Raw genomic sequence first — 144,179 nt, 5'->3', positions numbered from 1 at the left:
ACACTATAGTTGATGACACTTGGGGCATGTTGTGGGGATTAATTTGTTTGCTTTCACATTGCATGACATGCCATGGTGTGTTGTGTGGCCATGCCGGGGAGGGGTTGGGTGACATGGCACTGTTCTCATGTAGTATTTTGCAAGTGGGTATTCATTTCTGCTGCATGGAAGTGTGTCTTTTGATGACACTGCATTGGTGGTGTTTGTGTAGGTAGGGATGCACACATTGTGACACTTCCACATGAACAATCTCAGGCTGCTATGGTTCTGACAGTTGACTGTCCCTTTGTTCGTCATAATTGTCAGGTCGAGTCATCATTGCTTATCAAATGGTATGTGCCAGGGCTGTGTGCACTCCACAGGGGTGTGATTTCTATGTGAAGTAATTAGCCACCTGCTGAGTACGGGCTGCCTCACCCCGTGCCCTTTCCCCTCCCATGCGCAGCGGGCGTGCATGTAGTTGGGGATGTGGGGGCACCACCATGTCCACAGCCAGGCCCCGGCGTGTTGCAACATTGTGCAGGACACATGCTGCTACTATGATCCTGCACACTACTGGGGGCGCATATAACAGCTGCCCGCCTGAACGGTCAAGGGAACGAAAGCGTGACTTGAGCACTCCGAATGTGCGCTCCACTATGCCCCGGGTTGCAATATGGGCTGTGTTGTATCTTACCTCGGGAGGCGTGATGGGGTTCCAAATTGGTGTCATCATGTGGGTGCTCAGAGGGTAGGCACTGTCCCCTGGTGAGGAGGTGATGGGTATCATTAGTGGGGTAGTGACATAACTCTGCATCTGACATGCATGCAAGTGCAGTGGCATTCATACTCACCAAGCAGCCATGTATCGCCATGCCGCCCAGCTTCTAGGTCCCGGCTTAGGGTAGACATTCGGTAAATGAAGCTGTCGTGGGTGGACCCTGGATAGTTGGCATATACTGAGGTGATGATTCCCTTGGCATTACATACTACCTGCACGTTGATGGAATGCCAGTGCTTGCGGTTCCTATAGATGTGCTCAGATGCCCTGGGGGGACATAGTGCCACATGGGTGCAGTCAATGGCACCTAGCACTTTGGGGAATTGTGCCACACCGTAGAAATCCAGGGCGGCAGCCTGCCTTTCTGCAGGTGTCCTGGGCAGGTATATGTGCCTGTGGACTGATGGGCGTGCAGTGATGATGTTCAAGACCTGGTGTAGGCAGCGTGACTGCGTGGCCTGTGACACCCCACCCACTATGGCACTTGTGTTGTGCCTTAAGGTCGCTTACAGACCATTTCAATTGTGTTGTGCCTTAAGGTCGCTTACAGACCATTCAATTGTAGGTTAAAATTGCATTTAGTGATATGTTTCTAGTCGCTAAAATGGAACTTAGAACCGAGCTATGTTTTTAGTTGCATTATACAACTGCATACCTTTAGTTTAAAGCTGAATCTAGCTGTGCCTCGATTCGCTTGCCGCAACTCCCTATCTTCAGGTTAATAGCGAAAGCTATATCTAACTGTGCTGCTATCTGCGCACCTGACTTAGTCAGCTAGCATGTACTCTCCTAAACCAAACATACTAAGTATCACTGCACTAGATAGGACAGCTAAGTTACCTCTCTACGCTGCCTCCCTCATCATATTAGTGGTATTATCACTCTCCTACCTGACCATGCCTATTTCTCAACAAACCATTGGACCTACAGTAAACCAATATCAAGATGATACTACCACATACAGGGCCTGTAGTACCACATACAGAAACCTCTAACTTCATGCTCGCCTACCAAAATTGTACGAACTACCAGCAAAGCAAATTGAACAAATCAACTTCCTAAAAATGAACATACAGCCGAAAACCACTGCAGAACACACTAGGAAAGCTCATATCCCTAAAAGACCCACAAAAAAATGCTCCAAACCTACCATTATAGCATGCACCATGCTCACTAAACATCACCTCAAAGGTGCACTCATAAATGCTAGGTCCCTAGTCGATCATGCTACAGAAATCTCAGATATTATTCTCGGACACCACCTAGACTTCCTAGCCATATCAGAATCATGGCTTCACGATGCAGCGGGTCCCGCCCTCTCCTTAGCAGTTCCCGACAATTATACCATCATACGAGCTGACAGACACACCTCCCGAGGCGGGGGTCTAGCCATTATTGCCAAGATCAGTCTCGACATAAGAGTCTCCACATCCCCCATCACGAAATCTTGTGAATGCCTCTTGGTCAAAATAGCCACCGCCAGCTCCCAAACATTAAACATTGTCCTGCTCTACAGACCTCCTGGTCCTATTGGAACCTTTGTTGAGGACCTCTCCATCACCCTGTCCAACAATTTGAAAAACACCTCCCAAACTATAGTGCTAGGATTTCAACCTAGGCTACAATGATATTAAAGACACCCAGTCCACAGCTACTGCTCTGATCCTAAAAGAGCTGGGCTTTGCCCAAAGAGTCACCTGTCCCACTCATAATAAAGGTCGCATCCTCGACTGGATAGCTGATCACAACTGTGGAGTAACCATTACAGACACTGTTCCCCAGATCTGGACGGACCACTTTCTACTTCTATTTACAGTAGATACTAACTTAGCCACAGCCAAGCCCACACCTGCCCCTCCTATACCCACGAGGAACAAAAAGCTAATAACCACGGAAAAATTGTTGCCAATCATACTACCCCAACTAAACTCGCTCCCAGCTAACACGGAGCCTGATATGCTAGTTGATCAATTCAATGAAACTATGAACTCAGCCCTTGATCACATAGCACCGCTCAAATTACGGACTAGTAAACCGAAAAAACATCTCAACTCATGGTTCACCCCCCACCTAAAAAATCTCAGGTTAACCAAAAGAAAACTAGAATCCAAATGGAGACTTACTCCTACAGTAGAAAACAAACTAAACCTTGCAAAGATATCATCCCAATACAAAAAAGATATCCTACTAGCCAAACAGGAAACTTACAATACCAGAATAGCCCAATCTAAATCAAGTGTCAGAGAACTGTTGAGTATCTTGAAAGAGCTGGAAACACCCTTCATTCCCCAAGAAAACTGCACCAAGGACAAAAAATGGTGCTCAGACATTCAGTTTGCCCTCACCAACAAAGTAGTCAACCTACAAACTAAAATCGCCTTCAAAAAAGCATCTCTCACAGCTCAGGACGCTCTAACCCCAGCACCCCTACTTAAATCTAAACAAATAACTTGTTTCTGCTTCTCCAAGGTATCTACCATTGAAGTCGAAAAAGTGATCCTGGGACTTAAACCATCCAACTGTAAAGGTGACCATTGCCCTGCCCAATTAATTAAGGATGCTGCGAGAGAACTATCGCCATTCATAACTAAACTCATCAACTCATCCTTCACTACCGGCATTGTACCGAAAAATCTTAAAGAGTCATGGGTCCTGCCACTCCTAAAGAAGCAAACCCTCGACCCTGCCATTCCCACCAATTTTAGGCCTATCACGACTTTGCCCTTTCTTCTAAACATTTTAGACAAAGTGGCATACATGCAAATACAAAATTTCCTTGAATCCAACCACCTGCTCGGGACCCGCCAATCTGGATTCTGTCCCCAGCATGGAACAGAGACTGCCCTTATCGATCTCAAGGCCCAAATAGATCAATGTAGGGACAATGGCCAAGCAGCCTTACTCCTCTTGCTAGACCCCTCAGCAGCGTTCGATTTAGTCGACCATACAGTCTTATGCAGCCACCTAGACTCTGCTGCTCACTTCTCTAAAGAGGCCATATTATGGATCAAATCCTTCCTGAATAACCGCACCATGAGAGTCTTCTCTCCATCAGCCTCAGCTGACCCGATCCCTATAACGTGCGGTGTACCCCAGGGATCTTGTGTATCACCAACCCTCTATAACATATTTACAAAGCCGCTCTTTGACGAAATGGATCATCTGGGTATCGCCTACACCAACTATGCAGACGATACCCAGATCCTCCTTCCGCTTTCAGGAGATTACGTCGTGGATCTGGCTTTAGTGAATAAAATTTACAGCATCGTTCAGGCATGGATGGCCACACACGGCTTATGCCTGAACGACGACAAAACTGAGCTCATAATCCTAGGCACCCCGACATACATAACTAAACTTAACACTGACTATGCCAGCTTCATTATCGATGGGAACAATATCAAAGTAGCAAAGGAAGTCAAGACCCTAGGCTTTTACCTTGACGCCACCTTAAACTTTGGCAAACAAGTCAACTCCCTAGCCTCTTATACAGCATTTACTTGCAAACTCATTAGAGCCAGCAAGCAATTCCTCTCTACAGACAGCTGCATCACGCTTGCCAGAGCCCTTATACTGTCCAAACTGGACTACTGTAATGGTCTCTACATTGGGGCTAACAAACAGACTATCCAAAAAATCCAGGTCCTACAGAATAATGCCCTGAGAGCCGCGCTTAAGATCAACAGGAAAGAGCATATCTCCTCTATAAGAAAAGAATATAAATGGCTATCCACTTAGGACAAAATCCAACTCAAAATTGCCTCCCTTACTCACAAGTGCCTCAATAACATGGCACCACCCTACCTTATGGACAGGCTACACTTAAGAACCTCACCTAGACCAACAAGAATGGTCAATGCGAATTGCCTCTATGTCCCTCGCTTTAAACGTGCCACTATTGGAGGACATAGCTTTGCAGTCAAAGCAGCACAGCTTTGGAACTCCCTACCACATGACATAAGAGAACCCCAGCCCTTTGCGAAATTCAGGCAGAATTTGACCAATTGGCTGAGAGCTAATGACATCTAACTAATCCGACCTGCTTGACCTGACTGTCCCAACTAGCGATCCACCTGCATGCCCCAGCTCTGATACCACGTTCTGTATTTTACACCATTGTATATTACTGTACTTATTCCACTGTATATCACCTCCACATTGTTAAATATTCCTGTACCTTTATCACCTCTTGTCTGGACCTAGCTCCAGCCCTGCTCATTCTTGCTTATTGTATACTGCATTATGACCATGCACATGTACCTGTATATATTATATTTATTGCTGAATGTACTATGATTATGTAGATGTACCTGTAACAAAGTTGAGCATATTCTTGTCTTGTGCGCCCTGATGCTCCAGGGCTTGGCACGCCCTACAAATAATAAACTAAACTAAACTAAAACTAAACTTGTCCGCTGAAATGATCCTGTGGCCAAGAAGTGCAGTACATTAAGGATCTTCTCCAGGGGGCTGAGTGCTTGGGAGCACAGGGTGGGTGATGTGAGGTCATCCTCCCACTCACTGACCAGGTCCAGTATTATGTGAGGTGGAAACCTGTACCTCCCATACACCTGGTCATCAGGCATCCCAAAAAGGCTGTTTCTGGGTGTGAAAATTTGGGCCCTCACTATCCTCCTCCTCCTCCTTTGGTAACCCACGGCCACTGCTGCTAGGAACGGTATATTCATCCTGGCGTCTGAGCTTGTTTGTTGTTTGCGCGCACTTTTATGCTGCGCGGGTCGACGTACGCCTGCTTCCTGCTGGCGTACGTGTTTCCGGATTAGCACGTTTTTTTGTGCGCATGTCTTAGCCCTGTTCAATTCCATGGATACGTGTTGTTGGCGAGCGTGTAAAACTTCCTGCGCACCCCTGTAATACACGTACTCAAGCAAATCGCGTGTGAGAATTCCCGCGCACCCCTGTAATACACGTACCCAAGCAAATCGCGTGTGAGAATTCCCGCGCACCCCTGCAATACACGTACCCAGGCCAATTGCATGTAGGTGCACTTTCATCCAATTACTCGCAATGATACTCTGACGTGCAGTGTTTCCACGTGTGCTCTGTCATCACGTGCTATGAGGGAAACACCCGCGCGCGTCATGTCACAGATGCGCTTACGCGCTGAGGGCCTTTGGTCCAATGGAATCGCGTATGCGTGCTGACATGCTTACGCGCTAAGGCCCTTTCCTCGAATTTCACGTTGACGTGCAGGATTTTCACGTGCCAATTCACTCCGTATCAAGCTGGCCATGCGTAAGCACGGAAGACCACGCTCCTGCCCAGAAGGCCGAATTACTGCCCCCCAGAGCCCCGAACAGCCTCCCACGAGCCATCTGCTTCTGCCTGCCTGCCTGCTGCCACCGTGCCCTGCCATTTTGTGCCTGCACATCTACCATCTGCAGGGGTCCAGTTGCTGTGTCCACCCCTGCTGGAACAGAAGACTCCCGACTGGTATACCATTGCTCCACAGCCCAGCCCCAGGACCCAGTTGCCCACCCACTCCTGCCTCTGGGGTTGCCATGTCGGGCACTGCAACAGCTGGCACCAGTGGCAACCCCCGGCCAGAGAGGCAGAGGGGCACCAGCTTCACTGCCACCGAAGTTGCTGTCCTGGTGGAGCAAGTCCTGGGGCAGTTTGATGCCCTCTTCGGATCGTCACACGCCAACAAGGAAGGACGGGCCAGGATCTGGGACGACATGCTGGTTGCCATCAACGCGGAGGGGGTGGCAACCCGCAACATCCAGAAAGTCAAGAAGCGCTGGGAGGACTTGAGGTCCAGGACCCTCTTGAAGGCCCGGCGCCTCGTGGAGGGGGGCCGGGGCCGCATGAGTACCATCCAGCTGAGGGTCCTGGAACGTGTAGACCCAGCGCTCTACGCCCAGATCCTTGCGAGGCAGACCCGTCTGGAGTTGAGCAGTGAGTGAGCAAGCATTGCTGTGTGAGACAGGGCATGTTGCAGTGTGCTGGTTGTCTGATGCTTGCCTGTATGTGTGACATAGGCCATGTACGCATGTATGTGTGCAGGGACATCATGGTCATGCATGTGAGACCAGTAATGTGTGAACCACACGGTTGGTGCATGTGTTTAAATGCAACATGGGGAGCCCTAGGCGGATTGGACACATGAGAGCATGCCAGTCTCTGTTCCTGGACATGGGTGGGGTGAGGGATGGGTGCTGATGCCATGTACATGTATGGTATCCATGTCTGTGTGTCTGACCTGCGTGTCTGTGACTTGTGAATGCCATGGATGCATGACACATGTCTGTGACAATGTACAGATTCACAGATGCAGCCTAGTTATCCTTGTATCCACTGTGTCTGGGGTGTGCAAGGCCAGATGGATGAAATAACGTTGATGTGTGTGCATGTGATAGACATGACCCATGATGCATGTGAGTTCCATAACAACATTGTATGTTTGGACAGTCCCTTGGACATGTATGCAAATGTCCATAGCATGTGCCATGCCTGTTACTGTGTGTGTTTTGCCTGCACTGACTCATGTGTTGTGGAGGGACATGATGGAAGTGATCTTTGACAGTGCCACTCATCTGCTATTGCTTCTTGTCTAGGGGACCATTGTACAGTACCCTGATGCTTGTGTTCTATGTCTCCCTCTACACAGCGGCAAGTGAAGAAGAGGGCAGAGACGGCGCTGTGGAGCAAAGCGGCGAGGATGCCCCCACGGCTGCAGCGGAAGGGGTGGGTGAGCCCCCACAGGGGCTTGCAACGGCGGAAGATGGTGTGGAGCCATCCAGGTTGGTGGTTTCCATAGAGAAGGATGAGGCCGCTACTGAGGCGCACATGGGGCCTGGTGGGAGCATCCCTGCTGGTGCAAGTGGTGCAGTCCAGGGGCAGGGGCAGGAGGCAGCACAGGTCGCCGTGGAGGGGCCTGTGCATGTCACTGTCCCTGACACTGTGACTGCACCACCATGCACCAGCAGGGATGCCCCATCCCAGGCCCGTCCGCAGGTAGGGGGGATGTCCATGTCATCTGACTCCCCTCCACCTGCGGACGAGGGGACCCGTGGTCGTATGGAGATGGTCCTGATTGGTGTCGCGTTGCGCACGGGTGTCATTCGTGATGACGTGCATGCTTCCCGGGAGGAGCTTGCACGTCATCACGAAGAGCACCGCGCCAACGTGGCCCAGTTGGGATCGGCCGTGGTCGGGGGTTTCATACATGTGTCGACCAATCTGGCGGCCCTCTCCTCCTCTGTGGAGACTATACGCCAGTCGTTCTCCATGCCGTCTTCCCACCCAGATGCCACCAGGGCCCCCTGTGGACCTGCCCTGACCAACGCAGCCAGCTTGGTGGGGATCCCATCCCTGCCACAGTCGGGAGTCGGAGGTCCAGCAGGGGTGGACACCACAGCAACTGGACCCCAGCAGATGGAGGATGTGCCGGTATCATTGGGCAGGGCACGTGCACGACGGCGTCGGTGGATTCCATCAGCCTGGATGCCGTCGTGCTGGCAGAGGCAGTTGCGTCGGAGGCAACAGCTGAGTCAACGTGGGAGGCCTCATGGCTCGGGGCAATCTACATCGGCGGGGCAGGCATCGGCCGGAGGGCAGGAGGACCCAGGACGGGAAGTGTCTTCCGTGTGGCAGCGGTTGGGCCAGCAGATAGGTGCGGAGCGACGGCGGGCGGAAGAGGCGCAGCTCACGATGGTCAGGGCGGAGAACTCCATGCGGAGGGCCCTGAGGTGGGCCGAGTGCCTCGAGGGAATCCGCAGGGAGTTGGAGGAGGACATGTCGGCGTCCCTGCGGACCCTCGGGCCATGGAACAGGACCGCTTCCGGGACATCGAACAGGAGTTTGATGATGCCCTGGCCCGGGACACCACGGAGTGAGCCGCTGGACTAGCCCGCCGCCTTTGTATATAGTTAATTAGTGTTAGGTTTTATTTCTTTTTTTTAAGTTGGGGTGCTTTGACTATGCCCCACTTTTTTGTATATAGTTGTTAGTTAGGTATGTTTTATTGTAGGTTTCATTTACATCGTTGGGATCATGGACCATGGATTTGCTCTTTGTACATAGTTTGACAGTGGATTTGTGGCCTTCATCTTTTATTATTTTTTTCACCGTGGAGCAATGGATTTTCACTTTACTTTCCCTTTGGATTTGCTTTGTTGGACGGTGACTTTGGACACAATTTCTTTACGGTTATTTTGGAGTCCCATTTTCGTTATTTATTATTTTTGTGGACATGCTGCATTTTAATTTTTTTGCCATTAATTGTTTCTTTACATTTCATTCACTTCATTTACACTGTAATACATTTTTGTTTCTTACTACAATGTGTGGACTTCTCTCATTGGTTTCATGCCTGTCAGAATGTGGGTTTTCACAGTCATGTGTTGCCATTGTGTGGGTCTGACGGACTTGTACTCATGCGCATACTGCTTGTTTGGTATCTATCATGTAATGGGTATTTCCATTTTGAATGGATGTAAAGCTTGGTTGGGTGTTTGGACTGGGGTGGCGTGGGGTGGGATTTGGGTGGGCATAGGAGCCTGGGATCTGGATTGTGATGACGTGTTGGCTGGGGGACATGTGTGTGGGCCTGCTGGCAGGTGCCCCGCACTGCTAGGGGGTGGGGGTGCTGGGAGACATGAGTTGGACATGAGTGGGGGCCTGGTGGAGGGTGCCCCTGGCTGCTGGGGGGTGGGGGTGCAGGGGGACATGGGTGGGGGCCTGGTGGAGGGTGCCCTGCACTGCTGGGGGGTGGGGGTGCTGGGAGACATGAGTTGGACATGAGTGGGGGCCTGGTGGAGGGTGCCCCTGGCTGCTGGTGGGTGGGGGTGCAGGGGGACATGAGTGGGGGCCTGGTGGAGGGTGCCCCTGGCTGCTGGTGGTTGGGGGTGCAGGGGGACATGAGTGGGGGCCTGTTGGAGGGTGCCCCTGGCTGCTGGGGGGTGGGGGTGCAGGGGGACATGAGTGGGGGCCTGGTGGAGGGTGCCCCTGGATGCCGGTGGGTGGGGGTGCAGGGGGACATGAGTGGGGGCCTGGTGGAGGGTGCCCCTGACTGCTGGAGGGTGGGGGTGGTGGGAGACATGTGTGGGGGCCTGGTGGAGGGTGCCCCTGGATGCTGGTGGGTGGGGGTGCAGGGGGTCATGAGCGGGGGCCTGGTGGAGGGTGCCCTGCACTGCTGGGGGGTGGGAGTGCAGGGGGACATGAGTGGGGGCCTGGTGGAGGGTGCCCTGCACTGCTGGGGGGTGGGGGTGCTGGGAGACATGAGTTGGACATGAGTGGGGGCCTGGTGGAGGGTGCCCTGCACTGCTGGGGGGTGGGGGTGCTGGGAGACATGAGTTGGACATGAGTGGGGGCCTGGTGGAGGGTGCCCCTGGCTGCTGGTGGGTGGGGGTGCAGGGGGACATGAGTGGGGGCCTGGTGGAGGGTGCCCCTGACTGCTGGGGGGTGGGGGTGGTGGGAGACATGTGTGGGGGCCTGGTGGAGGGTGCCCCTGGATGCTGGTGGGTGGGGGTGCAGGGGGTCATGAGTGGGGGCCTGGTGGAGGGTGCCCTGCACTGCTGGGGGGTGGGAGTGCAGGGGGACATGAGTGGGGGCCTGGTGGAGGGTGCCCTGCACTGCTGGGGGGTAGGGGTGCTGGGAGACATGAGTTGGACATGAGTGGGGGCCTGGTGGAGGGTGCCCTGCACTGCTGGGGGCGGGGGTGCTGGGAGACATGAGTTGGACATGAGTGGGGGCCTGGTGGAGGGTGCCCCTGGCTGCTGGGGGGTGGGGGTACCCTGCTGGCATGCAGGGGGACATTAGTGGGGGCCTGGTGGAGGGTGCCCCTGACTGTTGGGGGGTGGGGGTGGTGGGAGACATGTGTGTGGGCCTGATGGCAGGTGTCCCTGACTGCTGGTGGGTGGGGGTGGTGGGAGACATGTGTGGGGGCCTGGTGGAGGGTGCCCCTGGATGCTGGTGGGTGGGGGTGCTGGGAGACATGCGTTGGTGATCAGTAGTGCAAGGTGACATGTGGGTTGGCTGGGGGGCATGGCCATGGTGGATGGGCTGCCCGCGGGACATGAGCAGGGGTGCAGGGTAGTCCCCTGTGGTGTGGGCTGCCTGCAGGGGCCGTGGAAGGTGTAGAGGGAACACCTGGGAGGACCCACACAGTCAATTCACGTGTAGTACTACCCGGCACCCCCGAAATACACGTACCCTGCTGAAATCGCGTGTGGAACTTCCCGCGCACCCCGGAATACACATACCCAGCAGAATTAGCGTGTGGAACTTCACGCACACCCCGGAATCCACGTACCCTGCTGAAATCGCATGTGGAACTTCCCGCGCACCCCAGAATACACGTACCCAGGCCAATCGCGTGTGGGACTTCCCGCGCACCCCGGAATACACGGACCCAGGCAATTCGCGTGTGGGACTTCCCGCGCACCCGGAATACACGGACCCAGGCAATTCGCTTGTGGAACTTCCCGCGCAGCCTGGAATACATGTACCCAGGCCAATTGCGTGTGGAACTTCCCGTGCTCCCCGGAATACAAATACCCTGCTGAAATCGCGTGTGAAACTTCCCGCGCACCCCGGAATACACATAGCCAGGCCAATCGCGTCTGGGACTTCCCGCGCACCCCGGAATACACGGACCCAGGCAATTCGCGTGTGGGACTTCCCGCGCACCCCGGAATACACGGAACCAGGCAATTCGCGTGTGGAACTTCCCACGCACCCCGGAATACACGTACCCAGGCAAATCGCGTGTGGGACTTTCCGCGCAGCACAGAATACACGCACATGCTATTTTTCACACAGCGGGTGTCCGTGTTTGTCACGTACCCCTTTGCACATCATTTGTCTTAGAGGGCCACAGTATGTGACATTCATCATAGCTGTATATAGGTGCTTTTTGTTGGCGCACATTTTGGCGCACATTTATTTCAGGGGCAGGGACACTACCGCCTGCTTTCTTGTGGCGGACGTGTTTGGGCCTGTGCGCTGGTTTGACCGTGCACTGGTTTGCCCTATTGGATTCCATGAATACGTGTTGTAGGCGAGCGTGTGGGCGTTCCGCGGACTTGCCTCCTCTACTTCCCCCGTGACGCCCACATTTTGACGAGTTGTTCCCCATTCTGAGTGTTACGCCCCGTGTTCCGCCTACTTTTGTTGTGTGCGCCGCGCTATGTGCGATTTCGCTGTGGCCGTGGCACACGCCGTTAGATATCCTGTGCGCCGGCGTGCGCCGCGCACTTTTTCAGCGCACATCCGATATTTTTCTCGCGCACGGCCTTCCATGAATCGATGTGCACTGGTTTCCCTGCGATTTTCGCACTAGCACTGCGATTTTCGCACTTTTACTGCGATTCGCACGTTTTGCACCTCTTCGCGGGAATTTTCGGCGCACATTCATTCCATGAATCGACACCATAGTTTGTGATGAAATCGACTTGAATATTACAAACTGGGGAAAGAAAATGCTCCTGGGTAATGTTTACATGCCCACAGTGGGTAAAAAGTGTGATGTACTAATACAACAACATGGAGACATTGTGGGTACTTGGAAAGAAGAGAGGGGAAATGCTTTGATAATAGGGGCAATTTTATTTGTCATAACGTTCACCACACCGAAGGTTATAGTGAAGGCAGGCAGCCTAACTCTGCTCTTAAAATGGAAGAAGGAGACTAGACAATTAAGTGGGATGAGTTTATACTGACACATAAAATGAATAATGCAGAGAGCTTAGAGGGAGGGAATAATAGAGGGACCCACATGGTACAATGCACGTTATTTTAGCACCATTTATTATTTATTTTTAAACAAAAGTCTTTCATTACTTCTAGGTAATTTTCTAGTCAGTTTGAACACTTTAAATCAATGATCCCCAACGTATAGCTCGGGGCAGCACGTTACTCGTGGCACACTAAATGGTGTGGACGTCTAGAAGGAAATGCTGAAGGGGTGAGACCTCAGTAGCAGTATAGCCAGGACTGCGTCCTGTACTGTGTGAGAATCTTGGCCAATGAGCATGCTCTGGTTCCAGTTGGCTCAATTTTTTAACATGCAAGATTTGAGTTTGTTGCCACTGTGAAAATTATGTTCAGTAAATGTCCATTTTTATTATAGCAGTGTCATTGTTAAAACCCTGTCATCTCAGATACTTGCCAACTGACAAATGTATTAATGAGCACAATAACTGAACCATGTTTGTGTCCTGGAGAAGATTGTCATATTCTGTACCTTTGTACAGCTAGTAGGAGTATAATGGACAAATGGCATGCATACCCAACTTTCTTTTATTAAATAATGTGTATGCCCTAGTTTTTGTTTAATGCCACAGGCATTACATTTATCCGAAATATTACTTTGAGTGTCTCCTTTATTTATTCTTACAGTGTATTAGAGGAACAGTTTTCATCGTTTGATACTCTGCCCATCTGGCACGTAGATAACGGGCAGATAAGGCAAATGCATGCCACATTTTTCATAACTATTTTGCGCTATATTCAAATCCAGTTAAGTTACTGTTAATATGTTTAAATTAACAAGCCAATTAATTAATCCAAATACCTAGTTAACACCACCACTCTCCTCTATGAAGAGGTCATCAAATGCTCAATGTTTTGACCAATGTTTGCAACTAAATTTTGTGTGAAACCCCTTTTGGTCAGAGAAAAGGGGCCCCAAATGCTTCAGAAAAACGTTTTTTGCCAGTGTAAAAGGCCGCCTCAGGTGCTTTGAAATGCCCTAATTGCCATTACATGCCAAAACAATTCTTAAGAGATAACCTCCAAAGCCCCAGGAAAGTGTTCTTTAACGCCTACCATGTAATAACCCCTATGACTCAATCAATATGTATTTAATCATATTTCTCCATTAAGTTTTCAACATTTAAAAACAAGTATCATATTTCATAAAATTCCCATAGAACAAGTCCAAAATAAAAAGGCAGCTTTAACATATTCAACAAGCTATATATAAACACCTGATCGTTACAATTAAATATATAAAAAATAGCTTCCATGCATGACCACGCTTATGCAAAACAACCAATAAATTAACAGAAAATTAACCAAATCTTTGTCTACTCCCATTTTGCAGGAACAGTTTGTCCTTCCTCCGACACACCTTAATTTATTGAAGAGTGGGTACATTTAAAATACCATTAGCATCAGCCACCTGCTTTCTGGGAATCCTTTTCCACAGATTTCTCTTTGGCATTTTATATGGGTACGTAAGTCTGCAGATAAAGCTAAAGAGGGCAGTTTACGTATATTTTGGACATCTGCTTCTCTCTCCATTGGTCAAGCTCTTGTTTTAAGAGCTATTTTGAGTTAATCTAACGTGCCATATTTAATTGTATCACAGCACCCTCCTCTATCCAAATGGACTCTACCCTATAAACCCCCGTAACACAAGTATTTTTCTTTACTAGGTGAGGCTGCAATTGCACTTACACTGAAATTCACTTTATGATTAGCAGAAAATCCCAGATGTCCTTTTAAAAATAAGTTAAGAATCTTAACTGGTTCGACACCTTTAAGCTGAACACCCCCAATTCAGTTTATAAAGGTGCTACCAGGTTTACCTGGAGGGAGACGAGCTATTTGGTACAGGAATTTATTTTACAACCCCTCCAGAACATGACAGTTCAAACCACCCCAGATTTTGCTGCCATAAAAAAACATGGAACAGACCGTTTTCTTATATACCTCCAGGTCTGAGCAACAAACATTTGGAGAATATCTTGATTGTAATGTCAATTAAGGAAATTGGCCTATAACCATGGGGGGCTGGTGGTCCACCGACTACTTGTCCAAGGAGATGGCATAATGCCTGCCTCGACAATTGCATTTAACATAAAACAATTTGGTGTCCTTCAAAAAAGCTCCCATTGTTCCTCAATACATTCTATTTTGTCGTTTAGCAATTTTGATATGCCCTTTGGAAACTATAAATCTGACCAGCCGTGTACGCTCCACTCATTAAATCATGGTTCAATTTTCTTTTTGATATTCTGCATTTTGCGTCAAACCATGGGGCATCCCTTTCTACAATGATCTGGAACTGCTAAACTTGGGGATGCTGTTTGTCAATAGTACTGTCCCGGATAGTTTCAACCAAAAACTCAAACTGATACTTTCTTTTGTGGCCTCTGAACTATTTGAACAGTGTTAAGAGAATATCTTAATTTTTAGGAATTAGTAGTTCTTTCCAATGCCTCCTTGTCAAGCTTAGGCATCGCCAACCAGCACCTCTGGCTGTCTGACATTTTCTTCATGATGCCTACCCCTGGCCTAGAAAATTAACTCAAAAGGATAGTGATCACTCTCTGTTGAATCAGAAATGCAAACATTCATAACATTCCTGAAGAAAACACAGTCCACAGTACAGTAATCAATAACTGAGGAACATTATTGCTGGTCTCGAATGCTTAGGAATGCACCACTTGACACTAAAGATCCACTAAAATCCCTGGGCAGAATCCCAAATTACACCTGAAAATCAGTGCTCCATTTGTGGCCAATTTTACTGTCCGAACATTTGTACTACATTTCTAAAATTTAGCTTGAGAACCTAAAGCCTATGGTGATGTTTATTTAGCCCTACTATATCTTTGAACAACTTAACTGGTCCGATCTGTCTAAAAATGTCCTACTGACCACTCAATTTCCTCACCATTTTCTGTAAACAACCACTTAATGTCAAGTGAAGTTAAAGGCCTTGCAAATTTCCTTTACTAGAATTGTGTGTAGTCTAGATAAATAAGAAGTACTGCAAATTAAAGGTTCTGTGTGTTAATATCCCCGTAAAAATATCGACATGCAAAAATATTGCTATATTTTTGCAGCAATATTGAGCCATGGAACCTGTGGGGGACACCCCCACAACCACCATAATTTCTTTAATGGAGCGGGGGACACCCCCGCAACCCGCGGTCCTCATAACCCCATAAATTATCCCCACTAATAATATCATCTATGGCCTTACTCCACGACCATATATATGGCGATATTATTGGTGGGGATAATATTACTTGATACTAAATTAAAATGTTCTAATAGCAGTCCTAAGTTTATTACATTTCTAATTTGTGTTGCAATCATTTTTCCACCAACTGAGCGCCAGTATGTTTTGTTCGGAAATGGATGTTGCTCACCATTTCATTTGATGTGCACATTGTGCTCATTGCGCACTCAAGGTTGGGGACCCCTGCCTGAAGTGATCATGCCACTTTGACCAGGTATTTGACCAGGAATCACCCAGAGACAAATTCAAGTGAATGCATTTGATTAACCAGAAAGGTAATCACATTGTATGGTATCGGAAAAACACGATTCTAACAAATGAGTATGCAGAAAAATATCAATCGAATTTGATAGAATGTATGGATTCAACTAATATTGATGCCATAGTGGGTATTTTCCAGTCGCTGGCAATTATTATGGCATGGGTAGACAATACAGGATCATCAGAGATTAATGTAAAAGGATATTACCATATGATGCAATTATTGCTGCCAGGAAAAATATCTCCGAAAGAGATAACGTAGATTAAATGTAATGCATTTTAGGCTAGCTACACCAAAAAAGGAGGAAATATGTAAATTGAAAAACACCCATAGGAACTGGATAAACAATCACAAAGCGTCTGTAAACTCATCAAGATGGAATAGTATGTACAATGCCTTGAAAGCCAGGTATACAAAACGTTTCTGGTCGCTCTATAACAGCACCAACTAAGTGGGCACTTTACAAACCATTAATCCATTTGCCAACGAGGTCTGGGTGACAAACATAAAAGAAGAATTCTTTGATAAAAAGGAATTATGCACAAAGAAGGGGATGAGCAATGACATTTATCGCTTTGAATACTTTATTGAATATATAATGGAGATGAGTAAAATGCTCAGTCCCCTTAGAGCTCCAGGGCCGGAGGGCCTGGCCAATTTACTCTATAGGAAGATCCATGCACCTGGGCACCGATACTTTGGCAGATGTTTCATTGTTTTTCTGCTGGTGGGCGGATCCCTGGTTCATGAAAAACTGCACATTATACCAATATACAAGAAAGGGGCCAGAACAGACCGATGAAACTGTGGATTGCTGGCTATGCTAGATGCTGCAAGCAAACCTTATGCTAATTTCCTGCTTAAAGACCTAAGAATTGGGGCTATAGGTAAACAAATACTATAATTCCAAACAGGGTTTAGACCCATTTATGGAACACTTCTCAATGTTATTGTATTACAACACTTTATTGAAGGTACCAGGACAAGTAGTGATTTAAATCTATACATAGCCCTGGTGGACTTCAAAGAGGCATTTGATACAATAAACCAAAATAAACTATGGATAAATGTCACTGAATGGAAAAACGTCAATGGATTGGTAAAGATGATTTAAGACTTAAACATGGACACTGTGGTGCAGGTAAGGTTGGACATAGAAGGTACACACCCATTAGCACAAATCGTGGCCTCAAATGAGGATATGTGCGTGCACTGCTCAATCTGTACTTTGCTGATTTATACAAGGCACATAAACAAGGCACATTATTTCCCACCTAAATTGGGATCAGAAGACAATCTTTGGCTTAGTTATGCCGACGATTTGGTAATACTCGATCGGGCACAATTCAAGCCGCAAAATACTTTAAAGGCATTGGCATGTTATATTAGAGACAGCGACATATTAATCAACCAGGAAAAAACTAAAATAATGTCCTTTGGTAAAACAAAGTTGAAAATGGCTTTTTCCTGGTCTATAGAAAACATGAATGTTGAGCAAGTTCTGTGTTTTAAAAATTTGGGGGTGACCTATTGGTCCCATCGCAAGGGGAAACTTATGCCTAGAATAAAAAACAACATAACCTTTTGTTATGACTCAAGGAGGTAATTGTATAGAAGGACTGTTGAAAATAAATAAGGAGATGTCTCACTCAAGGATTATTGTATGGTTTATAATAAAACACGCATCTAAAGAAAGGATGGTTGAGTGGGCTCGAAAGCAAGTTTTGACGAACCTGTACAAACTATCTGACTGCAACTACGCATTCCTTCTCTAAATAAACTGTTGGAAATCAGGAAAGGTACGTTATGCTTAAAAATGTTATATTGTGAAGGAGACCCCAATATGCTAATGCTCCATAAATAATGAAGACACAAACAAACCAAAAGATGTTGCTGAGTACACTTGTGAAAGAACAGGAAAAATGTCATGTGTCTATAGAATAGCAGCCAGAAGAACAGGAGATATTGAGCTATTTAATTAAAGAGCTCAAGAACAGCGCTTTTGTTTGGGATTGGTCATCCAATATTGAATATTTGGCTACTAAAACTATGTATATCCAAAATACCACACACACATTCAAATTTCACTGCTTGTGAAGATCTCTGAGTGTGGTTTCATACTTGAGACTATGTAGATGTATTATTGATCTGCGTTTGAACCAGCTACCTTCACTGATTTTGCAGGGCTCGAGATTAAGAATTCCCAAAGGCAAGCGGAACTGTAGATTATGTCAATCTGTGTCAAACTACCAGGCTCTTACTCACACTATGCCTGTGTCTGTATGGCTCCTATTGTAAAGGCTATGCAAAGTTTGTGTCTGATATAGGGAATATTGGGGCGGATGCCTTTTGGGCCTATTGTATTATGGGTACTTCCATGACACTATCTGCATACCATGAGAGATATTTGGAAAGAGGCTGAAAAATGGATTAATGAACTAAAAAATGAATCTGTATCCTTAAGCGCGAAGGTAATGCTTTCACAGTATAACATGATATTATTTTATAGAGAGTCAATGTTATTGCCGATTATAGACTGAAATGAATTTAAGAGCTTGTCAATGTACTGAGATAATGGTTTCATTTTAATAGATGAATAGTAGTGTCACAATTATTTGTATATGTTTCTTAAGATTGAAATATATTGTATTAATTGTGTGAAAGGTTTTGTTACTGAAACACACTAAAAAAGAAGTGTATGGATTGCCATGTTCGGTAGATAAATCTGTTCACCCTAGTATATCTACCAGTCCACTTCCACTGAGATGGCTAGAATCAGGTTACTTCCCTCAAGATAGCACATCATCAGAAATGTCAGGATTGATACCTTGTCTAGCTCAGTCCATTCTCACCATTATTGCCTGGAAGCCCATATCCAGGGATACCGGGACCATGTCTGTAATAGTGGTTACAGAATCGCAATGCATTGCATGTTTTTGGTGGAAGAAAATCCAGACTTTCTCTCTGATGGTAAACCAGGTCAAGTATCACATTTGTCAGATCTTTCCCTGACTTCATTTGCCCCCACCTACTCTCCGGACATCAGAAAGGATAAAGAGGAGGACAACATAGTGGATGAGAAAGGGGGGTAATCCCTTCCCTTGGATCTTTTCCTCATTTTAGACCCTTTATCATTAATCTTCAAGCATGATCTGGTTCACTTGTTCTTGTGTCACTGAAGTACTCCCATGTGATCTATGAGACCTGTCAAAAAGTCTGTGTTTCTGGGCTCATTTCCCCCTGAATTAGGTGCCACTTGGAAAGAAACAAATTGTCCCTCATGGAAGTCCAAATTAATACAAAGAAACAGGATGTATTTATCCTTACTGCCAATTCAGTACAAATAAACAGGATGTATTTATCCTTACCTTTCTTATAGCAGCAGTTTGTCTGGTTCGAGCTGTCAAAGAAAAATGCAGAATTGTAGTCTCATCCCAGTAGATCAGTACTATTCAGAAGTCCATGTCTGAAGAACTTTGCCAGCCCCAGGGAGGGATTGTTGAGTTCAATAAGGGTGGAGAACTGCATGGTCCTACTGTGCAGTAATGTGACCCGGAAGGGGTGAATGCATTCATTGTGAGATCTGATTACAGTGCTGTCATTTCACGCTGTGGGGGATCCTGGGACTCATGCATGCTTCCATTGTGAAGCAATACGCAAGCCCTGGCAAATGCTGCCTCTTTTTGTAGTGTGGCATGCTCTGCCAGATAATGAGGCATGTGTTACATCCATGCACCCACATGCAAGGAGCACAGGTCCTTCTACTTGAGAGAGCATCTTTCAGGCCCTACTTGGAGACTAAGCATAAATGTTTTCAATAACTCAGGCAACTCGTCTCGGCCCACCTTGAATGCCCAATGTTGTATTGAGAATGACACATATCATCATCATCTCTCTATTCAGAAATCAGGGTTCCATAAGAGTAAAAACACAATAACTCAACAATTCAGTACATAAATATATAAAAATCATTTTAAAATGGAACAGCCAGCAGATCAATCATCACAGATATAAGTATTACCTCTTACATATAATTCGGTCCAAACATTCTCCTGTTAAATCTAGTCAAGAAAGAAGATACAATATTTACAATTACTATCATACAATTAAATTATTACAAACAGATTATTTATATATGATGAACTGTCATGTGTTTAATACATGTATTCCTAATACTAAGAGCAGTTCCGAAGCAGGATAGCAGTGCCAGCCCTTACGAATTGAATCCGCTCTTTCAGACTTGAAATGGCTATTTCATTAATAGATATTCCCACTATGTTGGCTCCAAAACCCCCATGAGAGTCCTCCGAAATAGTCACATGAAGCATTTTTTATGAATGTGCGATTAGTTGTCTCTGTGTCATTCAATGGAGACCCTTGTGTTTTTACATACATGCTGTGTACTGAATGCCTTTGGGCTTCAAAGAAGATTCATATTGCTACACTCTTGGTGGACCAGAGGATGGAAGTTTCACCTCTGAAGCAATCAACCACAGGAATTTGGGTCTGATCTTTCCCAACATGATCTCCTGTAATGTTAATATTGTGCTGCTTGCCATTATTAATAATAGTTACTTGAGCAACATAAAGTGCTCTTCAGAGGTCTTGTGAGTAAGATCTGTAATTTACAGTAAAGTAAATCCCTGTTGTGTATTATATGAGCTATACCAATATCAATAGAGCAAGAAGACTTTGATAGTCAAGGCGTTTTGGTGACTGCTGTTCCATTTTTCAGTATACCCAAATTATTTACAGGAGTTGATTGTCCAATATTTGATTTACATTCTTGCACTTGTACTCCTAGACTTACAATGTGAACATTAGAAGTACTATTTGTTGCTGGACAAGCATCTCGAGAATGTAATGAGGTATGTTGTCATGTACATGATTGTAAGGTTTAAGAGGAGAGCAGAAGGTTTCTGCTGTATCCAGTTGGTCTTGTGTAGCCTATCGCCAATCGGAACCTCTATTCGGTGCATTAGGCTGACTGAAGATTCAACAAAATGCTTTATTTATTATATTGCATTCATTTGGGAAAATGTGATGATAATGAAATGTTCACAGCTTAAACTCTTTACAAACATTTTCCTGCGCAGCTCAAGAACAGAGAATCCGGACGAGTATCGAGGGAGTGGATGAAGTTGGGAGGCAGAACGGAAATGTTGATCCAAGCTTGTGTTTGTTTCAGCCACATTCCATTCAATGACAGGTGTAAGCAACCTTTTGAAATAGGCAATTGTTCTGCAGTAAATGTCTACTGAATGTACCTCCACCCAAAACCTTTTTATCCAATCCAACTGCTCAGGCTTGTTCTTAGGTTTGTGGACAAGCTTCAAATACTCCTTAAAGTGTGCCCAGTACATTTGTTTTGGATTTGGGTCTGAGAATTCCAATGATATGCTGATCAAATTGAGGCCCATTTTTTTGGTAATTGTCCACAATAATCCAGAATATTGAAATGTGATACACATACATTCTTTTCAAATGTAGCCTCAATACCCCACAGACAATATTCTCCTTGAAGAAAGCTGTGACCATTTCCCTTCAAAGATTACTATGGTTCCCATGCCATGCTTGGAGTTCTTTTCAAATGTAGCCTCAATACCCCACAGACAATATTCTCCTTGAAGAAAGCTGTGACCATTTCCCTTCAAAGATTACTATGGTTCCCATGCCATGCTTGGAGATGTCCTCAGACAAGGACTTTCAATGGATGTCTTGGCCGCTACTTAGTAGAGAGGTGGCTTCTTTTACAACATAATTATGTACAAAAGCAGTGATTCCCTCATGTTTGTTATGAATAACATTGGTGTTTAATTCAGCCCTATATTGTTATGACTTCAAATTTCAACTCAGAGTCCGCTATCGCCCCCCACATTTGCTTCTCTTCCAGGGGAGAAAGTTAGAAAAATACTTTAGAATTCAAAGAATATGACATCTGTAGGCTTCAAAGAAGATTAACATGTAGAGTTAATAGATGTTCAGAATTACAAGCCAGCCTCAAAAACGAATTCATGTATTTGCTGGCACCCTTTAACTGTGCACTCTCATAAAAATCAGCCATTTTCAGGGACTAATGCAAGAGAACAATGGAGTATTTTTTTTAAAACCTGATCAATAATTAATCAAAGCCTCACAAAGAGATGTTTACAGGGGAATTGTTCTGCATGCAGCAAGATGGCCAAATATTGGAAGAACTCCTGACTGGAACCTGAAAATCCTGCATATAAACCCTTATTTCCTAACTAAAGAACCCAAGAGAAATGTCACATAAGCTTTAGTGCAGCCAGTGTGAAGGATCATCGCTAGCAAAGCATGGAAATCAACTTGGGAAAGCCAACACCGAGTGGAGACACATGGGCAAGTATTGGACCATAAAGAGAGGTGAGACTGGACGCCCACAGACCATGACATTGGGGAGGTCAGGCTGAAAGCAGCTAACACCTGAAAGGAATAAAAAGAGGTACTCATAGACAAAATCCTGCATGGAAGAAAGTGCACCCATATCTAGCTGGATGGATATCCAGATGGATGCAGGTTCACTGCCCAGGTAATATCTGGCAGCAAGTCTGATGTGAGCAGGAGGGGCAGACTGCTGTGAGGTGCTGAGGGAAGGAGTCTGCTGGAGCTGCTAAGAAATAGGTGTATGAACAGTGCAGACTAGACACTGCAAAGTGGATTCATTCCAACAGGGCACTGGCACAGATCTGCAGCTCACAGATGGAGTCTGGCGGGGATCCCAAAGCGAGAGTGGGTGCTGGATCCAGAGCAAAAGAGCCTGCCTCCAAAGATATGCACAGCACATGAGGTGAACGTGGCACAGTGGGAACAGAGCTACAATTATAATTGGGTGACGGTGAGCAGCCACACGATAAGATGGTGCTGTTATGTACAGCAAATATCTTAACAGGGATAGGGATAGCCACAAATACATTTTATAAGCAGCACAGCAAGATATCATAATGTAAACAACAAAGGACTCACCAAATAACCCTCCACGCGCATACTTAATAATGCACAAACCCTGTGTGCAGGTTACCAAGTACATGGACACTATTCTGAGTGCTAGAAAAAGCACCCGAATCTAGTTGGAAACACAAATTGAACAAAGTTAAACATGGCGGCAACTATGGTGTGAGTGGCAGAGTGGACTGCTTCAGTGTGAGGAGGGAAGCGGAATACTGGAGGTAAAAGATCTGGGGCATGACGATTCATACAGCCCATGAGATGAGAGTGGCGTGGTGAGAAGGTGGCTGGGTGACAGTGAGTAAAATAAGACAGACAGGGATATCCACAAATAGTTTTAGAAGAAGCAAGATAGCATAACGAAAGCAACACATGATTGGCCAAATAACCCTCCAGGCACGCACATACTCCATAAAGCGTGTACTCTGTGAGCAACAAACCTAGGCCACGCCCACATACAACTAGAACATATACCAACATGGGCAGAATAAGGGGCAGAGGGAAAAATGTCTCAAGCTCTGATATATTTCACAATCTAGAATACGCAAACGGCCTAGGACCAATGGGTAACCCCAAGAAGCAGTCGAAGATGGAGCACTTTGCTTAAGCTGGCACGCCAATGGAAGCAGGACCCAGAAAGGAAGTGGAATCACCCCTAGCAGAACAGCAAACATTAAATGAGACCCTGATGGCTCTAAAAGAGAGTAGTGACACGCTAGGACAAAAATCGGACACTCTGACATGCAAGATGGAGACTTCAGCCACATAGATTGAGACGGTATGTCGGCAAGTCGGGGAAGAAGAAAAATGCATCAGCAACAATGAGGATGATGTCACAAAGAAACGGACAGCAATCTGCCAACTGCAACAACATTTTTAAAAAGTGGCGGCCAAAAATTTAAACCTGCTCAGTTGAAAATAATTTAAGAATACTGGGTGTGCAGGAATCAGCGGCTTTAGACAAAATTGAATAATTTATAGATCAACTACTACTGGAAATAGTGGAAATGCCTGAAGTATCTGATGTATATATAGTAAAGCAAGCTCACTGCTTCCTGAGTCCAAGACACCAACCCAGAGCTCTGAAGACACCAATCATTGCTCGCGTATTCAACTAATGATACTGGGGCGTGCTTCTCAAAGCGGGTAGAGAGACAGGGAAGTTGAAATACGACTCATCCCTGTTCCAGATCTTCCCAGATTTTAGTCCACAAGTGCAGAAAATGAGAAAAACTGTTCCTAGAAACAAAAAACGAACTACGCAAACAAGGGATTTGTTACGCCATGCTATTCCTGGCAAAACTAAACGTAATGCACAATGGAAAATCTCAGTTCTTTACAAATCCTAGGGTGGCCTTGAGACACCAAAAATACCTATTGTTCTGCCATGGGGCCTCGCCTCTCGTCCCTCATAACTGAGGCTGAAGGAAACATAAAAACACAACTGGAAAGTCAATCTATACAGCGTAAGAAGCACATAAAAAATCTCCTCGGGAAAGATTTAATGATAAAGGAACATGGAGAGGGTTAGACAACGCTATAAGAAGGATACACAGGACAGTTCCGGGAGCAGCTACGGAAGCATAGCATCTCCCAGAGCAGTAACTGCTATTTCATAAATCAAGTGGGTAAATGGGTTATATAAGGGGATGAGCAGTAAGTTATCGCTTCTGGCATGCGAAGGGTGGGTAATAATGAAGAGGATGTTGGTAGGTATTGTTAAGTTTCAGTTCAGGAGCTTAACGCCTAAGCTTTCATATAAGTCACATACATGACAGCAGAAACATGCACATACATACCTATCCAGGCATAAGGGACAAATAAGATGAAAAAAGCGACTGATAATCAACACAGCAGGTATGAAACCCAATAGAATGAATGTGATGTCATGGAACATCAGAGGGATGAGAAATGTGAAAGAATTCAGGCAGATAGTACTGTACCCACAAAGGCACCAGGTGAATACACAGATGCTTCAAGAGATACAATCCATGGCTGGAGGGTACACCACTACAATTCAACCGACTCCACACATTCTAGGAGGGTTGCCATATACATTCACAAATCCTTGCAATGTAAGCTCCATGAAAAAGTAGTAGACACAAAGGCTAGATTCCTATTCCTAGCGGGAGAAATATATAGAGCCAGAGTAGTATTAATGAACATGTGTGCGCCAAACATAGACTCTCAGAACTGTGCAAGCTACTTACATAAATATGAGAGCTATGAGAGAATCTGGGTGGGTCACTTTAACTGCGCTGTAACATGGGGATTAGACACACCGAACTCTTTGCAACAGGTTCTATGGAAAGAGATGTCAGCATACCATAGTTTATATGATGTATTGTGCTATTCAGACCCCCCAACGTGCGAGAACATACTTAACATTCAAGTGTGCACAACTCCTCATCACGAATAGATTACATCATGATCCAACCAAATATCCTCAAAAATGCCAGTGCCAGTTAGCTACTCCCCAGAACCCTACTTGATCACTCTATGAGGTGACTAATCCCACCTCCTGCAGCTCTATAGATTTAGAAACAATTCAATACAAGATGTGTTTAGAGAGGAGATAGCACAAGAAATTGGAAAATACTTTGAAAGAAACATACACTCAGTGGACTATTATAATATAATATGGGAAACCTTTAATGTTTACATCAGAGGCATATGTATATCTAAAACGGGTGGGGTGTTGCAGTCAATCTGGGGGTCTCTCACACAATTACAAGAAGAGAACAAAGCATTGCAAATGTCCTTAGACAAGAGTGCAGATAGAGCGAAACTCTCACAAATTCGCAAAGGTAGGAACACATTTGCCGAACTAGTTCCTGGAGGGCCCATAAATAGCTAGGGAATACATGGGGGGTAACAGCCCAGGTAGATCTCTGGCATGGGCAATGCAAAAGGAAATGAAAAACACAAACTCAGTAGCAAAAGAGAGCCCAAATGGGGATACGGTAAGGGGCAATGCAACCATAAACAAGATATTTGTGCAATACTACAAGAAGCTGTATGCTGCACAATCCAGGGCTACGGCAGAAGAAACAGGGATCTTTCTGAACCAAGTAGCATTAGGCTAACTGGATATGGAGCAAAGCATGCTTCGGCCCTCATTACGAGTCTGCCGGTAAACCATCTTTACTACTGGCGGATTACCGGCAGACTCACCTTACCGTAACCAGCACCCAATATCCCGGTGTTAAACATGGAGGGATAGCTTTATATTCCTCAATAAACATGATATCGGTATACAGAGATGATATATTGCTCTATATAAAGTTCATCAGCAGAATCTCCCACCAGTAATGGAAGATAATCAGAAATATGGAGAAATATCAGAGCTTCTCCTTTTAACACACATACCAGACAGGAAGAGGTCCACATGCTTTTAAGATGGAGAGAGAACAGTATAAAATATTTGGGGATCATAATATCCAGGAATAACACAAAACTTAAAAACTATTACAAAAGCCTCAAGGCACTAGAAACCAAAGTGAATGTGGATAAAATGTCCTCTTTCAGAGGCACCAAGAATATTGCTGGCAAAAATGGTCACTGTCTCAAAATTACTATATATTTTTAACAATGTTCTGATACCCCCCGAGGTCCCCTGAAAGCATTTTGGCAGAACGCGTAAAGTATGATGGTCAACTTAATTTTGATGGACAAGTAATCCAGGATAGTATACAACACTCTCACAAAACATTTACGAAAAAGGGGGTCTGAACTACCTAGATTTGTATGCATTCTATTTGTCAACGCAGGCGCAATATGCCAGATGGTGGTACACCGAATCGCACATGACCTGACTGAAAAGGCAGTGATATACCCAGCTAGTCTGAAATTCATCCTGTGGGGCAAAAGAAAAACTAGCAGGAAAGAAAGGCAATTGGCATATAGAACATGTAAATCTTGGTATAAGATAGCATCAATTGTAGGAGTAGTACGATTATACTCTCCAACCTTCTCGATTTTCACACTGGAAGGGATTAAAATAACATTCTAAAAAATATTTCAGAGACACTTCGAATGATTAGGCTTATTTGTGCTCCAGTACCTATGGAGAGGAGGGAGCCTGATCACATAAGAGCAACTTAAAGACAAAGAAGAGATGAATGACATTACTATTTTGTTATACTTTAGATTATAAAATGCAATAAAACAGCATATACCAAGCACGCCAACAGAAACAACTATATCCCTCAGAGTCCAATTCATCATGACTCCCCTGAAGCACAAAGATGGTAACTACCATATTCAGAATGATCCGAAAATTGTCCAGCAGGACGGGACATGTCACAGGTGGGAAGAAACCTTACATACAACTCTCACAGATCAGCAATGGGAACAAGCATGCCTATAAACGAGATGGGTACCGACAAATAATAAATGTAGACTCACGCACTACAAATATTTGCGCCAATCACGCTATCTGCATACTTTCCAGACAGGTCCCCAAACTGTACTAAATACTGCAGTCCGAATGAAGGATTTCTGTACTTAGCCTAGCAATGCCCACAGGTGGAGAAGCTATGGCAACAAGGTATAGACAGCACACATGAAATGATAGAGGGTAATATCCCTAGGATACCACAGATAAAGCTACTTAGCATAGTTGAGGGAGAGAATATACAAGAGCGTAGGTTCTTAAGCATAGTAGCCAGATCGCTAATAGCCAAAACTTGGTATAGAATACCCATTCCCACATTGGAATCCTGGCTTCACACCATGACATGTTATAAATCAAATGAGAAACAGTACTGATTAATGATGCTGGCTCAATACCGAAGGACATATGGAACCCTCTGACAGAGTATCTCCAAAAAACAATGATGCAGGATGACAACAGAGGATCTGATACGGAAGAGGAGATTGATTGAGGAAATAAGTGAAGCGGTATCAGGGCATGAGAGACATAATCACATTGGGGGGGGGGGTTACTGTATAACCAGGAAGAAGCAGAATTATGTTCTAGAAAATGTAAGCATTGTCTATAGGTCTGAACTCTCAGACTCAAATATACCTTTCTCTGTTAAACATGTTCAAAGGTTATTATAAACAAATTATAAAAAAGAGCTGTAAAGTATAAGTGACCTGCAAAGAGACTGCACCTGATTCTTGGAAAAAATATTTTTATTTCTCAGAAAAATTGCCCTTAAAGTTGATGACAAGTGTTTCGGTCCTCCAAGGACCTTTTCCAAATCAGGGCTATTGATTAGTCTTAACATCATATAATCATAAAAAAGGAAACATAATAAACAGATAGTGACATTGGTAGACATGTGAATATATCCAAAAATAAAGTGATGATGTAGATATTAAGATTCAATATGCATTGAAAGAAAACATTTTTTGATAAAATACACAAACGTTCACGGATGTTAAAAATAAAAAGCCAGACAATAAATGGATGGGGAATAGGGGTTGGAGAAGGCAGGGTTGAGATTCGGAGAGAGATAGATGCAAAACCTTAGTTAGTTATGGTACATGATCCATTTACAAATCAATAAATTGTTACGGTCATTAAAAATTCTTTCATGTCTCAGAATATATGTAGAAGCATGTTACCTTGTAGTCATGTAAGATGCCCCTGTCACATAATGTGAAAAATGAGCTTCCATATGTCAAAGGGGTAAATCCCTGTAGGTAAAAAATCATATCATGAACAAACTCTTATCTTACCCTAATGTGAAACTCAAGTAGTGAAAAATGCAATTAGTATTCAGTTTCCAAATAGCACGTATTCTTAAATATCAAAGTTTGTTGAGTGAAAGCTACACGTAAAAAAGTTGTTCGCACTCCTAATAGCTCATGTGCTGATCACAAGACTCCAGGTTGAATTGCAGGGCATGTCCAAAAATGTACATTTCCCTTGATTGAAACAGCACATGGTATTTACCCTTAACTATACATGCAGAAATTAGTAGTATTCATAATTCTGGAACTACAAGACATGGAAACATGGATCAGTATTGTGTTCCTCCTTGTTACTTTGACACCAAATTAGAATTGTATTCAGTAATCAGAAACTATTAAAATGAGAACAATTCATAACTTTATGAATAAATATGCCAAATAGTTTTCTCTCACACCCAGACATGTATCTTCAAACACAGATCCGAATAATCTTGATTTCATTGAAATAGCAAATTCTTGTCATACATTATTGAAGGAAAGTTCAATGGTATTCCACAGTGTAGTAGTAAAATAGGGCCCTTCCCATGTTCATGTAAAAAATGTTAAAATTATAATCATCCAATGAGGATTGGGGGAGTGTATTCAATTGGGGTGTCTGACTGTTGGGTAAGTCAATTGAAGGTTCAGACCAGTCAAATAGTGTGACATAATTATGTCATGAGCGTGGAAATGTTGTCTACTTTAAAAATAGTGTGAGCACACAGGATAGGATTCTGACATTGGAGAAGCTGCTGGAAAGGTTAAATGCATTTTGATTCTCACTATGGTTAAGTGCCAAGTGAGATTTCTTTTCAAGAACACAGATTCCATTCTGCTGTTAGTAAAAGGGACAAACTGATAGCACTGTGCATTCAGCATGTTGATCTTTAACCCTTTAACTGCTGGGCTATTATGCATTTCTATGCAAATGGGATACAGATATTTGGCCTCAGCATTTAACAAGTTAAAATTCAAAATCTCGCTAAATTGTACCCAAAGTATTTTCACAGAAATAGTTAACATAGGAAGACATCCATACCAGAGCCTAATTAAGATATGTTTGATACTGTGTTTTCTGTGAAGGCCATAGCTATTTAATAACGAATGGGAGATGGGAGCAAGTTTGAAGGAGTAATTTCTATTCCCAAGAAAATAGTATGACTGCAAATCCCATGCAACCTTTCATTCTGAAAGTGCACAGTGAGATTTATATGTGATTTGAAATGGGATGAGCATTTATGAATGTTCAATAATATCTGAATATTTTGTTCTCAGGTTGGGGGGTGAGTCGAAATAGTCTGTGCATTCTAAATTGAAAACATTACTTCCCTAACCCAAACCCTGCAGAATTCTAATGCAGGTCGCTATAAGCATATTGTAAACTGCACACATATGCTAGTAGCCCAACCCACCATATATACAGGCGAAGCAAGAGACATGAAACAGTTCTTAAATTCTATTATAATATTGGCTGATAAGCGGCAGAAGTAAAATTAGCAGACCTATTGTAATTTAGAATTTAATATAGATGTACAATTCAATAATAACATGCCTCTTGGCATATACAATATATGCTTCTATTCTTTCTGCTTTACATTTACAAACCTTTTAACAATTCTGTTCTGTTCTCCATTGAATAAAAGTGCTAACTTATGACAAAACGTAGTTTGTGCACAACAGTTGGGAAACACACACACAAACGAAATGTGCAATGCCTTGCAGCCACTCAAAACCATAACTGATGAACACTTCAAGTACCAGAAAATAACCTGCAACTTGTATTAAAATCGGGAACTTTTTAATCTGAGGAGAGAAAGAGCAGCAATTTTGAGTTAAAGAAAGAAAAATGGATTTGCCTTTTCTGCTGCTGTTTATGTTCATTTTCTTTTACAGAAATAAAGAGTCAGGATTAGGAAACCTACAGATATTTAGAATATGGAACAGTTGATAGGGGATAAGCCAATACAATCTTAACTGTGGTGTTTTATGAAAATAGGTACATTGAAAGCTGCAATTGTGACTGAAACCAACTTTAAATGGAGACAGCACTGAATTCTGACATATGGGAATCCTTTCAGCTCACAAAGAATCCAAACCCCAACATACAGGATGGGAGGACAGACAGTTTCCCTTCCCAAGTTAATAAACTCTTTGAAGTTTGGCCAGTTCAGATAAGGAGCATCCTGTAGACTGGCAAAGAATACCAGACTGTGCTATAAAGTTCAAGTGTGGAGCCTTATTACTTTAAAAATACTGTCATACATCCATCTCCAGGACAACCTTCAAAAGCAGAAGGGAGGCATGCGCGAGCACGGCTCTCTGCGGCTTGCAGGACAACGCTGGAAATCGTTGGAAGTGAAGGTAAGCATGATCGACCCGATCAGTAATTACACGGAAGAGTGGCTGACCTATATTCCTGTTTCCCCAGCAGAGACAGGATTGATTTATGCGTCTCTTTACGCATTTGGAACAAATGCGGCAAAATTACCATAGGCGTTCCTACACGGAACAAGAAAACGATAGCCCCAGAGGCTTGAAATACATCACAGAGACAGCGTTTTTTATGCGATCAGGTAGGACACAGTTTAGGATTTAATAATCCAAGCACATACAGTACACAATGTTGAAACTAAAATATTACTTTTTGTTTTTCATTTCTCTGGCTCATCTTTTGAATGTTCGTGGGACAACATTAATGGTATGGGTTAATTTGTTAAAAATATAACACATAATGCATTGGTACTGACAATGAATATATGTACATTATAACCCAGAGCAGCTTAATGATGTAATCAAGAGCATAGCCCTGATGAAGGTTCTAAACCGAAATGCATTGCCAAAATTGTATATTTATGGCTCAAGATGATCGCCCAACACTGAATATTGTGAATAATTCCTATTGCAAAAACGAGAATGTGATTAAAACATTCCTGCCTTTAACTACATGGTTATAACTGAATTTTTGATTTTGAAAGTGGGATATATACATTCTGAAGAAAAATAGTTTGTTGCAAATTTCAGCCCTCTAGATTGGGGGCCAACTGAGATGCATCAGTGATAATTAGGATCCTTATTACTTGCCCTGTGTGAATGTTAGGAGTGAACAGTTAAAAAAAATTATGTAAACTCAGATGAATCTGTGGTCCTGCTCAGTTCAAATCTATTAACACCATCTCACAGGCCATCCTGGATTAAAGAATGTAACACTTGACAGGACTATAAGTCCGCAAAAGCTTGTATCATCAGTCAGCCCCGGGCCATAAATACCATATGAGCCAGGATTGAATCAACAAGAGATGAGATTTCCATCTCTGACTCAACAGAAAATAAATACCATGATCCTACTCTTTGTTTCTAGGCAGAAGTACGGCAATTGTAATGCAATATATTTGTACAAAGGAAAATGCCCTTTACATACATATTGAATTGTTTATATAGCCTGTACCTCTTTAACCTAGGTAGCCCATTTAGGCGTTGAAATGTTCCGCTGGAAAACCTCTATTGGATGGACCAACATTTTTTAAAATGTAGTTTAATATGCAAATTAGGTGAATTTGTATGTTGGCACAAAGAATTGGTGCACGCTAGTGAATGATGTGTCATAGCATCCCCAGGGATAGGCTCATCAAAAATAGTGAGCAAGGGGTCCACGTCTGGATTCCCCTCGTAATTTAGGGTGAGACCCAAAGTTACTTGAATATGCAAATTGACAAGGGGGGTCCTGGGAGTCTCTCTGCCAGACATTAGTCCTGGTTACAATCCAGATGTGGACCCCTTGCTCACTATTCTTAGAGAGGCACAGATCCACCCTACTGATGAGGTCCAACCAGACCGAAACACGTGTCTGGGGTTTCTGTTGGTACTCTTGTTCAGGGGAGAATTGCCTAGCATTTCTGGTGCTGGACTGCCCCAGGGCAGGACAAAGACTGATATGTTTGGGATATTCCTTCTCTGTGAAAGATAGTGAGCTAAAGACTCTGGGTAAGTCTCTTGTAACCAGGACTAATGTCTGGCAGAGGGACTCCCAGGACCACCTTGTTAATTTGCATATTTAAGTAACTTTGGGTTTCACCCTAAGTTACTAGGGGAATCCAGACGTGGACCCCTTGCTCACTATTCTTAGAGAGGCACAGATCCACCCTACTGATGAGGTCCAACCAGACTGAAACACGTGTCTGGGGTTTCTGTTAGTACTCTTGTTCAGGGGAGAATTGCCTAGCATTTCGGTGCTGGACTGCCCCAGGACAGGACAAAGACTGATATGTTTGGGATATGTCTTCTTTGTGAAAGATAGTGAGCTAAAGACTCTGGGTAAGTCTCTCGTAACCAGGACTAATGTCTGGCAGAGGGACTCCCAGGGCCACCCTTGTTAATTTGCCTATGGGAGTGGGGACACGGAAGATGGCTTTGCCTACCGTAACCGCTGTGCCCAGCAGGGTCACACCTGTCGGGCACAGCTGCTCCGGCAGGCAACCCCCGAGTTTTTCCAGACCGGCAAACTTAGAATGAGGCCCATTGTGTCCTTCGAACTGTTAGTGCATTTCATTCAAGGACATATAACAATGCCAGCCTGTATTCAGTAATCTAAGCAAAAGAGGTGTAGGTTATGTTTTGGAGAAAGGATGCCACAAAAAAGATACAGCTTCTGACACATGGTTTAGAAACTAAGGACAGTTAAAAACAGCAGTTTACAGTATGTGCCTCAACAGGAGAGCAATAACACACCAGAAAATGATGTATTGCTGTTACCTCTGGGGATATCTCTGTACTATAAGAATAGGAGATCCATACCCCCTCTCGCTTGTCCCGCACTCTTTCATGGCCCACAGCATACCACAGCACCTAGTCTCCTACAAACCTACCGACCTTCATTACTAAGTCACTATTCTACCCTTGATTCATTTGTCCGCTACATACATTCCTGGCACATATTGTTCACCTCTTTCTATATTTCTGCATGCCCATTCATGCTCACTTGCGCACCTGAAGCAGCCCTGTGTTATCAGGCGATACTGGGTGAGATTGTATGCTCACACTACATATGTCTCTGGTGTGTTTATTCTCATGTCAAGTAGCCACATGCACCATGATGTGAGGCTTTAAAACACTGTGTACTCATACCTATTTTGTTTCCCAACTTTTGTCACACTTTAAGTGACTATTTCTGCTAGTTGGGAATTCAATGTGATATATTTATCTCGTTTTTATTTTATTTTATTGAGCAGTTGTAAGGCACTTTATGCAACAGAATTGTGTTTCAAAGCACCACAATGCTCGATGGAAACAGAACATGGGAAATTACAACAATGGCAAATCAGTAATATACTGTTGTTGTCCTATTAGGCCTTGTGGAATTTGCACATGCAAGTGCATTGTAGAGAGGTGCTGGTGAAGAGGATGGAAGGAGGCGCAGAGAGGTGAACAAGTGCTGGATGAGGGCATGGGAGGGAAGTGCTAAGGGGACTCAAGGAGGAGAACCTCGGGCTTAGTGCTAGTACAGGCAGATCTCAAGGGTGGTATGTGAGCCATCAAGCAGGGGACCGCAGGGCAGTGAAGTGGGCTGGAGGGGTGCTGGTATGGACTGGGAGGATGGTCCTGGGATCCTGTGAGATTCATGATGATCAGGCCACCGGTCACAGCGGCAGTGGGGTGATTAGCTGTGAAGCGAAAGAGGGATTATGCGAAAGTGAAGGAGGGACTTGTGGATGACAAAGAGGTTCTTACATTAGATCCTTGCAGCTACCGGAAGGCAGTGTAGAGATTTTAGGGCTGGACAGATGCTGTACCTGGGCTTTAGGGCAAGGATAAGTCTTGCAGCCCTATTCTGGATTAGTTTGAGGGGACAAAGTGAGGAAAGAAGGAGATTGAGAAAGAGGCTGTTGCAGTAGTCCAGCCTGGAGAGGACCAGATCTCCAGAGACATTGAGTTTCTAGGGGAAGGTGAGAAAAGGAAGAATGCCCATGAGGAGGTGCAGCTGGAAGTGGGACTTCTTGGTAGGGTCCATGATGTGTGGGGCGAGGGAGAGAGCGGAGTCAAAGATGACTCTGATTATTTGTGCCTCACAAGACGATTGGGGTTGAGAGCCCAAAGAGGGTGGGCACAGGTTAGGAGGAAAAGAGGGCACAGGTGTCCCGATGAGGCAATTAGGAACATAGGCCTTTGTTCGATTACAATATGAATGTGCGCATCTTGGATGTCATCCTTTTCACCACTTTCCATTGCCCTTTAAGAAAAAGTTTACTCTAGGAGGAACGCACCTCCACTTTGTACAGATAAAACAAAATAGTGTATTAGTAATTCTTTAATGTGATATAGATTGAAATAAATTCAAACTTCACACATAATACAAGTTACATACATTAACATTAATTCATGCAAAACAAATCATCAACAGATGCAATATGCAGGAAAGTGAAAGGATAAAATAGTGTATTGGTCATACTTATTCCCTGTGCATAGCCATATCCACGGATGACATTCCACATGGTTACCTATGCTTCCTTGATTGGAAATGTGCATCAAAGTTTAGAGCAATGGGCCATATGTCTGTACAATAGGTGCACTGAGTGTCTTTAGCTCAGTTGTTTGTGGGTGGTCCCCATAGATACAATTACCATCAAGTGCACAATCACAACTTCTTCTCATGTCTCGCGTAACATGAATGGTAAATAAATGTGATCTACCATTTACATGTGACCCAAACCAGGGCAACAGTGGTGGTGAGTTGCAAGCAAATGGTCAATGAGCAATGTGGCGAATGCAGATCGGCTAATGCGTACAAACATTAGCGCCCCTACGACTTCTGCCTTGTAAGATTGCTTGATTATTATCAATCATACAATGTTTGTAATGCGCCTATAAAACTAATGGTCTTTCAAGGTGCCACAAGACCAACAAGTGTGTGGGGGGTGGGGGGACGTTCGGGACAAGGCATAAAGATAACAATAGCAGTCCTACCTACTAGTTCATTTGAAATGTGGATAGTGCAAGTGCATTAATAAGAAATGCGAGGAAGAGGTGCGGGTGTGAGTGCCGGTTGGCCAAATGCAGAGGGCTAGGCTGGTAAGGGAACTGCAGGGTAAAGAGGAGAGCATGTAAGTGGAAGGGTGGAGCAGGGGGAGGTGGCAACAGGGCTAGGTGACTGCTTAGGGGAGGCCATGAGCACAAGTGCCAGGAACTGCACGGATTGCAGGGGGTGAGGGTCAACCAGAGGGGCCCATTCTAATAGACAAAAGTACTTGCCGTCTGGTGCTACTATTAATGGGCAATGAAGAGAAACGGTAGATGACAGAGACCATGTGGGTAGGCCATATGTCCGGAGAGGGAGCGACAAAGAGTCTGCCTGGAAGCAGCATTGACATTAGTGTCAGCGATGTGCAGGCCGGGCAGCAATTATTCTGTATTCACGATGAATGCGAGCAATGTCAATATTACATCTTGCTTCTGTTGTATTGTAAATATTCAAAGATGTGATCGCATTATTTACAGATGATTTTTGATTTTGGTAATGAACATTTTACACAGACTTTTTAAAACAATTTAGAGAATAAAAAAATATGTCTCAAGAATTTCAATCCCCAAAAACGTTTCCATGAATTTAAAATAAAGTAAAATACTTCAAATACTCACATTGTCATTTTAGGTTTGAATATATATACAATGACAGATGAAAAGCAATACAAAGAAAGTAAAGGTAAAATGAAACCATGTATGCATATTTAACACAATTACATTGTCAAAAATAAATAAATAAAAATACATTAGTGAACATTAACATTGCATCTGTTATACCATTATATTATTTTTTTAATCAAGACAGTCTTCAAACATTGGGTAACATATTGAAACTTGCTTGTGAAAAAATGTGTGAAGACAGCTACAAATCATTTAAATCTGGAAGTCAACCTCTCAATCACTTCAAGTTTTAGAGGACAAGCCTCTTTTGCAATGTTGTGTGGCATAGTCCAGACCCTGGAAACAAACTCTAGAGCCATTCCATGCATATGAATGACCAGCACAGTCAATGTCCGAGCTTTCACAAATTCAAAATGCATTTCTTGGAATATTGTCTTGGCCACCCACTGTTGGCTTCGTTTTGTAAATGCCATGTAGTAATAAAGCATCCCGAAAGTTTCTGCAGTTCTTACTCATTCCCTCTCAAATGTTCTCGTTGTGCACAAGTACAGCCAGTTTAGTTCTGGCTTTCATACTGTCTATGCCGTCTATGCCTTCAACCTTTTTGGCATGTACTTTAGGCACATATTATGGAACACCTCTAAATCTCCAGTGTGGCAGAATTGGGTGAGTCCCTTCGGGTCTCTTGAAAGCATTTTGTCATACACAATTTCCTCCACTGCTGCGTGCGGAGGGGAACTTGACACCAACCACTTGTTCTTACGTTCCTGCTCCTTACTCAGAGGTCAATTTCCACACTTGTGGAAATGTTCATTTTCTCTCCAAGAGTGTTTGTTGGAACAATGGTGCATGAATGAATGCCACTTTTCAAGTAACATTTAAACAGATCCATTTCAGGTTTTTGAGCTCCACCAAAGATGGTTGCTGATAGACTGAGACCACTTAAAAATAAAAATTGGATGCCTTTTTTTTACCGGCAGCTGTAGTTATTTTAGAAATTGATTTTGCAATGTGCCATGCATCCATTTGATTCTCTATGTGTGGGAACTGCTCTTGCATGGTCTTTGCTATTCCAACATGCCTGTCAGTGGCTATCAGGTCTATTTGCATTCCCCTGGATTCCAGAAGTTTCATTGATTTTATGAAACCATGTTTCTCCATGGCAACAGACTATGCACATTCAGACACCTGCACGATGACCAAACTCACCATTTTTTTATTTTCCATGTCTTGAAAGTGGTAAGTGCAGTATTTAGCAGAGAATCCCGGACTGTCACACTGTCCATTGCCAGCAAGCATGTGTCATGGTGCATGCCCCCAGATGTCAGGGGCAGACCAGCCTACCCCAGTTGCTGGCAGCCATGGGGACCTTTAAGGGCCCAAAAGGTTGCCTTACGACTTCCTGGATTCAGTCCTGGTGCTGTTGGTGCCAGGCTCATATTATTCCGTCTTGTAAAACAGGAAACACACATAGCCCAGCCTGAAAGAACTGAGCCATACAGTCTAGCTTTGTGTGTGGCTGGAAGGACTACTTTACCTGGGACTACTAACAGGGGGTGGCTGGAGGGACTACTTTACCTGGGACTACTTGTGCAAGGCTATATAAACCACACCCTAAGGACAGAACATGCTTCGTGTTATTCTGCACTCCTGCAGCGTAACACTCACCGTGTCTGCCTAGCTCCAGTTTACCCGGTCTTTAGCCACGCCGGCCTTGGGAACCACAAACCATCAGCACCTGTTGAGAGAGGAAAGGAAGAGAGAACAAGAACAGCATTTGAGTCCTTACCTGAGAAGCAGTCCATCTGAAAGGCCTTCCCTTCTGCCGCTCTCAGGAATCGTCGCATCTGCAGAAAGGAAACACACGCATAGAGAACCAATAGTCACCCGGAGGCTGCGCTCTTCCTGTATTCCATCGAAGCGGTTCACGCGATCACCGCTCCGGAGGCACACCACACCTGCAGAACAGGAAAGAAAAACATCAGGTCAGCCGCGCAAGGGAAAAGAACCATTTTCTAATACATTACGATGTTGCGCTCTCACGGTAATACTCACCTGCAGGAATTCTGGTCAGCATTGTGGCGAGAAGGCAATCCTTCATCTGGCACCCCCCAAAACCGCACCTGTAAAGGAATAGCACAATAGTAAGAACTTTAGCAACTAGGAACATTTAAGCAAAAACTATACCAAGAATCTGTTGGCATAGAGACTTACCTACAGAGTCACAGTTGTTCAGGACTCTGCTACAGCCCGCAGGATCAGTGACGCAACCAGATTCAGAAGAGAGGCTTAAACATTAACGCACCCCTGCATTCAGTCGCAGGACGGAGAATCCGCCATTAAAACACCTAAGGTGAGGCATAAGCAGAGAGGGGCACTAGGAGGTTACGGGAGGTGGGAGTCTAGCTCACCCCCTCATGGCTGGTTAACATCTCATTTCAACATTCTAGGCATTTGCCCCCTGTGAAGAAGTAGTGAGACAGAGAAGACATGTGCAGGCATTCATCACTCAGCTTCGTGCGACGCACGTGCAAACATTCATCGCTCAGCTTCGTGCGACGCCCCCATGGAGACCAGGTGAGCGTAACAGCATGACCCTTTTGCCAGTGAGTTAACTGTCAAATGATATCTGTTTGTGTTTCCATGGCTGGCTAACAGCACAGAATAGGAAATCCTTCTGATATTTGTAGTGCTGTGTTTTAGCAAGGAACTCAAGTCCCACAAATTGACAGAAACTTGTCATTTTACTGAATGTTGATTCACTGAACAGCAAAGCATATGAACAAAGTAAATTTGCAGCAGGCACTTTTCCAAGCATAGGTTGTGCTGACCCTGAAAATGTGTTATGTTGTTGGACAGAGTGGGCCTGGATTTGCAGGTTGGTACCTTTGACTATACAAGTAGCATTCGGTGGAAGTGCATTAGAGAAGTGCTGTCGGCTGTGGAGGCTCCCGTATGCTCATTGGATTATAAATTGAAGGATTCCTTCATTCTCTGGTACAGACTTTACAAAAGCTACAGAGGACTACAGGATACATTATAATATCCATGGACCCTTTAGAAGTGCCGTAATTGTAATATATAACCTATTTCTGCTCGCTTTTTCAGTTACGAGCGTAAACTCTGCCCCTTTTACCCACAACGCCATAAAACTACTGGCAACGTGCATTTGGCGCGTGCGCATTCGGTGGAAGTGCATTGGAGAAGTGCTGTTGGCTGTTGAGGCTCCCGTATGCTCATTGGATTATAAATTAAAGGATTCCTTCACTTCATTCTTTGGTACGAACTTTTAAAAAGCTACAGAGGACTACAGGATACATTATAATATCTATGGACCCTTTAGAAGTGCTGTAATTGTAATATATAACCTATTTCTGCTCGCTTTTTCAGTTACGAGCGTAGGCTCCACCCCTTTTACCCACAACGCCATTGGTGGAAGTGCATTGGAGAAGTGCTGTCGGCTGGCAGCTGGCAGCGGGCGGTGGGTGAAGGGCGAGAGTCTTGTTAATAAGGTATTCAGTTGTTCGTGTAGTTTTGCTTATGCTAACAATTCAGTGCTGGTTGTTTTATTTTTGAAAAGTGATAAGCTTACCAACCTCACAATTCTCAAAAAGAACGACCCCTATATGCTAAACTTTGAAAGTCTGAGAAATTGTGAACAATTGATAGGTTGTTCATCTGATTTTTGACTGACTTGCTATTGTGCGCTGAGTCCTTGTTTGAGAGGTTTTTGAGTAACAAGAGAGCGGCAAACTACTTTGCTTACGTTGAAATGTTTGGGTCACTAAAAACGGACATGCCAAATCAGAGTGAAATCTCAGCCCGAAACAATAGAAGCGGTGTATATGCCAAAATCATCCTCTCGCACTATACACTTAGCGCGTTTGAGCAAATCTGCAACAAATGCTCGATCTTGCTCCTTAATGGCTGACATCCGTACCTTTTGTGCACCTGGGGGTAAAGCGGGAATTGGCATTAATGGACAACAGCACCCACGCTTGGCATCTAATATGTTAAGACAAGGGAATATACCAATTCAGAATGATGAAGAAATAGTAGATATAACTGACATACCCCCTGACTCTTTAGTTCTAGCAGGTGCTCTTACTATAATTGATCAGCAGATGGAGCCCGGCTGTGATGTAGTGCGAGATGATTCTCGGAGAAATAAGGAAAGCGTAAAATCTGTTCAGTCTAAAGTAACAACTATTGATAATGAAAACGTGCCTGAGATAATCTCGCTACTACCGGAAGTAACAGATAATGCTATGATAACTAAGGATGTTTTTGTGGATGTGCATGAAAGAAGTTAACATTTTACCATGTTGACATCAGGTAATCAAGAACAAGAGCAACAGATATAATCTAATAGTCAGGACTTATCACAATCTCCAATAATGTTTTCACCAACAGCTCATAATTCATCAGTCCTGTCATGTTCATATTCTCAACCGACCCCCAGAAGAAATCACTCGATTCCAATGGAAAAACCTCAGGTTGCTCCAGGGAATTTTGTGATAGGATTTGAAACCTCCTTGCAAACAATGAATGCTGCTTTGTTTTCTCTCACCCCTCTATATGATATGCTTGATACGAAAATGAATGACCAGCTCAAACTCTTACCACAATTGACTCAAAGCAAAGATTCTAATCAGAGCCAGTGTCGGTGTTGTGAAAAACGTCCCACTGATATTGTTAAGGTTAAAGGTGATCTAATGAATTCAAACAAAACAAAAGATATACAAGATGAAGTATTGCTGATAGATTCTACCTTAGATCGGCAGGCATTACTGCAACTTGGTGGGAAAAAAAAGAAAAAGAAAACAACATAGTGAATTTTAATGATTCCACATGTGAAATGAAACCCGTTGATCAGATGAAGGAAAAGGATATGGATTCTTCTCTGATCAATATGATGAAGGATAATAATCATGAGTGTCAACCTGGTCAGGCGTGCCTCAAACAAAAGGCTAAAACAAAAAATATGTCCGAAATTGTAAGTGATCCCGTCGAGAACATATGTAGTAATCATAGGAAAGATGTGCAAAATAATGATAAGGTGATGGAAAACACAACAGCTTCAAATTACACCATATTTGACACAAAAAATAAAGAACTGAAGGGGACATCGATGTACATGAAAAAAAAACAAAGAATGTGAAAACTACGGCCAATTCCAAGCCAACTGGCACCGGCCAATTTATTCAATCTGTAACTATACCAAAGTCAGCAGTGGCTCGAACTGCCATTGCCAATAAATATCGGAAGGTGCTTACCCAAAAAGCTGGTCTGACTAGGCAGAAGCCGGTATCATGTTTGATATATGAGCCTTTGGATGACCTGGTTATGATGACCAAACAGCAAAACATTGCCATGGCTGGGCCATCTAAAGTTGCCGAGATTAAAATGATGGCAGCCAACGGGTCTGTAGCTCTGTTTGCTACACAAATTGAATTGCAAAAAGAGAGAATGAATGGAGAAAGTCTGTTGAATAATCCTATTGAGTTGAACAAGGAGAAGGGAATAACTATTGATGAATGGAGAGGTGAAATCGATCAATCCCTGAAAAGATTCTTCTCACAGGCAAATAAGCAGGAGCTTGTAGTACAAGAGAGAGCATAGTAGCTCCTCAAGCTGCTGTTTGGAGCTATGATGAGCAACTGAGAGATGCTTTACAATCTAAAGAACCAATTGTACCTAGACAAGTTTCTAATATTCCAAAGAGAAACCAGGGTTTACATTGTTTGACTCTGCAATGCCGTTCACACCCTTATCAAACCTTTGTTTTAAATAGACAGTCAGTGTAGACAGTCAGTGTTGAACATTTTGGCTGATGGCCCAGTATTGGAGGGATTGTGTTCGGGAAATATAGACCAAATAGAATTTGTTCACCAATATGATCTAGCAGTAGCAAAATTATGGATGAAATCTGGATTGGTAAAGAATGCATTATGGCAGGCAAGATTAGAATTGTATGAATTAGGTTTTCTCCTGATAAATCAATACGCTCCTGATCAACTTCCCATTCCTTTAGTGGGAAATCAATATCGGTTTTACACTGGCCAAAAGGTACAAATGGCAAGACAAAATTTGGATATGACAACAGTTATAATGAAATGACTGTAACTAGTGAAACAAGGGTGAACCAATCTTAACTAGACCTTGACTTGCACATTAGCCTCTTGAAATACACGAGGTTTTAAACATTTAACTAGTTCGAAAGACAATTTGTTGCAAAATTATGACATTGTGGCATTTCAAGAGATATGGCTGTCAATTCCCCCAGTGTGGGATAACCACATTGTAGGGGCAATTCATAGAATTTAGCGCACAAGTGGTGCACGCGGCTGGTGCACAAAGTGCACGTGCGGCAGTCTGCGCCAGCCACGTGCGCCACAACCCATTTCGGCTCACAGCGTATTCATGGATTTATACATCCATAAGCAGCAGTGGAGCAGAGTGGTGCCACGACCCTGCAGCAGTGCCAGTTACGCCCTCAACCCTGCCCCGTGCGCCAAAAACACTGCACAAATCCAGTACATGGCGCAAAGGCCAGTGGACCAGCATACAGCCCCCCAACCATGAAAACGTGTGTAAAACTCCCAGCGCACCCCTCGGAATACATGTACCCCGCTCGCGCCAGCGTTATCGCATGTAAAACTCCCCGCCCACCCCTCGGAATGCATGTACCCCGCTCGCACCAGCGAAATCCCGTGTAAAACTCCCTGTGCACCCCTAGGAATACACATACCCCGCTCGCGCCAGCAAAATCGCTTGTAAAACTCCCCACGCACCCCTCGGAATACACGTACCCCGCTTGCGTCAGGCCTATTGTGTGTGAAACGCCCTGTGCACCCCTCGGAATACACATACCCCGCTCGCGCCAGCAAAATCGCTTGTAAAACAACCCACGCATCCGTCGGAATACAAATACCCAGCTTGCGTCAGGCCTATCGCGTGTGAAACTCCACGCGCACCCCTGGAATACACGTACCCCGCTCGCGCCAGGCCAATCGCGTGTGAAACTCCACGCACACCCCCGGAATACACGTACCCCGCTCGCGCCAGGCCAATCGCGCGTGAAACTCCACGAGCACCCCCGGAATACACGTACCCCGCTCACGTCAGGCCAATCGCATGTAAAACTCCATGCTCACCCCTGGAATACACGTACCCCGCTTGCGCCAGGCCAATTGCGTGTGAAACTCCATGTGCACCCCTGGAATACACGTACCCTGCTCTCGCCAGACCAATCGCATGTAAAAAGTCCCCCTGTGCTGTGGGCTGCCTGTGGGGCATGGGGAGGGTGGATGGGCTGCCTGCGGGGCATGGGGAGGGAGGATGGGCTGTCTGTGGGGCATGGTCATGGTGGATGGGCTGCCTGCGGGGCATGGGGAGGGTGGATGGGCTGTCTGCGGGTCATGGACTGGGGTTATGGGTTGCCTGCGGGTCATGGTCATGGTGGATGGGCTGCCTGCGGGGCATGGACTGGGGTGATGGGCTGCCTGCGGGGCATGGGGAGGGTGGATGTGCTGCCTGCGGGGCATGGGGAGGGTGGATGGGCTGCCTGCGGGTCATGGACTGGGGTGATGGGCTACCTGCGGGTCATGGGCATGGTGGATGGGCTGCCTGCGGGTCATGGTCATGGTGGATGGGCTGCCTGCGGGGCATGGACTGGGTTGATGGGCTGCCTGCGGGGCATGGGGAGGGTGGATGGGCTGCCTGCGAAGCATGGGAAGGGTTGATGGGCTGCCTGTGGGTCATGAACTGGGGTGATGGGCTGCCTGTGGGTCATGGTTATGGTGGGTGGGCTGCCTGCGAGTCATGGTCATCATGGATGGGCTGCCTGCGGGGCACGGGGAGGGTGGATGGGCTGCCTGTGTTTATTCTGGGGGTGCGCGGGGAGTTTCACACACCAATCCGCTGGCGCAAGCGGGGGACGTGTATTCCGGGTGTGCGCGTGGACATGCGATTTGAAAGTGTGTGCCCTCCTGGGTGTGCCCCCCCCATACCCCACAGGCAGCCCACACCACAGGGGACCACCCCACACCCTGGCCATATCCCGAAGGCAGACCATCACCCCTGGGCATGCCCCGCAGGCAGCCCATCACCCCATACCATGCCCCGCAGGCAGCCCATCACCCCTGGGCATGGCCTGCAGGCAGCCCATCACCCCGTACCATGTCCCCCACCCCACCCACCATTGACGGGCACCTGCCAGCAGGCCCCGACTCATGTCCCACACCCCATCCACCCACCCACCATTGACGGGCACCTGCCAGCAGGCCCCGACTCATGTCCCACACCCCATCCACCCACCCAGCATTGGCGGGCACCTGCCAGCAGGCCCCGACTCATGTCCCCCACCCCACCCACCATTGACGGGCACCTGCCAGCAGGCCCCAACTCATGTCCCCCACCCAACACGTCTTCACAATCCAGATCCATGGCCCTTATGGCCACCCAAATCCCACACCACACCAGTCCAAACACCCAACCAAGCATTCCATCCACTCCACATTGAAATCCAAGCCATGACAGATCCCAAATAACCAGCATGCGCATCAATACAAGTCTGTCAGACCCACACAATGGCGACACATGACTGAGAAAACCCACATTGTGACATGCACAAAACCAATGAGAGATGACCACACAAATGAAGTAAAAAATAAAATGTATTATATACACAACTGTATGAATGAAACAAAATTACACAAGAAAAAAATAATAAATAAAAGGATGTCCGAAATAAAGCTAAAAATATAAATGCTGAAATCAATAAAATCAAAATAAAAATGCCTCCAAAGTGTCCATCCATAAAACAAAATCCAATGTAAAAAATATATATATATATTCCTCCATGGTAAAAATAAAATATTAAAATCAGGTCCATAACTATATACAATATAAAAATAAAGGGTCCATGAGCCCAACAATCCAAAGGAAACCTAAGAAAAAACCTACCTAATAAATAACTATTTACAAAAGGCGGGGCATAGTCCATGCACCCCAAAGGAAAAAATAACTAAAGGAAACCTACAACTACAAAACTATCTACAAAGGCGGCAGGCTAGTCCCACGGCTCACTGTTTGATGTTCCGGGCCAGGGCATCATCGAACTCCACGTCGATGTTCCGGAGACTGGCCTGTTTGCTGGCCTCAAGGTCTCGCTGCGATGCAGCCATGGAATCCCTCAACTCCCTGCGAGTTTCCTCGAGGCCCTCCACCCGCCTCAAAGCCGGGTGCATGGAGTTCTCCGCCCTGACCATCCTGAGCCGTGCCCTCTCCGCCCGCCACCTCTCCGCATCTATCTGCTGGCCCAACCGCTGCCACATGGAACACACTCCCAGTCCGGGGTTCTCCTGCACCTCGGACGATACCTGCCCCTGGGGTGTTGATGGCCCTGAGCCATGATGCCTCCCACGCTGAGCCTGCTGCTGCCTCCAACGCAACTGCCTCTGCCACCACGACGGCCTCCCGGCTGATGGAATCCCCCGGCGCCGTCGTGCACGTGCCCTGCCCGATGATGCCGGCACATCTGCTGGGGTCCAGTTGGTGGGGTGGCCACCCCTGCTGGACCTCTGACTCCCGACTGTGGCAGGGATGGGATCTCCACCAGGCTGGCTGCGTTGTTTGGGGCAGGTCCACAGGGGGCCCTGGTGGCATCTGGGCCGGAAGACGGCACGGAGAACGACTGGCGTATAGTGTGCACATAGGAGGAGAGGGCCGCAAGACTGGCCGACACATGGAGGAAACCCCCGACCATCATCCCTCCCAACTGGGACACGTTGCCACACAGCTCTTTGTTATGACGTGCGTGGTCCCCCCAGGAACCACGCACGTCATCACGATTGTCACGTGTGCGCAAAGCAACCCCAATCAGGACGGACTCAATCCTGTCACGGGTCCCCTCGTCCGCAGGTAGAGGAGTGCCAGATGACATCGACCTCCCCCCTACCTGCGGACGGGCCTGGGACGGGGCATCCCTGCTGGTGCATGGTGATGCAGTCACAGTGTCAGGGACAGTGACATGCACAGGCCCCTCCGCTGTGACCTGTGCTGCCTCCTGCCCCTGGACTGCACCACTTGCACCAGTGGTACCACCCCCACCAGGCCCCATTTGCGGCTCAGTAGCAGCCTCCTCATCCTACGCACACACCACCAACCTGGATGGCTCTGCACAGTCTTCCGATGTCGAAAGCGCCTGTGGCGGCTCACCCGTCCCTTCTGCTGCAGCCGTAGTGGCGGACGCAGCACCAGCCCCTCGCTTCTGGATGATGGAATTTCCTGGGAGGGTGACTGGGCCTTGCGTCGCCGGCCGGTGGAGGCATCCCTGCCGCTTTCCTCCACAGCGCTGTCTCCGCCCTCTTCTTCACTCGCAGCTGTGTAAAGGGAGACATTGAACACAAGCATCAGGGTACTGTACAACAGTCCGCTAGACAGGAAGCAATAGCACATGAGTGGCACTGTCAAACGTCACTTCCATCATGTCCCTCCACAACACATGGGTCAGTGCAGGCAACACACATGCAGAAACAGGCATTGCACATGCAACAAACATTTGCATCCATGTTCAAGGAACCGTAGTAACATCCAATGGTGGGCTGAAACTCACATGCATCATGGGCCATGGTGATCACATGCACACACATCACCGGAGGGTCATGCATCTGGCCCTGTATACCCCCAGACACAGTGGATACAAGGATGACTAGGCTGTATCAGTGATTCAACACATTGTCACAGACAAGTGTCATGCATCCATGGCGCACATACTACTCAGACAGATGGACATGTACACCATGCATGTCCATGACAGCAGCACACATCTATCACACCACAAACATGTCAAAGTACAGACACAGGCATACATACATGTGTGCATTCCGCATGCTGCTCAGCATGATGCATTGTAACACATACACCATCGATGTGGGTCACGCCTGACTGGACTCACACGCAGCACCATCATGTCCCTGCACACACACATCCATACATGACCCATGTCACACATGCAGCAGAGTAGCTAACTACCACCACACTGCAACATGTGCACGTGTATGCATGGGCACTTACCGCTCGACTACGGGCCTGCATCATGAGGATCTGGTGGTGAAACACTGGGCGAATGCGCTCCAGGACCCTCATCTGCTGGGTGGTAAGCTGGACCCGGTGCCCCATTGCATCTGCTGCCTCCAAGAGGCGCCGGCTTTCTTGAGGGTCCTGGACTTGTAGTCCTTCCAGCGCTTCTGGACGTGTTTGATGTCACGGGTTGCCACCCCCCCCGCGTTGGAGGCACCCACTATGTCCTTCCAGATCTTCTTCCGTCCTTCCTTGTCGGCACGCAATGGTGTGATGAGGGCATCATAATGCCCCAGAACTTGCTCCACCAGGATACCAACTTCCTTTTCACTGAAGCTGGTAGCCCTCTGCCTCTCTGCTGGGGGGTTGCCACTGGTGCCGGATGGTGTTGCGTCGGACATGGAAACCCCCAGGGCAGATGTGGGTGGGCAACTGGGTCCTGGGGCTGGGCTGTGGAGTGATGGAACACCAGTCGGGAGTCCTCTGTTCCAGCAGGGGGGGTCACAGCAACTGGACCGCTGCAGATGGCAGATGTGCCGGCACCAAATGGCAGGTCACGGTGGCAGCAGGCAGGCAGGCAGCAGCAGATGGCTCATGGAAGGCTGCTCGGGGCACTGCAGGGCAGTAATTCGGCCTTTTGGGCAGGAGTGTGGTCTTCCGTGTGTAGTCGTGTGGCCAGCTTGATACAGAGTGATTTGGCACATGAAAAAACAGCACGTCAGCATGTAATTCGAGGAAAAGCCCTTAGCATGTAAGCGCGTATGTGAGGTAACACGCGTGGGCGTTTCCCTCGGCACGGGTTAAAGTTCCCACGTGGGTTTCCATCGCTCTGTACGTGCTTTTCATGGAGTGTGTTTTCCAGACGTTGGGGTTCACACGCGATTACTTCAAAGCGGCTACAGTGCATACTTCTTCTTTTGGTGGGGGTGTTGCCTACGCGTTCTTCTTCTACAAGCACGGCAGACAGTGAGTCGCGCACACTATTTTTCCCACTGTGGGTGTCCCTGTTTGTAGCGTACCCCTTTTTTTCGGTCATACTAGCCTGCGTGTTGACCGCGTATGCATTTTTTGTGTTCCTGGCTGCTACAGCATGCTGTGTGTGTTTTTTTACACGCACGTGGGCTACAGGGGTCCCGTATCTCTTTTTCCTGCTATTTTGGGATGCCTGAGCATTGTGTGAACTGTCATTTTTCCAAAGGGGACAAAGGCAGACTTGCAGGAGCACAGGGGTGCTGTTTGCATCACGTTCCTTGCACCCCCCACCCAAGTTGCCCAGGACAATTGTTGTGTGCACCTCCCATTGGTACTAGTACATCTGTGCCATGGTTGGGAGGCCACATAAGGTGAGGGCCGCCTCAGTTGTGCGGCCTCCACGTGCCATTTCCCCTCACATGCGCAGCGCCTGTGCATGTGGTTGGGGATGTGGGGCACCACCATGTCCACCGGTATGCCCCGCCGTCTTGCTACATTGTGCAGGACACATGCTGCCACAATGATCCTGCACACTACTGGAGGTGCATACAGTAGCGGCCCACCAGAGCGGTCAAGGGTCCAGAAGCGTGACTTGAGCACTCCAAATGTGCCCACCACTATGGGCCAGTTTGCAATATGGGCTGCGTTGTATTTTACCAGGGGTGGGGTGGTGGTGTTCCGTATTGGTGTCATCATGTGGTTGCTCAGAGGGTAGGCACTGTCCCCTGGGGAGGTGATAATGAGTGTCATTAGTTTGATTTGTGTATTTATCTGTGTGTGACATGCATGCATGTGCACAGGCATTTGTACTCACCAATGAGCCATGTGTCGCCATGCTTTCCAGCTTCCAGGTCCCGGCTCAGGGCGGACATTCTGTACATGAAACTGTCATGGGTGGACCAAGGATAGTTAGCATAAACTGAGGTGATGATCCCCTGTGCATCGTATACAACCTGCACGTTGATGGAATGCCAGCGCTTGCGGTTGCGGTGGATATTCTCTGTGGCCCTAGGTGGACGTAGGGCCACATGGGTGCAATATAGGGCACCGAGCACTTTGGGGAAGTGTGGCACCCTGTAAAGGTCTTGGACCATGGCCTGCCTTTCTGCGGGTGTTCTGGGCATGTGTATGTGCCTGCGGACTGAGGGTCGCCCAGTCATGATTGCCAACACCTGGTGTAGGCAGCGTGACTGTGTGGGCTGTGAGACCCCCCCCCCCACTATGGCAGTGGTCCGCTGAAATGACCCAGTGACCAAGAAATGCAGTGCAATGAGCACCCTTTCCAAGGGGCTCAGTGCTTGGGAGCACAAGGTGGGTGATGTGAGGTCATCCTCCCACTCCTGGTCCAGGTCTAGGATGATATGAGGTGGAAACCTATACCTGCCATAGACCTGGTCATCAGGCATCCCAATAAGGCTGATCCTGGGCAAAAGAAATGCAGGGCCTGCCTATTCTCCTCCTCCTGCGGTGTCCCATGATCAGTGCTGCGAGAAATGGGACATTCATCGTAGCTGTATATACGTGTTTGTTGTTTGCGCACACTTTTACTATGCGCAGGGATGCTACCACCTGCCTTCGTGTGGCAGACGTCTTTAAGCATGTGCGTGTCTTTTGCCGTGCGCTGGTTTCCCTTGTTCGGTTCCATGAATACGTGTAGTTCGTGTGGGCGTTCCGTGTACTTCCCAGCAGTACTTCCCCAATTACGCCCTTATTTCCACGCATTGTTCCCCATTCTGCGTGTTCCGGGGATAATACTGATCTGGCCAATTATAGGCCCATATCTTTACTCGATTTTTCCGAGTAAACTCTTTGCGAGACTCCTTCATAGAGACTTGAATAAATGGCTAGATAAGACGGGCATGAGAGACCCAAATCAAATGGGCTTTATGCCTGTGATGGGTACAGCTATTACTTTACATGTTTTACAAGCTATTAAAAGGCAAGAGCAAGTGAAGAATCAACCGGTATATCTTGCCTTTAGAGATTTCCAGGCAGCCTTCGATTCTGTCTGTAGGAGACACCTGATAGAAAAATGGATTAGCGCTAAATGCCCGAATCACCTAGTATTTTGATAAAACAACTTCACTCAAATACTTCTGTCCAAATTAGGCAATCTATGGATAGCACTCTATCGGAACCGATCGAAACATGTAGAGGATTGAAGCAGGGATGCATATTGGCTAGTACACCTTTTCAATTTTTTCATCTCCGATGTGCGCCCTGACTTCATGAAGATTGTTTTGGATGCTCCCCGATTAGGAGGACATGCGGTCCCCTGGTTGTTCTATGCTGACGAACTTATGTTGTTGGCAAGAACTCCCAGGGGATTGTGTGCCCTTCTCTTATGCCCAGTCGAGTTTGCTGATGCAAACTTGCTAAAAATAAATCAATCTAAATGTAAAATACTGATTTTAGGCATGAATAAGAAACGGGACAAGAAATCAAGATCATGGGACCTACAGAATGTAAAGCTAGAAGTGGTCTCTGAGTATAATATCTAGGCCTCACTATCAGCAACAGCTTGAGTGATAGGCCTTATTATCAAGATCTAGATCATAAATTGAGAACATGTATCTCACAAGGAAGGATTGTGAAGGCGAAATATGGGATATTTTCATTGTTACCCACTATCTTATTTTACCAGCAAAATGTTATTCCAACTCTGGTTTACAGTGCAGAGACGAGAGTTTATATACCAGAATTGGTCTGGTCTAAAATGGAGGGAAAGTTTTGGAAGTCAGTACTCGGCTTACCGTACTAAATCATTCTATTATGTTTACAGTGGGAAAGTACATTTTAGAGGCTGAATGTTATAACATACTGAACTGGCGTTCGCAGATAAAGAGGCGCATGGAACAGCCTGGAATTGATGAAAACCTCCTTATTGCCAATCCTGGAAAAGCTAAATAAAATTGTGGTGGACAGATTGGAATAAAACAGGAGAATCATGTGTGAAACTGAGATCTTTTAGGAACTTTCCATATAGAACTAAGAAACTTCACTGTGTAGAACAATATTTAGCAAAATTTCCAGATCCAAAAAATAGGATGAGTTATATGCAAATAAGGCTGAATTTGTGTCATAGGAATGAGGTTCTTTTTATATGAAAACAAAGTCCAAATGAAGAATGTAGATTTTGTACTATAGCGAAACAAATTGAGGCCACTTGGTTGTTGAATGCCTGGCCTTATTTGATGCAAGAGTGCGCTTTTTTAAACATATGTTTGAGGAGCATCATTTATTGGACTCTGATGAATTGGAGTCTTTCCTATAGGATAGTCAGCTGACAAAAATGAATTTGGCAATGATCATGTTTGTAAAATCCTTGAATTTAATGGAGAAATCATAACAATAATATTTAGGGGATAGATAACCTGGTAAATGTGAAGCTAGTCTTGATTTGGTGAGCCGTGGAAATTTTATGTATTAGAAAAGGTTCCGTTTTGTTTGCAAATGTATTGAATTTTATTGTGAATTGTATGCTGTAAATAATTTTATATGATTGTATCATGTTCTATTTGTTTATATTTGAAAGGTTGAGTTTTCACAGCCATGACAAATAAATACATTTAAAAAAAAGTAACATTCACCAATGGCTCCCCACAAATCGTTCTATGTAATTTATGATCACATTTAATCATTTGTATAATCTCTAGAAGGTAGCAGTTGATTACAATGTATTTTTGGTCCTTTAAACGCCAATTGTCCTGCAGTACTGTGGTTTGCGATTCGATGGCGGTGGACAACTCCCCCAAAGAAGGCATACTGAAGTCGAGATCATGAGCAGATACATCAATGAATTACAAAGATGCTTCAGTTATTTCGGGCTGTAATATTTGCGCATGAATTGGAGAAACAGGGATGATTGAATGTTTCATCGGTGGTCATTTTTTAGAGGGTGTAGATTGTGTCACCGAGTCTGTAAACATTTCCAATATATCTTCTGTGTCTTCAGTTTCATCTAGGCAATGTTTTGCAAAATAGCACTGATCCGTGGTTACTTTCCATGGCTCACTGATGACATTACATTCATATTCCGGCCACTGGACATCTGCATCACGACTCTGAATCTTGACTGGACCATGATGTGCCTCAAATAGTAGTTGCTCCATAGTGACATCTGTTTGGCAAGCTACATCATTAGTTTCTGTTGTTGTCTGAATCTTTATGCTCCACTTCCTACTGGGCCTCTAACAGATTGAAATAAAAACATGGTCAATTTATAGCACACAGCACACATACAGAAAAAAGGACAACTAAAAAACATAATATCATCAAAATATCTGCATAAAAACCTCTCCTAAACAAAATGGTTTGTTCTTTAGCCTTGTTTTCTTTACTTCCTTTGAAATAGTGGATTTCAATGTGCCGACCACAAGACCAAGCTGAAAAGATGCATTCTTCCAATGTATAAACCTAGCAAAGGTCTTTTCCACTCAAAGAAACATATGTACATATCTACAAATAGAACTTACTCTACGCAGGTAAAACATTGGTACATATTAAAAATTACAACGCCAATCAGATGTGATGATAAATAACATGTCATATTATGATATGTATTACTCTGTTCTATGTGTCTCCTCGATTTTAACCGCTTCAGTGGTACATTCCTTGGACAAAAAATTAAAACAAGTTAATTGTCAAGCACATTTAATTATACAATGTGGGATCTCACAAAGTACTTCTCGGCAAAGTTGTCTTAAATAATTGTCGACCTGAAAGGTTAGTCATTGTAAAACAATTTGAAAATCCTTAGCAAGATCACGTCAAAAACTTGTAACGTGTGACGTTTTCAACATATATATTTAACATTTTACCCGAAAACCTTCCAAGATGTCATATGGAGCAGATGTGATATCATTCTGCAAAACATAGTGATTAAAATGTTACCTCCCAAATAAGTTTGCTCTGTAATGTTTTTATTTTAATGTATTCTGCTTTTGGTAGACAGTTAAATGTTGTTAACAAAAACAGAAAAATTTCATACAGTGAAAGGTTACATGCATTTTAGTTTTATTGTATATTTTTTATTTCAAACCAAATTAAGTAGCTCCACAACTACCAATGTAACGCAAATTCTAACTATGCATACCTCATACTCTGGACCAGTCTCAAATGAGTAAGAGATTGTGGTCGAAGTTCCAGCATCCCCCTATAACATAGTGATTGTTTTAATACGGATGTAAAAGCAAAATTAAAAAGAAAATATGAGATGCAGACAATGGTCAATATTGACAGACACTGCTACACAACACTTCATGTTAATAACTAATATTAACAGCTAACTAGAGCTACGAAGTCCTCTTTTTAGGGGCTGTGTGGGTGAGGACAAAAATATACAAAGAACACAATATCCCACAGACCAGCTTCGTTCCTTCCTGTTATTAGTGAGTTCTCAAATGCCCTTTGAGATAGTCATGTCATACCCTTTCATCACAAATGAAGGCAAGTAACCATGGATTATCACAAAATATACTAATGTTTTAATATTTATCAAACTTACAAAAATCAATAATACATAAATTTAAAAACACAATGACATAGTGATAATTCATCTTTTCATGGACATACACACTTATACATATAACACATATGTGACTCATATGGCAAAAAGGCACCTCTAATTAAGCCCCTTTTAAATCTTAGCCGTGAGCTACTTAATGGCTCTACTGGAATCCTACCTAATGAAACCCCCTTAAATGAGAGGGCAAAAACAATGTGCCTACACTTCAAACACTGTGTTTCTAGCACCAATACTATTTTCTGGAAAATGCACACCTGTCAATACAAATTGCATTCCCTATTGGTGCTGTCCTCAGGGCACTTGTTCTGATTTTCATGGATTCACATTCATCGTGAGACATCACAAGATGTTGCCAACTTTCCGACATTTCTATAAAAACAAACATAAAACAAATCTTAATACCATGGTTGCTATGATTTTTGACATATCACAGAAATACTCTTAGGGCATCTTTCACAACTTCACCTTTCAATCATTTTAAACAGAAGGAATCATTTATTTTTATCGTCATTGATATTTGTAGGGGACCATTACCCTTAAATCACTCAATTTCCAAAATGTACGTCATGTAAGGAACATCCTTTAATTTCCTTCATGCGCCCCTTCTGATGGTAGTGAGTGTTCTAATTCCACCCCTACTCTGACAGATACTCTCAAGGATCCTTACCCTTTTCAGTCCCACCATGTCCTGATGTTTTCCTTCTCTACGTGTATCAATTCAGAATGGCTTGATGTGTTCTGTCACCTCGTTTGCAGATACTGGTGAAACAGGACCGCTAATTATCTTATGTTAAAAATACAGTTACCACCCCAATACTGGAAAACCACAATTGGTTCACCAAAAAGTGCTCACCTAATGTGATCGCTATCCCGGGGACTGTTTTTCTGATGTGGCGTGCGGTACGCGTATCCACGTCTTGTCTTCAAAACATCTATGTGGCGTTCGTCTTTTAGGGACCTAATCTTCTCGAGTCCTGAGAACACATCCATGGGATGGTGTAAGAACATTGTGGTCTAGATATACAACAGCCAAAAAATGCTGTTTGTTTGCATCTTACCTTGTAGAGGCCAACGACTTCGCCCGCAGTTTGCTTCCGATGGCAGCGTGTCACCTGACTGAAAAGATCACATGACACTCTGTCTGTCCGTCATGTGGTATCAAATAGCGTGTCCTTGATGACGAGGGATCGGGCCACGCCTATACTCTGGGTACCTGACTTATGACGACGCATCTGCGTTCACCATTTTAAAGAGGGGAGGTCTGTCCGTTCCCAAACCATTTGTTTGTCCATTGAACTTAGTATTGCGAAAACTAGAAACACAAACTTGTGTATCGAAAATGTCAATTTTATGTAAAACGCGAGCAACACATGTCGTATTTCATATGTGAGGAATATTTGCACTGTAAAAGCGCCCGCCATCTTGGAACTGGATGGATGTCCCACATATGTTGTATCTGGATCTGGGCCTCGAATTCAACCATTCTATACTGTGGTTTCAAACTAATTTATGGTGGATAAACAGTGCCCACTCAATTGAGATGTTTAAACCTTCTTTCACCGTATTTAGGGAATAAATCAATTTTTGTTCTGCCTGCCTCAGTTTGAGATCTCTATTACCACCTCAAGGTTGAGGAAGGATGGTTTCAATAATGAACCAGTGAATGTCATTTGGGCTATTATGGGCAGACTTAAAGTGTGATACTAAGGGTTTATCTGCTACACCATTTTTGACACAAGACCTATTTTCGCAGATCCTAATATTATACATAATAAACTTCATTATGTTTCAATTCGAAGTAGGCCACATGCATGTATTGTTCAGTAGCATATAAAGGATTCATATAAAATAATTACTTGATAGGTAACTGATCTTGCTGTTGAATCCTGAATAGTGATCAGTAATGAATCTTGCTCCTTTATATTATGTGTATAATCAGAAAAGAGCCCTTTTGAAAAGGTACATTAGTATTATAAATTTGACCACATCCAACGCTCAAAAACATTAATACATGCATGTGGCTTGGTTTCACCATTGGGATAATCAACATGTCTGTGGTTTCCTTATTGGTGAAGGTCTGTACTTCCATCAGTGAGCTCTACATAAAGTGTTAACAAAACACATTTTAAAAAATTACGTGAAAATTGATATAGACAAAGTAGTCTAAAGTGAAATCTTTTCAAAGTACAGTGCTTTGAGTCGCCAGCGCAACTTGTGTAATATAACATTGATGTAAATATTCCCCAAAAAGTCAAAAACTGTCATCATGCTACCTTTTCCCCCACACTAATTCATTAGATTGCAAGATCATTTAGAAGACATATGTATATAGAGCACTCTTTTTATATACAAACATGCATAACAATTTCTTCGTCCACTACTCACTGGAGCCAGTGTGTGCTGAAACTTAGTTGGAACTCCATTGAGAAGTAATTTGCCAAGGCGTCTGGGGTGACGCTTTTTAGTCGAGTGGGATGCTTCATACATATCGTCTGAGAAGTGCATGCTGCAGACGCAGAATCGATTGCCCCTCACATCTTCCAAGACATCCTTGGCTCTGCTTTCAATCTCGGACAATGAAAATCTGTAATTTGAAAGCCATGTTATTATTAAATCTAAATCCTTTGGGAATACATGCAGGGCTGTGCCAGGAGTTTTGGCATGGCTCACAGTAGGGCAATCAAAAATGATACATGAAGGCATTATTGAAATGTCTGTAAGATCTGCTAAAGAAATATAAATAATTAAAAAAATAAATAAAATCACTGTTAGCAAAGCAACAATCACATAGCTTTGTTTGTAAACTGTGATTTATTTTTTAAACTTAGTAACCATGTCTAATTATCACAGAGATCAAATTAATCAGAACTCATTGTCATAACGCAAATTGTAACATGTTACTAGTCCATTCAATAAACTTTGAGCCAGCAAACGAAAACATGCATTGAAAACATAGACTATGAAAAATTACATTCTGATACAATGCTCTGCAATGAAATGTGGCACTTCCAGAGATAAAAATACATAAAGTGTTCGATAATAGTGAACTCTTTCAGATAAATTTAAATGAGAATACTGTATATATTGGGTATAAAACAATACAAACTCTCTGAGCAGCAATCGATGAAACTACAGAACAAAATAGTTGACCAACCCTTCCTTGGACGCACAGATGAGCCTGTTAAGCAAGCCTGGTAAAAAGTAGATCGATGGCGATATACCTTGGGGATTTCAGAGATGTCCCCTGGTGAACTATCTAGGTGTTTATATAGGCTTAGAAAAGTGGGTGTGTATGTGAATGTGTGACTTGTTCGTTGACACCCACCAAGCCTCAATACCAATGTTTGACATCTTCATACCCATACCCATGCACCTGGCCCCCTCGGGAGTGCACGGTCATGGGTGAGAACTGCCATTGATACTGGAGGCGGATGGATGGGCATGAGGCGAGCGAAATAGACCCGGAACAATGTTCAAGGGATACATACATATGTTGATTGCAGACACAGGGCTTTCAAAGGGGAGTCTGGAGACAATGGGTCTTGGGAAGCCATGTGACCAATGGTTGCAGTGTGGTAGAACCCTTAGAGGTGTACAGGGTGTTTGGCACCTTGTGCATCCGAATGCACCCAGCCCCCTCGGGAGCGCATGGTCATAGGAGTGAACTGTCATTGATACTCAAGGGGGATGGATGGGCATGAGTCAAGCGCAAAACGCCACCAAACTTCTTTCATGTACCTCGTAGACTTACTGAAAAATTCAACTATTCAACTCTTTTTTTCTTTACTTTGGTAATGTACCTGGCACAAACAAACTACACATTGTATTGATACGGTTGCAGGACTGTGTGTAAAAATCCCTTGTACTGTCCGCTGTCAGTGGGGAAATTTGCGCGAATGGCTCGAACGACACATGCAGGTATTACTCGTTGAACGCTGAATCCAAGCCTTCCATGAATCCACATGTAAATGCACGGTAGGCCACAAGCCTGTACCACCTGTGAAAGAGAAACAGAAATATTTTACTAGAATGAACCAGATAACTGCACTTATTTAGTTTGAAACGCCATTTGCAGTATCGAAAAGTTGTAAATGTGAACGCCCATTGAAGCAAGAACACTTTTGCACCTAAGGAAATATTGTTTTTAAGTTCAAAGTGAAAGAAACGTAATTGTTCGGACGTTACATCTAGTGATGAATACTCTGGTTTTACATTAGAACGAGAAATGTATTCAAATTACAGAAATAAAATGTGTCGGTGATCAATGGAAATTGCAATGATGTAGGAGAACAACATTAAATGTTAGCTGTCTCAGTTGTCAAACATACATCAGATCTAGAGTAAATGTACTCATTACTTGGATTACGAGACCAAACTGTTGCTCGAAGTTTGTGCAAAAAGACCATCATCATCCGCAACACAGATATAGTGAGGCAAGCTATCCTGAAGTCATGCAGCTCAGTAACGCATAGCGGTGGTGTGTCTTCTTCGGCTATGTCGGCGAATCATCCAGAGTTTTCTCAGCAGCAGCAGTTCCCCACCTCAGTTGGCATAACCTTGCAACCATCACAGGTACACCAGGTGGAATCGTCTTCCATACGACTTGGTTCAGGCTTCAGCGTTTGATCATCACGACTCTCATTGATTCCCCATCATTTCCGCTTCTTTCTCTTTCAATTAATTCCTCCTCTGAATATTTGAGCTTGTACTGGTAGGGTTGTATTGTTGCCATAGTTCCTGATTATTGTATAAGTACAAAATCAAAAGTCAGAAAAATAAGAATGTGTTTGTTTGTATACAAGAACTACTGTTAAAGAAGGAGAGGAGAACACACTGCCATGTCACAAAAACCCATAGTGCAAAGACATGAACAAAAGGCACAAACTATGAAATTTCTCATTCACACATGGAGAAAATAAACTTGAAAAAGTACAATTAAATATGGTTTGGCAAAGACATTTGCACATAATAAAAGAAATGTTTAAATAAAAAGCAACTACTGAGTTCAATCAGTTAAGATAGTGTAAGTACCTCTTTGCTGGCCGTCAAACTAGGAAAATAGCTGAACAGAGCAGAAACAAGTGACAGGGGCTCGAAATTAAATACACTGACATGAAGGAAAAAGAAACTACAATGTAGTGTGATCAGAAAGGGTTTGTTTACACTTTTCAAAGAAGGAGGCATCTTGGCATTTTCATGGAAACACGTCCATAAATTGCGCACAGAACGTGCATTGGCGTTGTGAAATAGGGCTTAAACGTCTAGTGATGTCAGTTTGGGGGCGGACGATCTATATTTTTGCCACGAGGGCACTTGAACTTAGGCCCATGTATCAACGGATAGGATTAGCACAAGATGACAGCACCCAACCCATTGTTTTTGCATTTGTAAATGTGATGAAAACTAAGGTAAGATGCATAGGAAAATGTTTTAAGATTGATTACAGTATGCATAAAAAGACATGACCAATCGATTGGGACAATATCATTTCTGAGCAAACTTCCCCTTTAACAGAATGTCATTGGCATCAGACTGGTAAACCGTACCTCAGCCAGGCACAAAAAAGACTGATTGGTTTGATGAATGTCCTCTCCCCTGGCATTGTAAAGAAGAGTTGTATACATACATATGTGTTCTTCCTTTGGCTCTCATATACAAAATCCTCAAAAGAAATAATTGTATTTGCAAAATTATTACATTGAATGCCTCTTTTGCACAATTCACTGTTAAATTGAGCTCCAATGGGAAAGCTATATGTGATACCAACTGGTCACAGCGTTCTTAAATTTCGCCATGACAAAATTGATGAAATCTTAATGTTGAGCTCTAGAGTTGCCCCTTGATCTGGGTGAGTAAATCCCCTAGTCCTGATTCTTTGCACACTGGAAGACGTAACCTTTCTTTTACCATTTTAAATTGAGGACTAAAAGTCCCAGAATTCAAATAAAGAAACAGGATGGGTATACTTTAGAACGCTTGAGATCATGTACGACCGCAAATGCATCAAATCACTCTACAGGATTTTATTCAGTTTGTCAGGCTGAGTTGAGGAGCAGGACAGATTTACCTTGTCAGCCTGCTTTTCATGCTCCACCTGACAAATGTATCTGCATTACAGCCAGCATGTCATTGCTATGCTGCGGGATACCTATGGAATCCACAAAGCGTACAACTGTGTAAAAGCAGTCGGATTCCATAGGAATTCATTGTACAAGCCTCATGTAATCGTTGAATGTGGGAGGCATTTACCCTGTTGCACAAACTGAGCAGGGAAGTAAAGTGTAAAGGCGATTTCTCTGTGTGTTACACTACTTTTCCACTAAATCGTGGAAATGTTAGAAATTGTACGCTGGGGAACTTTTGCACATAAGTGCAAACAGAAGTGATGCCTTTTGTGCAATTCACATTCTAAAATAAAAATAGCCTCCCCTAACCGGAACATAGGCAATACACAGCCCATCCTAACAAGCCACATGATAAAGGCGGTCATTTTCTAAATTCTCCCGGATTGGGAAGAAGGTGTAAAGACAGGTGTTACACCATTTTTGTTTTGAAGTTTAGTGGGTATGTGGAACGGATTGGCTGTGTCTGTCATACTCCCGGCTGCTCCCCAAAATGCAACATCGTTTAACACAAGCACGTATTTTCATGCTAGCATTAAAACTCTGAATTCCTTTGGAATCCGCTTGATTTTTACACCTGATACAATCAATAGGATTCCATAGAAATCCACAGTAAATTGCTCCCAAAATTTTTCCAAACTGTAACATGCGGAAGCTAGATTATCTCAAATGTGCACCAGTGAATTGAGCACATGCTTAGAAGTGGAGCAAACATGTTTTGCCACAATCCATATTTTTTAAATGTTTGAACTGTTTGCTGCATACAATTGTTTTACCACATGCATTTTATGCTATGCAGCAAATCTATTAAATAAAAGAGTCTGCTTCATGTTTTCGCTTATGAAAACATTTTTTGATGATAGAGATTTTGGATAAAACTTCTTGCTCCATTCCACATTATTTAGTCAGCAAAACTGGTGCTAAATTAATTTTCTCCCTTTTTTTGCACCAGGAAAATTCTAATAATCTGTGTACCCTCCATGCATTATCCACAATGAGGAAAAGGTTTCCAATGCAGTCTTAATACCAAAGTTTAATCTATATGATCACCTGTGCTGAGAGGGCGCTAGAGAGCCGTCCAAGATGGCAGCTCACTAGAGAGCTCTGCACCGATCCCTAGAAAGATCCTGATAAAATAGCTTCATACTCCCCCGAATCGCCCTCCATCGATCTGATATCGTGTCCCAAGACTCTAACGTCTGACGGACACCAATTTCAATGCCGTCCACCAACATCCTGGTCAAGGCAGCGGCGGCGGGGGCGAGGCCACGGTGGCGCTGCACTACGGCAACGGGGCGATCGATCCTCCAGCAACATCCTCACCCAAGCGACCACCCCCGGATTCAACCGAGGAGTGGCTGCCGAGTAAAGTGTGCGGTGCCTGGTTCCCCTGGAGGTGGTGCCCACGGCGGGCCGGAAATCCAGGGTCCGAGAATAGCAGAGGCAGCTGAGAACCCGCCCGGCCTACCCGCGCAATGGGGCCTCCGGACGGACAGGGCACTGCCGCTCGCCTCCAACCTGCGGGGCCCTCCAGACCCAGCCGGAGCGGTGGGGGAGGGACCCTGGACACACTGCCAGCGCCATGTAGGGGAGACGCCGCCCCGGCCTTGTCCACCCCGCCCCAGGTCTCAACCCCGGCCTGCAGATTCCCATACGGCTGCCCGACCCTGCGGGAGTGATGATCCACAAGTCTCTCACTCCTCAAAATTCTAACGGCCCCAGCCGCAGCCCCATCTCCAGCGAATGACCCGCCAATATCAAAGACCGCTGTCAGACACCCCGCGCGACAAACAGGCGAGTGGCCTACGCAGCCACCCCCATCCAGGCTTTTCTGGCCCGGCCGTGGGAGTACTTTAAAGCTCACAAACTTTCAGCTCCCCAAACCCAAACGGCCCTGGGCCCCACCATCACCAAAACACCCTGCCGGCGGCACCTCGATCGCGGCCATGCGAACAAGGAACTACACGGCAGTGGCGGCCACGTGAAAGGCCCCTGCTGTTATTCTGAAACCCGACAGCGGGGCGCGACAACCACAGCTCCACAGAACTATCACTCAAGCCGCCCACTCAATCTTCCGCCAAAACCACTCAAGTCCGGTGGCACCCCCAAGACCAGCTGAGTGGGCCCTCCACACCCAGCGGTGTAAATTTGAACAGTACACGCTCATCCAAGCTGAGCGCCACGCCGCCGGCCCAGCAAAGTCAAGAATCCACACCAGCATGGCCAAAACGGACAAATCACAGTGAAAATTATTGTTCGAAACCGGGGCCATAGCCAAAACTCCCAAGCAGACGAATAGAGAGATAGCGCCATCGCCAAGCATAGAACAAGAGGTCGAGTCGATACCCCCCCAATCTCTCAACATACGAGAAATACTGCTCGAACTCAAAACAGGCATAGGCAACCTCGATGCCAAAATGGACACCCTCTCATCCAAGGTCGACCAAATACAACACCGCCTTGATAAACACGGCGAGAGGCTTGACACCGTTGAACAGAGGGTCTCCGATCTTGAAGACAACACCACATCCCTGTCCTCCAAAGTGTCATCATTAGAGCGGCAAGTAAAAGAAATTGTCGCCAAAAACGAAGACTTAGAAGGGCGCAGCCGCCGCAACAACATTAGACTGGTGGGGATCAGAGAGCAACAAAATCCTGCAAAAATGGAAGACTTTGTGGAACAACTATGCAAAGAAATCTTCGGAACAACCACCTTCTCACCACTATTTGTGGTTGAAAGGGCTCACAGGATCCCAACCAACCGCCCAATACCAGGAACGGCACCTCGCCCTATTATCGCCAAACTGCTGAATTTCTGAGACCGTGATCTACTACTTAGGCTGGCCAGGGACAAAGGTGACATTAAATTTGACGGTGACAAAATCCAAATCTTCCCCTATTTCTCACCGGCGGTGCAAGCGTCCCGCAGAGCCTTCGGTGGAGTTAAACGTCCCCTCCGAGAGGAGCAAATCCAATATTCAATGCTTTTTCCAGCCAAATTACGTACCCTCCATGCAGAAAAAACACAATTCTTCACGTCACCAGAAGAAGCCAATATCTTTCTCGACAATATTGGATGTCGCCCATTACGTGAAATGACTAGACCACAAAGGAGGGAGAGGAACGGAAGCGATCCGCCCTGATAAGTGATCCACATTCAGCTCAACTTGGGGGATCGGAAAATGAGCAAACGTCAGTTTATACACCTCGGGATGGGTGTTCTTGGAGGGCACCAGCGCCCCGTGCACAGCAATGTTCACTAAGTTACCTAGGGAGGGGTCATCTTCGGGTGGGTTGGGGGTTACCCGACAGAGAGGGGAAAAGGGGAGATGGGACTCAAGTTGGGGAAAGAGTTCCCAGAAGAAACAAGCCAGCAGTTTAAGACGTGCACCGACCGGGGCCAAATTCAGCCCCACCCAAACCCGACCGGGACCAATATCTCCACCTCGAATAGACGAATTTCCTTTTCAAATCGACATGCACTCAAGAAAAGCTGCTTCAAGCATCCAAAACCACCAAACAGTAATAGAGCAGCAGAAACAACGCACCAACTTTAAACAAATTCAAATTAGCTACTTGGAACATTAAAGGGGGCAACCAGCCTTCCAAAACCAGGAAGTTGTTACACTATCTCCGACGTCACAACGTCGATGTGGCCCTCATACAAGAGACACACTTACGACCTAACTCAGAAAACCACTGGGCGAAAACATGGGGATGCCACAGATACTTCGCCTCGTTTTCATCATACGCAAGAGGAGTCGCCATACTTATTAACAAAACAACAAACTTCAGGCTAATTCAGACCCAGAGCGTCTCCGAAGGGAGAACACTGCTCGTCCACGGAACCATAGACGGGGAAGAAATACTCTTGATTAATTCCTATGGCCCCAACATCGATGGCTCCAACAATTTCGACTGGGTCCAGACCCACATTGCATCAAACAGGGAGGCCAAAATAATATGGGGTGGCGATCTAAACACCCTGCTTGATCCTCACACAGACAAAACACACAAGACAACCGCCCCTTGCTCCAAGGCGAGTATGCAAATAACCGAAATATGCAAAGCACACAATCTCATTGGCATATGGAGAAGCAAACACCGTGACTCTCTAGAGTTCACCTTCTACTCCTGGGTACACAAATCCAGCTCGAGACTCGATTACATCTTCGTGTCGGCTCACAGCAGACTCCAATTGGGCGAATGCCAAATCCTACCCAGGTCCATCTCAGACCATTCAGCGGTTACCTCTGTGTGCGCAACATCTCAGAGGGGCTTCACTAGGCCTCAATGGAGATTCAAGCCCAGAGCCCTCCAAGATCAACTCTTTGCCGATGAATTACGTTCGGAGCTGAGCACATTTCTTGAGACAAACCAAGGCACGGTAGCGTCGCCGGGAACACTCTGGGAGACACTGAAATGTTTTGTCAGAGGAGTGTGCCTAGCAAAAGAAAATGGAATCCTAAAGAGGCTAAAGGAAGAATTAAACTCATGCGAAAATCGCCTCAAAACACTTGAAAACAAGCAGCAACACTCACAAATACCCACGGCTCGCTAGCTGCACTCAAGGCAGAATTGGAAACCTTCAGATCACTGGCAGACAGAGAAGCCAAATTCCTAGCAAGCCACCACAAAATCCGCCAGTATGGCGAAGGGCAACGACCCGGTGCACTACTTGCAAGACTAATCACTGCAGAACGAAAACTCATGATAGTCGAAGCGGTGCGGGACACGTCAGGGACCCTCGTGTACTTTGAAGACGATATATTGGAAACTTTCCGCAAATTTTACCAAAATCTATATGACTCCAACTATTCCAGGGAGCCCACCGAAATAACGGAATACCTGAATACCACCGGATTATATTGGACGAGTGCCGAGTTACGTGAACCTTTGAACGCACCCATCACTACGGCAGAGATCCAAGAAGTCATCAAAGAACTACCGAGCACCAAAGCCCCAGGACCGGACGGCCTAACAGGTGAATTTTACAAATTTTTCGCAGATATTCTCGACCCGCTCCTCCTCCAGGTCTGCGAAGAAGCCATAACCAAAGACCAACTACCACAAACCCTTTACATGGCGAATATAATTCTCCTACACAAAACAGGTAAACCCAAGGAAGATTGCGCCTCCTATAGGCCCATATCGCTAATAAATTTGGATAACAAAATCTTTGCAAAAATCCTGACTAGAAGGTTGATGCCACTCATGCCCACAATGGTTCTGGCGGACCAAGCAGGATTCGTTCCAGATAGAAACACATCATTCGGCCTAAGAAGAATATTTGGAGCGATGGAGGCCCTCAACCCAGAAAAACAAGCGGTAGCAGTGCTTCTCGACGCCGAGAAAGCGTTTGACTCTCTGGAATGGCCCTTTCTATTTGCAATATTAGAACGAATGGGCCTCGGCAAACAATTCATCCAAATGATAGGCCTTTTCTACAAATACCCAACATCTAAAATTAAACTTGGAAACAAAAGCTCTGCCGAAATCCTCTTACGCAGAGGGACCAGAAAGGGCTGCTCGCTGTCAGCATTGCTCTTCGCCCTGGTCATGGAACCCCTAGCGTCCGACCTGAGGCTTTATCATCTGCACAGAGGTCTCGCCTTCGGCCCGCACAAATTGGTGGTTTCACTTTACGCCGACGACATAGCACTCTTCCTTTGCGACCCATATGACAACCTGAATCCGGTAATGTGAGCAGTCCTCAAATTCGGCAACTTCTCAGGACTAAAAATTAATAATGCAAAATCGATAAATTCCCTCTCACAGAATTAACCAGAGAATTCCAGGACGACTTCGGCTTCCACTGGCAACACTCGACGTTCCGGTACCTGGGGATCCTCATGTCCAGAACTAGCACTGACATCATGCAAGACAACTACGAGACGACACTCGACACTATCCAAACAAAAGTAAACAGATGGAAAGCGCTTCCCCTCACACTCTGGGGCAGAGTGTCCCTAGTGAAAATGGTAATCCTCCCCAAACTACTCTACCTCTTTACAAACATCCCTCTACTACTCACACAAAAATTCTTACGGCAAATTAACTCCATCCTTCTTGACCTCGTCTGGGCAGGCAAAGTTGCCTGAATAGCACATAGTACCATGATCCTGCCCGTAACCCAAGGCGGATTGGCTTTACCCGATATAGAAGGCTACTACTGGGCAGCGCAAGCCCAGTTCTTGAGTCATTGGTATGCAACACACTTCATCCGGCCACATGTGCAAATCGAAAGAGCTCTGGCAACACCCTATCTACTTCGTGCAGTCATACTTAACGAACCACCAACACCTTCGACACCAATGAACACAATGGTCACGACGCACACGATTTGGAAAAAAGTCGCCAAAAGAAATGGAATCCAAATCAGTTATTCTCCCCTCCTTCCGTTGAGAAGTATTCCAGGGATACCTATAACATCTGAAAAAGTGTTCCAGCTTTGGACCAAGAAGCTGCAAGTCCACTCATTGGGCGACCTGTTTCCGAACGGCTCGTTCCTCTCGATTCAAGAAGCCCGCGACAAAGGTGGAAACAACGCCATTGACGTTTTCATGTACTACCGAACTCGACACGCCATGCAGTCCATCTTTGCTACATTCCCACTCCAACCGCCGACTTGGCCACTGCTCCTCGGAGTGATACAAGCCCAATGTGATGGCCGCCTGGTGTAAAATATCTACAAAGCCCTGCTAATGGAAAAACTCACTCGCTGCTCAAAAGCTCGAACAAGGTGGGAAAGAGCTCTGCACGTTACGATACTCGACGAAGACTGGTCATACATACTACGACTCACAAAGAACGTTGCCATAAACACAAGGTACAAACAAATTCACTTCAACTTTGTCCACCAGGTTTACCACACTCCAGCAAGACTACACGACCAGAGGACGACAATATCCGCCACCTGCTCTCGCTGCGGGCACTCGGAAGCCGACTTTGTCCACCTGGCCTGGTCGTGCCCCGAAATAGGAGCGTTCTGGACAGCAGTCCTTGAGAAAATCTCAGCCATAATCGGAGTGCGACTAGAACCCGACCCAACACTGACCATGCTGGGTCTAACCAACCAACTACCAGAGCATACCAGAAAACTGGCGAACCTACTTTTAGTCCTGGCACGCAGACGAATAGCTTGCAACTGGGGCAGAGGACCGCCACCCAAACTAAAGCAATGGCTCCACGATGTCACCTACTGTCAAGATGTCGAAATGAACTACTTACGAACTCTGCCCCGCCACGCGCGCCCCCCGGATATTTGGGGCCTCTACATAGCGTACCTGTTAAACGCAGACGACGACTCGATCTCACAGTCTCCACCACCAATACAAAACTGTCACAAGCAACCTGATACTTCAGCAGCAGCCACGAGTGCCGAACAACAATAATGCTAGAACTGATAAGAAACTGAACCTAATATCAAGCCGGGATCGTTCCGAGGGAGAGAGGGGGGATAAGGGGTCTCGTTGACTGGTGCACGGTCTTGTAATGTCTTATTCTATCATTGTTGTAAAACCAATAAAGAAAGTTACAACAAAAAAAAATAATCACCTGTGCTGTTACAATTGCCGATATTATGAAATGCGCACCTTGATTATGTAGCGCGAGCTTTGTGGACATTCCAATGGCAGTTAAGTGCGTCACAAATGAATATAACTGGTGACATTAAGAACAAATTCCCTGGTGCAGTTTCATAATATGTCTCTATTTTCTGCGGCGCCAGAACACAATTCTGCATTGCTCTCACTCCGTTAATAAAAAAAAAAAAGCTGGACGAATTGCAATAATCCTATTAGAGCCACAGTGATGCCAATCACTCTATGGCTGCCAGTCCAAACCTTTTCTTCCAAAACGTATTTAAAATGAACTAGCAAGGACATGCAGCTCGGTTTCTGGCACTGCTTCTCTGTGTCGTGCGAGAATTAAGTTAATTAGCTTTTTTTTTTTTGTAAGTGATACAATTCCAAGTTCTCAGATATGTAACATGATTAGGAGGCGCAAATAGCAACGGTCACTTAACTGGCCTCGCATTAATTGGCAGCTGTCAAAAAGGATCTACGAGGCTCAATGCAATCTGAGCAAGGCTTGGCTGGCTTGAGGCCAGCTATGGCCTCCACGTCTGTGAAAAGACCTTTTCCGTCCACCGGGCCTGACAGGCGCAACAGCCACAGCAGTGATGCAACCGGGGACACTTTTAGACGTGTTCACCCTCGCTGCCTGCTATACATCAATACTCCCTTCTGACAAAGCTGCCTGCCCGCAGGCGGTCAGACACCGAGCAAGACCCGAAGCTGGGAGCGAGTTACTGGGCAGATTAGCACCTGCTGTTTCCCTACATGTTCCTGCTGCGACAAGCACTTCAGCGGGGGACAGAAATAGGAATAGGTCACGAAACGATACTACGCATCATAGACCCATTCTGATTTTTATCACTGAACACAAGAAATGTTAATCACGAAGGGGGCCGCATTCCGGTCCCGTGGATGAACAAACACCAGTTCTGCCTCCATTTTGTCCGATCCATGGGATTTTCTTCAGCATGTGAGGCGGAGTAGGGCAGCGGCATGTACCACTGGTACATGTCCTAGTTTTTCCGGCTCCACACATGTGGCTGCCCTACCTCTGGCATGTGATTTTCATGGTGGTGCTTATGCAATGAATTCCAATGCAATCTGCCTGAATTCAGAATTTAGAACAAGAAAAAAAACAGGAAAAGCAGGCGGATTGCATAGGAATCCATTGTAATTGCCTCCAGTAGTTGTTATTTGTGTGAGGCAAAAAGTAGTGGAAAAGTAATCTGTAGCGCAGTTTCGTCTGTGTTTTACTCTTGACTTTTTCAATGAGGTGAAACATTTAAAATTGCACAGATGGACCTTTTCCAAGCGCTCCCCTTTTGTGCAATTCACATTGTGGAAGAAAATGACCCCCAACTCTTCTATTTGCAGACCCAGTGATATGCTCGCATTGGGCAAAATAGAAGAAAATAGCCATGCTACTTTTAAACTCAGAAACAATATTTGTGCCTGTATCCTCTTAAAGATAGGGACTATAAGAGGATAGAGGCACAAACCCTGTCTCTCCAACAAGAAATATCTGAAATGCCTGCACCTGATGCCACTAAAGCTAAAAATGACAAGCCACTTAAGCACATTTTAAGAAAACACATCAGGGTGAAGTAAAATTACGGAAAACGAAAACTTTTTTTTGAAGGGATCTACCCCTAATATAGCAGGTTGCTTTTGAATGACGATCGAGCAGAGCTTTAACGGGATAAGCAAAGCTGTCCCTGAATCTGAGCTATCAGTGACATACCTAAGACTTGTTTCACATTATTGCCAAAAACATCATTATGCTAGTATTGCAAAGTTAATAACATGATATTTTTCAAAATGTACACCAGCATGTTGGCTCAAGAAAATAGCACTTTCAACACTGCTTTGGCAATATTGCAATAACACAAGTGCCTTTATGGCATAGCGCCGGACTACTTGAAAAAGAGCCTAGTGCTCTACACACCCATGAGAAGACTACGCTCGGTGGGAAAGTGCCTTTTGACGGTACCTAAGTTCAAGTTGAAATCCGGGCTGGGCAGATCCTTTCTGGTGCTGGCTCCCAAATTGTGGAACAGCGTTCCTGAAACTCTTAGGTCCGAAGTATATCATCTTGTTTTCAGGAAGCGGCTGAAGACACACCTTTTTAGATGACGAATTGTGGGAATGCAGTTTTCAGGGTTACTCAACAGGCCGCAGTAATTGTTATTTATTGTCTGTCGTGCAGCTGCTGTGTTGTAAGTCTAAGTGCCCTGAGGCCCTCGGGCTACCGGTGCTATACAAAAATAAAATACATACATACATACATATAATATTGCATCATTTAAGCACATTGCCAGTTGGCCCTAGAAAAGGACGACTTAGTTTTACTTTAAGTTTTGGGGACTGGAACCCTGTTGTACCTTGGCGCTAGATCAGGTATTTACCTGTTTTTAGGAGTACTCTGATTCCTTCTTAAATAATCTTTGACACTGTTTTGGCTTTGAGAAAGGTTGTCTTGAATGGTCCAATTGGTCAATTGCATTTTTTTCAATTAGCAGTAGTCACTTGTGTGACATGCATCTTGGTGTTCAATTTATTCCAAATATGGTCATAAGCTGTGGTATTTCCAAATGTTCACATAGGAAAAGGGTTGGGCTTGCTGAAAATGTGTGATATGAGGCCATTTTGAACATTATTTCCAGGGCCTCTTTTGATTATGCATGTTATGTTCATCTCTAGTTATGATAACAAACTTTGCAAATGATTACATGCGTGTTTTGTTTTCCCATTTATGTACTAAAGCCATTCAATTTCAGCAAATGGGCTTAAAGGAATGGTTCGGTCAAAAAAATGTATTGCCCCTACGGGTCGGCCATGTGTTTTTAAGCCTAAGTCGCTCGATTTTAGAAAAATTTCCTATGGACCTTACCCAAGTTTTCGTCCATTAAACGCACGCGAAAACAGGCATCAGGGAGCTGCCATTTTGTGATAATCCGATCATTTCCCCCATCGCCCTGGCTGACCTGCTTTTGCGGCACTAAATATATCCCCCGCCCCTGAGCCTGACATTATCAAAACATTCATATTCCCCGCCTCTCTCAGTGATGTTACTGTGCAGCGTAGGCAAACGCACCCAGTCGTCTTCTACGCGACTTCACACAGAATCCGGAAACCAACACAGATCAACTCACAACACAGCGCGCCACAATTCGGAATATGATACTGTACTTTAAAATCAAACAGCAACACGGTACATTTGGTAAAGTACAATTATTTGACATTAAATGTTTAAAGAATATTCAGCAATTGCCATATGAACTCCGAATGCCATTTATTTTCTTTTATCTCTATCCACAAATCCGTAAAAGTTTATCATGAGTCACGCGCTGTTCCTTTATGGTACACAGGGTGTTGGTTTTCGTTAAAAGAAGCACTTTGGTCGCACGTTGAACCGCAAGGCTGTTCCATCAAGTAGGCACTATGCCAGTGTAAAGGTTGATATGTTGCTTCTAGCCGCTAGTACCGCGTAAGGGCATATGGGCCATTGACGATCGTCCCATAAAATCATCAAAATGGTGCAGTTGTTTACATTAAGCTGCAGCTGGCGGTTGAAAAAACCATCCGCCGGTGTCTGAAACTGGTGGCAGTAGCAATAGGGAAGGATATACCTGTTTTGAAAAAATAAAATTTATAATTAGTTTCGCCAGCCGATCTTTATTAATATTATTCATTTTATTTATTACGGCCGAGCTAAAACTATTTGCTTTCAAGGATGGTGCAATGGAGTATGTTCGGCTCTAAAATCAATGCGAAAAGTAACAAAATAAATCGAGGTTAGTACACAACGAGAAACGACTTTTTGTCTACATGCGTGTGGAATGTGGACCTGCATGCCCATGTGCCCGCTACAAGGACGATCCCACAAACTTTTTCCTAGCTCTTCATTCATTCATTTATTCATGCATCCATTCATTAATTCTTCATTCCGGTATAAAAGCGTCTAAAGAGTTACTTACATTATATTTGCAATTTCCATTGTGTCTGTGCGTAATGCAGTCCGTAATTCCCACTGTGCTCTTGACAACGATTTTTCGTATACTGAACTAACATGAAACTCGGTCTAGTTTCAGAATTTTCTGCCTTAACGTCTCTTAAGTTATTGCACCCCGCCCTTCAAATGAAGTTCTTTCGGCATGGTCCCTGTCTCTCAAGGTAAAAAAACAATAGAACCTTATACTGCCAGTGCGAGTTGTGGGCCTCTTCAGGGCGCGAGCTGAAAATCAAAGCCGCTGACCTTCACTAGAAATGAGCATACATTCTTTCTTTGTAACATCCCGTAGTAAAGCCATCTTTGAGAACTTGAAGTTTCGAATCCATCTATGTACTGCGCCTCAATGTGCAAATGCGAACTGGCTTCTCTCCCATCTGCAACGGCTCGCTTGGCGCGTTCTAAGGCCCCCAATTTTGTCCTCGTTGTCTGCGAGCTTTGAAGCCCCAAAGAACCATAACTATTGAGACTTTTAATTTTTTGGGGAAGGTCAGGGAAAGTATAAAGTACCTGAGGAGTTGAGTTGAAAGTGAGATTTATTGTTTGTTTGTTTTATTATTTGCAATATGCAAACCTCCCCTCGGTTAACAGTGCGCAGCATTTACATGAGATTGTGAAAATTAGTTACATCAACAAAAATATATACATACACATATAGACCAGGTCAGCAATATGAGGTGAATAGAGAGAGAATTCAAAGATGACACCCAGGTTGTTCGCCACCCAGGATGGTGGAGGTAGGGGTTAGGGTTGGCGTACTTTGAATGCACACTGTGCAATAACATTTATTTACAAAAAGACAATCGTATTACAATTATTTAAACCGGGATTTGTACTTCACAACCAGCTCTCCTTTGGGTGGACATGGCACAGTGGCAATGTTGGGTGGCAATGGATCAGTGCTCTGCACAGAAACGTTCAAAATTCCATATCTGTGCTTCTCTAATACAGCAACAATAAGGCTTTTGACAAACTCGAACTCCATTTCCTCATAGGCTGGTTTGATCACCCATTGCTTACTTCTTTTTGAAAAGGCCTTAGTGTAGCGAGGCATCCTTACATTACCCGTAGTCCTAGATTGTTCACGGCCGAGATTCTCGTTATGGGCCAAGACGGCAAGTAGAGTCCTATGCCTCATGCCCTGTATGCTGAAATGCAAGCGCTTTGGCCTGTACTTTAGGCACATATTATGGAACACCTCCAAACCTCCTGTGTGACAGAATTCTGTCAGTGCCCTCAAATCTCTTGATAGAGTTTATCGAAAACAATCTTCTCAATGGCTTTGTGTGTCGGTGAAGATGGATTCAACCACTTCTTCTTCCGTGCCTCCACTGGGGAAAAAGGGCCATGTTCACATTGGTGGAAATGTAGGTTTTCTGACCAGCGGTGAACGTTGGTACAGTGGTGCATCAGTGACTGCCATTTTTCAAGTAGTATTTCCACTGACCCTTCACAAGTTTTAGAGCTCCACCAAAGATGGTTGCTGATAGACTGGGACTACTCTGAAATACTTTCCAAACCATTTTTTTTTTCCTGCAGCCAAGATTTTCTTATTGATTGATTTAGCAAGATGCCATACGTCAAATTGATGTTTAATATGTGGGAACTGCTCTCTCATTGTCTTGGCAATTGAAACGTGTCTGTCCGTGGCTATGAGGTCGATGTGCATTCCCCTCGACTGTAGATATTCCACTGATTTTATAAATCCTCGTTTCTCCATGGCCACTGAGGATGTACATTGTGTTACCTGCACGACCACGGAACTCACAATTTTCTTACTATCCATGTCCTGAAAGTGGTAGGTGCAGTACTTGGCAGAAAATCCAGGGCTGTCGCACTGTCCATCGCCGGCAAGCCTGAATCGTTTGCCTTCGAATGTACTTGCTAGAGACAATTGTTCAATTTTCCAAGCATCATTAATGGCCAGAAACAGATAATCATGTTGGTATTTGTAGTACTGTGTTTTTTAAATGAAATGGAGTCCCACAAACTGAAAGAAAGACTCTAACTTTCTAAAACTGGAGCCACTAAAAAGTGAGGCAGCTGCACACAGTAGATTGCCTGCTGGCAGTTTCCCCAGCATCGGTTGTGCAGACCAGGAGAACGTATGAGTTAATCTACAAGCGGCATTTATTTTGACGTTACTGCCTTGTTTTTGACGAATCACATGAATCAATGGCTTCCCACATACTTTCCCTCTAACTGAATGCCCACATTTCAGCATACTTATAATATTCATCAAACAACTGTCGAATACTATGTATTTGCCCTCTTTCATTAGACTGTCATCCGGCGTAAAAGTTGTTTCGGCCTGTGACGTTGAGGACATATCACCACATTTGAAAGAAATATTGCTGCTATCAAGTTCTGATGCGTCGGTGAATGCTGCTGCTGGTTAATTCTCTGTCATTTCAACATCTGCTACTTCAACATTGATGGGAGAACACAACAATGTCGACAGCTTTTTTGGTGGCAATTTTTTGGCAGGTGTAGATTGTGTGAATTGATCTGCGACTACTTCAGAGCTATCTTCAATACATCCCGTATCATGTTGTTGTGGTGGTGCGGTCGCACTGTAGCAATGGTCCAATACAACTTTGCTGGATTCTCCGGACACATTCATTTCATGTTCTGGCCATTGGACATGAGCATCCTGAGTCTCAACACGCCGCGTCTGAATTAATAGTTCCTCCATAGTGTAAATGGTCTGGCAAGCAACATCTCTCATTCGCTTCACTGTCTGTGTATGTATAGTTCATAGACCCACGGGTAACTAGAGCACAGATTGGAAAAGGGATGTTCAGTTTAAACACAAGATAAAGTATAGTACAATTGACTTGAAAAAAACATAAAATAGTCCCCAGCACAAAAACATTTCTAAAGTTATGAACTGTTTGTAACTAACCTTATTTTAGTTTCTTTTCTTTGCAACTTTTTTGACTCGAGCTTCAACATCTGCACGCTGTTGCTCCGATTTGTATCCGCATGTCTCCCCTTCCTCTTGCGCTGCAACGACTATATTTTCTGTATCCGCATAGACAGCACGGAATGAGGTTCCATCGACTCCCTGAAACATAGTATTTTCATTACTGTGTATCAAAATATTGTTAGCATAAAACACACGTGAGGACGAACACACAGGTACATCTCAATAGCCAAACACGATTTAAACATTGTGTGGAACAATCAAACGACAAGTATTCGAGCTCTGATGACCTAGTTCGATGGAGCTGTCAGTATCCATACCTCTGGCTCTGCATGGACTGCCACGAATGATTGTATTGAAGAGAAGGCATCAGCAACTCCCTGAAATACAGTACTTGCGTTAGTATGGTTTTCAATATTGTAAACATAACACACACTTGGGGTCGACGGCACAGGTACATATAAAGAGATAACCACAAAAGTTGCATTGTCTAAAAGAATAAAGGAATATTTAAATATGATCAGATTTAATCGACTTATTTCTCCGATTTCTTTAGATCTGCATCATCTAAATGGGATCTTGTGATTGTAGTGGAAGCTCCATCGTCTCCCTGAAACACAGTACGTGCGTTAATAGGGAAGAAAGTATAGCAAATGGAATCACGTTATATGATCACGCTCCATAGAGCTGTCAGTATCCATACCTCGTGCTGCTGAAGAATATCTATGGATGTTGTAAATGTGGTGCGCACTTCCGAAAGCTGTTGCGCCGATTCGTATCCGCATGGTCCCACTTCCCCTGGAATTACTTGAATGTCAGGCTCCGCATCAAGTGCGTGGGTTGACGCTTCAACAACTGCCTGAAACATAGTATTTGCATTAGTAAGGATTACAATATTGAAAACACAACACACACTTGGGGTCGACCGCACAAGTACATATTAATGGCTAACCATGAATGAAACAATTACGACCCTGGCGGTAAGGGGTTTACGCCAGCGTTAGCTGCGCCGACCCCTTACCGCCAATTACGAGGTCCCCTAGCGCCATGGCGCTTTTAACACCTGCTTTTAGCAGGTGTTAAAATCCATGGCGCTAAGGGACCATGGAGTTAATTACGCCACCGTAATTTACGGTGGCGTAATTAACGCCTTCCCCACTCCCATTATGCCCTATGGGGCAAAAATGGGAATGGGGAAGGGTAAATGGGGATTGGGGACTTACCGCCCCGCCAAGGTCGGAATGGGGCGGTAAGTCCGCCAACCACCATGGCGTAAACGTAGTTTACGCCATGGTGGTAAAGTCACGGCCCAGGCGGTAACTTACCGCCTGGGTCGTAATGAGGCCCATGGTGTGGAACAATCAAACAACTAGTGTTCCAGTCCTGATGATCACGGTCGATGGAGCTGTCAGTATCCATACCTCGTGCTGCTGAAGAACATCTAGGGCTGTTGTCAATGTGGTGGACGCTTCAGCATCTCCCTGAAAGACAGTACTTGCATTAGTATGGATAACACTAATTATAACTGAAAACAAACACCAGGGGACGACAACTAAGGTGTATATCAATTGGAAAGCACTAACCAAACAATTGGTAAAATAATCACACGATACATAAAAACTATTACTTGACATGCATAAAACAAGTCTTTAGTAGAATAGCCAAGTATGATTACCTGATACACGCTAGAAGTGGTTGATAACTGCGGGCACGTCACGGATGTAGAATGATCTTGCTTCAGATTCAGTGGATAGTCAAGCAGTTGTAAAAGTAAATTATTGTTTGATGATGAAATGCAAATATTAAAAAATTGCCATGTAAACCGACAGAATACTTGAGAATAATGCTATTGAAAATGCGCAATATAGTACAGTTCCCTGTGCCCATAAATAGATTTCCTTTGGGGGTTATAAAATAAAAAATAATTTATTGATAAATGTCATTATTCAAAAAGCTATACACTCATATCAGTATCGAAAGTATTACAAGGGAGTATTACAAGGGACACAACACCTAAAATATCAATTAATCCATTCGGCTACCTACACACTACCGCAAGGCCTAAAGCTAAATCCGGACACTTGACTCACCAGTGGTGGAATGTGGACGAATAGAGTTGGAATAGCGTTTGCGAGCAATTTTCGTGCCGTTCGCTGTTTATTCTTACTTTGTTAACCAAGATGTGGCGTACATGTTCGAGGAAAAGTGCCGGCTGCAGATGCAGTATCGATCACCCCTCTTGTCCTCTAAGACTTATTGGACTCTACTTTCCAGTCATCAAGTGGATATCCGCAATGTCTGACCCATTCTCTTATTCGATGAACAGTTTTCGGGAACACATGTATTGTAGTGCCTTCAGATTTAGCATGGGTCTTCGTAGGGCAACCGCTAATCAAACAGGCAGGCATTGTTGAAAATTCTGAAAAGTAAATATCAAGAATATTATAAAACCTTGATGAATAAAAATGTCATAAAAAAGTAAATGAAGAATACCATGCTCAATGCAAGGTTTGTTTTGGTCGCCGGAACTATACCAGTTCATCATGTGCGGCTTAGTATTTGCATAAATTACAGACATATTTTTAATTATGTGACTAAACTCTGAACATGTGACTCGTCCCTTGGATGTTCTGTCTTGCACGAAAAGGAAACATGCTTACATTATAGACTGGACCCCCGAAGGATGCAATTCGATGACAATTGACACAGATGAAAATAAATAGATCTATTGATAGCATAACAATTGAAACTCAAGTCAATAGCAATGAGACCAATGACCATATCTCTATTGGGTACTGTAATCGCAAATAGATAGAAATGTAAAAATGACCGAAATATGACTAGGATACATGGCCTTACCTTGACCAACAAAGAGTTGGATTCAGCAGGCCGAGCAGTATGTTGCAGGAGAACATGTAGATGGCCACAGATAGCACACTGACGAGTTTGCTCGAAGCGGTCACAGATAGCACGACGATGAGCAGATTAGCATAGATCTCAGTGCTTCTCAGGTAGAAGGTTCAGGAGTTGACTTGCAAAGCACAAAGATGTTCTCATGAGACATATCAAGTGGTTTATAAAGTATTAGAAACAGGGGTGTGTTTGCGAATGAATGATGTGTGTATGTCGTGGTATTATGTGGTTTGCAGGGGGGCGGCCTGTCTCAGGGGAGGCCCGCCTGGAGACACGGGGTCTGAGGAGGCCATGTGAGCTATGGCCCCTGGGCATGGGAAACATTTTGAAGTGTACATGCTGTTTGGCACCATGGCCGTTTGCGCCCGTGACAGCCCCCCATGCCAGCGCTCATCCCCGGGTGCGAACCGACCGCCTTTGATAGAGGGTGTGGGATGGATGGGCCTGGGGTGTGCAGATAAGGCACAGGAAGACTGCTGAATGGAGACACACTTATGTGGATTGCAGCGGGGCGGCCTGCCTCAGGGGAGGGCTGCCTGGAGACACGGGGTCTGAGGAGGCCATGTGAGCGATGGCCCCTGGGTGTGGGATACCTTTTGAAGTGTACATGCACCTTGGCCATTTGCGCCCGTGACAGCCCCCCATGCCAGTGCTGTTCCCCGGGTGCAAACCGACCGCCTTTGATAGAGGGGGTGGGATGGATGGGCCGGTGGGCATGCAGGCAAGTGTGTGGGAGCGAGGGGCCATTAGGCCCCTCTCATCCTTTACTTCTCAGTAGAAACTCGGACCAAGTGCCTCCAGTAGTGGGTTTGTCACCGGGGCCCTTATGTGATGTTAACTTTGGTTGATATTCGCGTAGATGGGACCACTGAGCAGGACACGGGGCATCCATTTTTCTACCCCCTTTCCACTCCATCTTGGTGACCAGGCCTCACTGCGCAGAGCACATGGCCCCCACCCTCGTTCCCACTCTGACTGGAAAACTCCAGAGGTATTTGCAACAGCTAATAAATGTAACACATCACTCTTCCTCTGAGATCACTGTCCTGCATGTGAACCAGCCTGAACTAAGCACATAGCTCGTTCATCTCCACAAACGTGTCCTTGCCCACGCGCCCTCGCCAGTGGAAACTTACTGCCATTCTGACCCTGTGTCCCTGCAAGGTATTCTCTTCATGTGCCAGACCACTGACCACGCCATGATGCCCACCTAGCAGATCCCCAACTAACATTAGACCCCTACTGCAGTATATTGTTGCCTATCAATAACAAATGCCACATACCAGAGATTCTTATGAGCACAGACCCACACTTCAAACAGTGTATTATAGTGGTCAAGACCCTAAACCTAAGGCCTGTATAATCCAATGTTAATTGATAGTATAGATATATGTGTGACTTTTATAGAGACATAACCGACTGAAAGACTTTGAACAAGTGTTATTTAGTGCATGCATTATTGAGAATATATTATGTTAGCTTAGATAGTTACAAGAATTGTCATTGACAACAAACGTTTATTAAACTTATCTTGGTCATTTAAAAACAGTTTGTGTCATTCCTTTTCACAGGTGGTACAGGCTGGTGGCCTATCGTTCCTTTACATGGTGGCTTCACGGGAGGCTTGGACACCGGGTTCACAGCGACCTGACCTTCACCCATTCGGAGCACAGATGTCTGACGTCCATCCTTGAATGGAGACACACTTGATTGATTTAAAAAATCGAAACAACCGTTGTTAAAATATATGTGGTGTTTTATTTTGTATCTTATTTTGATGACACAAAAATACAAGACTTTAAACATTGTACAGGTCAGGTTGCAGCACAGCGAGAGAAAATCCCCTGTACTGACCACTGTCACTCGGGAACGTTTCTCTTATGGCACGAACGGCACAGGCGGGTATTACTCTTCGAACCCGGTGTCCAAGCCTCCCGTGAAGCCACCATGTAAAGGAACGATAGGCCACCAGCCTGTACTACCTGTGAAAAGGAATGAAACAAACTGTTTTTAAATGACCAAGATAAGTTTAATAAACGTTTGTTGTCAATGACAATTCTTGTAACTAATGGCATTCTGCTCAGACAAATGTTATCTAGACACTGCACACTATTGAACGACTTTCATGAGTTACGATGATATGTATATGTAATTTTGGATATAGTAGAAGACCATGAAATAGGAGTGGCATGACAAGCAGAGTATACTTACTTGTTACTCGGATTACAGGGACCAACAGTTGCGCGAAGTTCGTGCATAAACACCATCTTTATCCTCAACACGGACCGTGTGAGGCAGGCTGCCCTGAAGTCTGGCAGCTTGGTGATGCATTGCGGTCGTGGCTCGTCTTCCGAAATGTAGACCACGCATCCCGGGTTTTCACAGCAGCAGCAGTTCTCGTCCTCGGTTGGCATTAGCTCGCACTGATTGCATGTGCACCATGTGGAAACACCGTCCATGCGACTAGGTCCAGGTTCTTCAGCTGTTGAATCGTCCTCCCAACTGCCGTCCGAAGACCCATAGTTTCCGCGTGTTTCCCTTTCCAGTAGTTCCTCCTCGGTATACTCGGGCTCGTACATGTGGGGCATTATCGTAGCCATTGTGTGTTAACGAAACTAAAATAATTTATAGCGGTGGGACTGGTATCTGTTCACACGGGCTACAAGCAACGAAGGTAGCTGACCAGAGCACAGAAATGAGTCACAGAATAGTCAAAGTAACACAGAGAGAGGAATGGAATCGAAAATCTGCTGCTGTGTGTTGTGAAACGGTCTGTTTATACTTATTGAGGAAAGAGGCGTCCTGCCATTTCCATGGCGACACGTCATTAGCTGAAGCGCAGCGAATGTTGACACGAGATGTGCTTTGGCGTTGTGAAATGGGCGGTACGCGTCTGCTGATGACAGGCTTAGGGGCGGGGGATATGATTTAGTGCCGCAAAAGCAGGTCAGCCAGGGCGATGGGGGAAATGATAGGATTATCACAAAATGGCAGCTCCCGGATGCCTGTTTTCGCGTGCGTTTAATGGACGAAAACTCGGGTAAGGTCCATAGGAAATTTTTCTAAAATCAAGCGACTTAGGCTTAAAAACACATGGCCGACCCCGTAGGGGCAATAACAAATTTTGACCGAACCATTCCTTTAAGCATATTTTTATTTAAAACAAAAAACGTCACTCATGCACATGTGTGCGATCACATTTTCCAGCAACAAAAGTTATTTGCTGAGAAATGTCATCTCCACTAAATGAGTGATGGCGTGGGCAGGAATCTTTGCTCTTGGCATCATTTGAAAAACTAAGAAAGCTTTGCAACTTCGCATAGCTACACATTCAGGAACTTCACACAATTACCCAGGCGGAAAGAAATTCACATACTCCTGCGTCCTGTATTGTTGTTACCTGTCGGATTTCTTACCTCGATGAAGTACTGAACACGATTCTGCACAACCCTTTGAAGTGGGAGAATGGGAGAACAAGCTCCCCCCCAATTTCATCACGACCATGGCCTAGAGGATCGCGGCCCAGGCACCCCCCAATGGACCAGTTTGTCTATCTACCAGATGACAAAATACCCTGGTTCAGGAACATAAGGATATGCCCACCAGCCTGCCCGACTCAAGCCGACACCTGCGGCATGGATGACCTCGACTAAGACAACAGCCACAAGCACCCACATCGTTAGAGATGCCACAACGACCTAGCCAACTGCCAAGAACACACGTGCCACCATGCAATCTGGTCACTCACGCACCAGCCTACACAAAGAACATATTCAGTGCTATGACGTAGGTGACTGACACACCCACTGACGTGCATCGTTGTTATTTTTCACATAGGCCCTTATATAGTAATGCAGAAACGCAAGAAGCTTGAAGAACTAGCGTATACGCTTGCTGACTCTTCTCCCACCTCTCGCCCTGTGATGACACCATCATGTAGACCTAACATTGCTTATGACGCCATGTCAAACCGCGACCTCCGTACCATGGATTATGCATCACCACCCATGAACTGGGCCCGAGTAGGCCGCAAGCAAGAGCCTCATCATGAAAACTGTATGAGCAAGAATACAAGTGCTGATCACGCAGAACGAGCCCCAGCGAGAGCTCATAGCCAAGGGCACGATGTTGCAACTCGTATGCTACCAGCCGGCGCCAAGGTCACACCTGTAAGAAAAGCCAAGCACACAGAAACGAAATACAACTCTAAATGTGCAGAATTCCAGCTACGGTCTCTCCACACGTGACCAAGCCGATCTGACAAGGTGCCAGACCCACAAGACAGAAGTCGCCTGGGTCCCACGTCTAGGACACAGGTTGCAACAGCAAAGTGGCAAGATGGACACCTAGGCGATGGGAATGACCTGCTCACAAGCCTATGAGCAGACCCGTACATTGTCTGCACAAACACATAGTTACACATTGTTGGTATTGACAGGTACACCGCGAGCTGGGAACAACGATGGTCCCAGGCTTCGGGGCTCGCGAGAGGACCAATCAGAACACGGGGGGACTCATCACTGACGCCACTAACATTAGCCAATCATCAGGGGTCTTCTTGTAACGATTTTCAAGTATCTAATAGTAGGGACAGCCCAAGTATACCACCTGACCCATACTTAACCACTAATATTCTTCTCTATATGTATCCTATACTAACCCTACCACTCGGGGAACCAATCCAAAGGGGCAATAGGTTTTTTGCTAACTTTCCCAGGTGACGCAAGTAGCGCGTCATACTGCTGTAAAAAGGGCCTGCGAGCCCCACTAAGTTTGAGAGTCTGGACGGACGCGTACGATCCAAGACCCATCCCTGCCGTTGTTATAATAAACAGTAGAACCACCTTGCGCCTTGTGTGTCTCATACTCATTCACAGAAGCACGGGAGGAGTTGGGGCCTCCCAGCCCGGTGGTCCGCGGACGGCTCAGCCGACCCCGGGATAATCACCGACAAGTTGGAGGCACTGCTGAGATCTGTTTAAGGTCTACCTTTTCAGTTTTATTTTTCCAGGGCCTCTCGTTGCGAGGAGGCACGGCGGCACGGCCCCCTCTGCCGCTGCCCCCTTTTGAGGACTACAGGACCATCGCAGAACTACAAGAAGACCAGCCAGCGCAATCCGGATATTGGCCCTCAGGAGCTGGTTGAGAAGTATCCTGCCCGCGGTTGGCGAGTGTCCAGACGTGGTCCAGACGAGGGGAGGTGGCGAGCCACTTGGAGGGGTGCATGCAGTTGAGCGGCCCCGCATCAGGGGAACTTGGTGAGTATGACACACCCAAAAAGCAATGTGAGATTGTGAGGGAGGGGGGAGGAGTTGTAATAAGGGCGGCGGGAGGTGTTATTAAAGTGTCTGGCAGATATTTGAACAATTACTGTTGATAGACAAGTGAGTGGTAACGGGACAGGCATGAGGGCCGTCCTCTACCACGTCACAGAAGAATGGTGGGTGGAGCCAGAAGGCACCACGTGCGGTTGCTCGTAGACACTGATTGGTCTAGATCGTGGCCACCTGTAGAGGGGGTGTGTGTGGCGTCCTACGAATTGGCGTTTTCGATCAATGAGTAGATGAGGATCCCTATTGATAGAGCAGTGAAACTCGATAGATAGATGACGTTTTCCTATAGGAGGTAGCTAGATTGTTGCCAAGTACAGAAGATAATTGGCTGGTTAAGCCCTCCCGGCAAGGGGCGTGTCACACGCGAGGCGACGCAGCGTGCGCAGTCCGATCATAAGAGTGTATTGTTGGTTACCTTGTTCTGGGCGTAACAAGAGGACAGCTGTAGGTTTAACGGGGACAAGCAGTTAAAACTTATTTCGCGCTCTCTTGAAGTGTAAAGATCTTACCGGTAGTATTTGAAAGAGGTTGGTGACGTCACCAGTAGGGCCTTCATAGGACACCTTGACCACATCGCGTTGTTGAAGGGTGGTGGGGGAGTAAACTGAGGACAAGGGCAGTAAAACGGAGGTGGGGTGGGGGGTGCGCACAGAGACCGCCGGCCACCCCAAATACGGGACAGGTGGAGAGGGGGAAGTGACCGCGCACGGAGAACGCCGGCCACACTGAGTGAGGTGGAAGAAGGAGGGGAGGGGAAAAAGTGGGGCGGCTTTACAAGCACGTCACACAGGGCACGCAGCCGCATGGGGCTTCGTGCGCCGGGGCCGCAGCGGGCCGTACCAACGGTATCAAGGAAGAAAACAAACAGAGGAAAAGGACTGTATGTTTGTGGTTGTGTTACTTTTAGCGGACGGTCGAAAGTCCCCAATCTTCGGGGCCAGGTAATGACGGCTGTACTGAGGGGAGCTAAAACACGTCATACGGGTTGGGATCGGGAGGGTGGGGGGGAACACCCTGACTACCCCCCTCCAGCATATTTGTAAAACACTGTCACCCCATAGGGAAAAACTCATCAAATATAGCATAGAATGGACACAAGGAATAGACAACAAAATGACAACACCATGGCCGCCTAACGGCAGTTTTGACCCATACATCCAACACTCACTACTGACACACATACACAACACGTACAGAAGGAAGAAGTTGGCACATCACGTGGAGGTGTTTAATTTGTGGAGGATGTTCCAGGGATCCCGACCAGGGCCAACCGGAATGTTCACCGTGGAAGGGACGACAGAAGGGAAGGGGAGCGAGGAAACAAAGGAGGGGAAGGAGATTAAGGAGGAAGAAGGAAACGGGGAAAAGGCGACCAGTAGTGCACAGTGCACAGGAAGAGACAGGAAGGGGGATGAAAGGCCTGGCACTGTCCATGAAGTAGAAGTAAAGAAGGAAGGGACAGACGACATGCCCCTAGCGAAGGTAGTGAAGAAGGAGGAAGGTGTCTTATATCCTGTGACGGAGCTACGAGAAGCAGCAAGGCAACAACTGACGGCAGCTGAGGGGTACTCGAAACCCACGTACAGCCCTCCACCATATACATCTACAGGTAGCTACCGGGGGGTGACAAGCACGGTAGGTCCGACGTGCACACAGGTGCGCCCAAAGGGAGGGAAGAACAGTGAAGAGCCCATTTCAAACATAGGACAACACAAGTGGGTAGCAGCGCAGGAGCTCTTAAAGCTGCGGGGGACATTAACAGGAGAAGAAAAAGAGGTGGCGAGGAGAATGAATAAGGACGACGCGGGTAGCACTGGAATAAGAGGCGAGGAGAACAACACGAGAGACGGAGAGCTGTCACAAGAAGAGGAGGAGATGTTGGAGGAACGATTGGCTGAATTAAGGGATGAGCGGAGTGCACTGATTAAACAGCTCGAGAAAGAGGCACGAGGAAGAAGGAGGGAAAGGAAGGAAAGTAGGGATGAATTAGAGAGAATGAAGGAGCGAACTGAAGAAAGGAAGAGGGAAGCGGAGAGGATGAAGGCAATAGCAGAAGGGTATCCCGAGCAGCACAGCGTGACAGGAAAAGAGAGGACGAAGAGAAAGAAAAGGAAATGGAGCTATGGGAGAAGAAAATACTCTCCGAGAGCACCAGGAAATACGAAGAAGGTAGAGTAATAGAAAGTATATTAGAAAGGGAGAGAGAGAAATGGGAAAGGAGGAGAGCGGAAGAAAGTATATTAGAGAAGGTAAGTAGTGAGGTGATGGAGGAATTGAAAAAGAAAAGAGAGGAAATAGGTGGTGAATTAGTAGAAAAGAAGGAAGATGAAAGAAGAGAGAGGATAGGAGGAATGGGGAAGAACATATGTGCGTCGGGATGCAGAAGTAGCTACAACATCAGAGCAAAGGGGAGTAACTGGTAAAGGAGAACAGGAAGGAACAGACTTAAAAACGGTGGCAATCAGGGGGAAAAGGACAGATTGGGGGTTGTCACTCCTGGATGAATTTTGCAGCGAAGAAGAAGGAGAAGCGGGGGGGAGGAAGAAGCGGTTGTAGGGAGAGCTTAGATAAATTGTACATCACACACACAAACAGGGAATCACCATGGGCATGTAAAAAGAAGGAAGAAGTGCAGGGAAGTGAGGAGCAGGGAAGAGAAGTGGCAGGAGGACAAACACGTGCAGTTACACCCACATCATTACGCCCAACACGCACACCCAACACCCAGAGACCTCCCAGGACGCAGGCAGGAAGAACGGACACACACACCTGCAGTAAAGAAAGAGAGCAATAGAAGAAGGGGGAGAAATGAAGGAGAAGATACGACAAGCAGCGGTAATATGGATATGGCAGAAGATTTAGTTGACACAGAGGAAGAGGAGGAGTACACGGATTCCACCCCACAACAACTAGGGGGACAGATGGGGTATAATTTAATGCCACTATTGGAGAGGGGAGGGGTTAGACCACAATACGTCCCTTGGAAGCATGGTGATAAGGAGAATATAAAGTGCAGGCTCCCATCACTAAGCGGACGAGCGGGGAAATGGATATACGAGATGGAAAAACACACCGCAGGACAGAAACTAGCAGTGGGAGACGTGAAGGGTCTATTAATATCGATATTAGGGGACGCGGCAGACGACATTTGGAAGAGGGCAGGATTCCCCGGAGTTACAATAACAAACACATCACATGACGGGGCACCATTTGCGAACTGCAGGCATGCATTATGGCAAGCCCTGAGGGTGCAGTATCCAGACACATCAGATATAGGAGCAATTATGCCACGCAAGATGCGTGAGAATAACGATCCTGTTGATTATATCCAGGAGATTCAGGAGAAGTGGCGCATGGAAACTAGAGAGCAATGGGACAAGACACCGGCAATTTTTTACCACATACTAGTACAAGGGCTTCCAGAGGCAGTACAAAGACAACTGAAGAAGATAGTGGGAATGGAAGCTAAGCCCTGGCCGGAAATACAATTAACAATAGTACACCATTGTAGGATGTGGCAGGAAAAGATGAAACAAAAGGAAGAAGATAGGAAAGCAGAGGAGGCAAAATTAGTGCAGAAAAAACTAACTAAGTACACAATGGAAGGAGCACTAATAACTACACCAACAACAATGACACCAAACACCACGCAAGTAGTGGCTGCATAAGATCCCACACATCTACAAATAGCAACCACAACAACTTATAACACATCTGATGCCACCACCCCCACCATACACGGCTCCCACAAGAGGAGGGTATATTCTACTGGGAAATGCATATTATAACAACACCAGGGGAAGGGGCGGAATGATGAGAGGGAGGGGATATGGCCAACCTACACAACAGCAAGGGGGAGTATTTCGGAGTTACTACCCCAATGGGCAACAAGGGTACCAAGACAATGCGGGGAGTTTCCCATGGCAGGCCAGGGACACTTGTATGTTGGGTTTGTGGAATGTTAGGACACATGTCACGCACGTGTAGGATGAGACCCACCCCACCAGCCTGGGGGGGAACAGGGACCACAAGGGCCTATGAAGAAGCAGCAAGGTTACCAGCAACTGCAGGGAACACAACAGAGCAACACACAGCAGCAAGTATCACCACAACAGTTGCAGACATACGCATCACCGCAGCAGCAGGTGGCAATAACACAACAACACCAAGTACAACCAGTACAACAACTCACTCAAATACAGGACCATAAATTGACCCCCATCGATACACCGCTGCAACAAACACAGTTAGGGAGGGTGACTATCTTGGGACACAGCCCTTACACAGGAAGCGGTCAGTCGCTGTACCCACAATAGGACAGCCCACAGACATCCTTGGTGTGTCCCATCCTGTTGATAACACCTAATAGTGCGCAGGAACCACGCATTGAGGTAGCGATAGGTGACAAAAAATTCTCCTTCCTTGTTGACACTGGGGCAACCAGGTCTTGCATAAAGGAGGGTAGATTTAAAATGTCAGGCGAGGCTATGCACACCCAAGGATTTTCTGGGGCTAGAGGGTTGGTTCCCTTTACTGATAACATCTCCTTATCTATAGGAGATTATGACATGTCTGTCCCACTCCTGTATTCAAGGGAGTCGCCAGTGAACATACTTGGAAGGGACATAATGAGCAGGTTAAATATGACAATCTCCTTCACGGAGAATGGCATAATTTGCTCCACACCAGGAATAAACATGCTTACTGCACGACAAATACTGCAAGCGTACTGTGGCCAGACAGTAGCTCGAGCTGAGCCTGTGGATGGCGAGCTGTTCCAATATGGAACAGACATGGCATTTGCATGGATGCCAGGAATAGAAGGAAAGATTTGGAGGAGGCCAGCAGCATATTTGTTCAGACCATAGACACCAGCTAGTGAACCAGAGGGGAAGGTGATTTCGGTGAGCATCGAGAGCATTATAGCAACTGCAGATTACATCGCAGTACATGCCCAAGACAGGAAAGGGAGAGCATGGAGAGCAATGATAGCCCTGGCTGAGGGATGCAGGCTCACCCAGGTGTCTGATGAAGAGCTCTTTTCAGAAAACAGGGGAGAAGGAGAGATGGTATTTATGATGAGTGTAGACATCTGGTTAAGAGTAACATACAAGCAAGTAGCACTGAAAATGGCTATGGCACTCGAGGCACCTGATTCTACCCCAGTACCATTTTATGAGGAAGATATGGCTAAGGTTCCAGCATCACTGTGGACCACCAGTCCCTATGACGTGGGCTGCATAAAGAGTATTGGAGGAGTAAAAATAAAGCTGAAAAAGGGCGCAATACTGCCTAGAGTGAAGCGATACCCACTATCAAAAGAGGCAGATGAGGGCATATACGAAACAATAACGGCCCTGATAAATAATGGCATATTGGTACCATCAGAGTCAGCATGTAACACGGCTGTGTACCCAGTGCGCAAGGCTAAAGGAGGGTCTTGGCATTTTATCCAGGACCTGATGCCCTTGAATTACATTGTAGAGGCAGAATACCCCATAGCAGCAAACTCAGCTATGATACTATGTGGAATACCAGCAGAGGCATCACGGTTCACTGTGATTGACCTGAAAAACGCCTTTTTCTCAATACCTCTGCACCCAGATTCACAAGATTTGACAAGCTTCACATACAGGAACACAAAATGGAAACACACAAGGTTACCACAAGGGTACTGCGAGTCACCCTCAATTTTCAACAGAGTAATACAGATGGATTTGGGAAAAATTGAATTGGAAAGTACAGTGCTGCAATATGTCGATGATATAATAATTTGCAGCACAACTGAGGAGAGGTGCAGGGAAGACTCAGTGAAAATGCTGACAGTGTTGGCTGAAAAGGGGTACAAGGTAGACAAGGAAAAGTTACAGTACTGTCAGGAACAGGTACTATACATTGGTCAACTAATATCCCAGCACGGAAGAAAGATTGCACCACAAAGAGCACAAGCCATATACAACACGCCACAACCACAAACTGTGAGGGAACTACAGCAGTTCCTGGGCTCATGCAATTACTGTAGAGCATGGGTTTTTGACTACAGATCATACATAGGACCCCTGCTCGAGGCATTGAGAGAAGCACAAAAAGGGGACAAGACTTTGGGGTGGACAAGAGAAATGAAGGATGCGTTTGATGAGTTGAAACACGCCATATCCATAGCTCCCGTTATAGCCACCCCAAATTACGAACATCAATTTTTCTTCTTTTCACATTGTGACTCAGCAGTAATGAAAGCAGTATTGACTCAGAAAACTAGCATGGGACACAAGCCAATAGCATTCTACAGGGGTCACTTGGACCCTGTTATGCTAGGATATTTCCCTTGCGAACAGGGTCTCGCCGCAGCTGCATTTGCGGTGGAGAAATCATCATCGATAACAATGGGGTGCCCCACCACATTATTTGTGGAGCATGCGTTGTTTGCAATTTTGAACAAGTCTAAGTCCATACTGACCACACAGAGGGCGTCAGGTTATGATATCATCTTATCTAGACCCGAATTGTCAATTGTCAGATGCAGTACCGTAAACCCAGCCAGATTCATAGCGGAAGTTTTTGAGGAAGGTGATTATGCTCACGATTGCACACATACTATTGAAATGTACTCCAGCACAAGGAAAGTGGAGGAGGATAAACTTAGAGGGGGCGAGATTTTGTACATTGATGGTTCGTCAACAATTGACCAAAGTGATGGGATAAGGAGAACTGGGGTGGCAGTAGTGAAAATGACAGAAGATTTTATGTATGTCCCAGTAAAATGCATGCAATTACCACAGCATTATTCGGCTCAGGCAGCGGAATTGGTTACGCTGATTTTGGCACTAAAGTAAGTGTTGACAAAAGAGTTACTATATATTCTGACAGCGCATTTGTCACATCAATCAGGCTGAGAGGTCCTGTGTCCGCGGAAGCTGCTGAACCCCCGACAATCCCCCTGAGATGTAATTCCCAGAACTAGATTTCAATTCAGCTCTGTAAACTACACCCCAAAGGGAAAGGGGGAAGTGGATAACAAAACAACACCAGGCAGACTGCGTCAAGGCTAACCAGAGCTGAACCTGCAGAGGATATAAGAATAGCAGATACAATTCCTTAATTTACTTACTTAACCTTATGAATGGGAAGACATTAATCCTTAACTAATAATGAAAAAATCATACCTGGCTCTTCTCTTGAAATTTCTTAGAGAAGCTGATAAGAAGCTGAAAATCTCTCTTACTTGAGACACTTGAAATTCACAGCTACTTCTTACTTTAGGCAAATCTGGAAATCTTAGTTCATTGTCTTTTTTCCAAAATGCCCTGGAGGTCCAGTTAGATTGTTCTTAAAAATATTCTTTCTTTTTCTTTCAAACTTTTCAAACTATTTATAATTATATTGAGTTTTAGAATCCTTGAAGAAAAAACACGTGTTAAACGCACACGCAGGTTATCTCCATTCAGATGAACGATGAACTTCACTTAGAAATCTTCCTGGTTGAAGAACACGCGCAAAGAGTTCACTTACGAACGAATACACGCGATCAAAAGAATCCACACGCGTAAAAATCCACACACGCAACATTGTTCTCGCGCGGAACACGCGAAATAAAAACACCCGCGCTCTTGAGTTCAAACGTGTCGAATTGATTCTCACGCGAAGGAACACTCGCACTGGAAAACACACGCGTTCTTTATTCCACACACGACGTATTGATTCTCACGCGAAGGAACACTCGCGCTGGGAAATACATGCTCTCTTTAGTCCACACGCGACGTATAGATTCTCGCGCTAAAAACACCCGCGCTAGAAATCACACGCGCTCTTTAGTTCACACGCGACGTATAGCTTCTCGCGCCAAGAACACCTGCGCTAGAAATCAAACGCGCTCTTTAGTTCACACGCGACGTATAGCTTCTCGCGCTAAGAACACCCACGCTAGAAATCACACGCTCTCTTTAGTTCACACGCGACGTATAGCTTCTCGCGCTAAGGTGCACCCGCGCTCTGAAACCCACGCGCATTTAAAATCGCACGCGACAAACTGCTTCTCGCGCTCGGAACACCCGCGCTAGAAAACACACGCTCACTTGAATTCGCACGCGACAAACAGATTCTCGCGCTAAGGAACACCGCGCTGGAAAACACACGCGCACTCCGGGAGTTCAAAAGTTCTAGTACAAACACAACTTTTCACGAATTTTCAAGGAGAATGTCATTATGATGAACAGAGTAACAGTACAAATAAAGTCACTTATCTCCTGAGCGAATTCAAAAGGATCTTCTGCTTTTCCTGTCTTCAAAAAACAAATTCCTGCCAACTGATAGCTTCTCCTGTAACCCCCAAAAAAGTAGCCGCTCAACTGCTGACGCCTGAAGGATAAAATCCACCAGGCCTAAGACTAAAGCAGGAGCAGCCACTAAACACATCCTCTCAGATGGGGTTTTGATGATGAAAGGCACAGAGTGACAGTTTAGAATGTTCATTGTTGTTCTGCATTGTCTTCTAACCAATCAGAGCTGTCACTGGGAGGCTCCATTTTGCCTTGGGTCAGAACCAGGATTCTGAATCAGCAAGTTAAGGCCTAACCAACTATAATAGAAAACTTCCCACCCACACAAAGCTAATCTGAAAAGGATAAACAAAGAGAAATAATGAGAAGGAAACTTGAATAAGGGAAGGAAACCTGACAGTACCCCCCTCCTAATGCCCAGTCTCTGGGCTTATCTTATGTGGATTTTTAGCGTGAAACTTAGCAACTAAACGGGGGGCATGTACATAAACTGAATCTTCCCATGATCGTTCCTCTGGTCCATATCCCTCCCAATCAATCAAATACTGTAACCTTCCCCTCACTTTCCTGGAATCCAAAATTTGTTTAACCACAAATTCCTCAGATGAATCCTCCAAAATCACAGGGGAAGGTGGTGTTCTAAATCTAGTTCCTGAACAAACTGGTTTTAAAAGACTAACATGGAAAGTAGGATGTACCTTCAACTGCTTGTTTAATTTCAATCTTACTGCCACAGGGTTGATGATTCTCTCTACCTCAAAAGGGCCTACAAATCGTGGACTAAACTTATTCTTCCCCTTAATTTGCAGGTACCGGGTAGAAAGCCAAACTAAGTCTCCCACCTTATATTCAGGACCAGCCTTTCTTCTCAAATCTGCACACCTTTTATATTTCAACTTATTTTCTCCCAGAACCTTTTTTGCTCTATCCAAGTTATTTTTCATTATTAACAAACGATCTTCCACTCTAGGATTCCCTGAATCCTCCAACACCTCAAAACTCAGAAAGCGAGGATGAAACCCAAGACCCAAAAAGAAAGGGGACATAGAAGTAGCATCTTTTCCACAATTGTTGTAAGAGAATTCTGCCAACCACACCAAATCCACCCATTCCTCTCTAGCTTGTAAATAACACCTTAAAAACTTCTCCAATTCTTGATTTACTCTCTCCACTTGTCCATTACTCTCCGGATGATACCCAGAAGTCAAACTAACTTCCACCCCAAGTTTCTTACAGAAGGCCCTCCAGAATTTTGAAATAAATTGAGATCCCCTGTCAGAGATAACTTGACTTGGGAGTCCATGTAGTCGAACTACACCTTGCAAAAAACTATGAGCCAGTTTTTCCGCGGTAACCTCTCCCTCCCTTGGTAAAAAATGTGCTTCTTTAGTAAGAAGATCGACCACAACAAGAATGGTAGTACAACCCTTATCTTGAGGGAGATCAACCATGAAATCCATAGAAATTGTGTGCCAAGGACGAGGAGGAACAGGTAACGGCTCCAATAAACCATGCGGCTTCCCAACTTGACTTTTCGCTTGTGCACAGACTACACAAGTTTTAACAAAGTTCAATGTGTCTTGGCGAATTTTTTCCCACCAAAAATTCCTTCGAACCAATTCCAGAGTTTTTCTGAAACCAGGATGTCCTGATAAAATGGATTCATGACAATTTCTCAAAACCTTTTCTCTTAACTCATCAGTAGGTACATAAAGCTTGTTATCAAAAAAAGGAAGATCATCTTTCAAACTTCTGGCTGGATCCAGTCTCACCCACTCCTCCATCTTCTGCAAGGACATATTTTGACGAACTTCATTCAAAAAATCCATTTCTTTAATGGCTCCAGCTAACAAAAAACGTTCTGGAGCAATTATAGGTTCTGGTTCTAGAATCTCTTTCTCCTCACTTCCAGGAAATTGGCGAGATAACGCATCAGCTTTTTTGTTCTGACTTCCGGGTTTAAAAGTCACAATGAAATCATAATCTGCAAAGAATAAAGACCAACGAAGTTGTCGTGGAGACAAAGTTCTTGCAGATTTTAAAAACAATAAATTTCGGTGATCAGTAAGGACCGTTACTGTATGTCTTGCTCCTTTTAAAAAATGTCTCCATTCTTCAAAAGCGGACTTTATTGCTAATAGTTCACGATCAGCAATTGTGTAATTCACTTCAGCAGCAGAAAACTTCCTAGAAAAGAATGCAACTGGATGTATTTGACCAGTAGTTTCATTCCTTTGAGAAAGCACTGCCCCCAACGCTAAATTTGAAGCGTCCGCCTCCACAAAAAAAGGTTTAGAAAGATCTGGATGAATTAGAATTGGACTAGAAGTAAATCTTTGTTTTAACTCTTGAAAAGCTTTTTCTGCTTCAAGGTCCCAGTCAAATTTCACTCCTTTTTTCAAAAGTCTCGTTATAGGAGCAACCAGCCCGAGAAAAACCTTCTATAAATCTCCTATAAAAATTGGCAAACCCTAAGAAACTTTGTATTTCCTTAACCTTAGTAGGAGAGGGCCATTCAAGAACTGCTTGCACTTTTTTAGGATTCATTTCTAAACCCTTAGGTGAAATTATAAAACCTAAAAACTCCACAGAATCTGTATGGAATTGACTTTTTTCCAATTTGGCAAACAAATGATTTTCTCGCAACTTTTGTAAAACTAAGCGCGCATGTTTCTGATGTTGATCCAGGTCAGAAGAGAAAATCAAAATATCATTGATATAAACGACAACAAAAATATCCAAGTATTCTCTAAAAACCTCATCAATGAAAAATTGGAAAGCCGCTGAAGCATTACATAGACCGAATGGCATAACTTGATATTCAAACAGCCCAAACCTGGTCTTAAACGCTGTCTTCCATTCGTCCCCTTCCTGCACACGTACAAGATGGTAAGCTCCTCTCAAATCTAATTTAGAGAAAATATTTGCTCCTTGTATTTGATTAAGCATTTCCGAGATGAGAGGAAGAGGATACCGGTTCTTAACCGTGACTTTGTTAACTGCTCGATAATCTATGCAAGTTCTAAGCGTGCCATCCGGTTTTGGTACAAAAAATAAAGGAGAGGCCGCTGGTGACTTAGAATGACGAATAAACCCTTTGGCCAAATTTTCCGACAAATATTCTTTTAAATAATCATTCTCTTTCTCAGTAAGAGCATATACCCTACTACTAGGCAAAATTGTTCCTGGCTCCAGTTCAATTTTACAATCAAAGGGCCTATGGGGTGGTAATTCTCCTGCCACTTTCTCATCAAATACGTCCCAAAAATCTTTGTAACACTGGGGAAGTTGACCCACTACAGCTCCCACATCATGACATCCAATTCCAGTCTCAGCCAGAAAACTAGACACGGAATTACTTTGTTTTACATCTTCCTCTAAGAGACTTCCTGAAAAGCAATTCTCTTTACAAAAATCGGACTGCATGTCATTTGTCCTAGCACTCCAATCAATCAGGGGATTATGGTGAGTAAGCCAAGGCATGCCCAAGATAATCTTCAACAAAGGGGCATCAATGAACTCAAACGAAATTATCTCTCTGTGACCTCCTGATAACTCCAAAGTTAAAGAACCAGTTCTATGCGTAATAGGACCAGAAGATAAACACGTACCATCAACAGCCCTAGCCTGCTCTACAACCTCCTTCTGAATAATTGGAATTCCCAAAGATTTTGCCAGACCACAATCCATGAAATTCCCAGTCGCACCAGAGTCAAGCATTACAGGACCATTTCCCTTACACTCCAACTCAAAAAATAAGGATACATTTATGGTTATATGAGGAACCACGGTCTGAACCGTATTGGCGATCTGTTGTACCTTGACTGCTGAGGAAGAAGTCTTCTTGGGAGTGTAAGGACAGTTTCCTAAAAAGTGCCCACCTCTTCCACAGTATAAACACAGATTATTATCTCTCCTCCTAGTCTTTTCTTCCACTGTTAAAGGGCCTCTGATTCTAGGAGATGGATTATTCCCTTTGGGTCTACTCTCTACTTTAGGTCTATCTACTCTAACTAGAGACTTTACATCACTCTGACAATGACGCCTCTCTGCCTTCCTTTCACTCAAACGAAAGTCCAAATGAATTAACAAATCAATCAGACCTTCACAAGTAGAAGGGCGTTCAACTACTCCAGACAATGCATCCTTTAACTCATCTCTAAGGCCCCGATAAAACAACGAGGCCTGTTTAACCTCGGGCCACTTGCTTTCTAACACTAGGGACTTAAATTGTGTTATATAAGCAATCAAGTCTCTATTACCTTGTTTTAATTCTAAAAGTTCACCATCCACTTCCAGAGATAACTGTCTTCTATCAAACATCTTTCGGAATATCTCTAAAAAACTGGTATAATTTCCTAAAACCGCACTCTTTTGACTCACCAACAACCCAGCCCAAGCAGATGCCTCCCCAGAAAGATATGACAACATAAAAGTTATCTTAGAAGCATCCGATGGAAATAATTCTGGTCTACTCATAAAATGTAATTCACATTGTGTCAAAAACACCCTAAACCTCTTGGAATCCCCATGATAACGTTCTGGAGGCGCCAAAGGAACCGACATAATTATACTCCTTACCCCTTCTGCCACTGGAGGCGCCCGTTGTATTTGTGGTAACTGATCTTCTCTTTCTAACTCAGGTGGAGAACATGCGCCCCCTGAAACCTCATCCTCTCTCCTTTCTCCCCTAAGTTGAATTTGTGTAACTTTAACACTCAAGTCATCCACCTTTTGACTAAGTAAGGCATTTTCATCCCGAGAAATTTTCAACTCCTCCCGTAACTCTCTGATCAAAGATCCTAACATCTCCATGGATTCGTCGGGGTTCATGACAGCTAGGGCGGACTAAATTATTGGCCTTTCATTCTGTCAGGCTGAGAGGTCCTGTGTCCGCGGAAGCTGCTGAACCCCTGACAATCCCCCTGAGATGTAATTCCCAGAACTAGATTTCAATTCAGCTCTGTAAACTACACCCCAAAGGGAAAGGGGGAAGTAGATAACAAAACAACACCAGGCAGACTGCGTCAAGGCTAACCAGAGCTGAACCTGCAGAGGATATAAGAATAGCAGATACAATTCCTTAATTTACTTACTTAACCTTATGAATGGGAAGACATTAATCCTTAACTAATAATGAAAAAATCATACCTGGCTCTTCTCTTGAAATTTCTTAGAGAAGCTGATAAGAAGCTGAAAATCTCTCTTACTTGAGACACTTGAAATTCACAGCTACTTCTTACTTTAGGCAAATCTGGAAATCTTAGTTCATTGTCTTTTTTCCAAAATGCCCTGGAGGTCCAGTTAGATTGTTCTTAAAAATATTCTTTCTTTTTCTTTCAAACTTTTCAAACTATTTATAATTATATTGAGTTTTAGAATCCTTGAAGAAAAAACACGTGTTAAACGCACACGCAGGTTATCTCCATTCAGATGAACGATGAACTTCACTTAGAAATCTTCCGGGTTGAAGAACACGCGCAAAGAGTTCACTTACGAACGAATACACGCGATCAAAAGAATCCACACGCGCAAAAATCCACACGCGCAACAATGTTCTCGCGCGGAACACGCGAAATAAAAACACCCGCGCTCTTGAGTTCAAACGTGTCGAATTGATTCTCACGCGAAGGAACACTTGTGCTGGAAAACACACGCGTTCTTTATTCCACACGCGACGTATTGATTCTCACGCGAAGGAACACTCGTGCTGGGAAATACATGCTCTCTTTAGTCCACACGCGACGTATAGATTCTCGCGCTAAAAACACCCGCGCTAGAAATCACACGCGCTCTTTAGTTCACACGCGACGTATAGCTTCTCGCGCCAAGAACACCCGCGCTAGAAATCAAACGCGCTCTTTAGTTCACACGCGACGTATAGCTTCTCGCGCTAAGAACACCCGCGCTAGAAATCACACGCGCTCTTTAGTTCACACGCGACGTATAGCTTCTCGCGCTAAGGTGCACCCGCGCTCTGAAACCCACGCGCATTTAAAATCGCACGCGACAAACTGCTTCTTGCGCTCGGAACATCCGCGCTAGAAAACACACGCTCACTTGAATTCGCACGCGACAAACAGATTCTCGCGCTAAGGAACACCGCGCTGGAAAACACACGCGCACTCCGGGAGTTCAAAAGTTCTAGTACAAACACAACTTTTCACGAATTTTCAAGGAGAATGTCATTATGATGAACAGAGTAACAGTACAAATAAAGTCACTTATCTCCTGAGCGAATTCAAAAGGATCTTCTGCTTTTCCTGTCTTCAAAAACGAATTCCTGCCAACTGATAGCTTCTCCTGTAACCCCCAAGAAAGTAGCCGCTCAACTGCTGACGCCTGAAGGATAAAATCCACCAGGCCTAAGACTAAAGCAGGAGCAGCCACTAAACACGTCCTCTCAGATGGGGTTTTGATGATGAAAGGCACAGAGTGACAGTTTAGAATGTTCATTGTTGTTCTGCATTGTCTTCTAACCAATCAGAGCTGTCACTGGGAGGCTCCATTTTGCCTTGGGTCAGAACCAGGATTCTGAATCAGCAAGTTAAGGCCTAACCAACTATAATAGAAAACTTCCCACCCACACAAAGCTAATCTGAAAAGGATAAACAAAGAGAAATAATGAGAAGGAAACTTGAATAAGGCAAGGAAACCTGACACCGGGTTGATAAAATGGCAGAGAAGGGGGTTCAGAAGAGCTGATGGCACCCCAGTACAACATGCCCTCTTGCTAGCAGAATTGATTGAAGTAATTAATGACCCCCAAGAGACAGCTTTGGTTAAATGCCCAGCACACACTAATGGAGACGATTATATCTCGAAAGGGAATGAAACAGCAGGCGCACATGCCAAGCATGCGGCATATTTTGGTGAATTATGGACCCCCCAGAATCAGAGAGAGGGGGGCAGGGCAATGGCAAGACAGATGATGATGAAGGAAGGGTACACTCATCTCCCTGCAGCACAGATAATGGAATTACAGGCAGCCGCACCAATGACAGAAAAGGAACTGTGGGTAAAAAGAGGATGTACGATGTCCCCAACAGACGCACTGTGGCGTCAAAATAATACCGGAAAAGTGACCATGCCATTGGCACTGTTGAACACCGCCCTGGCCCAGCTACATCATCCAGCACATACAGGAAAGGAATTGATTGCAGCATGAATTAGGGAGGATTGGTTCTGCCCCGACTTAAATTCTCATGTCACTAATTTCATCAGCAACTGCCTCACAAGCCAACAGTTTACGGCCAGTCACACGCTGCAAGTGATAAAAGGTACTATTACCCGGCCCAAGGGACCCTTCCTACACCTTCATATTGACTACGTTGATAGGATCAATGTATGTCAAGGACATAGATACATGATTGTAGTGGTATGTCCATTCTCCAGGTGGATCGAGGCCGGACCATGCTCACACGCGGATGCGTTTAGAGCAGCTAAATTTCTAGTGAGAGAGGTCTTCCCCAGGTGGGGTGTTTGCGAAGTGCTGCGGTCGGACAACGGCCCACACTTTGCTACTGAAATGTTTCAACATATCACATCCTTGCTGGGTATTAAACATAAATTTGCATGTGCATACCACCCGCAGGCCAACGGTATCTGTGAATGCCTCAATGGCCTATTAAAAGAGGAGATCGCAAAAATTCAGCAGACAACTAAAAAGAGCTGGTTGTACTGCCTTCCGCTGGCTCTATTTGAGCAGAGGAACAGGCCAGGGTCTGATCACCACCTCACTCCCCACGAGGTGGTGACAGGACATCAAATGCGCCTTCCTTTAACGACAACATCAAGAGCATTTACTGACCATGAAAACACTGCAACTGTTCTTGGTGACGAACTGTACCAATATGTGTCTTCTTTGATAACTAGTGTCGCCTTTGTATCTCAACAGCTCGAGCGCACGCGGGGCGGGTCGAAGAGTTCTCAACAAGAAGACAACAACAAGGAACAGGAAAAGGAAGGACTATTCACTATTGCGGAAGGCGACCATGTGCTTCTCCGCCACTTCAATAGAAAGTGGAACAGCCCATGCTTTACATGACCACACTTGGTAGAGGAAGTGGCTGCCAGAGCAGTGAAACTGCACGATAAGCGCACCTGGAATCATCTACACGACGTAAAGCCCAACAAACTTCAGACCCGCCCTAGCATTGACGACAGGGCCATTGCAAGACCAACAACATCAACAGCGTCGGCTACAGGGAAGGATACATCAACCGCCGCTGAGGACAATTGTGTCACTACACTTGACTACCCCCCAGATTCCCCAGACACAACCACTGCCATAGACGTTGGACGCTTGCCCATAGTCCACCCCATGGTCACGAGATCACAAAGTAAAAACACTTCTGCCCAATCCAGCCCCAGTCCCCCCTCCAAGGCCACCACCGATTGAAGGACATTGTATAACAAACTTGGATGTTACACACACACATAAAACACTTGTATGTTTTTCTCTATTTTTCTCTCGCACATGCAGGTACCGCATATAATTGTATTATTTAGAAAGTAAAGTAACTAACACTGTGCTCTGCCCACAGATGATAACGCCCCTGAAGCCCTATAACACCAATTTGTATATCATATAAGAAGGCCAAAGTACCTAAAAAGAAGAAGGGTACGTGTACATTACACTCCATTTGTCTTGGCCATAGAACAATCATTTCCCCACCTTCACGAGCACTTACCGGCTCTAAGAGATAGGTCACTAAGACTAGCGTGGGAACAGCTCTTCGCCTGGGCACTGAACGATTACTTGATAGGGAGAGCTTAATTAACAAAAACTAACAATAATAACCAGCACATTGAGGATTTTCAGGCGCGCACCTTTAACGCCGCAAGAATAAGCTGCCGGACTGCCGCAAGGTAAGAGCAAAATGCTGGTGAGACTAGCTCTTGTAATAAAACTGATAGGGGTGTTGGTCATCACTGGTCTGTTGGCTGCCTCTGTATGGCAGAAAAGTTATTCTATCAATTTTGTGGTTGCACCCAAAACTAACATGCCCCCTCCCACAGCCGCAACAGGTATGATATCAGGTGGGACTAGCAACCCTAAGGGTAAGGGAGGTAGAGTTAAACGCAGCACATATATTGACAATAAAGGTATCGATAATTACATCACAGATTCAGCACATGTCTCAAACAACATGTGGTACCAGCACATGACCCAAATTGGTAAGCAGACAATGGAGGATAGCTGCTATGTGTGCTCATTGATCCCATACGCCATGAGAGCATCAAGGACATTCGTTGCCACGGAAATACAGGAAAAGACAGCACAATGTATAGTATATCTGGCACTATTCCAAACGAGGGGACGATTCCAAGGAACAGTGGTGAGAATGCAGTGGGAAACAAGGGACACATACCCATACGAAAACAACTTCCTCAAGTCATATTTGAGCTACCATAAGAGCATCTTACACGCTGAGGCATTCAGATACATGACGAGTGGCCCTGATAAAGGAGAAATGAAGAAAGTAACGCTAGAATACCTGCCATGTGATTGGTATGCCACTGAAGTTCCTGGTGTGCAGGGATGTTGGGAAAGGCCACTAATAACAATAACAGGGAAGATATACATGAACAATGAATGGGAAATAGGAGTGGTTGGGAGCAACATGATAACAAGAGAAAATGTTACCACCATACAGGAACACAACGACAGATGCTGGATGACATGGGGTAAATATGTACCCATGCTGACATGGAGGGAGAAGGATGAAGACCCAATAAGCATACTACCGCTGACCGCACCCAAGCTATGCTACCAACACAAAGGAGCTGTGGAGGTGGGATACAACACCAACTGCGGAAGCGTGTTAGAACTACCAGAGGGGGGTGCTGGAGCGGCAGTAATAATAGACCACTATTGGGCCTGCGGAGATAAGGCATACCACACCTTGCCTCAGTTGTGGAATGGAATATGCACCATGGTACACATCAATGTACCATCACTAGTAGTGCCCCAAAAACATGTCAACATGGCCAATTTCCCCAAGATGGACGAAGGGAACAAGAGGAAGAGAAGGTCTGTACAATCACAAGAAGGAGAGAACAACAACAACAATAACATCCTACCGAGAATGAAAAGACAAGGAGAACCCCTGACAGGAAACTACCTGTGGGGAAGATCGGAAACAGAACTCACCTCCATCCCACCAGAACACAGATTATTCAGCAGGGCTGCAATGTTCTTCTCGTCCATAATACACCCAGGACTACAAGCATATGCAAACGCAAAATGGCTTCAGATCACCCAATGGGAACTAATGATGACGATTAATTCAATAGTAAACAGATTCAACGCCATAAAAGAGGAGCTGCGAGCGGTAAGAATGGTAGCACTACAAAACAGATATGTACTGGATCTTCTCACAGCTGTGGAAGGAGGAGTTTGTGCAAAAGTAGGACAATCATGTTGCACATTTATCCCTACTAACGATGCAGATAATGGGACACTCACTGAAGCAGTATCACAACTGGCCCAGATGCACTCCAAAATGATGGAAGAAAGCAAAGGAGTGAAGAAGGATACTAGTTGGTTTTCATTGTTATGGTCATGGATTCCATCATGGCTGTCAGATGGACTGAAGGTGATAGTTGGATGGATAATATTAGCTGCAGCAGTATTGATTGTAATAAGGTCCTGGAAAGCCAGGAAAGCACGCACTACAGACGAAATGATCGAAATGGTTGGCATGCACCCCTTGATGCCAACTGATGATGACCAGCACACCGACATGATAATAAAGGAAAGAGAGAGACTGCGTAAATAGATCATCACCAACCACTTGGAGCCGCCATCTGTAAAATTGGAGAACCCAAGAAACCCGAGGAGCTATGTTGGAAGATGGGTATACTGCAAACCAGGAGGGAGCTGTGTTTATATGTACTGGTCATTCAAAGACCATGTCAACCACTATGGACACTTGGGTGGAATAACTAAAGTATGGAGAGTAAGAGGAGATAAAGAAAAGGATATGTTTGTGGTCGACAAGTCGACCAGAAGGGGGACTGAAGTGGGAGAATGGGAGAACAAGCTCACCCCAATTTGATCACGACCATGGCCTAGAGGATCGCGGCCCAGGCACCCCCCACAGGACGAGTTCGTCTATCTACCAGATGACAAAATACCCTGGTTCAGGAACATAAGGATATGCCCACCAGCCTGCCTGACTCAAGCCGACACCTGCGGCATGGATGAACTCGACTAAGACAACAGCCACAAGCACCCACATCCTTAGAGATGCCACAACAACCTAGCCAACTGCCAAGAACACACGTGTCACCATGCACACTGGTCACTCACGCACCAGCCTACACGAAGAACATATTCAGTGCTAGGACGTAGGTGACTGACACACGCACTGACGTGCATCGTTGTTATTTTTCACATAGGCCCTTTTATAGTAATGCAGAAACACAAGACGCTTGAAGAACTCGCGTATACGCTTGCTGACTCTTCTCCCACCTCTCGCCCTGTGATGACACCATCATGTAGACTTAAGATTGTTAATGCGCCATGTCAAACCGCGACCTCCGTACCATGGATTATGCATCACCACCTATGAACTAGGCCCAAGTAGGCCGCAAGCAAGAGCCTCATCATGAAAACTGTATGAGCAAGAATACAAGTGCTGATCACGCAGAACGAGCCCCAGCAAGAGCTCATAGCCAAGGGCACGATGTTGCAACTCGTATGCTATCAGCCGACGCCAAGGTCACACCTGTAAGAAAAGCCAAGCACACAGAAACGAAATACAACTCTAAATGTGCAGAATTCCGCTTCAGCCAGACCCACGAGACAGAAGTCGCCTGGGTCCCACGTCTGGGACACAGGTTACAACAGCGAAGTGGCAAGATGGACACCTACGGCGATGGGAATGACCTGCTCACAAGCCTATGAGCAAACCCATACATTGTCTGCACAAACACATAGTTACACATTGTTGCTAGTGACTAGTGAAAGGTACACCGCGAGCTGGGAACGACGATGGTCACAGGCTTGGGGCCTCGCAAGAGGACCAATCAGAACACAGAGGGACTCATCACTGACGCCACTAACATTAGCCAATCATCAGGGGTCTTCTTGTAACGATTTTCAAGTATCTAATAGTAGGGACAGCCCAAGTATACCACCTGACTCATCCTTAACCACTAATATTCTTCTCTATATGTATCCTATACTAACCCTACCACTCGGGGAACCAATCCGAAGGGGCAATAGGTTTTTTGCTAACTTTCCCAGGTGACGCAAGTAGCGCATAATACTGCTGTAAAAAGGGCCTGCGAGCCCCACTAAGTTTGAGATTCTGGACGGACACGTACGATCCAAGACCCATCCCTGCCGTTGTTATAATAAACAGCAGAACCACCTTGCTCCTTGTGTGTGTCTCATACTCATTCACAGAAGCACGGGAGGAGTTGGGGCCTCCCAGCCCGGTGGTCCGTGGACGGCTCAGCCGACCCCTGGATAATCACCCCAACACCTTGGCACAACCATAAACAACATTCCTTCCCATTTGCCTTCCATGGATTGTAAGCAGCCTTTAATTCAGTAGACCATGATCAGAACCATACTCTGCACAGGGGTAGCATGCATCCCACACCACTAAGTGATATATCAAATGCAAGACTTAGGGGCTCGTTACAAGTTCCTCGGTATCCCACCAGTAACTCCGGCGGGATACCGGGGAACTACTGCACTGTCTCCGTCACCCGATATCCCAGTTTTATCAGGATATTATGGGTGGTGGAGACGCCAGTAAATCCCCATTCCCATGGTGCCCAATTGGACTCCATTGGAGGGGGGTGCCCTATCACAGGCACTGGTAATACCAGGACCAGTGATTGTGACTACTGTCGGCCGGTAGGGGCCTAAACTACTGGCAGATCACAGCCCCTAACGGCAGACTTCGAGTTTGCCGGTCCAGAAAGGTGCTGGTACACATTGTTACCGGCACCTCTTTCTGGTTCAGCAAACTCATAATGACCCTCTTAGATGAGAACTAGGTGAAGAGTATAGGGCAGGTTCAGGAAGGAAGATATCCTAGAAAGGGAATAGTTGTATTGAACATTGCAGAATTTGGCAATATTGTATCACAGTAATAGCCAAGCAAAATCATCATTTACTTTATTTGGAATATTTTAGTTTCACTATGATGGCAAATTGCCTAGCCCTTCAGGACCCCATTGTAACATTGAATTTGTAATGATTCTGCAATTGATAACAAAAAGAGTATTAGCTCATACGAGAAACTCTGTCATGATTCACATCATACCTGACATGCCAGAGCCTAATCTCCACCTCAAAGGTGGTCTAAATGCCACCTGGGGCTTTGGAAGGTTTTGTGGCAGAGAATCATGCTGTACCCGAAGCAGGGATCTGGAGAAAGTTGGATTTCTATGCTTTAGTCCAAGAGACACTACTGCCCCTGAGCACCTGATAGGCTTCCTATTGGATAGCAATACTGACATCGATCCCCTTTCTGGGTGAAACTATGTATCAGTACCATTTACCCATGTGTATATGATAAATATTAAAGGCTACCAATATCTTTACTACACAGTTTTATCACTAACGCAACAAGTGTATAGAAACACATTAATAATGCTCTAACTCTCTTGGCTAGCATTTATACATAAATGTTCTCTTGTAGATAGAATATATGAGCATTACAAATATAACAGTCAAACAATATATGGAGGATAGCTCAGAGGCAACTTGTTTGTCTTGGAAGGAAGACAACGAAGAGCAACACAGCTTCGAATCACAGTCCTGTGCTAATCGTCTATGGTATTACGTGTGTTATAAAAGATTAATTAAATAATGAATTTACAGATCCTATTTCAATCATAAAGTAGTTCAGTAAATACCCTGGATCCTACTCTTCTATTCACTTCTAAAATGTTTAAACTACCTAGGCCAATCAACAGTGTGTGTGTGTGTGTGTGTGTGTGTGTGTGTGTGTGTTAAAACTTAAACACATACTCACAATGATTATACTTTATATTGGCAAGCCAAGAGACAGGTGAGTTCATACAGTCCAACCTGTGGGTAACCCATTAGGCAGAAACTGTCAAAAGGTCCATAGTTTCTATGGCCAGTTGACCAAGAACAAAATAAAAAGCGGTCTTCAGCCATAAATACAAAAAGATTACAGGTAAAGCATTTTAAATCCCACTGCAAAGGACGCCTGAAACCTTTCCTTTGTGCTGTGATGGTGTCACTTAAACTAGCCAAAGAAGTACAAGGGACAACACGGGTGGGTTGTATATGGACACTGTGCCAAAACCTGGTACCATGCTAAACTCAATGTTTTACCAGCATAGGAAAAGTTGAAGGTTAACACATGGCCCTATGCCAGCTTTATCACTCCAGGGGATTTTTATGTTTTGGAAAGGCAGAGCGGCAGCACATAACGAAATTTAGATCCTTCACAATCCACTCTTCTTGTCAAAAACAAACACATTTCCACCAGCATTTGCTGGCAGAATGGTATTCCAAAAGCAGGCCAATTCCATAGAAATGTATTTAAATGTCTCCTGCCTGGTGGGAGGATTTACTATTGATTGCACTATGAAGTGAAATTAATGCATAGAAGCTTGGGTCCCAATGAACATTTCAAAAGTGGGGACTGCTAGCATGCAATTGCAGGTTTGGATATTCCCCTCCATGAAATTAGCGTGGACAGGGAAACAAATCCCTAATTCTGTCTTTGCCTCTTTCTAGTAGCAGTCTGATGTTTCTGAATATAGAGGTCATCTTCTTAGATTCTTCAGAAAAGACACGAGATGGATTTTAAACACTAGGTCCTGCAAAGTGGGACCTGTTTGGGAACAGTGCATGTTACATTTCTTGGTTTTAGCAGAAACTCTTCCCACTACACAAAACTATCAGAAACTTCCATGAATGGCACACTTTTTAAAAATCTATAAGAAAAAACAAAAACACAGTTGCACTTTACATAGAATTCTCTGCTGACCATCAAATACACCATCCATGTGAGTGGAATACAGAGTTGCCTCATCGCATGAAATCTATCCTTGTTATATATTGTTATGTTATGTTATATAAACTTGGTAAAGCGCACGTACAACCGAAGGCATCTTGGCACTAGTTACTGAAGAGGAATAAAAAGCAAAAACGGCCGACAACACCATAAGAGAGAGATGGCCTAAAAGAGAGTGGTTTTCAGCAACCGGCGGAAGGTAAGATGGTCTTCAGTTGCACGGAGAACAATAGGCAACTTGTTCCACGCTATGGCAGCCGCTATAAACGTGTAGACCGCCTACAGTTCATCCTTTCGATTTACCTGTGATTCCAGGGGAAATATTCTTGCACTAGTCTGTCCTGCCAGCACAACCTGGCAATACTCTGCAGGCCTCCATAAAATAATCAAAGTGAATACAAGGAAAACTTCAAGACATATCAGGAGACTGCTAAAACGTAGATAGAGACCTCCTTCCTGGGAGGAAAAGTAATGCAGAAAGTGTTTATTGCGTAGACTAGGTGAGATTGTTACTTCCACTGCGATGGAAAAACTTCAAAACCCCAATATGGAAAGCGACACCAAAGCACAGCCAGTTCACTTATCTGCAAGAAGGTATAGTTTCAAAATAGCATCTTACCGTATGCGGTATGGACAAACTTTAAGGGGCCAAGCCAAAACTATAGGCGATTCTGCAGGTACTTACTGCATCTGCCCTAAGCGTCTCCAAAAGGAATCTTGGATGTGCATTGAGTCTCACACCCTGTAGTCTTGTGTTGCCTGGATACATTGTATTGTGTTGTATTGTATTGTATTTATTGTGTTTATGTAGCGCTTTAATCAAAAACGCTTTACATTTTAACAACAGAATACATATAACATTATAACAGTAGAAGCAATTTACAATTCTGAATCAAACCAACAAAACAGTAAGTAGAGCAATTAAACTGTGAGGGAAGAGGGAAGGGTGAGGAAGGGACGGAGGAGGGAAACAGAAGAGGTATAAGGGTGAGAATGAGGGAGGGTAGGGGGAAGGGGAGGAGGTTTTGGCGGACTCTGGGCCTTGTTGGGACATCTGACTGCTGCTTGTCCTGATGGCCATCAGGTCTACACCATCTTCTGTGTCAAAAATGTCACCATTCGGGCTCATGACTGGATGGAAAATTGTGTTACCTCAGCATCTGCTCTACAGAACTCAAGATCAGACCCTGATCAATGTGTCCACGACCCATGAGTACATTGAGAATTTACAAAAACACCTTCAGCGCGGTTTTGCTTATGCTCAGCGAAATTTAGAAAAGTCGGCAGAGGGAATGAAAAACCACTATAACTTAAAGACAACCAAGAAGGAGTACCAAGTAGGAGACAAGGCCTACCTGTACAATTTCCAAAGGAACCAGACCAAAGAGCGGAGGTTCCTCCCATACTGGCACGGCGGCTTTGAAATTGTAGGTAAAATCTCACCTGTCACCTTTAAGATCTGTATCCCTAAAGAAGAACAGACGGAAGAGAAATGGGTTCACATCAATCAGTTGAAAAGCTGTCATCCCACACAGAAATTGCGACTGATTGAAGAACCCAGTGAGGGTAGAGCCCAGGAACATTTGAAGAATAAACGTAAAGAATGGGAACCCAGGTAGAGAAAATCACACACTTACAGGAAGTATAACAACGTATACTCATTTTGAAGATATTACAAACAATAATCATGTAAAAAATGGTGACGTTATAAACTGGGATGTGTCTCTTGTTGTGTTGTTGTAAATTCGCACGTCAATACCGAGAAAATGGTATTATATGAAATACTTCCTCTCTTTTATTCTTGGCATATTAAATAACTCCTTGCCTCTACAGGCCAGAGGTGTTGCTGCTGAAAAGGGAGGGGTCAAGAACCAAAAAGTTCAGACCAGAGCGCAACTCCCTCAGGACCAGGCAAAGAGCAGACGTGCTCCCACAGCGATCCCTGGAACAAACCCAGGCCTCAAGGAAACGCACACCCCACTCTCTCCTTGCACTTCTCTCTGTCTTATAAATCAAAGATCCAGGAGTGGGATCTGTGGGGTGAAATAGCCCCTGGATGCCAGGAATAAAGAGGCCAGAGTCCGTTATGAGGACTCACCAAAATAAAAGGTCAGCGCAGAAATTATGTCAGACATAAGGCCTATGGAACCAACATTAAAAGGAAAAAAAGTGGGCCTCAACTGCGAGAGGCTAAAATATGCGCAACACGATTCATTAAGGGAAAGCCTATGGAACCAACATTAAAAGGAAAAAAAGTAGGCCTCAACTGCGAGAGGCTAAAATATGCGCAACACGATTCATTAAGGGAAAGAAAGACACGTGCCAAGAAACCGCAGAGCACAGTATCTTCAATAAAATACCAGATTGTGTTCCCAAGCAGCTGCAGTGAAACAGAGTATTTTACATGTACATTAAATAAATTATCATTTTGCTTTTTCCTCATCAAGATTACCAACATGCTCAGCAAAATGCCCACCAGACTTTCAAGCTTGGGCATGGTATTCACATGTACATGTACCACTTAGAAATAATATGCTGACATTTGAAACTGGGTGCCCTATAAGAGGTCATTTAAAATGCATTTATGTACAAGTTATAGGCTCTTTGCTGCAGGGTACATGGACGGCTATTTATTCAGATGTGAACTCAACTCCAGGGCTTCCCTTGGTTGCCCTGGAGATTCAGGCCTTGGTTGTCATCATCCATCAGAACCATTCCTTAAATATATAAGAAATAATTACTTCTTAGATCTGAAACACTGTGAAGACCAGATAGGCCCATATGTGTTCTTGCAGCAGTATTGACCTTGAGGTCACAAAGCCCATAAAGTGCCCATTCGGATGCTGTTATCAGGACATCCCCTGCCTTGAAGGGGTAAGCTAACATAAACACAGATCCCTCTGCTGACGTCATGTGCTTGAAAGAGGAATACAACTTTTAAAAAGGTGGGGTCCCAGCAAATGAGGCGTGAGACTGCACATTGACTTAAAATGAGAGAAATGTATTTAATCGCAGAAAATGGGCGTACATCGCACCGTAGTCATTTTAGGCTTTTATGAAAGATGACAGTCAGAACATTCTAACCATGCCAAAACGATTTTGGTGAGATAAACACAACTAAGGCTATTAAAGAAAATGTGATTTGGGCCTTCCCGTGATTGCCAGAAATGTAAAAGCTGGTATGATTGTGTCAGTAATTATTAACTTGACGCCCATAATGTTCCATATTTTTCACTAATATGGTTCCTGAGTAAATTAATAAAAACTGTATCTCTGCACAGAAAGGACATGCAGAGTCCATACTAGTCTCACCAGATTCACCTTAAAATATAGTTGTCAAAAATGTATTCATGTATGTTAAGATTTGAAAATTAAGGGTACTTGCTCGGTGGAGATATTTTAAGTGCAAAAACATGACCGAGCCCATCTATCAAAATGGGATGATGAAGTTCTCTCCTCCCACTGCCAAGCACAAGCACTCCCCCATCCCCTTGTCCTATCAGCACCCAGGTAGGAGAGGGGCAGTGACAATCCACCAATCCCTTGCATGAGAATCATGACAAATTTGTGATGTAATTTGCCCTATAACTCAGCCAGTTTGCCTCAGAGCTGGAGTTTTACCAATAATTCTGAGGGGGGACCTGCTGCTGAAACCTGGAGAAACATCCCAGCAGAGAGGCCTAATCTTGCAGTGGAGACAGGAGCCAGGAGACACTGAGGCTGAGGCTGACTTGGGACCCCTGGAGGACTCAAAGGGAATCCTTAACTGACCCCCTTGCTGTCCAAGCGGTGTGCTCTGACGCTCCCTGATGCCCAGTCCAGACCTCTCCTGTCAGTAGAACTACCCACAAAGCCTCATTGTATAAGTCATTTATTCTTTTCAATCTTGTTTAATGTTATTTCCCCATTGAAGAACCCCCTCCTATTTGCCTGTGTAGATCCTTAGCATATGTATCAAAGTAAATCAATTAATTCCCCTATTGACTTCACAAGGTCTGTATTGTTGGCATTCAAAACCAACAATCTTTTCCCAGTGTGTTGTGAGCCGATAGTCATAAAGATTTGCCAAAAGACAAATTTCCCCATTCTTCCCCTCCATGTTAAATCAGAAGTGGGAAGCGCAGTAGTGCCTATGCTCTGCAAAACAAAATTGTCCCTGTGTTTCCACTGTGCTCTGCAAAACGAAAGTGTCATTTGAATTTTGTCTTACATTGCATCTGTGCTAAACATCCCAAAATCGATTTTCCCATTGTGCCCTGATAAAAATCCCCAAAACCCTGCCTTTAATTTTAGCTGTAGAAAAATGAATTTCCCATTTCTTTCTATTCTTTCCCATTGCAGCTGTGCTAAATAATTCAAATCCGATTTTCCCATTATGTTCCCACTCCCTGCCACTACCTTCCATTCAAAGGAATCCAGCCTAATTGAGTGTGAGGGTTGCTGGGAGAAAGCCTAACTAATCTGCTATCATTGGGTGTCTTGAATTTCTTCTGTGTTGGTTGGTGATTTAAAGGAAATTGATTGTGACAACATATCTCTATGTCAGTGCCTTTAAGAAAGCTTTTTTGTTTTTGTGTTGCCACAACACTGGTGGCTGATGTAATCTATTTGTTATATTTAGCTGAATAAATACATTTATAAATATTCTTAATGCACACCAGCCTGGTTCCTAGTCTATTGTGGCACCGGGTATTTGTTGAAGTTGTGTGTGAGACCGGTTGGAGGCCTTACCATAGAAAACTCTTCATATAAAAATCCAAAGCATTTTTATTGTGCGCCACATTCATTGTTGGGGTAGGAGCTCTCTGACTTGGGTGTGACTGTCTAATAAATTGCAGCAGAATTAACATTTTTGAACATGGGGGACTGAATGAAAGGTTATGATCAAATCATAGCATGAGAATGTATGCCTGGATTAATGCATATGTGTGATATGGGTGAATGGGCTATTAAATAAGCATGAATGGATGTATAATTGAGTGTGAGGATGGGTGAATCAATGGGAATGTGAGCATGGATGAATGAGTGAGTGTGAGGGCTGCTGTCTGAAACCCACAACAAAGCTGCATTATATGACCCTCAATTTACTGTGCATCAGACAGGAAGTATGAACATGCACAACAAGGCAGGAAGATGTACGGAAGTTACATTGTACATGCAAACTTATTGAAACTAATGGGGAAGGTATTTTAGCAGCAGGCTGCAGTCCGTTTCCACAATTTAAATTTGTGGGGAAAGTGATGGGTACGATTTGGCTGCTCATCCTGCCAGCATTCCTGTCCTACGAGATTTACAGTTGGCCTTTGTTTATCCTACTCACACACTGGCAGAAGCAGGTTTTGGTGCCTGGAGGTGCAGGCCATTCCAGCACGCTAATTAAGTAAAGGTCAGTGGTGATGGGTGAACATTTTCTGCAGAGGTGCATTTACATTTCCCCAAATTATCGCGAACAGACGAGTGAGCCCTAAGTGGCCTTGTTAATAAATTGCTCTGTAATATCCAGCCTTTTGGATCGCACGAGAATGCTGCCATCCTTGCCACGGCTCTCGGAAACTCTTGCCTGGATTATTTAATAGTCTCCTGAGTAGCTGCACACAGACCATTCGATCCTCTCTCCAGGTTACCCAGAATGGCGCAGTCCGTGCTATAACTGGTCTCTCTAAACGTGCTCATGTTACAGCCGCAAGACGAGACTTACATTAGCTTCCTGTAAAACACAGAGTGACTCATAAACTCCTCACCTTCACTCATAAATGTACTCTGAACACAGCTCCCAAATATCTCTCTGCTCGTCTTCGACACTATACCCCTTCGTGTACCCTGCGATCCAAGAACCAACCGGGACTTGTAGAGCCCAGGTTCAGACTGACAAAAGCAGGTGGCCATAGCTTTGATGTACTAAACCCCACCGAGTGGAATTTAGTCCTGATTACTCTCAGAACCATTAATACGACCACTGATTTTAAAAAGGGCTGAAGAGTACTTTTTAACCGTTCACCTGACTGTCAGGCTAAATGATGACTCCCCCATGCAACCGTGACCTGAACTTTGTGTTACCTATCTGAGTCCGCCCTGTCTTCTGTCTTTGTGTGTGCCCTGAGGCCTGCGGGCATGTGGTGCAGAGTATGAAAATTCAAATAAATAAATAAAGTAATCTAAAGGGACTTGAGATATTTATTTTTTAAACAAATGGGTTTAAATTGTGCATTTTACGGTTCTATGTTTTTTTCATCAACAGTGGTTTTTTCAATGGGATTTTTTGCCGAAATGTTTTTTTTTAAAACTATTGACGTTTTATTTTTTGATTTTTGGGGGTTCCCTCAACCTCTCTGCCCCAATTAATTTTACAAGATTCCCAACCCCCCACCCTTTATAAACCCTTACCCACAACCCCTATATTTTTGACACTTTTTAATAAAGGAAAATCGTCAAAAAACATTTTAGAAAACACTGTCGATAAATTAACTTTGTACCACATTTTACGCCACAAATGTTTAGAAAAATTGAATGTAAAACCATACATTTTACAATGGGGTTAACTATGGTAACGCAAAAATACTGAAATGTCACGCCACTAACAGTACAAAGGAGCATTTTAAAACATGCTACCGATGCATATCGCCACAGTATTCCCAGTGTATAACACACACACTCAGTCACTCTGTCAAACACACACACATGAACACACTCATTGAGGCTCCTGTACACATACACACACATTGCAAAACATTAGAAACACACATGCACACAGAAACCTAAAAAAAAAAGAAAAACATATCCTTCCATGCAGTGATTATTCTGCTCTCGGGTCCAGGGCGACAACATTCACGAAGCCTGGCTCAGGCAGACTGGCGACTGAAGCAATAGCACACATGTGGGCCTGGACCGAATATGAACTTGGATGTCTAATAACGAGTGAGCTGCAGCGAGCAGAGCTAATTTGGCATTGATGAGCTAATAGGGGGGACACCAGCACCAATTTAGCTATATGTATATTTTTTAATCTAGGCTCGGAAAATGGCACCAAGTGGGCATCACCAGGACACGAAGAAGGGGTCTATGGGTTTTTCATTGCCTCCTTAACTGTACAGCACATTTGCTTACAGAGTTGCCAGAAATGTTAAACAAATCATACAGGAGACACCTTAACTAGCACAAATCTACCCCATCAGCATGTGGAGCAATTAGCTTCAATGAATTAAGTATAACGTGTCTATGGACGGAACACAGGTATTACAACTACACACACGTAAAGATGACATTTAATGCATGAAGGATCAATGAACTATTTTCTCTGAAGCCACAGTAAATCTGAAGCATATATATATATATATATATAGATAGATATATATATATATATATATAGTTTAAATGTAGCTTAATTTTGTTCCTAATGCAATCAGATAGAAGTGACATGTGCAGAGCTCTCATGGCGCCTCACATCAAATGTGGATAGACCATCCAATTCTGCCTCTCTATATGCCTCCTGGGACAATTGTATATAAAGAACTACACGTCCCAGTATGCAACGCAAACGTCAAGACTAAAGGATTGAATCCATTTGGCACAGAACATTGGAAGTACTCATATGCACCATACTCTCTGAAAGAAAGGCTCTAAGGCTAGAAGTGTGTGCATGTTTACAACAAGGAACCCCCATATTGTGAAAAGGAATAAAATACCCACTGTGAGTGCCTGTCTGATGAGATGCATCCTGTTGCTGTGGGCTGCCCCAATGTCTCATTCACAATCTAGCAACGCGAATTACTGAGTATAAACGTGCACTTTTTTCCAAGCGTCGGTTAGGAGAGGAAGGAGGAAGCAGCTGGTATTGTTATGAATGGAGTGGCAGGTTTACTCATCCAATCACGGAGTCCCTGGCGCCATCATTAAGGGACAGGCACAACCATGATTGGATGCATGCTCAACAGGAAGGATATGCTGCATCCGGATGCATGCACTAGGAACATTCTGGTTGAGTTGGCTTTGCCAGCTGAGTGGAAAACAGCGCAACTGCCTGAATACACTGGCATTCGGGTTGTTTCACTCTCATTTATCGGGCCGTTCAAATGAAGCAGCTTGTTTCTTGCTAGCTAGTTATAAAATGTATAAACGCACCAAAAGTTAGCTTGTGGTTTGTTGCAAGCACATGTTTTAAGTGGTTTAAACAGAATCCCTTTGAAAGGACCCTTGGCGGTTTAAAATAAATTAGAACACTCAGATCGTCGTTTGTCCACCTAGACTAATCTCAAGGAATGCAGTAAATATACTGACATGCATGTCTCCTTATTAAAGCATGACTGTGAATTGGGTGTGCGAGCTATAGATATTGCAAGAGGGTTGCAAAAGTAGAACTTGTATGTAGCAGAACTCTGCACACTGTGACACTGTAAAATTGTTCTGTGTTTAAGAACTGCAGTTTGCAAGAAGGTGCGTGAAAAACGTAAACAATAAAATACAGATGGTTATTCATGTAAAAAAAATAATTACAGATCATATCAGCGTGAACAAAAGAATAGCCGGGTTTGTTAGCGGTGTTCCGACACAGCCTTCCGTGAGCCCCCCACCACCCGTGACACAGAGACACAGAGGCAGAGATGTTACTCGTGTGGCCTCCACGGTGGTTCTGACGCCACCGGGGAACGCCTTGTTTATTTATGCAGAGCACGCGACGGAGTGAACGTCACCTCGTCGCGTGCGCGCCCTTAAAGGACCAGCGCCACAGGGTTGATCATGCATTTCCCATCCTATCATGGCAGCTGGTGCATTCGTGCCTGTACTTTCCCAGATGTCAATCCTCAGAAAGTTAACGTCAGTCTATCGCCACACTGCAGACTATATGACTTCTACGCTTTACATCCCCCTTTGTTCCCTCTCCTGCCCAGGAATGATAATGTGTGGGTGGGTGGCAGGCTGAGGAGTGGACGGTGCACAGAGGGGTGGTGGTGCACACCTGTTGAAGTTAATCCCTGACGTGTGATTCTTAAGTAGACCTCGGGATAGCCACTCAACAGCCTTGTTCAGATTCGGCTGCGCCAGACGGGCCTGCATGTCACTTTGCAAAGTCGCAGTGGGTGTGGACACGCCACTGTCAGAGATGAGCTGCTCTTTGACGTCTTAGATGCTTCACTGCCTGCATGACAATGCAGAGTTGGCGCTCCTGATTGAACAGGTGAGCTATTTGTTACAATTGAAAGTCGTGAAAACAGTTACACAACAAAACTGACAGAAGTTGAAAAAGAAAGTACAGAAAAACCTCAGGAGAGGTGCAGGTAAAGCTCTTCCGAAGGACACCTCTTATGACCTTATGACCAAGCCTGGGCGTACATATTTGCCCACATTCTGAAACACACAATTTAACAAGGGTTCAGAAACTGTTTTGATTTGTACTGTTAAAGCAGCGCAAACAGAGTTGGCATGGTTGGATTTTAGGATCAGTATTGTGCAAGCAGAGGAAGGGGGTAGCAGAGCTACTTAAACAATAGGCTTCAGTTGAGGGAGAGAAAGACAATTGAAAGCAGGGGTGGACTGGCCTATAAGGAAATCTGGAGATTTCCTGGTGGGCCTCTGCACCCTGGACTCCTTTTGTATTTTATTTCCAAATGTTCTCATAGGAAAAGTGTTGGACTTGCTGAAAATGTGTAATATTGGGCCTCTTTTGGTTCACAGTCCACCCCTGATTAAAAGGATTTAGATGAGGCAGGAATTTAATTATGTGGCTGTAGCTGAATTATTTTTTGTGACAAGAGCAAATACATACCCCAGAAAAGGCCTTTGAATTCTTTGGTTGCAGTAGTAAATTATATTCCGTGGATCAAAATCATTGCACATCGTTTTTTGTGACAAGAAAACATGTGTTGTTTGGAAAGAAAATGCCTTAGAATTCTTTGTAACCTTCACTAGATTATAGTCAGTGGCTCTGACTAAGTTTGTCTTCTTTTTTGTGACAAGTGCGTGTGAAAGATTGCCATCTGCCAAGGGTAGGTGAGCCGTAGCCTTTTTGATTTTTATAAATCATGAAATGATGTGAGCAATGCAACTCGGAAAGGGTGGTTTGCTAACCAGAGCCCCCTTTCACCAAACACAATACCAAATGCATAGTGTAGACCTGTGCCCTGCCACATCAGTATCCTAAACTGTGGTGCCTGCTCTCAAGTAACACAGAGCAGATTCATAGATCACAGGTCGCCGTTTGACAGATGCTGTGACAGCACACAATTACAGTACAGAGTCTGAATTTAAATCTGCTCCTTTGTTCTAAAACCACATAATCATGATAAACTGTCAACCTGGTAGCAGGATAATGTGGCAAATAAGCCATACCTAGGTTTTGGTATAGTGACTGATGGTTCACATACTTATTAAAACCCACATCTGTATTATACCAGTCCACTGTCAACCCTGTGAACTCAGACTTGCTGTGAGAGGCACTGTGGATTTAAGGCACCTGTCTGTCTGAATTCCCGTGAATTGGACAAAAGGAAGGATGCATGCCACCATTGCCTCTCTGGGAGAAATGGTACCTCCTCCCTGGCCAAGTCTGACATGTCCCACCTGGAGCTTTCCTTCAATCCCTCCTCCTGTCCACAACCACCTCAACCTCATGTTCCACTGCCTAGTTATGTTCCACCTGCTGCCACTCATCCACTTCTTTGTGTTCTACCTCCTGCCGTGCATCAGCAGTCTCCTATGCCTCTTTCTCCTGCCCATAATCCACCTCTTCATGTTCCCCTTCCTTCTGCTGTTGCATTTCTGCCTCTTTATTTCAACCTCCTGCTCACACTCCATCTATGCCTCCTCATATTCCTACTCAGGCCCTCTGCTCCTCCACCTCCAACTCCCTGAGAGTCAGTCGCTTCTCCAAGCAACGAGTTGGGGGCAGACCTCTTTCTTCGGCTGGTGCCTCCCTCTGGAACAGCCTCCCAGCCTCTCTACTTGAGTGGAACCATCTCTGGTTCCAAAGCACCTCAAGACCTTTCTCTTTTCTTCTGCCGTCTCTCTTCCTCTCCCCTGCTGATCTCCTGTCTGATCCACACATTGGTCACCTGGCCCCCCTCTGAATTCGGGCCCAGGTCCCTGCCTGTTCTGCTGCAAACCTGCACTGCCCCCTGGCACCAACCGCACTTGTGGTCTGTATCTGTAACATTACAGTCCCTTCTCCTGCACTTATTAGACACTTGTCTGCATTTCTGAGCACCCGCACTTGCCACCCGTTGGCTGCACTACTTGTTGTTTCCATTTTCCTTGTCCTGCACTTCTCCATTCTCTCACCCCCCCAGCACCTCTCCCCTCCCTGTTCCCTTGCACAATCTGAATGTCACTAAGCCTAGTAAGATCATTGTCTTTTGTCCTCCCTGGCCTTGTCGTGCCTTGAAACACTTGTGTATAGGCGCATTATAAATGCCATATCATATCGTATCATATCATACATCTCCTGCTGACCCTCTATCTCTCCTTCCTCATGTAACGTCTCCTCTTTTTCTTATTCCATATTTTCTGAACCTCTTGCTATCTCCTTCCGCACCACTATGTAACTACCTAATGTTCCAAAATGTGATAAACATATTACTATTTTGAAAAGAACTATTAAAATGTGCACAAACACCCAGACAAAGCCACCACAAGAGTCACTCCATGGAAGAATCACAAAAGAATTGTCTTGCAAACTCACCCTCCATCGCATCTCTGTTCCCCCACACTCTTTCTGCCATCCACTCCTCTACCTGCCCATCATACACCTCCTCTCAGTTGTTTATACCATCCACCCACTCTCACTGCCCTCTGACCATTCACTCAGCCTCACTCTTTTGTCCTCTTCTACCAACTGTTAAGTTATCAGTCCCTTTCAACTCCCTTTCAAAACCCCTTGCAATAACCAACCAAACAGACAGCCACCAACACCCGTCGCTCTAATCCCCCACAACCCTTCCACCCCTTGTAGAGGAGGAGCCAAACACCCCTACCAGAAGCCGTGCCCCCCCTGCTGCCTATATGTTTGGAACCGGAAACTGCGACACATGCAGTACCAGTGAGGTTGCTTGTACCGCAAAAACATTTTGAGACAAGGTATCCATTGAGAAAACCCTATATGCATTCACAAAGAAATTATGGTCTTCTGGACGGAGTCCCAGAAGAAGTGTGAAAATGGATAAGAAAGAGGACTAGTGACATCATGCGAAGCAGAACTGACGCACCCTGAAAAGATACACAAGATGAAAGAACATACACATTCTATAAGATCTGAAGAGGAGGTGTCGAAGATAAGCAACATTTCGGGATTGAAATGAAGATGCTCGTGCAAAGAAACGCTGAAGAAAATGCAAAGTCCTTTTACACTTGTATAGATGCTGTAACGCAAGTAGACAAAGTGAACCTGAGGCTGGCTACGTAGTGAATAGATTGCGGTGATGCGCCAATGTATATACATAGGAAATGTATAGAATCTGGATGTTCCATAATGCACTTTAGCAAGACTTGAACCCTGTGAATTGAAAGGGTTTGAGTGTGGCACAGTGGGAAAATAGCTAATAGCGAAGGAGAATTCAAGAAAGGCTGGCTGGCTGAGCCTCAAGAGTCGAGGCCACCGTGAGCCTGGTTGTCTGGCAAGAAGCTACATTAACGTGAGAAAGAAACACACTTCTGTTTGAAGTGGTATGAAAAAACACTGAAGGGGTCAAAAGTTCATCATTTAATAGTATTATATGCAACAAAGAGCTCGAAAACGTGGTCTCCAGTCACATGGTCAGATGAAAATATCCTTTGGGTCAAGCTACACCGTAACCAGAAGATAAGACCATGCCACACTCCCTTTTATTCTCAGGAACAGAGAGCTTCTGTAAGGCCAAGTTCAAAGCCTTAATTTAATGGCCGACCAAGAAAGTGATGATAGATGTTGGGCTAATTGGGTCGGGAGGCATGACTAGGCAGACCCTGCCAGCACCTGGGGTAACAATCTTGCGTGCTGCTAGCGAGTGGAATATTGCAGAAGGGCACAAGTGTTCCAACCAATTATAGAGGTCCACGCATCAGGGAGCCCTACAGTTTGTGTAACCAATGAATCGTCGTGTACTTTGTGACGATGAAGATGATTTGCACTAGGGGAGGGCTTAGTTGTCCACCTGATGTTAGAGACCCAATCACAACCCCCGTCTGTATGGAACCTATACCTAGATGTTCCTTGTAACCTATCACATCCCCAAGTAGGTTTTTGTAGTTTGCAACATACTATGACATCAATGATGACAAATGTATGCTATAAAAGTAATGTTTTTTATGTGATGCGCTGAGATCGTACTGTGCGACGCCTGTCGATGTCCATTGTAACTCCCTGTTTTAGATAATTGCAAATAAAACAGTACTGAGTTTTGTCAACTTCCTGAGTCGGTTTGATTATTGATTTATGAGTAAGTTCTGCATCCCCATCCATCTCTAAGAAATGCTACCTCGTCTTAAAGGACCCCATGTCTCGGGGTTCACGTGGTAGCAGAGGTAGGATGGTTAAAGTCCCATTGACCCAGTAGGCTTTTAAGGGTCTTGGAATATTGGATGACCTCTGCCATTTAACTGGAGGACCACAGGGCTTCCTGTGGGTAGCTACCGAAAATAATTTCTTGCAAAACTCAACGAGATAGGTCGGACGGGTCCCTCTTTCACGAAATCCCATCCTGGTTTCTACAGGAAGCTGAGCGTGCTGAAGGCGACAGTGGCTGGTTGAGGAGGAGCCGAGTCTGATGGGCAGGAGCTGAAAAGCGAATGGTGAGTAGATTGAGAAAGATGGCAAAAAACAATGAATGCATGTTAAGTGGGGCATGTTAAGTAGGGAACGGGAAGAAAGTAGTGGAGGATTGGTGGGGTACTTAGTTAACAACGAAGAGCATCACATAGAGGTACTTATTTAACGACGAAGAGCATCACATAGAGGTATATGATGAGGAGCGTCACAGATTAAGCCCATGATCCTACATTCAAGGAACGTCTAGAAGAAGTTATTCCAAAATCCAAGCGGATATATAGGCGACAAGCGAACAAGGTTCGCAAAAGGGGATAACTTGCACTCCAATCAGAGTAATTTTAGGGGTAAGAATAAGCAGCAAGGAGTGCTGAGAAGAGATGTATGTTGGGGCCAGCCAGTTTGTCTGTTTGTGTATTATATGTATTTTATGTGTTAAGGAAATGATGAGATGTCGAAGAGCGACAAAAGATAGATTGTGTTGAGAGTACATTATGTATTTAGTCATTAATGGTATCGACTGAATAGGTAGATTGAACTGAAGTGAGACATAGAAGTTTGGAGTGGCGATGATTGATGCACGCTCCTATTGTATTGTTTTTTTCTGAAAAGTATTTTCTGTGTAAAATAACGGTAAGTATGCAAACAGCTGCCAAAACACAAGCCCAAGTTTAAGCAATATAGTGCAGAATGGGTTATGGGCAAAGCAGATAAAATGTTCATGCCATGGCCACAAGGGGGCTCACTGTCAAAAGCAGTATTGCAACACATGACCACATACTTGCACGCTGTGTACATGGGAAAAAAAATTGGAGAAAAGGTTAGCTAGTTCAGAGCTTTGGAAGATATACCAGGAAGAACGGGACAACCTGCCTCCTGAAGACTGGATGCTTAACCAGTGTAAAGAGGGGGGTGTTGATCCTTCTGCTCCCCCTACTCCACATGAAGTAAATGGCAATAGTGTGAAAGATGAAGGATTGTATAAATTAAGAGAGTTTAAAGCAGCGACAGGATACAATAATCTGATACATGATCCGCCTGCATATAACAGTGACGAGAGCCCAGAAATAACTCCAGAAAAGGATGTGATCTCTAAAGTCCTACGGGACAAAGAGAAAAGTGAAACACCAAGTGTGACCCTAGATATAGAATGAGAAATTAAGGGATGGAAGGGAGAAAAGGACAAAGCTGACAAGATAGCGCTCATGCAGAACGAATGGATGGGTGGTCAGATATTGCTCAAACTTGATGGGAAGAGCATTGAGGATGTACGGCAAGGGGATGACCAAGATGAGTAAGATGAAAAAGACAGGGAACGAGAAAACAATTGAAAGAAGATGAGCATAAAAGAAAGAGTAGACAAAGATGGGAACATATGTATCAGGAAGAACAGCTAAGAAAGGAAGAGAGTGGAAGAGCAAAGAAAATATGACAATAGGCAAAGAGCAATCGAAGAACGAGACTAGAAAAGAAAAGAGAATAAGAGGAAGAACAGAAATTAAGAGATAAAAGAATGCAAAGACGCAGAGATGAAGAGGTACGTGGGGCAAATGAGAGAAGAGAAGCGAAAAAACAGAAAGAAGAAAGGGTTAGAGAGGAAGCAAAGAAACAAAGAGAATTTGATAAAGAAATGGAACGAAAGAGAAGACAGAGGGCACGCGACATTGGTTGCATTGAGAAAGAGAGAATGGAACAGAGTCCAGTGGTATTATGGGAGGACATGGAAGAGTTTCTCCCATTGCAAGAATTGATGCCAAGACCCTCTAGGGTAAACCTAGAGGAGAATTTCAATATAGGAAGTATCAGAGACAGAATCGAGAAGGCTTACCAGGAGATCAGGACAAAAGGTGAATTGAGAATCAAAGGAAGGACTATCGATCTGAAATTTCCCAATCACAAGGCAAGGAGGGAAGCCTGTTTAATCTCGAGCATAGAGCCTTGTCTTTGGACAGGCTGACTCTAAACAGGGACGAGAAGGATGACAGCCATACTAGTTGAGGACAAGATATGTCAGACGAAAACAGGGACACCTTTCCATGGGGAGGAGGGTGTTGGTGCATGCGGTCCCGAGGGATGTCTTCAGACTGATAAAGAAGTGAGGTGGTTGGATTTAGACCAGCCTAAAGAAAGGACGCCAGAGCCTATGGCATGCCCAGAGCGACCTACAATGCTACCTCATAGTGAGAGGGGGGAATCGCCACCGTACGTGAGCAGACTGAGGTCATTACCAGGAAGAAGGCGATCAGGAACCATTGTCCCTACTATGGATAGGCAAACGATGGGAGCCAATTGTGATTTTGGGATTTCGCAAGTTACTTTGTTAGAAAAAGGAGGGGCCAGACCGCAGTATATCCCATGACCCCAGATGGAAAAGGACAATTTAAGATGTAAATTATCCAGTTTAAGATCAAGGATGGGGAAATGGATTTATGAATTGGAAAGAATTACAGGAGGAAACAAGTTAGCTAAAGGGGACATCAAGGGTCTTCTAGCAGCTATCCTTGGGGAAAGGGCTGATGACATTTGGACGAGAGCAGGATACTCAGTTGTCACGGCACAGAACACAGCACAAGATGGAGCGTGGTTTAATAATTGCAGAGCGGCAGTCTGGAAAGCGCTTAGAGTACAATATCCCGATACGTCAGATATGGGCGCCATTATGGCACGCAAGATGCAGAAAGACGAGGATCTGCTTGCTTAGATTCAGAATTTTCCGGAACAGTGGTCTTTGGAAACCCGAGATCCTTGCGAGAAATCAATACCTGTATTCTATCATATTTTATGTCAGGGATTGCCAGAACATGTACGGAGACAGCTCAAGAAGCTGGTGGGTATGGAAGCAAAGCCATGGCCAGAAATACAGCTGACCATTGCGCACAATTGCTGATTGTTGCAAGAGAAAAATTGAAAGAGGAAAGATGCTAGGAAGTTTGAGGAAACAAAACTAGTACAGAAAAAACGGTCAGAAAATGCTATAGAAGGGTCGATGTTGACTAGCAGAGAGGAGCTAGGATCACAACAGACAGCGGGTATGCCGAAGGTGAATAATTAATGGCAGTCAGATCAAGGAGGGAATAGATTTATGCTGAAAGGTAGGGGAGGCTTTCAGAATAATCAGGGAAACTTTCAGAATAACCAAGGTGGTTTTCAGAATGTGCAGAATGATAATAAAGGCATGCAGGGAAGGCAAATTAGAAGACTCCCTCCTATTTGTTGGACATGTGGAATGACAGGACATATTGCACAATCATGTGGGAGCCAAGGGTATGTACAGAATGGGCAATTCTCAAGAGGTTTGACAGCTTATCCTCAAGCATATAGCCCACAAAGTAGGGATGGGTTCGCCCAAGATCAGACAGTGTAACAAGCACAAGTGCTGCAAACACAGCAGGCTTTGCAACCACAGCAAGCACAATGGAAGCCGCCACAAGGGTAGTCACAGCATGCACCCATGCAGATACAGCAGAGTGCAAACACAGGACAGGTATTGACTCCTAGAGTAGGGGGTGTCACTATCGGGGAGGGAACCCTTTCACAGGTACAGGAATAAGTATGTACCCACAATAGGACAGCTCACAGGGTGACTTGATGTGTTTACTACTATCAGTGATGCCACATTCCCAAGAGGACAAATGGTTGATGTTACCATAGGAGGCAACTCATTTTCTTTTTTAGTAGACACTGGGGCAACTCGCTCATGCATATGAGTGGGAACATTTGCGTTTTCAGGAAATGCCATAAATGCTCAAGGGTTCTCTGGAGCTACAAGTAGAGTTCCTTTTACTGAGAAATTGCCAGTCTCTATAGGAGAGTGTGATATGTCTGTCCCATTGTTGTATTCAAGATAGACACTAATTAATATACTGGGCCAAGATTTAATGACGAAGCTAAATATGATGATTTCCTTCACTGATGAAGGCATGGTGTGTTCAAAGACAGGAAAACACTATATAAATGTGGGCGAATTGATCATGGCATTTACAGGACAAATAGCTCTTGCGAGGGACACCATTAGAGACAGAAGTTTTTCACTGTGGGGCTGGCCTTTTGTTAACATAGTTACCCGGTTTAGTGGGCAAGATTATGAGAGTACCTGATGAATTTTTGTTCAGGCCACAGTTACCTATGGACTAAGAGGGGGAACAGGTCTTTCCCTTGGAATTATAGACAGCAAAAGTGCGAGGGGAATTGGCCATGCACGAAGGATTTGATGACCAGGGCAGGCCATGGAGAACAGTGATTGCTATTGGGGAAGTATACAGATTGATTGTTGGCAATGACAAGGATATGTTTAAAGGCGACACGTCAGATGATGAAGTAGTGTTTGAAATGAGCATTACGTATTGGATTAGGGTAGAAAGAAGAGAGATCCCACAACGCAAGCTGATAGTGTGGCAGCGTCCCGCATTCTTTGTGATGAGGATATGGAGAAAGTTGCCAATTTCTTTATGTACTACAGTCCCTTATGACATAGGTCTGTTAAAGGGGGCTGGAGAAGTTAAAAATTAAGTTGAAACCAGGAGCGATTTTACCTCGAGCCAGGCAGTATCCCACCTCTCGAGAGGCATACAAGGGTATTTTCAAGACTATATCAGCTATGATGGAACAAAGCATCTTAGTGATGCCAGAGTCACCATGTAATTCTGCAGTGTATCTGATTAAAAATCGAAGGGTGGGTCATGGCATTTAATTCAGGACATGAGACCGATAAACCAGATTGTAGAGGCAGAGTTTCCTCGAGTTCCGAATCCTGCAATGATTTATGCAGCATTCCCCCAGAAGCACGATGTTTCATGGTGATTGACTTGAAGAATGCATTTTTCTCAATCCCGTTGCATAAAGATTCCCAAGATCTTATGTCATTTACATTCCAACCGACTAAGATGAAAAGAACACGTTTGCCCAAGGGGTACTGTGAGACTTCATCGATCTTTAATAGGGTCCTGCAGATGGACCTAATCAATATTGATTTGCCGAGCGCTGTGCTGCAATACGTAGATGATATTTTAGTCTGTAGCATAACAGAAGAAGAGTGCAGACGAGACTTAATTCAGCTAATTAATATTTTAGCAGACAAAGGATATAAAGTGGATAAATAGAAGTTGCAGTACTGTCGGAAAGAGCTATTATGCATATGACAGTTAATTACACATGAAGGAAAGAAAGTAACACCTGAAAGAGCTGAGGTAATCATGAAAACATCAAACCTGCACACGATCAAGCAAATGCAATAGTTTCTAGGACTGTGTAATTATGTTAGATCATGGGTATTTGATTATAGTGCATACACGAGACCCATGTTGAAGGCACAGATGAATAAGGAAAATGAATGGACGGAGTAAATGGAATAGGGGTTTGATGAACTAAAAAAGGCAATTTGTACAGCTCCAGTTTTATGAATTCCCAATTATTCTGAGGAGTTCTTTTATTCTCGCACACAAATGAACAGTTATGACAGCAGTACTCACACAGAGAACCACATTGGGGTACAAACCCTTAGCATATTATAGTGGGCTTTTGGACCCAGTAATGAGGGGTCACTTCCCTTGCGAACAATCGCTGACAGCAGCGGCGTTCGAAGATCGATCCAACTGATGGAGAAAGGCATTCAGGCTTAGCTGTTGTAAGACACAGAGCCAACAAGGAATTTGAAGTTGTAGCAAGTGCGAGACTACTATCTCATTTTTCAGAGCAGGCTGCAGAATTGGTGGCGCTTATTGTCGCCCTCGAGAATCATGCATGACAGAAAGTGATAGTGTACAGTGACTCCGCCTACATGACGTCAACCGTGCACGCAGGGCTAGCACGTTGGAAAAAGAGGGGCTACCTCTGAGCGGACCACACTCCAGTGCAACACGCTGCATTATTGGACAGGCATATTAAAGCACTACAACTCTCGGTAGCTACCACAATAGATAAGTGTGCAGCACATACTAAGAGAATTGACTTTGTTTCACGCTGAAACACTGTCACAGGCGAAGAGGCTAAAAGAGTTGCATATTCATCTGATATTTTTAGTTTTGACACTCCTGATGTGAAAGAAAAAATGGTTGTAATAATGATTGTGAATGAAGGGTTTAATCATTTATCATGAACACAATTGATGGAAGTTCAAGTTGGAGCTCCACAGGAAGAAAAAGAATTGTGGACGCAGAGGGGGTGTTCTTTATCCCCTTCCGGAGCACTGTGGTTACAAGACAGCACTGGTAAATCGGTGATGTCTGTAGCCTTATTAAGGGTTGCATTAGAACAGCTACACTACCGTGCGCATGTTACTAGGGAGAGCCTTGCAGCAACCATTGCGGAGGACTGGTCCGTACCAAACCTGTTAGAACACAGTGCTTTTTATGTAGTAAATTGCATCGTATGTCAAAAGTTTATTGCTGGGCACACGCTGTGAACAGTCAGAGGAGTAATTCTTCAACCAAATGGTCCTTTTTTCAGCATTTACATATTGATTATGTGGATATGCTTCAGGTTTGTAATGGATATAGGTATATGATAGTGGTAGTGTGCCATTTTCGCGTTGGATTGAAGCTGGTCAATGCACACTTCCTGATGCCACTTGCGCTGCAAAGTTTTTAGTCCGAGAAGTATTTCTTAGATGGGGGATATGTGAGGTGTTGAGATCAGATAATGGACCCCATTTTGTGAATGAGGTATTCGAACAGATTAGCTTATTGCTTAGCATTAAACACACGTTTTCTTCTGGTTATCACCCGCAAGCGAATGTGATATGAGAGAGACTCAATGGTCTGCTCAAAGAGAGAATAGCAAAGTTGAAATTGACACTGAAGAAGTGGTGGCTGCATTGCCTGCCCCTTGCATTATATGCATTGAGAAATCAGCCCGGCTCTGACCACCACCTCACAGCCCACAAATTAGTTACAAAGCGGTGAATGAGAACGCCTCTGACTCCTCCATCGAGGACTATGAGTGATGTCCAGACAACTGCAGAATTGTTAGTAAATGAGTTACGTGAGTACTTAACATGTATGACCGCAAGTATCTCTGTCTTTTCAGATCAAGTCAAGCAGAAGGGGTGTTGGTCTCAGAACACAGATGAAGACAGTACAGCAGCCGGACTTGAGACATCATGTGTTCCTAAATTATTTGCTGGACATAAGTTTCTAATAAGGAACTTCTCGAGAAAATGGCAGGAGCCCAGATTTAGTGGACCTTTTGTCGTAGAAGACATTACTCCTTCAGCAGTTAAGGTCCAAGGGAGACAAGCTTGGATGCACTTAGGAGATGTGAAAATCTATGCTGGAGAGACCGTTCTACCCCCAACCCATTCGGAAGCCAGTCAAGAAGAAGAAGTTCAGCATGTGCAGACTCGATCTATGACGAGGAAGAAGGACGCAAAAGACTATCCAGTAGATAGACAAAAGTGTACATTTGGACTGTGGCTCCCCTGAAACACTCCTTGTAGATATTATAGCAAGAAGCCAGAAAGCTACTGTTCTTGAGCCACAGGAGTTTGTTGACATTGGAGTGCTGAAGTAAATGGAAAAATGCCCGATTTAGACTTTATGTTCAACGACTGGAAGAGGTAGCAGTTCCCTGACTAATTTCTCACTGAGTATCTCTTTGGAGGTGCCCATGGTGCTGTCAAATGTTGACATACACAGAGTACTTCTTGCTGTCTTCATTTTTATAATCCGAGCTTATCCTGCTCTTGTTGGGGGCAGCACTGACATGCACACTTTTATCAAAGATCCTAAAAATGGCCTGATGATTAGACGATTATTGGCAGCAATTATAGAGCAGATGAGACAATTACCTGAGCATCTTTCCAGAAGCACAGATGGTCCTATCTAATGGTGATGGCCACAAACTACTTGCATGATCTTTTACTATTTGCTACAAGTTCAGCCTTATTTTGTATGGAAAAACACCAACACTTATGTGTTTATACGAGATCCTATAAATCATCCCGCAATCAGCCGGTTACTTGTGGAGATTATCCAGAAAATCAGGCAGCTTCCTGAACACCTAGTAAATTTATCTGAATAAAAAGAGTTTTTCCTTCCTTAAGAGTAATTACAGACAAACATGTCTATTGAGCACATTGCAGTTCCAGAAAGTGAGCAGAGTCAACAACTTGTGGAGATACATATATGATGGAGCCTAATGTATTGGTGCATAATCTTTGCCTGTTCAGCATCCATTATCATTTTTCTGTTTCTATTGATCCACATTGTTTACTTTAATAGTTCCAGAAGGGAAGGAGTCCAGTTAATCCTTCCCACTCCAGTTACCTTTGCAGAACTAGAAACTGCAAGAAGGCCAAGGCTTTATGTGATTGTTCCTACTCGAGCAGCACATGTGGAGGTACCTATGTCCGTGACAAGTGCCCACAGGCTTTCTTTTGGAGAGAGGTCTGTGTTTGATTTACTCCATGATCATTATGTAAGGAATCATTTTCCAAAGAAGAGACCTAAGAGAAGTGCAAGAGAAGATGATTAGAACTTAAATTAGTATTTAGATAGGACAGCACATTTGGGGAATGACATGTGGCATCAGCACATGAACGAAGTGGGAAAAAGAACTTCTAAGGAAGATTGCTATGTATGTGCACTCCTGACTCATGCTATGGGAAAGTCTAAGATATTCATAGCTATTGAAATAGATGTCCAAACAGCTCATTGCCTAACTCACCTTGCACTCTACCATACAAGAGGTCAGTTCCAGGGTCGAACGGCATTTTTTGCTATGGGTGACAGAATGGTCAGCCCCAGAGGAAGATGATTGTGTTCAAGTCTTGAAGATAAGAGAAAGAGCACACACCAGAAATCATGTGATATGATATGAACAGCCTGGCATGAAGGGAGCTGGAATCAAATGGGAAATAAACAGGAAACTCGACTGCCAAGGAATGACTGATGAAGAAGTTTGAAGCTGCAAGGAAAGGGGTCAGATGCTAATCTAAGGAACTGTACTTCTCCAGATGACTGGGAAGAAGGCATAGTCGTGTGCAGAGCTGCGGCAGTAAATGGTCATCATAAACCAGTTATTGAACTAGTGGAAAATGAATGTAAAGCTCTCTGGTCAAGGCTTGCAAAGCTTCTGACGTGGGTCGAAGACAAAGGAGGCTCGTTGCAGATAGTGCCTTTGACTAGTGCAGAGCTATGTTTCAGAAACAATGGCATGAGAAAGGTTGGAGAGAATCAACAGTGCGGACAAATCTTCGATGTGCCAGGAATGAAAGATGGGACAGTAGTGATAATGGATCACTATTGGGGCTGCGGATCCAGACCATACATGAAGCTGCCCAGAGACTGGGGAGGATTATGCTCTATCGTGATTGCTCATGTTCCAGCGTTGGTGATTCCAAAGAGTGACCAGAACATTGGCGAGTATCCTAAAGCAGATGCTCAAAGGAGGAAAAAGAGATCTGCTGAACTCCTTAATCGAATGAAGAGAGAACATTATTTCTTAGCTAAATCGATAGAGGCCTTTGATGCTATTCCATATGAACACAGATTGTTCAGTAAGACTTCTTCAGTTTTTACTGTTATCTTTATGCCTGCGATCCAGACAATGGTGAATACCCAATGGTTACAGTTAACCAGATGGGGGCTTCTGCAGACGATCAACACCATTATAAGGAGGAGCTAAGAGCCATACGACTGATGACTCTTCAGAACAGATATGTCTTGGATATGATTACAGCTATGGATGGAGGTGTTTGTGCCAAAATCAGTGAATCATGTTGCACATTTACACCTTCTCACGATGACGAGAATGGCACCTTGACAGAGGCCATAATGATGTTGACAAACCTACACGTCAAGATGGAAGACAAAGTAGAAGACATTGCTGATGACAGCTGGTTCGCGTCAATATTCTCATGGATTCCACAATGGATGGCGAACATTTTAGAGTTCCTGGGAGCCCTGTTGGTGATGATCATGTGTGGGTTCTCTGTGATCAGGATAATAATCACACAATGCAAGAAGACTGCGAAAAAAGCAGTAGGAATGAAGATTGTAATTGATGTTGAATCAGGATTCAAACCTAAAGAGCTGACAGATGAACTTTACTCTACTTTATTACATTTGTATTGAGCAGCCATAGACCCGTGGGTGTGAGGGCGTGGACAAGACTAACATAACATAAAACACAAACAAGATGTTCCAGGAGATCATGGAGACAGAAGGATTAGATGCAGAGAATGGAGACTTAATTAAAAAGGAATGTTTTGAGCCCTTTTTTAAAAGTCCTCAATGACGATGAGTTTCTCAGGTGAGTTGGCAGGGTGTTCCAGAGCTTAGGGGACGCACAGAAAAAGGCATCCAGGTGCACTTTCTTAGTTTTGTATCTAGGCTGGTAAAGAAGATTTTAGTTATTAGAGCGCAGGTTTCTAAGACAGGGTTTTTCCCCAATGTACCTTTGTAAATATGAGGGCATAGTTCCTGTACGGCATTCAAAGGTGATGACCAGAAGTCTGAAGGAGATACGAGCCTCCAGAGGGAGCCAATGCAATGCTCAACCAGCTTCAGGGACTTGGGAACGACGTGAGAGACCAGCTACGACTTTTACCGCTCCATTCTGGACTACCTGAAGTCTGCTAATGATGACTTTACTAGCCCCTGCCATCAGACTACAGCAATAGTCCAATTTAGCGCCTACAATGGCTCGAGCAATCGACTCTGCGTTCTTTTGAGAGATGAAAGGCCTTAGATGAGCCAGCAAATGAATGTAGTAGGAGGCGGATGCGACCGTGCTACCCACTTAGGCCTTCATGTTTAGCGACTGGTCCAGTACCACACCCAAGATTTTTACTTTAGAGAGGGTGGGTATTTGAACGTCCCCCAACTGAAAATGTTTATAAGCTGGGTCAATTTTAGCTAGGATGCCCTCAGAACCCACTACCATGAGTTCAGTCTTTCCCCGATTGAATGCCAGGTTGTTTTGCATCATCCATTGCTCAGTGATGGAGAAAATACGGTTGAGTTCAGTTTCATTCAAATCATGCTGACCAGTGAGTGGGATGACACAATGAGTGTCATCTGCATAGTTAGAAAAGAGTATTCCCTCTTGAGTGAGGTGAGTGAAGAAAGGAGCCGTAAAAATGTTGTAGATACAGGGTGATAGACTAGCTCCTTGCGGAACTCCAAAGAGCACCAGGATGGCAGACGCCTTCGCTTCATTAGCACAAACCCTCCTGATTCTGTTGGATAATAAGGAGAGCATTTGGTAGCGGCCTGGGAGCAATTAGCTACAGTCATGAGCCTGTCAGCCAGAACGGAATGATCGACCAGATCAAATGCTGCAGATTGATCTAGAGAGATGAGTAGCGAGATCTGCTGAGTTTACAGTCTCTTTAAGAGTTGTGATTTAAGGTCCAATAATGAGGTCTCAGTACCGAAACCTTGTCTGAAGCCCGATTGAAAAGGGTTAAGGATGGGGTACAGGTTGAGATGTTGAGCTATTTGGAAAATATCAAAGACTACCTAAAGGCCAGCATTCATGCACCTAAGGGAACAAAGTTCCTGTATCCAAAGAACCGCAAGAAGTATGTGGGGGGATAGATTTACTGCAGTCCCAAAGGACAATGCAATCTTATGACCTGGAGTATTGACAAGCATACATGTGAAATCAGCAGGATGCCTGAAAGGAGTCATAAAGATATGAACTCCAAATAAGCACTTCTTCAGACGAAGATGTCTTGATGTGAAGATTGATGCGAGAGTGCTCAATGAATCGCCCAGAGGGGGGAGTGTAGAGGAGGAGCCAAATACCCCAACCAGAAGCTCTGCCCCATGCTGCCTGTATGTTGGGAACCAGGAAGTGCAGTACGAGTGAGGATGCCTGTACCGCAAAAAGAATTATTCAGACAAGGTATCCATTGAGAAAACCCTATATGCATTCACGAAGAAATTATGGTCTTCTGGACGGAGTCCCGGAAGAAGTGTGAAAATGGATAAAAAAGAGGACTGGTGACATCATGTGAAGCAGAACTGATGCACCCTGAAAAGATACACAAGACAAAAGAACATAGACATTCTGTAAAATCTGGGATTGAAATGAAGATGCTCGTGCAAAGAAACGCTGAAGAAAATCCAAAGTCATTTTACACATGTACAGAACGCAAGTAGACAAAGTGATCCTGAGGCTGGCTATGTAGTGAATAGATTGCGGCAATCCGCCAATGTATATACATAGGAAATGTATAGAATCTGGATGTTCCACTAAACACTTCAGCAAGATTTGAACCCTGTGAATGGAAAGGGCTTGAGTGTGGCACAGTGGGAAAATAGCTAATGGTGATGGAGAATTCAAGATAGGCTGGCTGGCCCAGCAGCAAGAGTCGAGTCTACCGTGAACCTGGTTGTCTGTAAAGAAGCTACATGAACGTGAGAAAGAAACAAACTTCTGTTTGAGGTGGGATGAAAAAACACTGAAGGAGTCAAGAGTTCATCATTTAATAGTATTAAATGCAACAAAGAGCTTGAAAACGTGGTCTCAGTCACATGGTCAGATAAAAATAGACTTTGGGTCGAGCTACACCAAAACCAGAAGATAAGACCATGCCATACTGCCTTTTATTCTCAGGCACAGCGAGCTTCTGTAAGGCCAAGTTAAAAGCCTTAATTCAATGGCAGACCGCAAGAGTGATGATAGATGTTGGGCTAATTGGGTGGGGAGGCATGACCAGACCGACCCTCCCAGCATCTGCGGTAACTAGCTTGTGTGCTGCTAGTGAGTGGAATATTGCAGAAGGGTACAGGTGTGCCAACCAATTGTAGAGGGCCAAGTATCAGGGAGCACTATAGTTTGTGTAACCAATGAATCGTTGTGTATTTTGTGACAATGAAGATGACTTGCACTAGAGGAGGGCTTAGTTGTCCAACTGATGTTAAAGACCCAATCACAACCCCCGTCAGTATGGAACGTATACCTAGATGTTCCCTGTAACCTATCACATGCCCAAGTAGGTTTTTGTAGTTTGATCACAAATTCTTGCTATCAAAGTCATTGTTTTATGTGATGCGCTGGTATCGTACTGTGCGATGTCCGTTCATGTCCGTTGTAACTCCCTGTTTTAGATAATTGCAAAAAAACAGTACTGAGTCTTGCCAACGTCCTGAGTCGGTTTGATTATGTATGTATGAGTAGTTCTGCATCCCCATCCATTTCTAAGTATTGCTACCAGGTCTTAAAGGACCCAAGGTCTCGGGGTTCAACCTTCTGTCATCTTCTACTCCCCCCCCAGTCAGGCCCACCCACCCCCTCGCTGTCATATCCCACCGATACCTTTCTGGTTTTATTTATTTATGTATTGTGTATTTATTTGTACAGCGCTTAAACCCATGAGTGTCAAGCTCTTTCACATGTAAGATATTACTAAAGAGAAAAACAGAAACAGGAAACAAAAGCCAGTCCGTTGTAGAGGAGCAGCTGTGTGCATCTGCAGGAGAACCCGCCCCCTACCTCCCGTGTATTGGAGACACGAAATCATGCTGTGCCTAACACCAGCCATAATCCCAATACCTCAATGAGTGTTCGAAAGACGATACCCATTGAGACAACCCTTCCGAAGGTATCCTCGACATGATGATAAACTGCTGGAGGAAAAACCTGAAGGAGTGTGAAGGAGTGTGAAAAGAAGCAAACCAATGAATGTATTACATCATGAGAAGTGTGCACAAAGTCTCGAGATGCTGCCTTAAGATGATGTATAGATCCTGAAGAAACTAATGGCGAAGTAAAGAATCGAGTTCACGAAGTGTTGCAGAAAAACAACCATTCAATAAATGTATAGTTGCTGAAATGCAAGATAAAGTCATCATAGAAGCTGGCTATGAGTAGTGAACAGAATGCAGGTGAAGCCCACATTGTATAGAAACTGGACATTGGTATCATGGATTTAGTAGGCCAGAACCCATGAAGCTGGAATTGAAAACGGTGTTGCAGCAAGAATAATAGGCTGTGAAGCCAAAGGGCAAGGCTGCCTGGCCTGGAGTCAAGAGCTATCTGTTCTGAAGAAGAACGAGTATGCATAGGATGAACGTTCTCACATTAAGGTGCAAGATAGAGCCCAACACATGCCAAACTTTAATTCATTTAGAGTGTTTAAAAGCTACAAAATGGACCAAATCATGGTCTCCCGTTACATGAGACAAGGATGAAAATAGAGCTTGAACTTGAAGTTCTAGACACTATAGTACGTGCCCTCACTCCCGTGCATTCTCAAAGACAAGGAAATTCTGCAAGGCAAAGTACAAAGACAATTTCATGGCAGAAGGCATGGGCGATGAGAGATGTTGGAACAATTGGGTGGTGAGGTAGCTTCATGTCCTATCTTGCTGCACCTGGGTCTTGGTTTAAGTGCTGCTAAATTAACTGAATGTCCCAGATGTGGCACAAGCATGCCAACCAAATACATTAGTCCATATAATGATGGACCTTATAGTTTGAAGACCAATGAGAAACTGTGTATCTAATGTTTCTGAAATTACATGTTTTTTAGAGGTAGGCATAAGTTGCCCACCTGATAATGGACAACCAATAACAATCCTAGCTACTATAGAAAAGTATACTTAGATGTCTCTCTTAGCCAATCCCGACCCCAATAGGTTTTTTCACTATTGTCAGATAGTAGGATGTCACTCTGATATATTTTTCATATAAAAACCATATTTTGTGTAGAGATCATTGAGAGACTGAGCGTACGTCCATTGATGTTCGCTGTAACCTCCCTGTTTTAGATAATTGTTAATAAAACAGTACTTTGCCATCTTCCTGAGTTGGTTCCGTTTTTGGATTCAGAATTATTCTGGTGTGATCCCATCCATTACATATGCACATTCCTAAAGGGCCATATGCTCACTGTGACAGGACATAAAACACACGTAAAAGGTTCTTAGTTTTTAGATGATTTTTGAAAGAGGCAAAATTGGAGTCAAGGCGAAAGCAAGCACTTTGGTAGCATATTCCACCAAACTGAGGCTGAAGTTTGGAAATATCTGCCACCAGCACGACGGTGCTTGTAGTGTTCATTTGTTAAGAGCTGCTGTGTGCTTGAGTGAACAGCACAGGATGATTTATAGGATAATAGCAGAGCCTTAAGGTATGAGGGGGACATCCCCATACACACATTTATGAATGATAGACATGGGGCCTCATTACGAGTTTGGCGGTAGGCGCGCCCTTAATAAGGGCACGGCTACCACCAAACTCGCTACCGGCACCTGCGAATGGGCCATTGCCGGCCCATTACGAGTTGAATGGGCCGGTAATTGCGCATTTGCGGGTGCCGGTATGGCCGGGCTCCCGAGCCCCATTCTGCCTCATAGGGCAGAATGCGGTGCTGGTGTAATCACGAGTTCTGCTCGCAGGTGCCGCTCTGCATGCCTGGTCTGACCAGGTGTGCAGAGCGGCGCCCACAAGCTGAACTCGTAATGTGGCGGTATGGTAACAACGGCACCGGTAGCACTATCACCGACGTTGGTGCCTTACAGCCACATTCCTAATGAGGCCCATGGTTTTGAATTGTATTTTCTGGGCAACTGGCAGCCAATGCAGGCTTTTCAGTGTTGGAGTGATGTGAGATCTTCTCGGAATGTAAGCCACAATCCGAGCAGCCACATTGGAACCTTGCACCCACATATGATGGCACTCTGGCAAGCAGTGCGTTGCCTTAGTCAAGTTTGCTCCCAATAATAGCCCTGGCTACAGTAGCAGCACTGGAATCAGAGGTAAATTGTCTGATCTGACGAATCAGGCGAAGATAGTAATGACTGGAGCGGAAAGTGGCTGAAACCTGGGCATCCATGTTCATCTCAGTATTGAGATAGATGCCCAGGGATTTGGCTTTCTTCAAGATGGGAACAGTATGAGTGGTTATGGGCATAAAGGCATAGGAATTGCGAAATCTCTTGATGATGTTAGGTGCTGGCAGCATAAGTAATTCTGTCTTTTGATCGTTCAGACATAACCAGTTGTCTCTCATCCATGAGCTGATGACATTAAATATGTTATTTATATGATTGGTGTCTATGTGTATATTGCCAGATAACATAAACAACAGTTGGGTATCATCAGCATCATTTTGAAACTGGACTTTGCTGTTGTGCAGAAGATCATGAAGGAGTTTTATTTATAGGCTAAAAAGAAGGGGAGGCATGCATGCTCCCTCGGGGAATCCCTGCGTAATCGGTTGATGGTAGGAAGAGTATTGGTACAACGCTACTTTGACAGACCTTCCTCATAAGAAGGAGCTAATCCAGTCGATGGCAAAGTGATCAGAATTGAGATGCTGGGTAAGTCAAGACAATAAATGTCATGATCAAGCACATCAAATGCCGTATAGAAATCCAAGAACATCAGCAGGACATCTTTGCCCTCACCCAGGATGTCAAATATGTCACCTACACCAACCCATTCATGTTTCCCCCAGTCCACCAATCCCCTCTCTCATCCCTCAACCCAACAACCTCCCCTCAGTTGTCCTCTGTTGCACACATATTGCCAGCATTCATAGCCCAGTGGTCAACTCTGACCAGCTCCTTCTGTGTTATCACCCACCCACTCAAGAAGCCCTATTCTGGATTCCCCCAAGATACTCCCACCCTCTCTCACTGTCATCCCCCACCAACACTATATCTGTGTTCCCCCACAAGCTCTGTTTTCTCCAACCTCCCTGCTTGTCATCCTCTTTGTCATTCCCAACCACCCTATCCTCTTCTGTCAACCCACACCTAGCCCATGTGTCATCAACGGAAAGATAGCTCAGCGGGTTAAGCGCTTACTGCTGCAGTCTGTTTGTGATCTGCAGGTTGCAGGCACGAATCCCAGCAAGGTCAACCCAAACTTTCATCCTTCCAAGGTTGATAAAATGAGTACCAATTTCAATTGGGTAGTAATATTTATATATAAAAATGTCTATATAAATGACAAGCTATTATTATTCACTACTTCTGTCAACCCCTTCACCCATCTCTTGTCCCACTCTCATCCACCCCTGTCACCCACCCCTACTCCTGTCTTGCCTATGTTTGTTGACCCACACATGCATATATTCACATATGCAGCAACTCACTAGGCACAGTGTATGCATGAGACAACAGTAGCTTCTATACCACAACGTATATACCACTCACTACTCAAACACACACTACTCATTCCCCAAACACAGAAGCACACCATGCACATACCATAGCTCACAAGACACATCATGCAACATTGCACTTTACACCAGAGAGAAGTCCCAAAAATGCACAAAAAACAACTACTCATACAATTTGCAATGCAGATTAATGGGGGCATTAGTTGGCTGACTCCATGCCAGGACTGTCCACTCACTACCACGAGACCCCCTCTGTGACTGGCCACCATTGCTCAGGAACTCAGCAGCTGCTCGAGAATATCATCACCATCACAAGTTTGGGGAAATAGCAGAGGTGTTCTATACAAAATATCATGCAACATAACACAGATTAGAACGTTTACCCTGGGAATCCTGCGGTGTTGCTATTTCATGGAAGCTAATATGTGTGCCTTCTAAATCACACACCACTTTTTTTCATCGCCTCTCCTGTTTCTGCAAATATTTTACCTTCAATACGAAATCTGAATTGTGGATTATTTCACAAATGTACTGTAGGACTAGCCCAGAGATGATCTTAATCTCAGTTTACATTGCTGTTACTTTCCATTGTTATTATATCAGTTTAATGAGTAGAATCATCCATAATTTGGATACAGTGTCACTGCCATTGGAGTAATTCCGACCCCATTTTACATAACAAGGGGTTCAGAGTTTTAATAGTGCTCAGGGTTTAAACCGACAAGGTCTTCTTTCAAAAGAAATATCAGCAGAACGAGGGGTCAAGCAGGGATTCCCTTTGGCACCTGCCCTGTTTGTGGCCTTTCTAGGGGACTATAAAGACTCAGAAACATCTACTCCAGCATTTCCACCAAAAATAGGCAACACCCCGGTGTCCCGGATCCTCTATGCGGACGATATGATCTTACTTGATCAGACGTCTATAGGCATCCAACGGCAGTTAGATAATCTGGCAAATTACATGACAACTAACAATCTTGTGATAAACATCATCAAGATTAAAATCATGATTTTCAACAAACACAACAAGAAACGCAAACTGGTTTTAAAACAAAGTCAAAATTGAAGTGGTCCCAAACTTCAAGTACCTTGGAGTCATAATCGATGGTTCCTCAAATGAACAAAAAATGCAGCAAACTCTGTGGGAGAAAACTAAAAACCTGGCATTCCAAATGAGAATCATTGATAGGAAATAGTTTTCCCTATTACCAGCAATGAACTTTTACAAAGGAAAAGTTGTGCCATCCTCAGAAGAGAACTGGGATTACTGTCACTAGAAGCAACTGTTGAACTTTGCTCAATCCAACTCTACAGGAAAACTTTGCGGCAAGACTACCTACCTATATACAGGCTAATTGACGATGAAATCAAACTCAACAAATGCGAAAAACTGAAGTCGAAGTCCAAAAATCTAAACTATCCGACTTGGCATGTACCTTAGACGACCTGACGGTTAATCCGCAAAGAGTGATTTTCAAGCTGGAATGTCAAGACTGGATTAAAACAGGAGATGAAGCCATTGCCAACAAACTGCTAAAACATCTCCCTCTGACCTTTAACAAAATAAATGCCCCCTCTCCTACTGTTTGATGTTTCCAGACAAATAATTGCAAAAAACGTTTCTAAGAGCTCGCCTAAACCTCCTGCACACTCGGGAGATTTTAGCAATAAGAATGCTGACAAACATTATGACCTGCAGATTGTATGAGGAGCCCGACAAACAGAAATCTGTGAGACATCTGGTCCTTAATTGTGCGAACTTGAGTCAAGAGCGAACTGCGTTCCTTGCCCCATTATGGGCTCACTCTGAGATGGTGGAGGAAGAAACGTGGTGGTTCCGTCTGATTGCGGGGGAAAAGTCTAAATGGTCAGTTGCCACAGCTAAACTACTGGAAGTAGCTTTCAAAAAGATTAACTCCCCACAACCTCAAGCGACTAGAGACCTGTCCTAGAAAAGCATCTCCTTGCCGTCTGACCAGCGACCCCCTGACCACGCCCCCATCGCCCAGTCACTTTCTTTTAGAACCACGAAATAAGGATTCTTGACTTTCTACCTAGCTTGGCAGCGTTCGCTTATCCTTGTAAAAGTCAATTCTCTTTTTGTTGACTATATACAAGTAAATAAAAAATAGTGCTCAGGATCATCAATTTAGTTCAACAGTAATCCACTACTCTGTGTACTGTGTCTACTGACTCGCACTGGTCCTTATAGTTCATGTTACTTCATGATATATAAGGACCAGTGTGAGTTCACCAACCAACATAATCACGACCTGCAGAATCCCACTTTCAAAATTTCTGTTAAATGTCATGCCCCCTTTACAAGGTAGTCCCTAATGCTGACATCCCCCTACACCTGCACCTGCCTGTACCCTACGTCTTACAACTTTGCCCCCTGTTGCTTGGGGGAAGTGTCAATATTTTACATAAAACCACCTGAAACTGTTCAATACCGCTCAAATGCCACAAGGTATGAAAGCCTCCTCAGAACAATCACCATGCCTTTCTAAAAACATTTTTAAAAAGTAAAATCTCTGGCACCTCCTCTATCAGCAGTGGTGATTAGCCTCTTGTCTTTGGGTGCCTTCCCTTCCCCTCGCAAGGAAACCTGCATCACCCCCCTCTTTGTAAAACCTAATGTGGCCCCAGAAACCCATAGAACTACTACCGAATTGCAAATATCCCTTTCATCAGTAAAATCCAACCACGCAACACAACAGAAGGAGTTCTTAGATTCAAGCAACATCATTTCTAACCAACAATCGGGGTCCCGACCTAACAGCATTAACTTTGCACTTTTATACATGAGGGATGAACTCCTGGTAGATAACAACTTTCCTGAAATGCTTATCCTCCTTTACCCGTTGTCAGATTTTGGCTCTGTTAATCATTCCAGCTTAGTCAGCTTCCTAAAACACACATGTTGCATCGATGGTGTAGCTCTGAATTGGACTGCCTCGCTCCTAACATGAATCACATATGTCTGTTGGCCTTTTCCTGCCATATGCTACACACCTCAATTGTCAGGAACCAAGGTTCTATGATTTCCCCTCACTATACATAGCGGGCTGTCCCCTTTGGCCACCCCCTTCCAGGGGGTGGCCAGCCTCTACTCTTCCTCCCCATTGGAGGCGGAAGAAGCGTCCCTGGAAGATCCCTGGAAGCTCTTTTCGGCGGGAGCTGCTGGAAAAAGAGACTGACTGCCCGCAGCTCCCGCCGTTTTTGATCCCCACCCACCCACACCCTCGTTTTTCTGGAATTGATCTATTAACCTGGGAAAAGAGCTATCTGACATCATTTCTTCCTTCACAGACACTTGTCAAGTATGTGCCAAAGATACAAAGACACAAAGACACACAGGCTGCATTCATACACAGAGGATCATATCTGGACTCCAGTGGCATCTTCTCCAGACTATTAATAAACAAGATTGGATGATTGATAATACCCTTTGCTTGAATTCATCAAAAACTGAAGTCAACCATTCCAGGCCCTCTATCCTGTTTTCTGTTGCTTTTGCCCTGCGCAACACCTTGCCACCTACCCCTGTGCTCTCTGGCTCGTCTAAAAATCCTGGATTTTTTATTTGATGTGCCACTAGCATTCTCTCAAGAGATACTGACACTGACAAAGAAATTACATTTTCAACTCAATGTTCTCAAACATACCCTTCCTCTCTTGAACATGCCCTAAACAAGACGCATCACCTCAGCAATCATCTTCTCTCGTTTAGACCACTGTAGCAACCTGTACCTGGGTTTCCTAAATCTATTTTACTCACCATTTATAGGGGATCCAAAAGAAGGCTGCCAGTGAGCATGGCAAGGGGGTGTGGCGGGACAGGAGAACAATGCCTCCCTGAGTGCCTCTGATGGAAATGGAGATTATGAGACTAATTGAGTGGTCTTGATCTCGTCGGCTATCATCAAACACAGTCACAGGCAGCAGAACTCACAATACCTGATTGGTTCATGTGGAACAAGGGTAAATAATGCCTATGCCCCGAAATCATCACTGGAGCCATGCAGTCCTGGTGACTTCAAGATGGCACCTGAGTGCTGAACCCTCGGAGAGGGACTGTGCGGGCACGTGACTTGGAGGATAAGAGGCGGAACGGCCCCGCAGGGGGCACTAGAGGGACAGCCTACATAGCGGGCTGTCCCCTCTGGCCACCACCTTCCGGGGGGTGGCCAGCCTCTACTCTTCCTCCCTAGTGGAGGCGAAAGAGGCATCCCCCAGAGCCTGACTTCCGGGCAGGTTCCAGTGGGACGCATATAAGTCTCTTTTTCCAGCATCTCCCGCCGTTTTTGATCCCCACCCACCCACAACCCTGGTTTTTCTGGAATTGATCTATTAACCTGGGAAAAGAGTTAAGTAGTGAAGTAAGTAGTAGCGTGAGGTTAATGCAGTTAGAATAGTTTTATGTGACATGGTGAGGTGTTTGTATCACTGAAAGAGTGCAGGTAGATGTAGTAGTGATGACAAAGAATAGATACAGTATAATGATACTGTGTTGTGGTATGTTGTGTCTAATTTTCCTTTTTCTGTTACATGCGGAGTATCGGGCGGTCCTAGCCAATGGGGGATTTTTACGCTGCAGCTTTGGTGGCAGTGGCTCAGGATTGGCCGGGCTCGAGCCAAATATATCGACGGGCATTGACTCCCCTTTTAGGGCTTTATGCCAACAACCTCCTTGTCAGTGCTCCAAAGTGTCCCACTGGTAGTAACCGGTGTTTGCCTGGTAGTAACCAGAAGCATGTTCAGCTTGTGCCTTTAGCAGATAGGGTGACACGGTTCACCCTTACCTGAGTGTAATGTAATGTGTGACTGGGACTGTCCCAAGTGTATTGTTTGCTCCAAATAAACTGTGACCTTGTATATTCCAAATAACCTTACAAAATTTGTCTGTTGTTATTTCATGATGTGTTTGTGATATACTGGCCACAGGAGGTGGGGTGACCAATGGGGATCTCCCCGCTAAGTCTCTGACGTGTTGTCACTGGACCAGGCACAGGATGACGGGATGCAGCTGAGTCAGCAAAAAGTGGTTGGTGTCCATGTCCCTCACATTACACTGGGGATCAGGATCATATACGGCCCGTGGCGTCGGGTGGGATTCGCAGCGCCTCCTGCTCTGTGTACCGGGACAGTGCCAGCTCAGTTTCCCCTGTGCACAAAGAGGCCTATCACACAGAAGAAGCCGCAGACACTGTGTAGGATCCAGAATAAAGCCTCACACACTCAGCCTGCATGGTGGAAGCCAGCAATCCAAAGTAGCTTGAATGAACCCGTGAAGAAAATAGTAAGCGGACCGCTCTTCTCATCTGGCCCCTCCCAACAAGATCCCTGATTGGCACAACAGGATCGTGTGGATCGGCTAGGTAAGCACATGTGTAAATACATAAGTAAAAGAAAGATGGAGACATGGCGGCAGCTATTGGGATGGAGGTAGAGATACATTAAAAGAACAATTAATATGCGGTCCCTCGGGTCTTCCCTTCGACCCGGCTGTCATTGTGTGAGTTCACAACCAGCTGCAACAACATGGCTAAGCATAATAAACAAACAAGACCTACTGGTATTGCCTCTTTGCTGCAATCGCAGGAGATGAGCAGAAAAGGGACAGTTGTGCTAGCTACTAAACAAAACTTACAGAATCTCCTGGGGGAAAACAAAAAAGAAATTCAAAGTCAATGTATGCAACAAAATTACAGAACTAGATAAGCACGTGGGAGAGGCAGGACACTGCATAGAGGAATGAGTGACATGAGCAATCATTCATATGAAACTGCAGAGCTGTCCATGCACCTAAAAGAGCTGCAATCGAAGTGTGCAATCTTGCTAAATAAGCAAGAACACGCAGAAAAACGTTGACTCAGAAATAACATTAAGTAAAGGGGAATCCCGAAGTCAGTGCAAGAAGGAGTTCTGAAATTACACTGGTGATTCCTGAAGACACTGACACTCAGACTGCGTTACAACAATGCTTTCAGACCAGAACTCCCCCAGATGTGCTCACACTGGTCCATTATTACTCCATCACAGAAAAGATAAAGGCTTCAACCTGAGGGGCAGCTGTGATTACCTTCCTTGGCGCCTTTATACAGTTCAAGACCTAGCATTGGCAACTTTTCTGAAGAGAAGGGCCCTCATACCTATGACAGCATGACTATGAGAGAAGAAGATAGTCTACAGATGGGGATTCCCTAGCATGCTCTTATCCACCCATGAAGTTGCAAAATGTCAGTGAAAGAAGCGGAGGAACTATTGGTGTACCAGACCTCCGAGACCTGGACAGATCCAACTGCTTATGCCCACATAACTACAGATATGGACAACACCAAACTGCACAGTATAACATGGTCGGAGATCAGAAGATCACGCAAAAGCACAGTGAAAAAGGAGAACAGATAAGCAAGAAAGTCCACACGGCTGACGCTAAAGGCTCACAGCACAAATAACCTATTGTTCACCTAGTCTCCACCCCGAGCACACAGCAGTGCATTATTTTGTGAAACTCATTTGAATTAAGAGGATCTGGGAATTTATACATGTTGATGACCATCAAATGTTATAGTCTAGCACTGAGACCAGGACACAAAGGCTTATTTTCACCTGAGCATTTCAAGTCCACTCTTGTGAAATTCTGCCCTCAGAACCATGGAGGAGCATACTGTTCCTGAGTAGTGGTGCCACAATCAACAGAGAACTCCAAACATCCAGGCTCCGTCTATCAACATTTTCAGTGCTACCATCGGGGCTCTGAACCTGAATCACCAATCACGGACTGGTGGTAAAATATGCAAGCTGGACCTGATCTCGATGCATATGACAAAGCCCCTGAGTTTGGATAATGATATTGATTTTAAAGGGACTGGGAGAAGTTGGGGTTAGGAATTTGCAAACATTCTTTTAAAATAGGGTTGTGACGAGGCATGGTGAATAAAGGTACAACGAAATATTGTGCAATATGTCATTAAGTAGTTGGGTGTAAGGGTTCACTTGATGTCACACCTCAGCTCAGTGGGAGCACCCAATGTAGAAGTGTGTACCGCCATCCTCAATTTGCTGGCCATGAACTCTCCTACCAAAAGAAAATCTATAATGCAAACACTTCCTGACAAGGTCATTTTAATAGCAATGCTGCAAGAAACTAATTTGTGTGCCGCTGATGAGCATAGTGGTTCAATAAACGGTGAAAATGGGATTGTGCTAGTAAAAAATGATCCTTTAAAAGAAAATGGCCGTACTATAAAGCCTCACAGGAATATACGTAAAAAAAAGGTACAACATTCGCCACTTGTTTATGC

At 44.7% G+C, this 144,179-nt stretch overlaps 1 long non-coding RNA gene across 2 annotated transcripts; it reads right to left on the bottom strand.

Moving 5' to 3' along the window:
• Nucleotides 1–28,113: 28,113 nt before the first annotated feature.
• LOC138568999 (uncharacterized) lies at nucleotides 28,114–113,864 on the bottom strand. 2 transcript variants are annotated; one of them, XR_011303045.1, is made up of 4 exons: nucleotides 113,750–113,864; nucleotides 107,419–107,530; nucleotides 28,561–28,632; nucleotides 28,114–28,212 (listed from the first exon to the last, which is right to left on the bottom strand). It is a non-coding gene; the product is annotated as an uncharacterized lncRNA (long non-coding RNA). The 2 variants fall into 2 exon arrangements; XR_011303046.1 differs by lacking the exon at nucleotides 107,419–107,530.
• Nucleotides 113,865–144,179: the final 30,315 nt, after the last annotated feature.

Source organism: Ambystoma mexicanum, chromosome 2q (assembly GCF_040938575.1).
Source record: "Ambystoma mexicanum isolate Mex_15411 chromosome 2q, UKY_AmexF1_1, whole genome shotgun sequence".
Classification (NCBI taxonomy): domain Eukaryota; kingdom Metazoa; phylum Chordata; class Amphibia; order Caudata; family Ambystomatidae; genus Ambystoma; species Ambystoma mexicanum.
The sequence above is the reverse complement of the archived record's forward strand: the minus strand, read 5'-3'. Positions and strand labels throughout refer to the sequence as shown.